At 55.0% G+C, this 136,164-nt stretch overlaps 7 protein-coding genes across 20 annotated transcripts; 3 read left to right on the plus strand and 4 right to left on the minus strand.

Moving 5' to 3' along the window:
* The first annotated feature begins 2,071 nt into the window (after positions 1-2,071).
* On the plus strand, positions 2,072-50,275 carry AIFM3 (apoptosis inducing factor mitochondria associated 3). Of its 3 annotated transcripts, XM_049805331.1 has the most exons (20): positions 2,072-2,122; positions 13,897-14,048; positions 21,426-21,639; positions 26,235-26,344; positions 28,423-28,532; positions 29,908-29,952; positions 30,825-30,921; positions 33,075-33,187; positions 35,703-35,789; positions 36,328-36,419; positions 38,426-38,556; positions 39,690-39,805; positions 40,141-40,212; positions 40,519-40,582; positions 41,486-41,562; positions 42,278-42,395; positions 43,107-43,205; positions 43,629-43,704; positions 47,776-47,880; positions 49,588-50,275. In XM_049805331.1, the coding sequence occupies exons 2-20, from the start codon at positions 14,018-14,020 to the stop codon at positions 49,625-49,627; spliced, it is 1,797 nt and encodes a 598-aa protein (XP_049661288.1). In that variant the 5' UTR covers positions 2,072-2,122; positions 13,897-14,017; the 3' UTR covers positions 49,628-50,275. The 3 variants fall into 3 exon arrangements, with proteins under 3 accessions (XP_049661288.1, XP_049661290.1, XP_049661291.1); XM_049805333.1 differs by lacking the exon at positions 49,588-50,275 and having other exon boundaries at positions 47,703-47,792; XM_049805334.1 differs by lacking the exons at positions 2,072-2,122; positions 13,897-14,048; positions 26,235-26,344 and having other exon boundaries at positions 21,564-21,639.
* A 2,645-nt stretch (positions 50,276-52,920) lies between these two features.
* LOC126040901 (transmembrane protein 17B-like) lies at positions 52,921-55,572 on the plus strand. Its single transcript, XM_049805953.1, is given in 5 exon segments — positions 52,921-53,919; positions 54,133-54,143; positions 54,146-54,334; positions 54,733-54,846; positions 55,291-55,572. Coding segments are annotated over 5 exon segments (714 nt in total). The 5' UTR covers positions 52,921-53,801.
* Positions 55,573-56,372: 800 nt separating this feature from the next.
* P2RX6 (purinergic receptor P2X 6) lies at positions 56,373-67,628 on the minus strand. 11 transcript variants are annotated; one of them, XM_049805946.1, is made up of 12 exons: positions 67,408-67,627; positions 67,135-67,285; positions 66,866-66,937; positions 62,513-62,588; positions 61,686-61,779; positions 61,312-61,392; positions 60,344-60,485; positions 60,054-60,163; positions 59,459-59,552; positions 58,292-58,357; positions 57,389-57,466; positions 56,373-56,564 (listed from the first exon to the last, which is right to left on the minus strand). In XM_049805946.1, exons 1-12 carry the CDS (start codon positions 67,542-67,544, stop codon positions 56,526-56,528), a joined length of 1,140 nt encoding a protein of 379 aa, XP_049661903.1. In that variant the 5' UTR covers positions 67,545-67,627; the 3' UTR covers positions 56,373-56,525. The 11 variants fall into 11 exon arrangements, 7 of the variants coding, with proteins under 7 accessions (XP_049661903.1, XP_049661902.1, XP_049661904.1 ...); XR_007506735.1 differs by having other exon boundaries at positions 56,522-56,564; positions 57,614-58,357; XM_049805945.1 differs by lacking the exon at positions 56,373-56,564 and having other exon boundaries at positions 56,573-57,466; positions 67,408-67,628.
* A 151-nt stretch (positions 67,629-67,779) lies between these two features.
* LRRC74B (leucine rich repeat containing 74B) lies at positions 67,780-79,078 on the plus strand. Its single transcript, XM_049806305.1, has 9 exons — positions 67,780-67,932; positions 68,045-68,266; positions 69,607-69,739; positions 71,451-71,657; positions 73,688-73,797; positions 74,389-74,504; positions 75,189-75,267; positions 75,736-75,831; positions 77,315-79,078. Exons 1-9 carry the CDS (start codon positions 67,780-67,782, stop codon positions 77,486-77,488), a joined length of 1,290 nt encoding a protein of 429 aa, XP_049662262.1. The 3' UTR covers positions 77,489-79,078.
* Positions 79,079-84,159: 5,081 nt separating this feature from the next.
* SLC7A4 (solute carrier family 7 member 4) lies at positions 84,160-90,500 on the minus strand. Its single transcript, XM_049806041.1, has 5 exons — positions 90,403-90,500; positions 88,067-89,117; positions 87,279-87,955; positions 86,364-86,472; positions 84,160-85,860 (listed from the first exon to the last, which is right to left on the minus strand). The coding sequence occupies exons 2-5, from the start codon at positions 89,046-89,048 to the stop codon at positions 85,667-85,669; spliced, it is 1,962 nt and encodes a 653-aa protein (XP_049661998.1). The 5' UTR covers positions 89,049-89,117; positions 90,403-90,500; the 3' UTR covers positions 84,160-85,666.
* A 3,778-nt stretch (positions 90,501-94,278) lies between these two features.
* Positions 94,279-101,437, minus strand: LOC126041056 (protein DGCR6). Its single transcript, XM_049806272.1, has 5 exons — positions 101,277-101,437; positions 101,041-101,201; positions 100,523-100,623; positions 97,105-97,245; positions 94,279-95,229 (listed from the first exon to the last, which is right to left on the minus strand). The coding sequence occupies exons 1-5, from the start codon at positions 101,408-101,410 to the stop codon at positions 95,146-95,148; spliced, it is 621 nt and encodes a 206-aa protein (XP_049662229.1). The 5' UTR covers positions 101,411-101,437; the 3' UTR covers positions 94,279-95,145.
* Positions 101,438-111,807: 10,370 nt separating this feature from the next.
* On the minus strand, positions 111,808-132,343 carry SCARF2 (scavenger receptor class F member 2). Of its 2 annotated transcripts, XM_049806063.1 has the most exons (12): positions 132,137-132,190; positions 126,727-126,785; positions 125,531-125,573; positions 124,736-124,837; positions 123,910-124,429; positions 123,576-123,794; positions 123,044-123,172; positions 120,454-120,557; positions 120,250-120,367; positions 118,622-118,743; positions 114,205-114,357; positions 111,808-113,817 (listed from the first exon to the last, which is right to left on the minus strand). In XM_049806063.1, the coding sequence occupies exons 5-12, from the start codon at positions 124,389-124,391 to the stop codon at positions 112,613-112,615; spliced, it is 2,532 nt and encodes an 843-aa protein (XP_049662020.1). In that variant the 5' UTR covers positions 124,392-124,429; positions 124,736-124,837; positions 125,531-125,573; positions 126,727-126,785; positions 132,137-132,190; the 3' UTR covers positions 111,808-112,612. The 2 variants fall into 2 exon arrangements, with proteins under 2 accessions (XP_049662020.1, XP_049662019.1); XM_049806062.1 differs by lacking the exon at positions 125,531-125,573 and having other exon boundaries at positions 132,137-132,343.
* Between the last annotated feature and the right edge of the window lie 3,821 nt (positions 132,344-136,164).

Raw genomic sequence — 136,164 nt, forward strand, 5'->3', positions numbered from 1 at the left:
GAGGGAACAGAGCAGCAGAGGCTTGGGTCCAGCTTGGAAAGCAGGTCTAGGGGTGTCAGAGTGTCCCCCACTGGGTTACAGGGGGCACCCCAGCGCCTGCCTTTCACCCAGTCCCCAGCATATCCCTGCCCTCCCTTCCCTGCCAGCCCTGCGCGTGCCCGGGTTGGGCAGGATGCAGCTCTGCCTGTCCCAGGCTGCATGGGGGACCTGCCTGTCCCCATCCCTGCTGCAGTGGCGTGTGGAGGGGTTAATTTGGGGGTGGTGGCAGGTGCGGGGCTGTGGGTTGTCATTGCCCTGACCCCTGCAGAGCTGGCAGGGAGCTGAGGGTAGGTAGCATGGTGGGCAGCTGTCTAGCACTGCTGGCATGGCCCTGTCAGCCCCCCAGTGAGACCCGCAGGCCCTGCCGCACAGCATCTACTGCCACCACCAGCAGGCCCAGGATGGCTAAGCACCCTGCCACGTGCACCAGGGTGCCCGGGGCAGCCCAGGAGCCTGGCAGGAGGGGCAGGACCTGCTGGTGACATTCAGGGCTCCCTCTGCCCTGGCAGAGGGAGACTGAGGACATTTCAGTGACAGACCCTGTGGTCCAGGCAGTGGCCAATGTGGGACTGGCATCAGAGTGATGGAGTCAGTGCCTGGAGCCCAAGGCCGCACTCCGAGAGACGGCGATGGCGGATGCCCAGCAGCTCTGCAATATTTATGGGGAAGGGAGGACCACCCACAGCCATCCCTCAGGGCTGGGGCTGCCCGCACGCCCTGCTGTCATGGGTCCTTGCCCTAGCCCAGTCACCCCATTGCAGGCAGAGCTGCATCTCCCAATGTTCCCGGGGCAGCACAGCCTCACGGTGCTGCTTTGTCCCTCCCCAGGAGCAATGTGCTCGGCCCCACAAGGTGCACCAAAAGAGCCCCAAATCTTGTCCGCTTGAAGTGTCAGCTGAGCCTGACCACCCATGGCCTGCTGACAGAGCTTACTGTTGGGATAATTCCCTGCAAAGCCATTTATTGACTCCTACCAAGGCCCAGTCCTTGCTCTTTGCTTGGCAGCTGAATGGGAATGTTTTTCCACAGCAGAGGTCAAAAATCCTGCTTGCTGGGTACAAAACGGAGGTGGCTGTTGGCTGCCACAGGTCCCCACTGCCAGCAGGACTGCATCCCGTGGGATAAGCTCTGCACCATGACCCAGCCAGGCACAGCACCATGTGTGGGGATGCTCCTGCTCCGCTGCCTGCAGACATACCCAGTGGACCTGGTGTTGCTTCTCCTGCCTTAAAGCTGAGGCAGCTCCACGAGCATCCACAGTCCCTCTGGCAAGGCCATGGAAGCATATGGCTCCCTGGGGCTCCTGCATCTGCAGGCTCCATCCGTGGGCAGTTTTTTTAACAGCAGTGAAAACCACAGCTGAACAGCCCAGTTTTAAGCCTCTCACCTCGTTTGGAGCAGGGAGCGAAGAACTAAAGCTGTGCAGCAGAGGGCAGTGAACCACCCGGACAACCTCAGGGACTCATATCATCAGGGTGTAAGACAGCAGCGACCCAAGACAATCTGTATCTGGGGGAGAAAAAACCTTCCTTCTGTATCCAGTGTGGTCTCAAAAGTCACAGAGGTAAAACAGAGGATGAATTTGGTGCATGCAATAAGAAAAGGCACACAGAGATGCTGACACTCTCCCCAACAGGGTATAGTGGAGAAGGAAAATAGTTTACTGGGGAGAACAGAAACGTGCCAGGCAGGCAGGAGGGGGCAGAGGTCCCTGCCTCCAGGGGGAGAGCAGACAAACGCGAATCCAGAAGGAAAATGTAAGCCAAGTGACCCGGGAAAGGCCGGCCCAGGTTCCTTCCAGGAGGGCAGGAATCACCCCGGGGCCGCCGCCGCCGCCGCTGCCCAGCCCCGCTCCACCCAGCGGCAACAAAAACGCCTCTTGGCGCGCCCGGGGCCAGCGTGGCCACCCACGGCACGTCAGTCCCGGCGGCGGGAAGGGCCGGCGGGACCCCCCCCTCCCGGTTCTCCGCTCCCCGCCGCCGGTGCCGTCTCCGGGGCGGGCGCCTCACCCCGCCCCGCCCCGCCCCTCCCGGGGCCGGCCGCGCTCCCGCCCGCCGCGCCGGCACCCGCCGCTGCTGCCCAGGTAAGCGCGGGGGCGGGGGTCCCGTCCCGGGGGTCGTTCCGGGGGTGGTGGTGTCCCGGTGCGGGGCCGCTGCCCGTAGCCTGCCCGGGACCGCATCCGCGCCTCCGGTTGGCGGAGGGGGGGGGGGGGGGGGCTGGGGATCGGGCGGGGGGAGCAGCCGCTGCCCGCCCCGGCAGGCGCGGGGATACCGGGGGCCCCGCACCGGTCCCGGAGGCTCCTCTGCAGCGGGAGCTGCCGGCAAGGCCGGGGGAGAGGGGGCCGGCGGCCGCCGCAGCGCTGCGGGAGCGCTGCTTGTTTTCGCATCTCTCTTGAGATGCAGCAATTGCTTAAGAAATTAAAGGAGGGGGAAAAAAAAAACCCAAACCGGCTGCGATTGCTGTCGGGGAAAAGCCGCGTTTCTCCTGAATCCCCGGTGTTGGGGTGTCCGTCCCCCCCCCGCTGCGTGTCCTTCAAGTTTGTTTGTCGCCGTTTTGGGGGACTGTAATCCCACCTGGGCAAACAGCCCCGGTTTCACAGACCAGCCGTGGGGGACTCGGACAATGCAGACGCTCCAAGCGGTACTTGCAGGTGCAAATCTGCCTTTGCATGAGTGCGTGGGGAAATGGTATTAGCAAAAGTGTGGGTAACTGCACGGTCTCCTTTGAGAGGGAGCATCCAATTCCGAGTGCGGTGGATGGAAGCTGAAATCGGTGGTGGTGTGCTCTAGCTGTTAAGTCTTGGGAAACGTTGCCGTGATAAACTCCTTTTGCACTGCTTGCAGCTTCTGTAGGGAGCGCAGTTGTCTCTTGTGCAGTCGTGAACTGGCAGTGATAGCTAGCAAGAGGAGGACTTGGCTGCCTCTCATAGAGCGATTGAGAATTAAAACTCTTTTGTGTTGTGAAACGTTTTGATTTTTGCATCAAGCAGTCTGCACCTGGGGACAATTTTCAGCATTTGCGCTTTTTATTGGCGTACCTTTGAGATCCGAACCAAATCTCATGTTTAATTATTTCCAATCCAGCTTGCAGAGGACGTGTTTGGAGGGGTGGCAATGACAGCGCTGCTGAATGAGCCTTTAACCTGGAGCCTATAAATTGCTGAAGCAGCAGCCAGTAAAACAATTGTGGCTAATTGTAGCGTAGCGTTCCCGCTGTGCTGCTTCGGGAGCCGGCGGGGCGCGTTAAGCGGCAGCTTTGTAGCTCTCCGGGCTGCCGCTGACACAAACTCCTGGTGACAAGGTGAAGTGCACCAGGACGCATCCCTCCCCATTCGACGGGGCCATGCAGCCCGTCGGCGGGCCTGTGAGCTGCTCTCGGCGTTTTTCAGCCCGAGTTTTGCTTCTGTTTCTTGGGGCCACGGGAAAGCAAATTACCTGGCAAAGCCAAACCCACTGTTTGCTCCAGGTGGGTGCAAAGCAAATGTCGGCTCCTGCCAGGAAGCAGCTGGAGAGGTAGAGGTTTGGTGGGGAGGGGTGTGCAGAGAAGTGGGCAGGGGCCGGGCATCCCAGGGAGGCAAGGTGATGGAAGGAGCAAGAGGGGAAGGAGGGGACTGGTGCTGCTCTGAGGGTGTCAGAGTCATTGGGTGTCAGCGACTGGGGGACCCCTGGAGCGGGGACCAGGCAGCAGGGTCGGGATGGGTATGGAAATGGCAGGAAACTGGGAGTAGGAGGGTTGGGCAGAGGGAAGGGGGAACTGGCTGGAAAGCTGTCCGGGGGGGGAAAAGGGGGGTGAAGAGCTGGAGAGGTAAAGGGGAGGTTGGGGTGCTGGGGAGAAGAGAGAAGGGGGTTCCTGTGCACCAGCCCCCTTGAGTTTGGCTTACCTGCTGTGTGGGCAGGGGACAGGCAGCGGTGCGTGGCACGTCCCTGTGAGCGCAGTGTGATGGTGTCATGGGTGCAGCACCCTTGAGGTGGAGGGGCGGCAGGCGATTACACTAACAAGGATGTTTTCCCCCCAGTTGCACACCCCATGCTGGGAGGCCAGTCTGTGCAAGTGCTGGGAGCTGGGGCTGGGGGGGAGTTGTGGGAGCCCCGTGTAGTAGTGCAATTCCTTTGTAGTGCAATTCCTGAAAAAAGTGATAGCTTCAGGATGGAGACCCGTCTATTTTCACCCCCAAATTATTTTAAATTCTCTCTGCCCTAAAAACATTGTCCCCTCTCTTTTGTGTGACTTGGTTGTCTTCCCTCTGGCTCTTTCCAAGCTTTTCTCGTGGTGGGCAAATGCTGTGCACCTCCCCGGGGTCAGAGCAGGGCTGCTGCGAGTTGCCTTGATAACACATAGTGCACAGCGTGGTCCGTGGGGTGTGGGGAAGAGCCTTGGGACCCCCGATGCTCTGGCCACGCCTGGGCTGTGCTCAGAGTCCTGCGTCCAGAGAAGAGACCTGTTTTCCTTGGCAGCAGAGCCCAGCTTGTCCTGGAGATGGGACAGTTTGATTCTGCTGAGGCAAGACCTTGCAGGGAAGTGGAGCTCCTGATGCTAAACTGGGCAGTTTCTCCTTGTGGTTGTGGGCTGTGGCAGCCTGGGCATGCCCAGGTTGGTGGAGCAGGTGGAGGATGGACTCCTAGGTGGGCAGAGAGGGAGGCTGCGGGCAGCTGGGGGTGTCAGCAGGACTTTGTGCCGGCAGCTGCCTTGTTTTTTGGTGGAGTTGCTCTCTGCAGGGTGCTGGAGATGGCGGGAAGGTGCCTGTGGGCTGCGTTGATGCTGTAGGTGAGGCTGTGCTCAGACAACAACCGGAGCCCAAATGCTGTCTCACTGCCTCCTGCTCTGCGCCATGGGGAGCGCGGTCTGTGCACTGCGGGGTCTGTGCTGGCTCCTGCTCTGCCAGGCTGTGCTGGGACAGACTGGGACTGCTCCAAACCAGTGGCCCATAGAGACTGGCTGCTTTAGGGGAGAGAAGGAGGTCAGCTGCAAGAGGGTGCTTTTGGGCCTCTGGGCCAAAGCCTGGTCCCTGGCAGGGCTGGGGAGGCATGGCAGGGGTACTGGGGGTCATGCCAGTGTTCCTGGGGGCCAGGAGGGCACTGGAGCAGAGGCAGGTGTGCTGGCTGGTGGACTGCAGGGACTCTTGGGATCCACCTTATATGTTTTTATTAATGGTCTCTGCCCACAAAGCAGCAGATGCAGCTGAAACTTGCTGAGGAGGTGGAGGTGAGAAGCATCGCTGGTGGCTGGAGTTGCCCCACCGAGCAAAGACGGGGGAGAAGTGGGGCATGAGGCTGTGCATGGGGGGACCAAGAGTAAAACAGGAGCTGACCTTCAGGGGATGGCAGAGGAGGACAGTCTGGGTGTACTCATCAGGGAGACGGGGGGACGTGGAGTCACCACTGTTAAATCTTTCTAATGTTGCTGTGCCAGGCGTGGGAGAACCTGGTTGAGGCTGGTGGCCCACCGCATAGTTCTGGGAATCACCGTGGGAGTCAGAACTAGAGCAAATCGCCAGAAAACGAAGAGAAACTGGCAGCCCTTGTCTTAGGAGGACATCAGGAGTGTGTGTGTGGTGCGTGGGGGCTGGTGGCGTGGTGGCAGGGTGTATGTGGTGGGTCAGGGTGGGTATGTGCCTGGCTGGCATGGAGCCACACAGGGCGATGTGTGGTGCGATGGTGGGGCTGGGAGACAGGGTGCACTGCTGGGTGCCATCGCACAGGGTGAGCAGGTGGGTGGGAAACAAGGGCTCTGGGTCCCGGTGAAGGTCAGGACTCAGTGGGCAGGGGAGGTGCCCTGCACCCAAGGACCAGAACCCCGGCTGCCCCATGGGATGGGCTGCGCTTTGCGGGACAAGCTGGGGAGCTGTGGTGGGGTCTGTGCTTCACTTTGTTTGTAGGGTGTGTCCGAAACGGGTCTGCTGCTGGGACTGCTCCACGGTTCCCGCTGAGCCATGTGTTAAAGACAATATTTTGCATGGACGGAGAATTGGCAAGGAGGCAGCTCTGCGGTAGATAGGGTACCGTTTGGGATCAAGGGTTGTTTTTTTCCACAGTGGGGACCAGAGTCAGTGCCAGGTCTTCCCTGCAAGTATGGAGAGTGCCAGCAGATGCTCTGAGCCTCCAGCCGCCCCCTCCTCTTGTGCTTCTGCTTGGGGGGCGCAGCTGGCAGAGCCGGGTCTTGCTGGCTAGAAAAGGCACGCAGAGCAGGCAAGGCTGTTTGCAGGCACAAAAGTCTTCCACGGGATGTGGAGCTGCCATGTGTCCTCTGTTCCCTGGCGTGCATGATGTGCATGGCATTGCATGCTGGTGGGTGAGGAACTGAGGAGCATGGGGCAGTGTGTCTCCAGGCTTATAGGTAGAAAAGTTTGCATTCTTGTTTTTAAAGATCGATTCTGTCCAGAATAGAGTTCAGATGGAAAACCAGCTGTGTGCAACAGCTGGACAGAATCTCTCACCTGAGCGGTAAGTGTGGTAGAAAAAGTCCATTATTGATAGACATCAGGGACCTTCCTAAAACTCCAGGTGTCTGTTGGGACGGTATCCCTGAGTACAGGTGCCTCCATTGACTTTCTTCTCCTGGCTATAGGCCTTTCTCTCAGACCTAGGTGTGTTGTGGCAGCTGGTGAGATCTAAGTGTGCAGGGCACAAGGGTGTTGGTGAGACCCATTTTAGGTGTCCTTATACTAAGCAGGAAAGAAATAACTCTGACATGCTCCGACATGGACTCTTCAGAGACATCCATGAAGGACGTCCCGAGAAGAAAGTGCCGAGTTCTTCAAATGGTGATAACATCGCTGTGAGTCAAAAAATTACCTGCAGTAACTGATAATACTTCTGAAGGACAAAGTTCTTGAGGTAGAAATAGGCACATGTTTGCACACAACAGAACTGAGATACAATAAAAAGAAAATTTTATTGTATGCAGGGGCAGTTAAAAAACAGCAGCTCCTGTTGAGTGTGGAGCTGTTGGACATTGCTTTAGAAGATGTACACTACAAATGACTGAAAACTAGAAAAACAAAGCTGCCACAAGGAAGAGAGGTGGAGAGATCACAGACGCAGCTGGACTCCTGGTCCTGCAACAGCAGGTACCCGCTGGCCAGAAATGGCCCCGAGGACCCTGGCAAGGGGCTGCACTCTGTGCTGCAGAGGAAGGTGAGAAACCCCAGGGACCTGTGCCAATCTGCCCTGGGGGTAAAAACTCCTTCCTGACCCCTGAACTGGTGATCAGCTGTACCCTGAGCATGTGAGCAAGACTTGCCATCCGGGCTCCCATGGTTCCAGGGGAGACCAGCACTGCCCGACCCCTTTCCTTCCTCCCCTGGAGGCATCTCAGGGGCTTCCAAGCATGGCAAAATACTCCAGAAGTGATAGGCCTGGGAGAAAAGATGCCATTCCCAGTCCTGCAGGAGACCATTGGGTGTTCCAAAGTTTTGAGAGAGTGCACATCTTTGAACATCTCCATTTCCCATTTCTAATGGGTGCTGCATCTGGCAATGGAAGAGGTATGGATGGGGAGCTCTGGGGTGGTCTCCAACTGCCAAGAATGGATTTCTTGTTCTTTGCAGACCATTGAGTCTCAGCCTTTTCCACTGATACCCATCTGAAAAGGTCTGGTACCCTTGGGCACCCCCAGGTGTTAGTGGGTCTTCGCATGTCACGTATGGCATTGGGTCTATTCTCCAAAGATTAAAGCAGGATTAGGGTTAGATCCAGGTTGGTATCTCGCCCTGTTCAGAGCTGAAATTGGATCAGATGACCACCAGAGACCTCTTCCAGCCTGAATTCTTCCATGATCCTGTGGCTACACAATAGCTCTTCAGTGCAGTGCTTTCAGGCGTGGGATTCACCCTGTTGCTTGCAAGACTGAGATGCAGCCTGTCATGTCTGTCATTAACAGCTTCGGGACCTCCTGCTGCAGGCATGTGAGGCTGCCACCAGGCTCCCAACCTCTCCCGAGTGTCTTGGTGTCCCTGGGGTGAATGCTGGACATGCAGTGTGCACAGCGAGGAGGAGACCTTCGAATGGCAGAGGAGTGACATGGAGCTGCTTGGGCAGAAGGTGCAGAGCAAGAGGTGCCATCCTGATGGGAGATGAAGGCCAGCATGGTTATGACCACAGCTGCATTGGGGCTGCCATGTTGCCCTCCCTACGTTAAAAGCTGCTGAGTGGTGTCACGTCTCTTGGGTAGGCCCTTTATCCCACTCTTCTAGGGAAACAAGCATCCCAGGGGCCCAGGCTGCCTGTCTTTTCCATTGTGGTTTTCTTCAGTCCTCCGAACTAAGAAGTTCTTCCTCGGCCTTGGGGAAGCTCTCTTCCTCATTCTGAGGGAATGGCTTCCTTTAGAAGGTATCTCTTGCTGACCTGGTATGTGTCCTAGAAGAGATCTTCCTCATCCTCACTTGTGCAGACCTTGATTGTCCATGAACATGCAGCCCTTTTCCTCCAGACTGGTTGTGTCAATGAAGAGACAGAAGTCATCTCCTTGGGAACGGAGCGGGTCCCAGATCTCCCACTTGGTCACTGTGAATTCCAGTGGCTCCTCAGAAACGTCCTCAAAGATTTTCCAGGCACTCTGCCAGGTTTCTTCCAGAGCCTCCTGCAGAGCACTGCAAACCAAGCAGAGTTCAGCTGGGGTGGAGATCTGCATGGAGAGGACAAGGCTGCTGATCCCTGCCAGCACGCAGGCATTGGAGCCTGGTTTGCTGGACCCATGGCAGAGACCATGCAGGCATTTCCAGCTGGGGGAAGGAGCAAGTCCAGACAGTGGTGCGTGGTGAGCCTGTCCCCAGCAGAAATCAAGGGAGGAGGAAGGCTGGCCGAGTGCTGGATCCTGGAGCTTGGTTGCTGGTGGTGGCAGGATGCTCCTGTTGTTGTTGTCTTAACCTGGACTGATGGTCATATTCTTGAGCCCTTGGACCTTGGGAACCTGAACTGTGTCCCCGGCAGCCCCAGGGCTGGCTTGAGCCTGGCCCAAGAGGAGGATGAGGCAGTGGAGAAGGTGCAGCTGTGGGAGGACCTGGGACTGTGTCCCTGCAAAGCCTTGATGATCTGGGATTGTAAGACCCAGAGGCTGAGGTGTTTCTTGTTCTGGTAGCCATGGCCAGGATCCTCAGGGGTTGGCAGCTGCTTTAGCTTCTTTGGCTCTTCCATCCTCAGGTCCTGCGGTCCAGCCCCAGTGCAGGCTGCCTTTTCTGGGAGCAAGTGGTGTGTCGGCACCACAGCCACCTGCCTTCTCTGGCCTTGTACCCACCGGCCCCTTGTGCGAAGAGATCACGTCAGTCTTCTTGCTGACATTGGGAGCTCCCACATCACTGAGGAGAGGAGATGGGAGAAGGTGTGGGGAGGGGAGGCAAGATGTGTCACCAGGGCTTGAGAGGAGGGGTTCGGTGGGGTGGGGAGGGGACAGAGCTGCCCTGGGAGGTGGCAGGACCCCCCCTCTCAAAAGAGTCTGGCTGGGGAGGTGGACAGCAATGGGCCAGGTGTGGGAACTTGTGCTGGGCAAGTAGGAAGGGGATGAGAAGAAGCCCTCTCTTCCCCCCCCCCCACCTTCTCCCTCTGGTGGCACCCAGGGCTGACTTGGCCAGGACTGGCAGGCAAGGGGCAAGTCAGGTCAGGACAATGTCTGTAAAAAGGTGAGGGTGCAGCCAGAAGCTTGGGGAGAGGATTTAGAGGAGCCAGGAGAGGCCACAGGGGCAGCTGGTGTCCACATGCACCATGGCCCCCTTCCACTGAGATAACCCTGTGAACAGTGTCATGAGTGTGTCCGTGCTCAGTGCTCCACAGGGAGAGGTCTCCAGCTGACATCCCCAGCCAGAGCTAGCTTGGATTGCAAACTGGTTTATCTGGGAGATGCCCATGTCACTGGGCATGGCTCAGTGCTCAGACATGTGCCAGATTTCTAGGCAGGCAATACAGAATTATTCACTGCAGCAAAACAGATGCTGACTGTGAAATCTTACAGCTGCATACGATGGACCTTGGTGGCCAGGTGATAAAATGACACTGTTTCAATAAACACAAACTAACGCTCAGGGGAAAAATACTAATTATACCTACAATGTACTATATAGTTATATACTTGCCACATTACCACTTGGAAAAGATTTTGGAGTCACAGCAGAGCATTCAATTAAATAGGAGCCTGGGGCTCAGCAGTGAGCAGAGAGGTAAATACAGCGCTAATAATAGCACTGTCAGTACTGCACCATCTCTCAAAAATGGTGCAAGCTCTGGATCCTGATCCTGTGCATGGGTTGCCTGAACCTGGCAGGAAACATGGGCTGAAGAGTCACCTGCCTTATTCTTGCCTGCTCGTGGCACATAAGTGCTGTTGACTGCTGTCGGAGAGGTGGACATCTGGGCTGAGCTGCGTGGTCCTTCTTTTGGTTTTATATCCCTCACCTGCAGTGAAAACTTGATGTTGCAATATTGCAGTTTTACCGCCGTGCAGTGGAAGTGCTTGGGGTTAGTAGTAGCGCTGGATTGTTTTCTACATTTCTCCTGTTGGATTGTTTTCCATGGTTCTTCTGTTTGGGAGCAGGGTGGTTTCTCTGGTGGTGTGCTCTCGGGCAGTGCTCTCTGTGGGTGATGCTGGAGTCCTGTTTTGCAGACAGTCTGTTGCAGGGCCGATTCCCCATTCGCACTGGAGTTTTTAAAGATGGGGCAGTATGTTCCTCAGCACCACAACAATTGCCTCATATTTTGATAACCCACTCTTTGTTGCCCTCTTTGAGCAGATGCTGAAGGTGTTCCTGTACAGCTGTGAAGCACAGAGCGTTGTTTTGTTCAGGGAACATATGAACTGGTTTACTGAGGCACGGACATCAGCTGCCTGACCTTGTATAGGTCAGTGCATTACCTTTCAAGAGCTAGCAAGGTTTTACGGATGATCCTGAGTTCAGTTACATCGTGTTGTATATGAGCTTATTTCCCTTTCCTAGTGGAGAGGAGATTTTGGCCATGATTCCTGCAGGATCCAGCTCCGGATCGGTACCTCTGGATGCTGCTGGCAGTGACACAATCCTGTTGTGTCCCATGAGTCAGTCTGGCAGGGCAGGCTGCTGCCTTTCTGCAACCAGCTGGGTCTCGGGTGACTTTCTGAAACATCTCTGTGTGCTTGCTGGGACTGAGGCTGTGGGCAGCCGGATGCCTTCTCCTCTGGTAGCATCAGCTGAAATCCTACCAAGAACCATTTTGGTTTTGCCTGGTTAACTCCAGGAGTGGAGGAGGGACACGCAGAGATGTGCGCTGTGCTCTCCTCTGACCTGCTCTAGGATGGCTCAGTCAGCCAGAGCACAGGCTGTGCCTCCCAAGGGCCCAGGGGGACCATCAGGGAGGAAATTGGGAGATGTGAAGTGGGCCTGAGGGCATGGCTTCAGATTGCCATCTTTAAGGTCCAAACAAAGCAAAGGCATTTCAGACAAATGGCTGATACTCAGGGACAGGAGCTCTGACATCCTGAGTCCTTCACAAAACCAGCCAGACCAGCTGGAAACCAGTCCCACGGCCATCTGACTGACTGCCCATCAGCATCTCTGGGGTGTTTGGAGAAGATTGAGGCATCCCCTGGTGAGGCACATTGGGGAGCCATCCTTCTGCCATCCACCCCACTGCCTGCCCGGGTGGTTGGGGGTGTTTGGGGGCCCCCCGCTGTGCTCCCCCACATGTGCAACATCCCGAGGGCTTGCTCCGATGCTGCCTGGGCAATCCCTGCCTGGGGTGTAGCCCTGTCCTGCCAGCACAGTGTCCACTTTCTGCTGCGGGAAACCCACAGCAAATGGCTGCTCCGGGTTAGATGGGGGTTTGGTTTGCTCTTGAGTCGGCTGTGGGGATCAGCTATCGCAGACCTCGGGGTAGGCTGGTTGCCTTCCAGAAGAAAGCCCAGCCTCTGTGTAGGTGACGGTATCTTCGTTTCAGCTTTCTCTTTGCTCTCCTTTGCGTGGCTCATGTTGTCTCATTGGTGTGTTCTGCTCACAGTGGCACCTCATTTTGGTATGAACTCACTTAGGTCGGGTTTTACTTTCCCTTCTGGCTTGATGCTGAGGATGTCCTCCCCAGCTCATCCCCCATCACCCACACCTCCTTGGCACTCACCTCCTGCCTCCTTTTTTGCCAGCCTTTGCATGGTATTTTATTACACGTTTTACACTAAATTACTGTCCTGTATCACTGATACATCAATGGCTTGAGACGCTGTTTCTCTTGTACAAAGACATTTTCCCTTCCTTCCTGCCAGTTTTGGCAAAGGGCCATGCAGCAGTTACTGCATGGGACTTCTCCGTGGCGGTTTTCCCCAGCGCTCCCAAATCTTCCTCTGCATTTGTGCACTTTCTTACATGGCATCTTTTTTTTTTTTTGCATTTGCTCTTGCATAAATATTGGCGTGCTGCTTTCCTTGGATGCTCTTGCAAGAAGAGCTCTTGGCTCTCCCCTGCTCTATTTAATGTTCCCCCTTTGCAAATGAGCTTATTTGGTGGCTCCACACATATCTGATCCCTCTTTGTAGTCTGCAGGCAAGCTTGTCTGTTTTTTGTCCTGTTAACAGTCTGTCCCAAACCGGTACCCCTCAGTGCCCATTATCAAATGGCAAGTGTCCGCTTTGCACCACGCAGCAAGGCACTGGTCTCGTGTTCCTCTGTAGCCTGGATTACTTATTCAGCATACTTCAGGCTTTGAAGGTGCTCCTGCAACGCACCTGGGACTTGGTGGAGGTCATGCCATGCACGGCAGAAGGGGAGTTGGAAGGTGTGCGGGAAGGAGTGTGTGTGTTTTGGAGGGATATAGCTGAAAATGGAGGGATGCATCTGGATATTTTGAGTTGGTCATTAAGTAAAGGCGAGGAATTGCAGTGCTTGGCGTCTGCCTCCTGGCACTTCTGTATTTTCTTCCCTTCGGAAAGATCTTGAGGCACTTTCTAAGCTGCAGAAAAGCCTACCTTGCCTGTGTTAAAATATCCTTTGGAAATGGTTTTAACTTCCTGCCCAGATTGGAAGGCTATGTGAAAAATACATGGTGAAACCATAGTAAATCAGTTCAAGTACAGGTATGAATAGGTAAAATTAATGAAATGTTCTATTTTATTGCCAGTTGTGTTGTATGAATCTTTGCTGTTTTCAGTCAAGGAATATAATCAAAAAGGTTTATCCTACTTCTTAGTCTGTACCAAATCTGAGAGCACTATCAGTCAAAGCTAACGAGACGAACACAGCTGGAAGTGGACTATTTGCCTGTCCCACTTAAAAATAAAAAAATCTTGTCTTAATAGTATGAAAAGCTGGGTTTTGGTGCAAAATGGCCTGATACTGAAAACCCTTTCTAAAATAAACAATTGTTCCAAAGCGAATGGGATTTCTGCAGGAATGAGCATTACTGGAAAGGGGGAACTTGCAGGACTGAGCAGTAAAGCAGATTTCTTTTTTCTATCACCTAATAATAAAAGAAAAAAACCTGACTGAAATGTATTTACGGTTTAATCATTGTATTTGGGCTGTGACCTATGTGCGTAGAGATTTAATTCCCAAAGGCAGGGCTTTGGAAAGTTATTAAAGTCTGAACATAAATGATACGAGGGCTTCTGCAATTCTAAACTTTGAAAGGATAATTGAATTTATAAACTTCATAACCAAATTTACTGGCAACTCTCAGCATGGTCACCCCAGCGTCACGTTTTCCCCTTGCCACTCGGTCACCGGGGGTGTGTGGGGCTTGGCACGACTTGCCCCCGTGCTCCACGCACCTTCCGTGCTCGTGCTGCCCGGCTCCTGCCTGCAGCTGTTGGTGCAGGCAGCAGCGCTGCTCGCTGGCTTTCCTCCCTTCCCTGCAGCACCCGCGTTCCCTGCCCGTACTGGTTCTCACGGAGCTTTTCTACCCGACGCAGGTTGTGAACGACGCCTGGAGCCTGGGATGGCTGAGCGGGCGGTTTATCATGCGAGGATGTGCCCGTGCCCTCGCTGACCTGCCTGCCGTCTGCGTCTCTGCTGCCTGTCCCGGCCGGCGCCATGGGAGGATGCTTCTCCAAGCCCAAACCAGGTGACTGCCATCCTGCTGTCTCCGTGGGGAGAAGTAGGTCAGCGCAGCGGACGCTGGCCGGGGGAATGTTAATTCTCGGCTCCTGCGGGGAGGATTATGGGCCCATTAATCCCCCCCAAATTCCTCGGTGCTCTCACTCCCAAGCAGAGAGCTGTGCGGGGGCTGCAGCGGTGCTGGGGGGCAGGAGGAGAACTGAGCCGTCACCCTGCAACCCCATCCAAACACCCGCTGCCAGCTCTTCCCCATCCCATCTCCTCGTACCCCCACCAGCCTCCCCGCTCCTGCCTTCTTGCAGCACTGGAGGGCAGAACTGCCCCCCTCGTGCCCCAAGGTGGGTTTGTGTGACAGCTGTCCCCGTACCAACGTGTGTGGCTCTGGCACCTTCCTTGCTGCCGCGGCTTTGCCACTCGCTGGCCAGCCCTTAATTTTGTCCTTGCTGGAAGGGAATGACCAGGGAAGGAGCAGGACCACTGACTGCTTGATTTCTGGGTGCTTTCTCAGTCCCACCACCCAGGCCAGGTCCTGGGGCTGCTCCGCTCTCTGGATTTTATTTTCTTGGTGTAGCTTATCTGTGCGTGCAGCCGCCAGCGGGGAAAGCAGCTGCAGGCACCTGGACGTCAAGGATGTTCCCCTTGCCCCCCATGCTCCCGCTGCGGCTGGGCGGGATGGGCTCCTTGCTCTCTGCAGTTTGGCAAAGGTGGGCATATGTAGGAGAGGAAGGGGCTGCGGTGCAGGCTGCGTGGGCAAACTGGCTGGTTGAGGGAGGTCTGGTGTGGAAGTGTCGGCGTTAAGCCTTGTCCTGAGACCCGGCTGGCAGCCTGGGCACGAGCGGGCATCACGTGGTCGCCCTGGCTCATCATACCCGGCAGCACCCGCATCGCCCCAGTGCTGGTCCGCAGGGACTGATGCTAGTGCATGGGGGGCTGGTGCAGTCGGCGTCGCCGAAGCTGCCTTCGAGGAGAGCTCCCATCCTGCCGCTTGTTTTGGCTACCTAAGAGCGAGCTGAAGGACCCTGTCCTTGTTACCTGCTTGTGCCCAAGGGCAAGGGGAATCAGGTAGTCACGCTGATCGATCAGATCAGGCAGCATCCACATGTAGCCTTTTCAGGTGGCAAAATGTCTTTTGGGGACCTTTTATTGGCGATTTGTCTTCATTGCCTCAGGCAGTGGGGATTTCAGGTTGAAGGACTCCAAAGGTCAGAAGGCCAGCACTTGTGTCTGCAACCCACTGAGCATCCACTGAGTGAGGTCCTCTGCCTTTGCTTTGCAAGGCACAAGGGGAAAATACAGGTGGTTTTCTGCCCTTGACCTGTACTGGGATTATTTTATGGGTCATTGCAGTGCCAAAGTAATATGGCATTGGACACTGTGAACTGTAAGTTTTCTTTTGTGAAAACTCATGCTGTTTATATCCTTCCTTGAAATGTTTAAGGAGTGAAAACGCATCCAGGAATAAATGCCTTTGTTGACTAAACTTGTAACAAACTCTGCTGGCAGTTCCACTTTATTTTGTATACCATCAGCAAAACTGTGTTTAATCTTGGACCAGTGGAGGAATAAAAGCGCTCTGCAGGCATATCTCCTGAACTGCAGATTTTCATGTAGAGCTGTATTTGCATAGCAGGGCCAAATGACTGAAAATGCCATCCTGTAGTGTAGTGCTCTCTCTGCAGCTCTGGTTTTGATTAGCAGTCTTCAAAGGCTTTTGACAAGCCTTTCCCCAGTCCCTGCTTAGCACACCACTGACTGCGGTGCTTCATTTCAGGAGTTATAAAACCTGCAAATGCAGTGAGGTAAACAGATGCATTTGCAGATACCAATTGTTCTGGCAAAGAGGCTTCACAGCCTTTTCATGATATTGGTCATTCCCATTTCTTGCGGGAACTGTGCACCATCAGAGTTTAGTGGACTTTCCTGTTTCTAAAAATCCGCCTATCACCTGTACAAACAAGAAGCAAATCACACAGGGGCAGAACAGGGTTATTTTCTCCGTCAGTGTTGTTTCGACATGAAGGGAATATTTCGGGTGCAGCCTGAAGTCAACAGAATTTATTTAGACACCTTTGAAAGATGTATACGAGGTCCTTATCTGCTCCATCATCTTATATTCGAGAAAGACCCTCAGTCCCCCTGAGGGCCCTCAGCGTTTCTCTCGAGGTAACCTTGACGCTGCACCACACGCATTGTTATGTGCCAGGAAGACCTTTTGATGAGCAGATCACCGATGCAAGAGCTTTGAGGAGTGGAGTCCTCTAACAGTAAATAACTATGCTGGTTGTACTGGAGGCCAGCCCCGAAGTCTGGCTGCTGCTGCAGCACCTGACCCCATCCTGATATTCAAGTGTTTAATTAAGAGCTTATGTTCAAGCAGCGAAGTAATCTTCTGTTATCTCTAGTGCTGCAGTCCCGTGATGCCGGATCCTCTTCTGAAGGCCCAGTTCTCAATCTCTGCATAATTTTTTTTCCTCCGTTTTTTCTCCGGGTGCGTGATGCATAAGCGATGAGCTGCCAGCTGGCAGTCTGTGTGGGATCCCAGCACCCGCTCCAGGAGAGACAGCCAGGTCAGGATGACGGGTAAAGGGAACCATCGTGCGCCAGTGACTGCTCGGTGTGAGCTGCAGCAGCACCGTCTCTGCACCAGGCGTGGGAGAGCGGCTTGCAAGACCTATGAAGTTGTGATTATTTTATTTGCACTCAGCGCTTGATGATGGGGCAGGGCAGCAGCATGTCTGCGGGTGAGCTTTGCCCTCACACAGAGGATGCATTTGGCTCTGAGCAGGGAACATGTTCCCTTTGCAGGGATGCTGCGTGCTGTCGGAGCGGGTGCCGTGGGCTGTGTGTCCTTCTGAGGTTGGCTCTGAGGGTGCCCCCAGGCTTGGCTGGCAAGTCCTACCTCCTGGTTTTTGGGAGCATGGCATTTGCTGAACAAGGCATCTGGTGAGGGAGGGTAAAGCTGGGCACATTTGATGTGATGGTTTTGTTGTTAGCTCTGTCATTTTTAACAGAAATGGTTTGGAGTCTCTTTGAGACCACCTAAAGTAGTTGTCATCGAGGACAGCAGTTAAGAGGCAGTGTGGGTGATCCCGGGGGTTGCCTGGAGAGCGCAGCCCTGGCAGGGCAGAGTGAGGCCCCAAACACGTCCTGCAGTGGAGGATTTACTCTGTGCTGGCTGGGGGAAAATAAAACCCTGCTGGGGTAAACCAGCCTTTCTGGCTGTGCCCACCGCACCCCACGGGTCCCTCCGTCGTCACTACCCGTGATGCTTTTCTGGTTTCCACCACTCTCGGAGCCGTCGGCACCATACAGCCAGTACAAGGCTCTTCCCTGCCCTCGGTCCTCATTTGCCCTGTGCCAGCAGCCCCTAAGCAGCAAACCCTGAGGCATTGCAGGGTTTTGTGGGTGGGGAAGGCAGACACGGGGCTCTCCCCTCCGCTGGCCCACCTCCTCCATCCCCTAGGGCCAGGCATCTTCATCTCACCCAGACTCCCTCAGGTTCCAGCCAGCTCTTGGCTCATGCCAATTCTGTCTTCCCCTGCACTGCCGTATTAACTTAGTATTTTCCTTGTTTCTACTGTTTAAAGTATTATACTTTAAATGGCCTGATACCCGTAGTTTAAATTTAGCCTCTAGAAGGTCACTGAGCCATACAGGGAACCTAATCCTGTGATAAAGAAGTCTTGGGTCGTTTAATTGCCCTAATTTTTTTTTTTAAAAAGACCATGGCCCTGCACTGCAACCCAGCCACCCTCCACCTGCCAGCGCCCTGCCCAGGGGTCGATGCCAACATTTCCAGCCTCGTGTCGCAAGTACCTGCCTAAAAGCAGGCAGAGGCTTTGACTTGTCCCACAAGGCTGTCATAGTGATGGAGAAGGAATAAATTTACAGGAGATGTAATGGAGTATTAATGACTGACTGCCAGGTGTTAATGACATGAGGCAAAGCACAAGAGCATTGTGGCCACAGTGTGAAAAAAAACCAAAAAACCTGAGGCAGCTGTGATAAATGGGTTTGGGATGTGGCTCCTGGGTGTGCACGTAGGGGTCCCAGCAGTGCTCTGACCTAAAGGCTGAAAACCTGGGAGGAAAAAAAAAATTGGGTCAAAATTTATAGTCTTGGCAAGAGTCTGTATTTTAAGCAATCTATGATTTTGTGCAGCTGACTCAGGATTTTTGAATACTGAGAGCTGGCAGTGCTGAGGTGTATGTGGATGTGTGGTATTAGCACCTGCTAATGCTCAATTGTTTCATCTGCTTTTTTGTATATTATGAAATACTTCCAGCCCTTGCCTGCTGGTCCTTATATGTATATGTGTTTGTGTGTATATAGATAGAAAATACATATATATTAAAAATCTACGTGAACACACCAAACCACATACATACGCGCATATATGTATATAAGTGATGCTGGTGGCACAGGGCAAGCCAGCATATCTATATGTCTAGACGCATACATATATGTGCTTGGAGAGCAGCAGTTGCTCTGCCCTGGAAGCTACAGCTGTCACCCTTGTTCCCACCAGCCGTGGCTGGGGCAGTGCTGCTGTGTGACAGTGGTGGCCTTGGCCGGACCCTGAGGAGTTAGTTGACCACCATACAGATTTGCAGGCATGTACCTAAAACTTTCCAAACAGTTTGCCTTAAGGTCAGGAACCTCTTCTAGCAGTTACAGAAAATGACTGTCAAAGGGATGGAATGCGCTGGACCCAGCAACACGGTGCCAGTCAGATTTCAGAATTCAAATTGGGTTTATAAATATTTCATTTAAATGTCATTTTCCCTGATGGCAATTGAGGCAGTTTGCTGGATCAGCTCACGTGCCACTGAGCCCCGGATTTCAGGAGGGATCATCCCTCAGGAATGCAGGTCTCTGGCCAGGGGTACACCCCATGCAGGGCCGGGGGGGCTGAGGAGGAGGAGGAGAAGGGGGGATAAAGGGTCAGGGAGAGGTGGGTGGGAGTTGCCCCCCACGGAGGCAAGTGGTGAAGTGTGGGGCCTGAAATAGGAGGGGGGAAGACTTTATACCTCTTTTTTTCCTCTGGACATTTGTCCAGGAGTGTCGGTGAGTGCCTAGCGGGGACGGCTTGGAATGATGTCACGTTCTGGTTCAAGAGACCTGCTGCTTTTTGCATGTTTTTCTGACTGAGAAAGAAGTGAAGAGCTCAGAGCTAAATTTCGATCTTCATACCTGCAGGTTCATACGCCTGTGGATCAGCGAGCACTCTGGGTGCTCACCTGACCCAAATGTAGTTTGGAAAACAAAGCTCTGGGCCATGGGGCCAAGTGAGAGATGGGGGTTGTTCCCTGCAGGGTGAATTTACCAGCATCAGCGTCACTGTTGGGTCTCGGAGTTCCTGGCTTCACTGGTGCCAGCCTGGTCTCATCCTGTGCCTGGGTCGGCAGCAGCAGCATGCTGCCCGGCTCTGGGGTCTGGCCACAAGGATGTGCAGCCGCATTCGCTCCAGATAAATGTCTGATCAACTGTGTAATCGTATGAAATGATCCTCCTGTTTCTTTGACCGAAAGTATTTCACAGGGACTGGCATAAATGGATGTTCATTATATTTCCTAACTCTGTCCTGGAAAATCTGTGTCTTCTTTTCCAAACGCCATGGGAAAACAGCCCTTATGGAAAGCAGCCTCTTTGCTGGGTACCTGAGGGGGCTGGGCTGCTTCTGTAATGCTCCAGGAACAAATTCGCTCATAGCAACATTTTTTTTTTTTTTTTTTTAATGCATGGTGCTGGGCCTATTAGTTTGCAGTAACTCCTGCATCTGGCAGCTGCAATAACGCACATTTTCTATTGGTTCAGTGTGGATACACAGAAAATTGCTTTACTGGCTCTGTCTGTCAGAACCCCTGGTGAATCCTGCCCCTGGTGAGTGTGAGGATTTGGCACTTTGGCAAAAAGCTGCCCCATCCCCTGCCCTGCTGAGCTGGCACAAAAAGCAGAAACTTGCAGGAATCTTGAAACAACTGCCTGCCTCCAGTGCCTGACGGCCAGGGCCACTTGCTTTTCTCCCTTCCTAAATGAATGACTTTCCATCATCCTTTCAATGGACTTGCAAAAAGTGGCATGGGGCAACAGATGAAGCTGGGAAGTCCCAGCACCCTTCTTTTGCTGCAGGGCTCATCCTGCTCTTCTGGGGCTCATTGTTCCCCTTTCTTTGCCTTTCCTTAACCTGTTTAGGTCGTGAGCTTCAATTTTTATCTTCTGCACAGCTTTTCCTCATCGTGACATTTATAAGATGGGGAAAGCTCAGCAATCTCCCATTTACTTGAGGCACTTCTTCAGTCTCTGGCACTTACCCCTGGCTTACTACAGAACTCCCCTGGGGTTTGTTATAAATAATAATGGCTTTAGTTTTATGAAGCGCCTAGGAGCTAAAGTGATGTTTTTCCCTTTATGTTGTGAGAGCTCATCACCGGCTTCCTCTGACGCTCCTGCGTCCAGCCTGCTCCCCTGGGCACGGTGGGTGGGTGGGCGTGCGGCTGGGTGGGTGCATGGCGAGGCTGGGTGAGTGCTGCCCTTTGGGGAGCTTGGATGAACATCTGCGTGTCTTCACCTGGGTGGCCGAGGAGAGCCCCTGTGCTCCCCCTCCATCCCTGCCTGGGAAGGGGAGGACAGAGGGGCAGCACCCCGGCTGTGCTGTGCCAAGGGCTGCCTTGCTCCGGCACTGCCCTGTGACAGCACCCAGGGTGGCCGTGGGGCCGAGGGGACTTGCTGGCTCCAGTGTCCCCTCGGATGGTCGGGGGGACACGCTGCACCAGCACGAGCAGCTCCTGTGTGTCCCTGGGTCCCCTGGTCCCCAGGCCAGGGACGCTTTTATTGTCAACCTGTTCAATGGCGTACACCTAAGTAAAACGGACAATCCTTGCTTTTCTCACTTAATGCTGAAGGTTTGCTCTACCCTGAAAACCTCATGCAGAAATAATTTTGAATATTTCTAGTTCCTTATTAATTGGTCTCCATCTAATGAAGCAGCTTTATACACCATGCAGTGTTGGCTTTCTCTTTCAGTTAATGTTATCTCCAAACAATTAAAGGGTTTTTTGAAGTCTGTCTGAGCCCTAGGGGCCTTGGCATGCCTCACATTTAGGTGCCTGAAGCTGTTTTCCACTAAACAGGACGGGAACTGTGACTGAGGGGTTGTTCTGCACTGATGACTAACGTCTGCTTGCAGGAATATGTACTTTATGCGTGCAAAGGTGCCGGATGGAGAACGAACAGTGGAATAATGGGCTCGGGTAATCAAGCCGAGTTTGATATTAAATGTTTTATCTTCCCAAGCAAGCCAACAAAAAGTGTCTGTTCTGGCAGCAAATGGCAGCAAAACCTCTGGCTTTATTTTAATGAAGGTTTCTGTTTGTTCCTGCAGTTGAAGTGAAAATTGAAGTTGTGATACCTGAGAAGGAGAGAAGCAAGGAGGAGATGTCGCCCAACGGGAAAGCCAGCCCCCTGATCTACAAAGTCAACGGGACTGCCCGGCATTATCACCTTGAGGAGCATCCCATTGCCAGCAATCCCTACCACAACCCAAAGGACGTGGTGGAAGCGTCCGTGTGCCATGTGAAGGACCTGGAGAATGGACAGTAAGTGCCTAAAATTTTTGCAGGTAAAACTTGAGAGACCTTATAACCCAGACTGAAACCCCTATCTTGTTCTTTAGAGTTTTTGGAGATGATAATTTAATTTAGTAAAATAATTTTTTTTCATCTTAAAAAACGACATCATGGACAAGTGACAACTGTTTTTTACCGGAAGGTCTGATGTTCCCTGCATGGTTCACCCTGGGACTCATCTTAGAAAGATGTGATGTTCTGTAGCAGAATTTCCGAACAGGCTCTGCTCAGCTTGCGTTAGACGACCCTGACAGTTTTTTTGTAAATTTATAGCCTTAGTAGCTTTACAAAGCAGTGTCAGTAGTGCATGGGTGGAGCTGATGGCGCAGATCGTGTGCTCCATCACTTCTGCAGTGCCTTGTTCTTCTAGCCAAGCTTATCTCTTTCAATTTGCTCTTTCAGCAAGGATGCAGTTTTCCAAATTTTTTGCTAATGGCAACACACTTTGGCTATGTACAGTTTCACTACCCTGATTTAAGAGTTTTCTGAAGTCTAAAAAGTGCCTGTCCTGGTCACTGTGCTTTACAGGATGGTGTTTCTTTTCTGGGGTAGATGTGCCTTTTCTGCAGCATGTTCCCTTAGTCTGATGGCCAACATCTCAGCGGGCTCTGTCCTTGCATGAGAGAAAACATAGTTCGAAATAGCTTTTATTCCAGTGAGGGAGTGATGTCAGGTGTGTGGGACACAGCAGGACTCTGGCAGATATTTGCTTTAAATTGAACTACTGCTTGTGATAATATTCTAGAATAATCCATGTACTACAAGCTACTTTGTGCTAAACTTAAGGGGCTTCATTAGTTATAAATTCTTCTCATTAGGTAAGTTCATCTAGGAATAAACTGTTTTTTTCTTTTTGATGGGAATTTATATATTAGACTGTTCTACAAAGGGATGCGCTGGACTCTGTTGGATTAAATCTTCACATGATGAGGTGTGGCTGACTCTGCACGCTCTGCTGCAGCTCAGAGAAATGCTGGAGGGCCATCGGGACCCGGGGGCAAATGGCCTCCTCCAGTGAGAGGTGGGGGTGAGGAGTCAGTGGAGATGCACGGGACTGGAAGGCAAGCACAGTGGCTGCGGGGCTGCGTCTGGGAGGTGATGGGCCAACCCAACTGCCTCCTGCGCAGATGAGCAGCAACAGCAAGGCTGGGGAATAGGGGACCTGGGGCAGAGCACAGGCAGTGACTGGGATTGCCTTGAAGCTGGAGCGAAGCAAAAAGAGCAGCCTATCCTGGGAAATACCGGTTGCACAGGGAGGGTCCTGTTCCAGTGTCGAGACGTAGCCTAACGGCTGAACACCCAAGTGTTGACGACGGCAGCTTCTGCTGACTTTGTGTTCGGGGTGTTACTAAAAGACTATGCTCTGCTTTAGTGCCCCAGTGCAAGAAGGACATTGGAAAATGAGGGCTGCAGTAGATACATTGACTGGAAAGCATGCAGTATAGTAGATTAAAAGATTCGAAGAGCTCTGCTGGGGAAGGTGGCTGCAGTCTGTGAGAACATAGCTGGCTGCAGGCGGCTGTAGCAGGGAGCTCCTCAGCTAAAGCCAGGGCTAGAAACTTGCAGTGGTCTGGAAACTGAACTCACACTTCAACCATGTGTGCAGTCAGCTACTGAAACATGCTACTAAGTACAGCAGCAGACTGGCCATCACTGGACAGTTTAAGTTGAGGATAGCCTTTTTGCTAGCAGGCTGAGTCTAGCTCAAAAGAGGGGTGTTGCGAGAAGGTCCCACAGCTCACGTAAGCAACAGGGCAGACCAAAGGAGTCCCTTCTCGCTCTGATACCCAGAGGGATTTTCTGGGATGCTTCCCAAGGAGTGAGCTGGGCAGGGGTGTGCATGGGCACAGCAGCAGTGTGGGGCATTGGCACAAGGGTTTGGCCACCTCTACGTTGTGTTAGTGGAATCTGCAAGCACAAGGTATTCTTTCTTCCCACCCTTTCTGGCTTTCTGATACCAAGATGGTCTCAGCAGAAACAGTAAAAAAAGGTACTGGAAGATAAACTCTGGCACTGCTGTACCCAGCCAGCCTCCCAGCAGGCTAACTGGGGGAGGTCAACGAGCTGCAGACAGAAAACAGCCCCCAGTGCTCCCTCAGCTCCTGAGCAAAGGTTCTTCGCAGGCCAGAGCTGAGTTTTAGTTGGTGCTTCCCTGGTGGGGAGTGGAGTGGGGCAACAGGACAAATTCCCAACTGTGTAAATAGCTCAGCGGGGAGCAGCGCAGCGTAAATCATCCTCTCGCTCACTCTGGAGTGAGTGTGGGATCGGGAGCCTTGCAGGTGGCTGTGTGCTGCCTCGAAGACAGCAGGTCTTGTTTTTGACTCTCTCGGATCACAGTTCCTTGGGTAAGTTGTAAACTCTTTCACTTATCTTATCTTCCCATAGAGCAATGGTTGTCATTTAACCACAGGTTTTATCTGAAGTACTGCACAGCTGAGGAATGCAGTAGGACTTGTACTGCTCTATTCCCCTTGTGCTGTCCGAAGGACCTCCAAGTTCCAAGTGTCCTACATGGGGAGGGAGCAGAGCTGCATCGCTCCGGTGTGGGGCTGCCAATTTACTGGGAAAAACAGCTCCCAAGGGCAGGCATGCTAAGCTCTGCTGCTGTTTTCACCCAAGGTGGCAAGGAAATTGAGCATTTGCCCTTACTCTAGTGGGACAGTTGATGCAGGTGGAGCAGGCACCTGCACAAAGACTTGCCCAGGGTGGGTTTGAAGGTGTTACAGGAGTGCTGGTGTTCTAAGCCCCAGTCTCATCTCCATGGCTGTGAAACAGAGAGCGGGACAAGTGTCTCTGTAGCCTGGGTGCAAGTCATGGGATAGAGTTGGGGTGTTACCCAAAGAGGAGTGAGCATGCGAAGTGAGACCTGTTCTTCTGACACCCTGGGACCTATCGTGCATGAACAGCATTCAGGGATCACACATGGCCAGTAACTTTCTTGAGCACATGGGAGCGTGCTGCATGCACAGTGGTATATTGGGTACACCAAATGCAATGTGCCAGGCTTGCTGTAGAGATGGTCCGCTTGGTGCAATGGGAACAACCAGGATTTCCAGATAAACATCAAGTTATGCGGGCACAGGCTTTCTGGCTGGAAGAGGGGAAGTTTCCAGGGAACAGCAGCTCTGCACTCCGCGCCCAGCTCCCTGCAAAACGAGGGCTCACTCATGGTCTCTCCACTTTCCTCCATGGTTAGCTGGAAGACTCTGCTGGAGGGAAGTAGCTGCTAATAATTGCATTGGCAAGAGGTTCAGTGCCTCACACAGGGCCATGGATTGCACAGCGGGTATCAGGGCTGTTGGCTGGAAAGGGAGCACCTGAGTGGTGAGAAGAGAAAAGGAGGTGAGTCTGGGACATGTTGGGATGAAGTTCTGGTGGAGACACAGTGAGAGAGCAGAGAGTAAAGATCTGCTCAGTGCAGAGCATCAGTCTCACTCAATGATGCTTGGGCAGCCTGCACTGCCCCTATGGCTGGAAAGCCACAGAAATCCCCTTGGCAAAGATCTGGGCAGGTGGAGGAATGGGGGTCTCAGCCCTGGACCCTCCTGCATCCCAATCTCCAGACTCTGCAGAGAGGAGCAATGGCAGCCTCCTGGAGATGATGAATGGTTGAAAGACTTGTATTTCAGTGGGTAGTGCAACTGCCCAGTATAATGCAACTGCCTAAATGCAGCCCAGTTCTGTATGTGGTGTGCAGGGCTTGAAAACTCTTGCAAATAAAAGCACATGTTGCAGCTGCGTTGCAAAACCTGTGCCCAGCCAGCCTGCAGCAAGCAGAGCAATGGCTTGAGGGTTAAGTTGGCTCCTGTGCAAATGTGGGGCTGAGTGCCAGCAGCACCAGGGAGGCAAAAGCCCTCCGTGATGCCGAGCTGGGGCCAGCAGCCCAGAGCAGGCGGGCAGGTCGCTGTGTGAGCTTTTCTCTGCAAAAACAGCTGAGGGAAACAACAAGGAGGTCACACGTATGTGTCTGCTGTCCTGAGGGTTTTATCAGGAAAAGGTGACCCATGTTGTTGACCCTGGGATGTGGCCAGGACCAGAGCACGAGCAGGCAGGTGCAGGCAGGCAGACCCCAAGGCCGGAGTACGCAAAGGGTCAGAATCGCCTCTCCTGGTTTTCAGGTCTCAGAAATGTTGTGTTTGCTTTGAGGGAGCACAAGCCTGGCAGGGACCTGCTGAGCCACCGGGCCCAGGAGGGGAGGTGATGTCGCAGTAAAACCAGTTTGCTTTCTTGCTCCCACTACCTGCTGGACTTGGGCAGAGACCACCAGCCACTTCTGAGCAGCTGGGGAGTTGCTTTGGGCCACCTCTTGGCACAGTGATGGATGAAGAAGCTGCCACTCAATGGCCCAGCTTGGTTGTGCCCCAGGCTGCGAACAGTGGACCCACCTCCAAAGCTGGCTCGGTGACAGGAGTTACCCACACCTGTAAGTCACTTGGAGCCGGTGGTGAGCAGGTTGAAGGAGCAGGGGAGCCTGGCGGGACCAGGGCTGGGGTGCAGGGTGAGGCGGTGGCATCTGCTGCTAGGCAGATGCTCTGCCATGTGTTTTCCATGCTCCTCCTCCCCAGGATGCGGGAAGTGGACCTGGGCTGCGGGAAGGCTCTGCTCATCAAGGAGAGTGGCGAGTTCCACGCCGTGGGACACAAATGTCCCCACTATGGGGCTCCACTGGTCAAAGGTCAGTCTGCCTCACATCCTAGGAGACTAACCAAGGGCATCAAAATGTTGGCAAAAGACAGCCCGGTATTCATCCGGCTGTGCTGTCGGGCATGGGGCAGTGCCATGCCGCACACTCAGCATCATCTTGGTATCTTCTTGTTGGGGGAAGGCATGGGCAGAAAGCTGGGGGTGCACAAACCTCCTGGGAGCACTTTGCTGCAGGTCTGGTTTGCTGGTGACCCTAGCTTGCCACTGCTGGTCACAGGGGCTGGGTCTTCTGTGGGTGACTTTGAAGAACAGGACGGCATGGGCATCATTAAATTCGGCTTCTGCTTTGTTCTTCAGCTGGAGCTGAACCTCCCTTGCATGGTATGAAACAGCTGCAACTCACTGTCCTCTCGCCAAGCCCAGTTTTATGGGGCTTTTCATATTGTTCTGTTTATCAGTTTCCAGCCACTGAGGAGTTAAAAAAACCAAGTCTTAAAGGAGAAAAAAAATAAAAATCACCTTATGATTTTTCAGGCCACTCAGTCCTAAAAGAAACCACAAACCCACAGCTCCCTGTAAATCAAAAATCCTGCTTGTGGGGGAAGGAGGAAGCTCTTTGGGCTGATGGGATCCTTTCAGTAGCAAAAAGAAACGTTGCTGGTGTTATTGATTGAAGTGGGATGAGGTACAGTGGTATCCCATCTCAGCACTTAAAAATATGCATCTTGGCATTTTCTCAGCATGGGCTTCAGGCAGGTCCCTACCCAGAGTCTGAGTAATAGCAGCAGGCAGTGCTGGTCCCGCTGCGTGCTGGAGAAGTGCGTCACCCGAACTGGGGGTGGGGGGCACTTTGCTGGAGGTGGGATCCTAGGGAAGACAGCAGAACATCCCGCTGAGTGCCCTCTGGGCATTGCTGGTCCAGCAGCAGGGCTGGGTGCTGGCAGCCGAGCTCTCAGCCCCTCTCCTGGGGCTAGCAGCTCGCTGAGCGGGGCAGAAGGGCCCCACGCTGCTCTGATGGCTGATGGAGGTGAGAGCTCGCCTGCCTTTCAGAGACCTGCGGGCACATCCCTGAGACTGGCCGCTTGCACAGGGATCTCGCTGGGGAATAGAGGATTTGCTGCAGAAGTAAATGCAGGGGCTGCCCCTGCGTTCCCGCGTGTGGCGGGTGACGAGACGTGGCACTGCTGTGCCTTGGCAAGCGAAGGCGCAAGCTCAGGACCGGTCCGGCATGGCCAAATTGTGGCCGTTTGCTCTGCCCCGACCTTGTGAGCCAGCTATTTCAGGTAGTGAAAGCTGAAGTCCTAGGGAGTAGCATCCTCTGAGCAAACATTTGAAAGGAGTGAGCTCATGGCTTTGGGCATGCCCTGTGCTTTCCTGGCGGTGTGCAGACTCCTTGCTGTGTCAGGATCTGTTCTGAAACATGTTGGCTCTAAATAAGTGATGCTCTGCTTGAGGTGCTGCTTGTTCTGGGTGCTGCGGGGGCTTGTGGAGGTGACTACAAGATCCTGGAGACTGCAGCCCCAGGCCCTGCCAGAGAGCGAAATTATATTCCAGGCAAAGCAGACAGCTCTGGAGCTGTGCTCAGAGGTGCTGGAAGCGTGCTATCAGCGAGGGCATTTTAGATGGGATCCCTCATACGGGATCCCAGTTGGTAATGGTATTCACCCTCTATCCCAAACGACTGGACCAGTCCCACGTGCAAGTTAAGAGAACTCCACATCAAGTAGCCAAGATGCTCTTGACCAACCACAACAGCTGCCATGTGTCCTGTAGGAGAGGTGGCACCTCTGGGTAAAGGAGTGTCATGGGGACATGCTCGCAGAGTCTGAACTTCGAAGCTGCTCTGCATGGAGCAGCACAGCCTTGGCAGCTGCAGGAGGCCCTGGGCAGCAGCCTTCAGCCTTTCAGGAGGTCAGCTGCGCTCCACAGTGGCGTTCACGTTGTGGAGAAGCCAAGGACCCCACCGTCACCAGGACAGCAGGAGGGACACCTGGCCTCTGCCATCCCTGCCCTGACCGGGTCATGGCAGCTCAATCTTGGTGACCAGCAGGCAGGGATGGGAGGCAGCTGCAGGGCAGCACCAACTCTGCTCTGCCATGTTTTCTTCAGGAGTTTTGTCCAAAGGAAGAGTCCGCTGTCCCTGGCACGGAGCTTGCTTCAACATCGGCACAGGCGACATAGAAGACTTTCCTGGCTTGGACAGCTTACCCAGGTTCCAGGTGAGACCTTCATTCTTGCAGCAGCATAGGAAATCACAGAATCACAGGACGGTTTGGGTTGGAAGGGACCTTTAAAGATTACCTAGTCCAACACCCCTCCCATGGGCAGGGACATCTTTCACCAGATCAGGTTGCTCAGAGCCCTGTCCAACCTGACCTTGAACACTTCCAGGGATGGGGGATCTGCCACATCTCTGGGCAGCCTGTGCCAGTGTCTCACCACCCTCACTGTAAAACATTTTTTGCTTAATTCCAGTCTACATCTGCCCTCTTTTAGTGTAAAACCATTACCCCTTGTCCTACTGCTACAGGCCCTACTAAAAAGTCTGTCCCCATCTTTCATATAAGCCCCCTTGAAAGGCTGCAGTAAGGTCTCCCTGGAGCCTTCTCTTCTCCAGGCTAAACAACCCCAACTCTCTCAGCCTTTCCTCATGGAGAGGTGCTCCTCCCTCTGACCATTTTTGTGGCGCGCCTCTGGACCTGCTCCACCAGGACCATGTCTTTCATTTGCTGAGGACTCCAAAGCTGGATGCAGTATGCCAAGTGGGGTCTCACCAGAGCAGAGTAGAGGGGCCGAATCCCTTCCCTTGACCTGCCAGCCATGCTGCTTTTGCTGTGGCCCAGGATACGGTTGGCTTTCTGGGCTGCAATGGCACGTTGTCAGCTCATGTCCAGCTTCCCATCCACCAAGTCCTCCACAGGGCTGCTCTCAGTCCCTTCAAACCCCAGCCTGTACTGATACCGGGGATTGCCCCAACCTGGGCGCAGGACCGTGCCCTTGGCCTTGTTGAACTTCATGAGGTTCACATAGGTCCACTTCTGCAGCCTGTCCAGGTCCCTTTGAATGGAATCCCTTCCCTCTAGAGTATTAACTGCACCACTCAGCTTGGTGTCATCTGCAAAATGGCTGTTTGCATTGGGAGAAGCATGCTCTTTGAAGGCATGGAGCAAACTTTTTCCAAGCACATGCTGGGGTGGCCAGTGGAGAGCAGCACCTTATCCAGCTCTCCTCCCTCCCTGCAGCTCCCCTTGCATCCACCCATGGGCATCAGACACCTCCTGGGAACCTGAGGGTGGAGGTGCACAGTCTGGGAGGTCTCTTGAAGCAGGAGTGGGGTGGGACCGAGAAACCAGCTGTAAGCCTGAGATGGAAATTGGGTTTTACACTGACTATTGGTGCATGGTTGATACGAGACATGAAACATCTCACAGCCTCAAGCTGGGGTGAGCCCTGCCATGGCCTGAGATGCTCTCTCAGGAGAGCTGGTGAGATCACTGCTCTGTTCATTAACTTGTTGCACAGAGGGAGTAATTACCCTCTTCATGCCAGAGGCACTCGCTGTCCTGCAAACCACTGCTGTTCTGTCGCCCTCAGGTGAAGATCGAGAAGGATAAGGTGTATATCCGAGCAAGCAAGCAGGTGAGGGGCTACTGGCATCCCAAAATCAAGGCCCATGCTTTTGCTTTTTGCTCGGGGTGGGGTGGGGAGGGGAGGAAATGTTTTTCTTTGGGTTCTCTGGCAGGGGAAACACTGCCTGAACAGAAGGATGCCTGAGCATCCAACATGGGTAAAGCAAAGGTCTGCTTAGCCCAGTCCTGTCTCAAGCAATAGCCCGAAGTTTTCTTTCCATGAAAAGCCTTCTTCTGATGCACATTTGCACATATGGATGTGTGAATCCAGCAGCTCAGAACCAGCCGGACCCTTACAGCACTTTGGTTAGATCCAGAGAGGTCACCTGAATGGCAGCACTTCTACTCCAGCTGATTTGGGTGGGATGTGATGGGGAGGGTTGAGCCTGTTCCCTCTACCAGAAACAGATTTTGGCCTCTGATGGCCAGCAACAGGGGGTCTCTGCAGCAGGGCTGCAGTGGCATAGGTCCTCGGGTGTGCTCTGGTAGGTTGGAGAATTCCATCAGCTTCTTTGGATATCAGAGGTATACAAGCTCTGCTCAGGTGCAGGATAAAGTTCCTGATAGGACTTCTGCATTTCCATCTTGCCTGTTGGTTGCAGAATTGCACAATGACACACCTGGGCTGCTTTTTCTATTTTTTTTTTCCCCGCTGCACATACCTGGATGAACTTGCAGAAGACAATGGATTTATTTTTCTTTTGTACCTTGTAAGGGTGTAGTGCATGGGTTGGGAGTCCTCCTTGGGTACAAGGGTGCAGTTGTTCCATTTCTATCTAAGCTGTTTTATGACAATAGTGTAGTTGTCCCCATTCCTGCCTGGCTACCCAGGTTAAAGCTGAGAAAAGATAATGACTTTTCTTCTTCTTGTTGGTGGCATAGGCTCTTCAGACACAGAGGAGGACAAAGATGATGGCAAAGTGCATCTCCTTGAGCAACTATAACCTGAGCAGTACCAACGTGCTGATCATTGGTGCAGGTATCCTGTGGCATGTACTGGGACTGTCGTGTGTGCCCCCTCCCGGGCGGGTGTGCAGAAAGCAGGTTGTCTGTGTGCCGTGCACCTTCTGTCACCCCTCCTGCCACCTTCTGTGACCCCTCCTACGTCCCTCCCTGTGCAAAGTGTCAGACCAGAGGGTCTTCAGCCTTTTTGTCCTGCACACTAATAGTCCACAGGTGCCCTGTGCCTCTGGTCTGTGCCTTCTATAGTTCCCTGTCACAGTCCTTTGTAGTGGGTGCCCTGAACGCTATTCCCTCTCCACCCTCCCTAGATATATCAGTAACCCCTGATTTCCACAACTGATAAGAGTAAAGTCCTCTCAGGTGTTCCTGTGATATGAATACACTCTTGAAGCCTGCACATCTCAGTCTCATCCCATTGCAGCTGCCTGCAGCTCCAAAGCTCTCACCTCAAGGTGCTTCTCTGAAGATAAATTCTTCCATCTTCCCAGAAAATATCAAATCCCTGCATGAAACAGCAAAACTGCCAAGCTATCTTTTCTTATCTCTTGTCCCTGCTCCATTTGTGTAATGCAATTTTTGCAGAAAGCCTGATGCAGTGAATCCCATCTGCCGAATTTGCCTGTTTCTGGAATGGGTTGGACGCTGGGCTGGACCATGTCATGGTGAAATGGAGGGTGGGAAGAGGACACAAACTGCCTGGTGTTGGACCTGGGGCTGGGAGGGAACGGTTTCTCCTGGCACATGGCTTGTTCTTACTTGATTACAGCCCCCAGGTCACCAGATCCAAGCTGTGGAAATGGGGAGCACACTGTGATCTCCTGCTCCTGCCATCTAAGTTGCAGTTCGCAGCCTGAGCAGAGGGGAAAACCAGCCTGGCTGGCTTTTCCCTTGCTGCTGGGTAACATTTTTCCCCTCCTTGTGCCCCTGCTGTTTGTTGACTGAAAGCCAGGGTGTGACACTGCTGCTCCCTGAGGTCAGCTGGGCTGTCCTGGTGTGTGGCAGGGCTGGACAGTCATCAAAATCCTCAGCAGGGTCACTCCACAGGCAATGTTATCCATTGCTGAAGGAACTTTCTCAGGCTTGACCAGCTAAATTTCCAGGTCTATTAAAGACCAAGGTCTGTTCTGGTGGACAGGAAAGGAGATTTCAAAGCTGGGGTTGTGAGGAAGAAGTGTTGGGAAGAAACTACCCATCCAGCCCTGCGTTGAGGACCAAGATCCAGCCGTGCCCAGCAGAGTGGAGGGCAAGCGACCACAGCCCCTTGCTTACGTGAAGGTCATCCTGGCGTCAGTGCAGTGTCAGTCCCGGCTCAGCACGCTCCAGGCAGCGTGCATGGGATGTCCGCCTATGTGTCTCTTCTTCCACCGTCCCCCACCTCCATCAACAGGAGTGCCTTGTTGACAGATCAAACCATGATACTGTCCAGGTCCATCTTCTTTCACTGCTATTACAGAAACTGTGGCCCTTACAACACTCATCATTGAGCAAGGCTTTCTTGATTGAGAAGAGACTCACAACTTCTCACTTGAGCTCTCAAGTCTCACCAGTGTGGCCAGGGAAGAAGGGATATGCCCATCAGGCTGCCTGGCTGCAGGGGGACAGCATGCCCCAAGGCAGTTTTTTGTTTGATTTAACCTTTTTTCTGTGTTTAAAACCAAGCAAACAAAAAAGCCTCAAAGAAATTGCATGCAAAATCTGCTACAGTGAAGCATGCAACGGACACTTCAGCCATGAAGAAGGGAGGACTCTGCCCTCCGTGTTCGGCTGTAAATTCACCAGGAGCTGAGTGTGCAGAGGGGAAGCTGCAAGACCCTTCCCCAGCTAGGGGTGCACGAGGGTCCGAGTGTCCGCCTGTGGCCCTGAGCTTGTGAGAGGTGTGTAGGAGTTGGCAGCACTCTTCAGGTGTGTTCTTTGTGGGTTTTAGGGACAGACAAGTCCTGCAGAAGATTAATGTCATGCTCCACAGACAGGGTCCCTCCTCCTGCCTGGTGCATCCACCCCGATTGGCTTCCTGTGCAAGTTGTTTGACTTGAAAAGGGCCATGGAGTAAGGCCAGGGCTAGTGGAGATAGTAATTTTGGAGTCAGCCCCGGTGGGGTTTAGGAACAAAGGGTTCAAACCTTCAAATGCCCCATACGCACGGCTGCTGCCAGTCTTCCTTCTCCCTTAGGGGCAGCTGGACTGGTCTGTGCAGAGACCTTGCGCCAGGAGGGTTTCTCGGACAGGATTGTGATGTGCACGATGGACAGACACTTGCCCTACGACAGACCAAAGCTCAGTAAGGTTTGTATCACTTTGGGTATGTCACCTTCCTCCCAGTTTTAAAATTTACCCTAGGCCCTTTCCCTACTGTTATTCATTGCAGCAGCATGTTTCTTCCTTTTTCGTCCTGTGTCTTTTCCCTTGAATTTCTTTTCTGTTGGTTACTGAAATATGAAACACAAAAGAGGAGTCATTCAAACTCTGAACTAAGAGTACTCCAGCACAGAAATAAGGGCATTCTTCATAGGTCTAGCAATAGCTGTCTTGGCCAGCTTGTACCTGGATGGATCTTCTTATTATGTTTCTGGATCAAAGTCTTTAGGGCAATGAAATGGGGCATGTGAAAAAATTGCATTGTCTACCAGGTTTTTTATTAGTGCATGGTTCTTACTGCCCAGTGATTCTCCATGCCATAGTTGTTATGATTATCGGTCATCATCACAACTTGGTGACTTGATTGCAGTGCAAAGATCACTTTTTCTGGCATACATCCCATTTTCCATTCCAATTCATAGAAACAGGATGATCTTCTAATCACATTTTTTATTTCTGATTTCTGAGCTTTACTTGATATCAGACAGCAAATTAGGTTGGACAGCAGCATTTGATCATTTAAGAACAGGTGGCATATGTATTCCCCTTTATGTTAGGGATGCTTGTCTGTGGGGATGGGTACTTTACAATCACAGCGTCTAACTCTGCTTCCAGCCCCAAGGCAAAGTGGTTTTTCAAAGGAAGGCAAATATGCATGTGGCTTTTTGAGAACATTCAAGCCATTTCTGCGCTTGGACAAGACCTGCTTGGGGTGAGGAGCAGCTGGCTGAAACCTGCATCCGAGTCACAGAAGTTGTGCTGGGGAGCTCGGTGAGGCTTGCAGTCCCTGTCCCAGCCAGCCAGTGCTCTTGAAACACTCATCCCCGCTGTGTGAGTCTTAGACTGCCTTTTCCACTCTCTGTTAAATAGTAGGAACACCTTACATGCCAGAGATGTTATGCATGTTTGTTAAACTCTCCACTAAACACCTCTGGCTGTAGTTGCTTTTGCAAGGTGCACAAAGCCCATGGAAGAGACGGCAGAATTTTCGGGAACAGGCTAGGAAAAAAGGAGATTTTTCTTAATTGTATTGTGAGTGGGACTAACCCTGGGAACAGTCATTAGAGTATGAGCATGTAAAGCTGTAAGCAGCAGACTTCTTGCCTCCTGAAACTGCAACTTTGCCCTTCGTCTGCCTTGCTGAATGGCTGTTATCAATCTGTCCTGAGGTCCTGCTGGACTGTTCCTCTTTGTCCCCTTTGGACCATGACCTGCTCCCTGGTGTGCTGCAATGTCCCCATTACCATGGCCAGAGCACTGAGCAGCAAAACCAGTTGTGGTTGTGCACTGCTCCGCATTGCCCTCCCTGCACACCGGTGTGGGGACCACCGCTCCTGAGCCGTGGGGTCAGACATTCCTCTCTGTAAACATTGGGTGTTTAAAGAATTTGCAATAAAACCTGTATGACCCTGCACCTGCCTCAGGTCCTAAGATATGGGTCTCTTCTGAGCACAGTGTTATCTGATGTGACGGTAAGGGAGTGTCCCGCAGGGCTCATCCCAGCCCCTAACCGAACCACCTCCAGGGAGAAGGACCTTGCCCATCCATCCCTGGGGGCAAATGTTGAAGCCCTTGATTCCTGCATCCCCTGTCCCTCTTGGGTCAAGCCCAAATGCCATGCCTGTGTGGCACAGGTAGGTGATGCCGCTGGTCAGTGCTGTGATGTGTTGCAGGGCTTGACCATGGCCTGAGTGTGTGGCCGTGCCCATCCCCACTATGCTGCAGGCAGGGAGGGATGCACTGGAGCATGGAGCAGCCTGCATGTAGGTCACTCGGTGCTCAGCTTGTCCTCAGCCTATGTGTGAGCTTGTGTCCACAGAGCTAGAAGGACAGAAGAACTCGAGCTCAAAATGTGAGCTCAGCCCTGTGTGTGAAGATGATGTAGGTCTCACCCAAGTGACCAGGGAAGGTGGGAAGAGCAAGAAGGTTTATCTTGCAGCTAAAGATGAGCAGATACAGGGCACGTGCCCCTGCTTCAGCTTTTGAGGGAACTTGTGCTGCATAACCTGGGTGCTTTTGAAAGCATTGCCCTTGCTGTGTTAATGCTGATTGTTCTTACTGCTCTTTTAGCTTCCATTTCCCCTGGCAACTGGTTGTTTTCCAAATAATGGGGCTTTTGTTTTGCTCCTATGAACTTGTGTGTGTTATGAGGAGCTGCAGTTAGAGCTGCTTTGCAGATGCTCAGAAACACTTGCTGTGGTCCTGCCGTAGCCGGTCAGTGCCACCCCTGTGCCGAGCAGGCAGAGAGGGAACCAGAGCCCAGCCCGGTGTCTTGTGACGACTTTTACTTGGACAGGCTTTGATTCCAGCCCCTGTAGAGCAGCTCTTAACCCATGCCATAAGGACTGACTTCAGACTGCCACGGACTCGTGCTGGTAACAGGCATTTCTCCACTTGCCTGTACAACCCACAGTGGCTGACAGAAAAATGGCTTTTTTTGCAGTCGATGGATTCCCACCCGGAGCAGATTGCCCTGCGCCCCAAGGAGTTCTTCCGCTCCTACGACATCGAAGTCCTGACCGAAATGCAGGTAAGAAGAGTCCTGCGTGTACCTGCAGGCTGTCTTCTGCAAGTGCTGGTATGCAAAGGCTGTGTTTAGGAAATGTGGCAGCTGTCTCTGTTCTTGGCTTACTAGATGTCATTGCAGAAATGTTGGGTCTCCCCCAGCCCCCCCTATTTTATGCCCCAGAGCACAGGCTGCCTGTGGTTGTTCAAAACCACAGTTAATGAAATTTGTCCTGTGGCAGGAAGGACACCCTGGGCAAACTCTGTGGTGAACATCATTTCTTACCTGCCCTTTTCGAGCATCCTCACGTGGGTCTGGGGTGACTACTTGGCCTCTGATTAGGATAATCAGCAAGCAGTGCAGACAGTGATGGTTTATTTTGTTTATACTGGGAGATCTTCAAGGATTTGTGAAAAGGCAGCTGGGAATATTTAAGGTCTGGGTTGGCTAAGCTGTGGACAGGAACACAGGGGACTAAAACCTAAGAGACAAGTTGGTTGGGCTGGGAGCTCAGTGAACATCTGGGATTTTGTCCCTTAACATTATTTAGGAATGATTTCAGGTTGCGGCTGTGGATATCAAGAACAAGATAGCCGTGTTCAAGGATGGATTTAAGATGGAATACAACAAGCTGCTGATAGCGACTGGAAACACGTAAGCTACGAACAAACATTTTAAAGATCAGGAGAAACTGTTTTATCTGAGAACATGAGGAGCTTGTGCCTGGGGATGAGGGGTCAAATATGGCGGTTGAGTTTGGACACTGAATTTGTTTGCAAGAGTGTTTGCAGAAAAGGCAAGGAACGCCTATTAGATATGTCTGTATATATCTGTATTTATGTATCGATATCTATATCATATGTATCTATATCATGTATATCTGTATCATATATATCTCTATCTCTGTAATGCTGTGCTGTGTACGTCTTCTCAGCCAAAGCTGAAAAGCCTCTGTGCCACCCAAGAGTCACCCAGAAAGCAGGTAACCACCAGACATGGGGGCTGGTGGGACAGCTGTGGGATTTGCTACCTGGGGTGCTTCCTGGTCAGTGTCAAGGTCAAAAGGGTGTTAACAAAAAGTACTCACTGAAGCAGTCGGGGTGCATGGGTTGTTTGATCTTAAAGAAATTGATAGAAAACTGAGATTTGGAAAGGTGGAGGAATTTGCCAGCAGCAACCTAACGCTGTGCTGTTCCCTGGGAGAGACTCGGGAAATTCCCACCGAGTTCATCATCTTATAATATTAAAATTAATGCCTGGGCCCTTGAACATATTTTCTTTAATGAAAGCCTCCAAAATGGAAGTATCCTGAATTTTTTTTTAGACGTCATTTTTGCCACATTGCTCTTCTTTTCACCCCTCAATAATATTCAACCCTGACAATCAGATAATTCATCCATCTTGAATTTCCATCTTTCATTTCCTGACAACCTCTTAACATCTTTCTTGACAATGAAAGCTTAATGCTTCTCAGTTGCAGCCTTCATTAGGTGTTGCTGTTGCCCCAGCCTAAAAGACCCCTTTGTGAGGCGTGCTCCCAGGAGGGAGGTTTTCATGAAACCTGGTCCAGCCATAGGGAAAGGCAGTAGCGATGTGCCTGTCCTGCTCCACACCACTGCTCCTGGGGCGCAGAGCATTGCCTGAGACCAGCATCGTCCCTAGCGCCCTGGAAGTAGTGAGTCTGTTTGTTTTCAATAGAGGATTTGTCAAAATTGGCACTTTAAGATGAAAATGAGGCATCCTAGCTCCCTTCCCTTGTACTGCTAACACCAGGGCACAAAATGAAGAAGAAATGCAGCCCCTGCAAAATTGATCATCCAGGGCAGGGATGCTGTAGAACAGCCAGAGCAGGGACTCCCGTTGCAACCCTGCATGCCACTGATAACAGCAGCAGCCCCACCAGGTGCTGACGGCTGGTGCTGGGGTGTGCAGTGCTGCAGCCAAAATGCCATCCGCACCAGCCACATAATTGCGTTCAAAAGAGGATTAAGCCTTTGGCAATAATTTCAAAATCCTTGTGTACAAGCTCTAGGTACACTGGGTAAATGTTTTTAAGGTACATAAATTATTTAGGATGGTCTGTCCCATTTCCAGATGTGAGTCGGTTATGCAGGGGCCGGATATTTAAAAATATATAGGCTCCAGTAAGTGCATGGGGAGGACACAATTAAACTGCTACAGCATCAGCAGCGTGCCCCTAGGAACAGATAGTGGAACCTACATCTGCAGAGGCTTATGCAACTTTCAATACCTGGCTCCAAAGCATCTGCCGGAGGACTGAGTTTTCTGTGTCCCATTAAGCTTCTGAAAATTTACAACGTGCCAGCAGTTACGCACAAGCTTGCAAAGCAGTACCCGTCCTGTGCTCTGCTGCATTGCCCCAGAAGGGAGCTCACCCCAGCCCCGTGGGTACACCGGTCCACGGATGGGGCTGGGGGCGGCTGCCGAGCAGCCCCTGCTGTGCCGGTGTTTGCCGTGGTGCTCTGGCCATTGTTCACCAGGAGTTGGGTCCTTCTGTGTTACGTCTCCAGCCCAGAGAAAGGTGAAAAAAAGGAAAGGCTGAGATGCTGGCTGAAGCCCAGGAAAAGGGGTCTGCAGTCCTGATTGCCACCATGGCGTCAAGAAAAGCACCTCTATCGTCCTCAATATGTGTTTTTCAGGCCCAAAGCTCTTAGCTGCAAAGGCAAGGAGGTGGAAAACGTTTTCAATATCCGGACGCCCGAAGATGCCAACCGTGTCGTGAAGCTGGCCACAAGCAAGAATGTGGTTATTGTGGGAGCATCCTTCCTGGGTAAGCGGTTGCTCTGCAGGTGTCTGCATCTTCCTCAGATGTCCACATGTTCCTGCAGATGGTCCCAGTCCCTCGCCCAGTTTGTCACTGTCCAGTTAGAGGGGGTTAGTAAACCCCCCCCCCCAAACTGGACCTTGAGGTAGTCCAACCTCCAGCTCCAGGTGGGTGGTAAGGACATCTCCTTGCTGAAGAAATGGATTTTACTGAAGAGGCTGGGTTGTCCAGCTTGCACGGACACAGATATTGCTGTCCCAGTCTGAAAAGCATACAGCAAGTCTAGTACTGGTGCTCAGGTGGTTTCAAATCTGGTGTGTCTAGATTTGGGTTCAGTTGCAGGTGGTCTTGTTGGTAGGTGAAAGCCTGTGGATTTAGTTCTCTTTTACTTTTTAGCAGGGTGGTGAATTTTTAAAATAGGCAGGAAAAATCTTATTGTTTCTTTGATGGTTCTTCTTTTTGCTTGATATGGTTCTAACAAAATTATTGTGGGTCCTGCAAGCCTTAAGCATAAATGGCTATTAGTCAGGGAATTTATTGTAAAATGCTTGGTATTAGTTTTTCTTCTTTTAAAAAAAATAAAAATCTGTTTTAATGGTTCAATTGATCCCATCTACAGAAAAGCATGTGGTGTGTGGGGCCAATTGCAAACTTCAGGTCATCGAAAAGACCACCCCCCCCCACCCCCCCCAGTAGAAATTGTCTTGGTGAAGGTTCCCATGCAATTGTCAGCACCAAAATTCTGTTCTGATCGGAGAAACCAGCTAGTCACAAGGGCTTTTTTCAGCCCACAGCTCATTACCTCTGCCGAGACAGTCCCAGCCGTAAGAGGAAGGTTTGCCTCATCTGAGGTCCATTGCTTCAAGGGCTACGGCTTCCCGGGGCACTCTGGGACTCCAGCATGGCTGGTTCCTCCCTTTGGTCTTTGAAACCTGCATCTAAGAACAAATTGCCATAAATCTCACCTGAAATGGTCTGGCCCCTTGTAGCCGCCAGGTACCCCAGACCTCCCAGCAGAGCATCTCCAACCTCCCCAGCCAGGAACAGGCAGGGCTGCTCCTCTGCTGCGGCCGGCGCTGGGGACGCAGGGCAGTGCCGAGGGGTTCCTGTGGCCGCTCAGACCCACTTCTGTTCTGCAGGGATGGAGGTGGCCGCCTACCTGGCGGAGAGAGCCCACTCGGTGTCCCTGGTAGAGCTGGAGGAAGTCCCCTTCAAGAAGTTTTTTGGGGAGAGGGTTGGCCGCGCTGTGATGAAGGTGACCTCGCTTTCCCATCCGGGGGTGGTTTTGATGACGGAGCGGGTTCTGCTTGTTTCGCTTATTGCACTAATTAATTTGTTATTTGACGTTTATTGATAAAGCTGTGATGGTAGCAGTCTCTAGAAAGAAAGAATGGGCTGCATCTTCCCTCTCTGTAGAGAACCTTCTTCTGGACATGGGTTGGGGACGGAGGTGGTGGCCGACCCCCTTTGCAGCACGGGTCGAGGGGAGCCTGGAGGGTGGGCGGCGCACTGCGGGGGACACAGGGGCACAGGAGCAGGTGGGGTCGGGGTCCTGATGTCCCCTGCTCTGACCCATGTCCCTCCCTCCAGATGTTCGAGAGCAACAGGATGAAGTTCTACATGCAGACAGAGGTGTCGGAGCTGCGGGAGCAGGAGGGCAAGGTAGGGTGTGGGCAAGGGCTCCCTGCCATTCCCTTCATCGTGGGGGTTTTGCCCTCTAATCTTTCCTAGCCCCTGAAATTTATATTCCTGGATTTAGCCCCCAGGAGCAAACGTGCTCCAGCACGGTGTGTGGGGTTTCGTTGCTCTCACCCTCCTCCTGCTGCTGTTGTAAGGAATTATGGTCAATGTGCATGTCAAAAATGAAGTGAGCTGCCCCTTGGCTTGCTGCTGCTACAGGGGTTTTTTTTGTTTGTTTTTTTTTTTTGTCCCCAAAATAACCGTGATGTCCTCCTGTGTCTCATGCAGCTGAAGGAGGTTGTGCTGAAGAGCGGGAAGGTCCTGCGTGCCGACGTGTGTGTCGTCGGTGTTGGTAAGGAGCTGTCGCTGTGGGTGCAGAGCCCAGCAGGCTGGTGGTGCTTTGCTCAGCAGAGGAGAAGCTGGAGGGGACGTGGCAGTGATGTGCCAGCCCCACTCAGCTGCCACACACAGGACTGCATAGCAAAGCTGAAAAAGGCCTTTCTAGAGCCTCCACCCCAAAATGCAACTGAAAATATATCTGGAAAATAGTAACGGTTTCAGTTTTTCCAGAAAAAAACCCCCATTCAAACCAATTTCATCCTCTCAAGTTGGTTATGTTTTTTTTTAAAGCCTCCCCAAACTGATTTTTTTTTTTTTTTTTTTTTTTTTTTAATTGCTGCTGCTGCCACAGAAGAGGTTATTTTTCACTTTTACACTTGGAGGAAGAAAAATCCCTGTTTCACTCTGTAACTTTTCAAAATGTTGCAGACTGGAAGGATCAGAGAACTAGTTTAATTCTGCTTTTGTTGTTCTATTAACTACTCCAATTTGTGAAGGCTAGTGGAAAAAAAAAGATCAAAACAGGAAAATGAAAGCTGAAGATTGTGGGAGAGGCAGAGGCGCCCTCTCTGGAAACCTGAGGGCTCCCTTTTAAATATATTATTTTCAAAACATCTATAAAAGAGAAGTGGATTGAAAATTATCTTTGAGCATTAGAAAAAGGTGGTGGGCAGATGACAGTGGTGCGCTGATGGCTTGGAGAGTCATAGGGACTCTGGGGGTGCAGAGGGTGATGTCGTGGGGGGCTCTGTAGGGTGCCTGGCTCTGCTCCCTGTTCCGGAGCAGCCCGCTGCCGTTCCTTTGGGGCGGATGGGTTGTCTGGGCGAGGGGGGATCTGCTGGCCTCAGGGTCAGCCCCTCGCAGGGCTGCAGGGATGCCCGGCTACCGCACCAGCTGCCTTTGCCTTCTCCCACAGGTGCAGTGCCAGCGACGGGCTTTCTCAAGCAGAGTGGCATCAACATCGACTCCAAAGGCTTCATCGTGGTCAACAAGGTGAGCCTGGGGGGAGGCCCCTGCCAGGGGGGAGAGCAGGAGGAGCTGAGTCCGCTGTCCTCCAAGATGAGCTTCCCCGAGGCTCCAAACTGCTGTGGCAGGGGTGTTTCATCAGCTGAGATGCTGGGAGCATCACGTCGGAGTGCCTGGGAGCCCCCTGCAAGTGAAGGGTTTGCAAATCCCAGCCCTGGATGCTGTGGCTTGGGTCCAGCTCTGAGCTGTCCTGGAACGGTGTGGATATTTTGAGGGGGAAAGAAATCTTTTCAAGGATCTCAGAGTATCTCATCTTTCCTCCTCACCACCAGTGTCCCCGATGGGAGCAGCATTGGTGCTGATAGGTGCTGTGAGCGAGGAGCATGTCGGGGGGGACTGGAGCTCATTGCCACCCACCCCTGCACTTATTGCTCATATATGCAATAAGCCAGGCTCTGTTTGCAAACACCAACAGACCCCAGTCTTCTAAGAGGGGCTCAAGGACACCAGTCTATGTCTCTCTTTACTACATAACCCACTGGCAGAGAGATGCTGTAGGTCCCTGCCTGCATGGTCTGCTCTGAAAGTGAAGAATGCTAAATCAAATCCCACCTGGGAGTCCCACAGCTGAGCAGAGGTTGCCCATGTGTTCCTGGGGACCATGGCAGCTCTAGAGCAGTTCTCTGTTTGTTTGTGTAGGGTGCAAACCCCACCGATGCACACTTCTGCTTCCCCCCTGCAGATGATGCAAACCAACATTCCCGGAGTCTTCGCAGCCGGTGACGCTGTCACGTTCCCGCTGGCTTTGAGGAATAATAAGAAGGTGAATGTCCCTCACTGGCAGATGGCCCATATGCATGGTAGGTGCTTTTCTGTCCCTTCGCTTTGCAACAACAAATTACTTAGGGAGAAGAGCCTTTTCCAGATGCCCAGGAAATTTCCAAGCCCTCTAGCGAGAGAATGAGACAACTGCCAGCAGGGAAACTGGGTAGTTGTATTAAATGTTTTGAAGCATGTATATTTTATCCTGTCTGATATGCCTTCATTTGTCAGCCTTCTGGATGTGCATTGTCTAACAATGCCTCGTTACAAACACAGAGGTGCCCAGGGATGGGCTTTCCCATACGTCATGTGCTCCCTGGCGTCTGCAGTCACTGCAGGAGCCCAATCTTCTCCTTGCCCTGGGATACTTAGAAGCTCACATCCTAATAATGTTAGCTCGGGCTTACATCCCCAGCTGGGCTGCCTATGCCACTGGGCTGGCCCAGGAGCATGCTGCAGAGCTGAGACCATTCTCCCCTTTACCACTGCAAGCCTAGCGACCCTGGTGTGATCGGCTGCCCTCCCGCCGGGGAGGAGTGCGAGCCCAGCCTCGGCTGATGCGACGTGTTTCCTTGGTGGTGCTTGTTGCTGTATGGGTTTTGGGTTTTTTTTTTGACTAAGCAGAAGGTCTTGGTTTCCCTGTACTCTGGGACTAAAGATGTTGATGCTATGCTGTGACCCAAGGGCAGACCACAACGCTTGCCCTGGCGCGGAGCTTCCTCGCTTATTCCGCTGCTTCTGTCTTCCAGGCCGTATAGCTGCGCTGAACATGCTGGCCCACGGCATGGAGATCAGCACAGTCCCGTACCTGTGGACTGCTATGTTCGGGAAGAGCATCCGATATGCTGGTAAGGGGCTCCCCAAGGCTGCTTGTAGAGTTTGTGCTGGTGGAGGTGTCCTGGGATAGAGAAGCCACAGCCACGTCCCTTGCTGTGGGCCCTCCACGCCAACCTCTGCCTTGGGTCTGCTTCCCTTCCTGTCTCCTGAGGGTTTTGGTATCTCCTCTGGAACCTGTCTGCTCATGGCTGTGGAGTGCGGGGACAGAGGGATGGCTGTGGTCACAAGGAGGGATGGCCCAGCGTGAACAGAGACAGTCTCCCTGAACTTGCACTTCTCTAAACAAGAAGGGGTGCTTTTTGGTACCCTCATCTTTTGGTGCTGGTCTTTGCAGTATGCTCTTTGTGTAGCTCTGGATTGAAACACTCTGTCTTAAGGGTGAGAGCTGGATCCAGGGGAATTGTTGCTGAATCCACTTCTTGTCTGCCTTCCAGGCCATGGGGAAGGATTTGATGATGTTGTCATTCAGGGAGATTTAGATGAACTGAAGTTTGTGGCATTTTATACCAAGTAAGTGTTTCTCTTCTCCACATTCCTATGCAAACATTCATCTAAGCTTGTTTTGCTAGGCTGGAAAATATTTTTGCCAGAGCTTCTGTCAGTTTTGTTCCTCTCTGGACACATGTTGCAGGACATTAATAAAAGGCCCTAGAGAAACAATGTGCTAAGCATAAAGCAAGTTAAATTGGTCTTTGGACCCAGGGTCTCTGCCGGATGTAAGCACTTTACCTGTTAACATAATATCTGAGAGCAGATAATGGCTTCTGTTAATTTGTTGCTGGCAATTCCCATCAAAGATTTCCTTTCCATCTCATCACTGTGTTAATCGTTTGCAACCAGGGCTGGACTGGGAGCTCAGGCATTGCCGTTTCTGCTTCTGGTTTGACAAATTAATCTCAAACCCCTCTTCTGTCTATTAACAAGCCATGAAGGTTAGCAAGAGTTCAGGAGCTTTTGTTCCACCTGTAGTGAAACCCAGCTCTTCCCCAGACTGGGAGCCTATCTGGGAATATTTTCCTGAGATGTGTTGACAGCTGGGACGTGTTGGCTCCACTGTTCTCGAGCCATACTGGCTGTTTAGACTGGCAAGACCGTGCGCCATGAATTTATCCCCCAAATATTTGCTGATTGTTTATTCTTTTGTTGCCTTTGTCCCATCCCAATCCAAAATTGATGGCCACAGAGCCTCCTGATGCCTGGAGACGGAGGGGATTTCCTCAAGTGCTTTCTAATAGTAAGGATGGGGAGAGTGAAACCAGGGAAGTGAAGGTCTGCCCGGCTCAGCGATCGAACTGCTCGGCAGCAGCATTCAGGCCGGGATTAGGAGGGAGCTCTGGGCAGGAGGCAGCTCCTGCTCTGCAGAGATCATCTCACCAGAGCTTGATGTTTTGAAGTGCATTTAAATCACATAACTGCCAAAGCAGCATTTTAAAACACACAGTTTGCGCAATGCGTGTGAGCCGGGGGAAGATAAAACGCCATTTTCGGCAGTTTTGCTGCAATGGTTTGCAGAATTGTGTGTACTTTTGCAGCTGCGTCCCCTGCAAAGCCGCTCCACAGCCATTGCGTTGCCCTGCCTCAGGTCCCCTGGCCTTGCTGGCAGTTCCCTGTGTGCAGCGAATGCAGCATTATGGGGCCAGGCATCCACGAGCCGCACTGGCACACATTTCTTTGCAGCATATAATCTTCTTTGAAACCTCTATTCCTCCTTTCCATACCAGAGCATTTAGCTAATTACCCCAACCCTAATTAGAAAGGAAATGTCAGATTTCTTTAATTAAACATCTGTAGAGCCCGTTCAAAAGGAAAGCCCCAAGCAAGGTGCATAATCCCTGCTCTGTGCAGTGGTCCCATGCTCAGCGTGCCACCGGCAGCTGCTGGGCTTGGTGGGCAGCAGCTCCCAGAGGGTGGGCGGCGGGGGTCCACCGCTAAGCGCTGTGTTGTTCTGCCACCCAGGAGGGACTCCCGGAGAAGGCTTTTGGGTACCAGGACGGCATCCTGCACTGAGAGCCGGAGGTACTGGGGGAATGCCGGCTGGTGGGGGGCCAGCCAGTGCATCTCCCACTGCTTTGCTTGGCTGTAACCAAGTTCCCATCTCTGCTTCTGTGAGAGGCCACCGGGAGCATTTCTTCCTCTTTTTCTCATTTGGTGATAGTTCTTCTGGTTGGTGCTAATGCTTTTGGACTGAGGACGCTGTCCCAAATCGACCAGCCCCTCCTGCTTCTTTCTGCCGTGCCCACCTGACGGTTTGGACTCTTTTGGTGTGTGCTGTCTTGGTGGTTGAATGAACCGCTGGTGGTTCCCACTCCCGGAGCCTGTCCTCAGCATCAGCTTTCACAATAAGGCTCTTTTTTCCCCAGAGTTTGAAGGAGAAAGCTGGTTACTTATCCCCGTTCAGAGCTGTGTGAACTGTTGGGGTGTCCAGGACGGTGCTCTGCAGATGTCCCCATGGGAGGCTGCTTTCACTACAGCACCTCAGCCAGAAAAGGCTGATGTCTTGGAGATATTGGAATATCCAGGGAGTTGCTGTGGTTGTCGTCTTCATGGTTCCCCACTTCTATTGCGTTGAACCCTGCAGAGGAAGGGAAGACCGTGTAGACACAGTGCTCGTCCACAGTGGTCCATCTTCCCTCACCCTTTACACCAAGACTTCTGATTGCTCCAAATCCCAGGTTCAGGACGGGCACTAGTGTTGCCCCTGAAGACCTTTTGAAAAAGAAGGATCCCTCCTGGCTTCCCCATCTGTCAGACAAAATGTTTAAAAGGCACTGCTGATGTGGGATGCTCCAGCTCACAGCAGAGAAGATGCAGGCTCAGAAAACGAAGAGCTCTTCTAAATCGCAGCAGCAGCCCTTGAACATGACAGCCCAGCAGGCAGTTCAGCTGAACACACATGTGCTTTGTAATCTTGTTGGATGGTTAATTGTCCTCGCTGCCTGCCACGGATGCCTCTTTTCTGGTGTGAATGTATTGCTTGTCAACATCTGTCTGTTACTCCTTATTCTCACCTTGTCTGCTGGATGGAAGAGCCGCAGGCTATCAGAGATCACCTCTGCTGTAGGTACACATCTCTGCAGTGAGCTAAGGATGCTTGAGATGGGATTTCCAATGGCATCCAAATCATGTTTTTAGAGCTCCTGGCAATGCAGCAGCTCCCCTTTCCCGCAACCATTCCCGTGGAGCAGCACCCTGTGCTGGAGCCTGGCTGGTGTGGACTAAGCTGTGGCCAAACTCCAGTGGCTCCAGAGATGATTCTGGGCTCCTGGTCTGCTCTGTACACCTATGCTCACCCACGGGACAGGGAAGACAGACCACTGCTCTGTTTCCGACTTGCTCTCCCTTATTTGTAGTGAGTTTATTTAGGAATCAATCAGAACCTTTTGAAATGGATACTCTTCTGTGATGGAGGTACCCTGTGGCTTTGTGGGACAGCTGTGAGAGATTACTTCAAGTCCCATGGCTCCATAGAGATGAAGTGTCCTCTGAAACATGGCTTCTGCTCTCTTCCTCTTGGGAATCAGGCACATGTTCCCCCCCTGCCCCAGCTGCTCTTTGCTCTGTTGGTCACGGAGCTCTCTGGCAGTAGATTGAAGAGCAGATCTTGATTTGCTGGGTGCTTCTACTCTTCAGCTTACTCAACAATATCACCAGTGTTTAATATCTTACCCACACACATTCTCTGATCTTTACATTGTTTGTCTATTCAGTTATCTATTTATGAGTCATCTCCTGGGTTCTGTCTTCGAAGATTTGCACTCAGGTTGACCTCTGCAAACCTCAAAGCAGAAGAGCCCGTCTTGTTTGCCTTGTGACCTTTAGCCAAAGCTCCTCCAGCATTTTTACATCCTCTTCCCTTCCGCTTAATTTGTTTCCCATTCAGCCTTTGAGGTTTTGTTGTACCACCAGCACTGGCATCCTGGTGGGTGATTGTCAGCTGGACTGGGATGTGCTGCTGGACATCCCATATACACAGGGGTTTCATCACTGGGGCTAGTGGGACCCTGGTGTTGGACACCCCAGCCATGCCAGTGCTTTGGGAGGAACGTGCCTGTGGGGCAGCTTGGAGGTGGGGACTCTGCCCACTTGGAGGAAGGGGATGTGGAGCAGCGCAAGCGAGTGTCCCACAGAGAAATCCTGACCACCCGCTTCTGCGCTCCCTCCATACAGGGCAGCAGCGCAGGGATCGCCTGCTCGGATGGCAGCAACCACTGGGCATCCTTGCTGATGTCCAGGGTTTTGTCCACCATAAGATCCACCTTTGCTGGTGTTTTCCCATACATGCCAGGGTGCCCAGAGCTGTCTCCATCCCCTGGGCACCCTAGTGACGCTCGCCATGCCAACATGTGAACATTGGTGAGACCACAGTGGTGCCAGGCTGCAGTGCCAGCTCCGAGCCCTCTCCCTGTCCCTTGTCCCACACCACTAGCACAGTCCCTGTGGTGCTCACGCCTCGGGACAGGCCCTGACCCTGGAGTGGGTGTTTCTCTTTGCTTCCTGCTTCTCTCCAGCATGTTGCTTTTTGGGTGATGGATCCATGGCCACCCAGGGCTGCCCTAACCGCTCTGCTCTGCCCGGCCCTAGGAGCGATGAGGTGGTGGCTGTGGCCAGCATGAACTACGACCCTATCGTGTCCAAGGTGGCTGAGGTCCTGGCTGCCGGCAGGACCATCCGAAAGCGTGATGTGGAGTAAGTAGACGCACTGCGGGAACCAGCAGTGCCAGGGCAGGGGCTGAGCACAGCCATGAGGTGCAGGGCAGGGCTGAGCACCCTGAGGCAGGACCCCGATGGGTGCTGGGCAGCTCTTTCCTGCTGCTCCCCACTCTGTACCCTTCTCGCATCTCCCTTCCTGCCCCACTCACTCTGTCCCCACAATGTTGCCTTCCAGCCACCTCCAGGTCTGGCATCCCACACACAGGGGGTTGGTCTTAAACACCCGGATCCAAATCCTTGCACAGACGTGATGGGACAGTGGTACTCACTGCCACTGGGTGCCAGCATATCACCAAGGCAGCACTGCCTGATGCTGGGGTGTTCCTGGGCGCCCAGTCACTCTAGGGGACCCGCAGAGAGGGGCTGGGTATGCAGCCTGTTCGCAACCCTCTGCAAGAGCAAAGCCCGGAGAGCTCGTGGTGCTGGGGCACCGGCCCTCCGTGTCTCAGCCTCCGGTTCATTGGGGCGTAGCTTATAGGCAAAGTGCATTTTTGTCCCTTCACTTTGTTTTTAAGGCTTTGCACAGAAGAGTGAACCCCTGTATGCAAAGGGTGGGTGCAGAACATGCTGTGCTGGAAGGCAAACGTCAGGGAGGTGGTAACAGCTGGGAAGGATCCTTTAGAGTGGGAATCAGAGCTGAGGGGGGAATGTGGGTCCCTGTCCCTGGGGTGTTTCCACATCTGGAATAAAAGCAGACTTTCAAAAGCTCAGGGAGAGAAGCACTCCCAGCCCCCAGGCAGCCCCGAGCCAGTTCAGACACCCTGGGCACCCCCAGGATGGAGAGCAAGTCGAGGATCCACCCAGCCACCAGTGACCGGGGCAGGGTTGTGCCCATCATCTCCAGTATATCGGGAAATGGTTGCTGGCCACCCAGTTTGCAGCTGGAAGGGAGGTGGCATCTCATGGGCAGCCCGGCGATGGGAGGAGCTATGGTCCCCATGGTGGGGCTTAGAGAGCCTGGAGGAAGCCGGACCATCGTAAACCTAAATGTCTTTTCTCTCTCTGTCTCCTGCTGCTCTCGCACCTTTTAGGCTGTTTGTCCGTCATGGCAAGTACGTTCGGTTTGGGGTCCAGGGTGCGCTGGGCGTGAAGGGCTGGCAAAAGGGACAACCAGCCCCCTGCTTGGGCCATGTCCCTAATTCCTGTGTGGGGATACTGGTTACAGCTGCGTGCTTGTTTTGCAGCCTGCCCCGCAAACTGCAGCAGGCAATGCTGCTGTGCTGGGTGGTGGGGCTGGGGGTGACTGGAGCTGGGCTGGGGGCGGGCGGGCATGGTGCTGGTGCACAGGTCTGTTGGGAACAGGCAGCTGCCTTTGGGCTGAAACCCTGCTCAGCTGGGGAGATGCCTGCCGTTTGGTGGCTTTCCATAAATTTTCAGCTGAATGCCAGAAGAGCTTGTTTTAGGTTAAAAAAATACTATTTGAACTCAGTTTTAGATGGAATTGAGGATCTGCACGTGAGTTTTTGGGCAGTTTTAGTGACGTGTGAGTGAGGGTGGAGGAAGGGGTGCTGCCATCCTGCCCTCTAAAGCGCTGTGCCTCTGTGCACAGCAGCACGGGTGCTGGGGTGGGGACTGATAACCAGTGACGGGACTAGCGCTGAGGGCAGTGCCCAGGCACACCGAGCACATTTGCTTGTGCACGCTGGGAGTCACCTCACAGCACTGCTGTTTTCTCTCTTTTAGAACCGGAGATATGTCCTGGCTAACTGGGAAAGGTTCCTAATGCCGCTGGTGGCTGCACCCTCCTGATGCTGTGCTTGCTGTGAGGAGACGGGATGGCAGCTCCATGGACAAGCGGGAACGCCGCGGCTGAGTCATTTCCCTTTGAGACTTGGATGAACCCAGTGCCCGTCACTGTACTTACCTTCCCAGCAGACCGCTGATGGCTCCTCTGCCCCGGTGCCTACCAGGCTGGGGCTCTGCTGTTGCAGTTCCCATGGGATGCTGGAAAAGCAGCCCCCAGAGAGAGCGGGGTTTGGCACTGACAGCAGGCATGGGTGCCATGTGGCCGTGGATCCTGCCGATGGGCTGGGGGGTCCCCAGGCGGGTCTGCTCCAAGCACGTCCCTCACCCCCGTAAATAGTGCGAGTGCCTTTCGTTGCTCCCTGTGCTTTCAAGCATGTTGCCCCTTCCCAAATCTTCATTCCCGGCGGAGCTCTGATGCGCATCCCCATGGAGCCTGACATCCGCTCCCTCTCTGCATGGCTGCAGCGCTTGCCACAGCTGTCCCTGTGCCCACCCGTCCTAGGGAGCGCCTGAGGGGGCCAGGGAGATGGGAGTCACATTGGGTGGTCTCTGGACAGCCTGTGTTTGTTTCGCATTCTCCCTTCTCCAGGCTGGTCTCCCTGTCCAGACCCCCCATAGAGGTGTGTCCCTGGAGCTTATCGGTCGCCCACAGTATCTCCCTGTCCTGGAGCAGACAAGGGACTGGAGCGCTGCTCCCCATCTCTCGGGACTCAGTTTGGACTTGTGCACTGGCAGCTCTCGGTCAGTCCCTGGGGTGCGGAGCAGGCGCTCCCTGGAGAGGTGCGACAGCCGAACTGCAGCCCCTAGGCTTGGTAGCCATCCTTCCAGACAGCCTTGTGATGTCTCTCTCCTTAACGATGATCACAGGATTAGTGCTGCTGCTGAGACGTTACTCCAGGAAAAGTAGCCGGAGTATTTCTGGCCATTGTCACTCATTCCTCCTGTCGCCTAGTGACAAGACTGCATTTCTCATCTCGGCTTTCCACGTTGGTGCTCTGCTGTTGTGTTTTCTGCCCCTTGCTGGAAGAAGAGCCTTATCTCCAGCTTGGGAGTGGACCTGGCCAACCCACAGTCCCATGTCCATCAGCCCAGCAGAGCCGAGGGGGTGACAACACCCCCTTGGAGAGCCTCTAGCACTCTGTTCTTGGGGAGGGTTTTTTTCCCCAGCAGTCAGTGTTTTACCCTGAGCCCAAAGCAAGAGGATTTATATTTTTAATTTGATTCACCCCATGTGAATTAAAGCAGTACTATTCTTGGGATCTGGATCATCTCTGACTCCTTCCAAGGCCTTGGGTCACCTCTGCAGGTTGACTGGGTGGTGCAAGCACCTCTTCTGTGAAGGCTTCCCACTTGTGGCTAGCTCACCTGTATTTATTTCCAGACTTTCTGATCTTTGCTGGGTAGAAATGTCAGCAGTAGTCTGTCACATCTCCCGTTGGTCTCTCCTTGTTTCACGGCAAGGTTTTTCCCAGGTGGTGTGACCTGTGGGGACAGTAGGCAGGGATGTGCATGCTTCAGCATGCAGCAATGAACAGGGTCCTTTTCTTGCATCATTACGTTACGAAGAGATGCGAACTTGCAAGTTTCATCATAGGTCCCAAAAGGCAAATGTCGACATCTCCGTCCCCAGTGCAGTGCGGGTGAGGGCTTTCTCTGAGGGCAGAGGTGGCCGGGGCTGCTCAGCTCCTGATGCACCGGGCAGGGCTTTTGCAGAGAGGCTGGGAACATGCACGCTGCCCAGGCGGAGGCAGCTGCCCAGCCTGCTGCCCTGGCTCTGCACACTTGACAGGGACATGTGGGTTTGCATCCCAGGTCTTGCTGGTGGGGTGGTCGGACTCTGCTTCGGCAGCTCCCTGGGGGACCCGGCTGGGGGTGCCTGGGGACACCAGGACACCGCATGGTGGCAGCCCCTGGAGCTCTGTGGGTTTCCCCCCTGGGGTCTCCAGCACATCTTCCACTCTGGGTGAGACTGACAGCTCCCATGCTCCCCCAGCACATCTTGGCTGAGGTTTTCCAAGGCCTCTGTCTTCCTGCTCACCTGAAGGCTTGGCATCCTCTGGAGTCCTCCTGGACAGATTGTCAGGGTGCTTCGTTTTTCAGGAAGATGCCCTTTGACTCCTTCATCTCTGCTAGGGCCTCATCCAGTGTTGGACATGAGCTGTGCACAGGAAGCATCACCCCCATGTTCATGGAGCTGAAGACCATGCAGTGGCTTAGGAAGGACCTTCTGCCCCAGCTTACGGCTGCAGTGTGGGGAACAAGTCCCATTCCCCCATCTTAGAGAGGAGCTGTTTCAGCTGGGGCTGGGAACATCACCCCATGACACAAGAAACCCCAGTCACCACCCTGGCTTTCCTTAGGACAGATGCTGGGTCATGGGCAGAGCTGCCCGCAGAGCTGGGCATCCCGACACTGACCAGCAGGCATGGCTCCTCCACACCGGTGTGGGAGATGGTGTTGGACTTGGGACCCCTCGTCCAGCACCTTGGAAAATGCTTACCGGTGGTGAGCATGTCCTGGAGTGGGGCAAGGCTGGGTTGTCTCCTTTGCCACCTCTCCATGCAGATCTTTCAACCTCCCATGCCAGGACAAAAAGTTTCCAGCTCTTAAGAAACCACCTGTTCCTATTGGGAACGAGCACCGTTAGCTAAACCCAGCTGGGGCAGATGCAGCTTGTTAGTGATCCCCAACTGCATTGCCTCATCATGTTTGGCTTCACCAGATTGCCCACATAGCTTCTAGGTTGCTCACCTGGGTCACCCACGCAGACATGATGACCACATACCCCAAGCTCTCCACCAGCTCCTGCTCCTCAGAGGCTGGGCTTTGCCAGTTGCCCTGCCGGCATCTCACCCTGTGTGCTGGCAGGACCCAGGGAGCCATGTGTTGGGCACAGCACACCTTCTGTTCCCGCACACCCAAGAACCCATCTGGATGTCTTGTTGCAGCATCATACCAGCTGACAGGTTTATTTTTAGTTCCCTTGTGTCCTAAGACTTCACTTAAAAAAATCACTGCTCTACACAAGATGGTTTCCCAGACTAAGTATAGCCTCACCCTTCATCCATCTATCTCTGCATTTGCTTTTGCACTTTGGATATTGCTTGGGTGAATGTTGCCTCTTCATGTACTGGCATTTACTCCTAGCTTTGTTCCTTCTTGCAGCCCCCAAGGAGGTTGTGGTAACACAAACAGTTTCACCTTCTTCCTTTCCTGCAGTGGCACACTTGTCCTCCTGCCCTGTGGGCTGGCTGCCCTTGTCTCAGCTAGAACTGGTCTGAGCTGAATGGTGGTGGCCAACCATCTCCAGGCAAGTCTTCCCAGTGTCACTTCTGAGGCTGGGAGGTGTTGCAGGCTGTGGTTAAACACCATCCCTGATGCAGTGGAGACCATCTTCTCACCAGTGGCATCTTCAGCTGTCCAGGCATGGCCAAATAGACCAGAAGGACCTCATGGGCCTTTCTGCTCAACCATTGTCCTCCCTTAGCTCAGTGTCCTTACCTAATAACAGGCCAATGCTTGTAGCAGGGTGTATTTTTTCCACACTTGGTCAGATTTTCTGCAAAATCCACTTCACTTCCAGCTCAACCACCCTCTCACACACTGTCCCCCCACTGTCCTCCCCAGGACCCCAAACCTGGATAGGGCTTGGGGACACTGAACAGCATGGAGACCCACAGGGGCAGCCCGTTAGCAGGGAAGCTCACGGTGATGAGTGAAACACTCCATGAGTCTGGAGACTTTGAAGAAGCATTTCTAGCAAAGAGCACCATCTTCACCCCCAGGACATCTTGTCTGTCAGGGAGTTTTAAGCAATAATTATGTTGATACAACCCAGCTGGGAGAGGGTGCGGTGGGGCAGAGCAGGCTGGGGATGCCCATCACGGTGATGGGTACAACCTGCTGCTCATCCCCTGCAAGCTGCTGTGGAGGGGAGATGCTCTGTATGCTTGTGGCTCCCACATGGGCTTGGTGTCCGGGGAAGGGGGAATTTTCCTTCCCCACATCCTCCTCCCAGCTCAGCTGCCCTGGCCCCAGGGAACCAATGGCCAAGTGGCCCCACGCATTAGCCTGACCTGTCATCCCACTAATTACCTTCTGGCTAATCCCGGCTGAGCCGGGCTGGGGCAAATAGGGCTCAGCTGCTGGCCATGGCTGCACACACCCCTCTGCCCCCCAACCTCCGCTGGGGCTTGGCCGTGTTCAGCAGCTCCCTCTTCATCAACAACAAGACATGGGACAGCGGCGCTGCCCACACCTATCACCCAGGTACGGGCAGGAGGGCTTGGTGGCAGAGGGGTTTGGGGGGGGTGGGGGGTGGTGCTGTTGCTTCATCACCGCAAGCCTGCTCAGCGCATCACCAGGGTGCTCAGGTGCCTCTGAGCTGGGAGCACCCAAAGGGTACCCACACCACACCCACCCACTGATGAGGGGGAGCAAAAATAAGCGCATTTGCTGCAAACAGCTGGTTTTGCTACCCAGCCGCCCCCCCTTGGCGTGGCAGGGGCCATCGCTCTCCCCTCCACCAGCTGCAGGGGGGGTGCTGGGCAGCCCAGCCCACCCCTGCCTGCCCTGCCTAGCCCATGAGGTGCTGGCCAGCCTGCCCCTCCAGATGATGCTCTACTTCAACGTCTACTACTTCCCGGTCTGGTGCCTGGCTGAGGGGATGATGCTGCAGCTGAAGGTACCGTCTCGTGGGGCACAAGGGGTGTGTGTGGGGGTGAGCCTGCTCCTTGCCCAGCCTCCTTGGGCATGCAGGGGCCACACTGAGCAGGGGAGAGGGGAGCCTCTTCAAAATTAATGGGTCCCCCACAAGACAAGATGACTCACCTCCGGCTCCCAGACATGGAAATCATAGACCAACCACTGAACTTTCCAGGCAGGGAAGGTTAAACTGGGAGGGCAGAGTGGGCAGGGCTGGGCACCAACATGGGTGGGAGCTGGCAGAGCATGGGGAGCTGGGCATGGGGCGCAGGGGACAGGGAGGGGGGCACAGGGAGCTGGGCATAGAGTGCAGGGGATGGAAAATGGCATGGAGAGCTGGGCACACGGTGGGCTGGGATGAGATTGTGCCCATTACAGTACCACCTGCTGCCGTGGCACTACCAGTTCCTACTGGTCACTGCCTTCCTCATCCTCTCGCTGGCTGAGGGCTCCCGCCTCTACCTGGGCTATGTGGGGAACCTGCAGGAGAAGGTAAGCGCGATCTCTTCGCCCTGGCCACAAGTCCCCTGTGCTGAGTGAGGGACGGCCCTGCTGGGTGAGCTGTGGCTATGCTGGATGTCCCCTTGCTCAGGACCTGAGTGGCTGTCACTTGCCCATTCCTCCTGAAGTCCTGCCTGGAGCTGTCCTGGGAGACAATCACAGGTGCAGGCAGGACCTGGAGGCAGGGGATGAAGGGGACCCACTTGCTCTCCTGCTGTACCCCTCCCTGTGCTGTTGGTGCAACGCTCCAGCACTGGGCTTGACAGCATCCCACCACGTCCAGGCACAGCTCTGTGTGGCAGAGACATCCCCGGCATCCGGGTGCCGAGGCCAGCAGAGTGGCCGATGCAGGGAGCTCCTGGGGCAGAGAGGGTCGTGTGTCCCCCCCCCCGCGATGGCCTCTGCACCCCATCACAGCAGTCTTTACTTATGCAGGTGCCTGAGCTGGCCGGGTTCCTCCTCCTCTCCTTCCTGATCCAGCTCCCCCTCCTGCTCTTCCTGCTGACAGACAGCCACATCATCCGCCTGCCACTCGAGATGGCCGTGCACAGCCTTTTCCTGGCCTTTCTCGTCGCAGAGATTGTGGCTGCCTTCCTTGCACTGAAGACCATGACCAAGCAGCTGGCGGCACAGTTCTACCTGCGGCAGTTCAAGGAGGGCAGCAGGGGACGGCCGGGGCAGGGGGACACAGCGGGGCAGGTGGCCGAGGAGGGGTGATGCTGTGGGAGCCCTTCATCCCATGCAGTCAGTCCCAGCAGGGAGCATTAAACGGAGCTCAGACCCCCCGTGCTGCACCTCCACATGCTGTGCTTTTGAGCTGGGCAGCTTGTGGGGTTCCCAGAGCACCCCATGAGCATGGACCCAGCCAGTCCCTGCCCTGTGCCAGGCCAACAAAGCTCAGGGGAGGTGGGAGCGCAGGGTTCAGCACCTCTGAAATGCTGAGGCTCACCCCAAGGCTGCACCTGGCCTCAGTGAACATCAGCCCTGGCAGGAGGCAGGAACCAGGGGGCACAGGAGCCACTGCATCTCCCAGCAAGTAAGTGCCAGCCTCGGGCTGCTGCCTTAAGCTTAGCTCTTAAACCCTCCCTGAGCGCAGCCAAAGCGGGGCTGGGGGTCAGCCCTGCTACTCCCTGGGGAGCTCCTGAGGATCTGGGCAGCTTGCATGAAGCCATCCCAACTGGAAGCAGGCAGGGCACTGTGATGTGCAAGACAGGTACCACAAAACTTTCACAGCCACACCCAGGGCTAAAGACAGAGCAGAGCCACCTCCCACTTTGTGAACAACTTTATTTCATTGTATCCCTGTTTTTCATGGGAAATCAAAGCCATCTGGAACGTGAAGAAGCGCAAAGTGCTCTAAGCCTCTTGTGCTGAGCATGGGCCAGCTGCTTGCCAGCAAGCTCTAGTTCCCACAGCAGCTCCACGGCACAGCTCCTCTCAGTCACACACCGGTCAGTGCTGGGAGCTGCACAGGGAATGGCTTTGTGCTCCAGGAGCAGAGAACTGCTGATGGAAACGTGTCTCCAGGAAAGGCAGATCCTAACCCCAGCAGCACACACTCAGGCCAGAACTGGGCCACCGCCACCTGGGCTGCAGCCATGACCGCATTGCAGCTACCTGGAGGGTACTCTGGAGTGAAGGGTGCTTGTGGCAGAGCATTCCCGATGTCCCTAAGCTGCAGCCTCGGTCTTACCTTTAGGGGGTTTTGCCTGCAAAATAAACAGGGGCATCTTAGTATACTAGAGACAAGGAGACAGCCCAGGCAGGTGGTTCTGCGCTGCTCTGCTCAGTCCCATGCGACCACATTCATTGTTTGAGACCCCAAGTCCACTTGTGATTTGAGATCAGGCATTAGGATCAACTTTTTTTCCCTCAGCAGGATGGTGCAGCCCTGGGGCAGTTCACTGGAAACTGAGGCATCTATGTGCCCAGAATTTTCCAAGACTTGACCAGATAAAGCCAAAGCTGACCCAAGCTAGGGCTGGCAGCCCTCCTGCTCTGCAGAGGCCTCCTAGCCCACAACCTGCAACTCCCTAATTCACCAGGGCTGGGCAGTGCTAAAGTAGGAATCACACACAGCAAGAAAACCGGTCACTGAACTGCAGCGTCAGCACCGACACAGCACCAGGGCACGCTCTGAAGAGCTGCCCTCTCTCCACATGGAGTTTGGCCAGATTCAGTTCAGAAGAGGGTGAATAAATGTGGAGCTGGGTCGGGTTTCTGCAGTAAGATCGCCCTGGGGACTCCCTGTTGTCTAACAGTAGTTGAGGTCATGGTACAGCTTTTCCTGCAGTCTGGGCACCAGCTGTGTCCCTCTCCTTCACTCTGCTGCCTGTTGTCATTAAACTTTTAAGAGTTCAATCTCTGTCAGGTTCAGTTCAGACCAGCCACCAAGCCCAAGAGTCGAAGACTAAGAACTGCTCCACCAGGGTTTTCACAGATCTTGTGAACTGAGTTTTGACCAAAGGGCAGAAAATAATTAAATCTGCTTGCAAAACTCCACTCCCTCTCTCTGAAGCAGCCCCATCCTTACCTCCTCGAATTTCTCCTTCCAATAGACGTCGGCCTTCGCATCCAGGTAGAGCAGAACCAGGTCACAGACCACTGTGGCCTGGAGACGGACAAACACAGCAGGGCAGTCAGCAGCGAAATTTCCCGCAGGAGTGCCAGGCCCTCTGCCCTGGCTCCCACGGAGCCCTACAGCCGGCTGTGGGCCAAACTCCAGCACCTGGCCCATGTTGGGGGCATTGAGCCTGACCTGCCTTCGGCCCAGGCCAGCCAGGCAGCTCCACCAGGTCCTCTTTGACCCAACCTGCTCCCATGAGCTGCACAGGAGGTTAGACGTGATCATCTGGGCTGCAATGAGGGATGGAGGGTGAGGGCTGGTCCAGCAGAGAGCCACCATCACAGCCACGTAAGGGACTGGGATGAGCATGTCTGACAGGAAAGAGGGGACGTGTGGGGTAGCCCAGGCTCCCCATTACTCTGCTGCAAGGGAAGAACCACAGAAGTGCTCTACAAGGGGCTGCCCCATCTCAATGACTGCAATGCCATGTCTGTACTGGATCCAGACACTGGCTCCCTTTAGAGTCAGGGAAGAAGCACAAAGTTGTGCTCTCTCCTGCTGGCTGAGATAGCTGGAACAGACTAGCCAGCAATGCCCCAGTGATGCGCCTTCCCAGGGTCAACACAAATACCCAGCCCCCATGAGATGTGCCCTGGACATTGCTCAGGATCCTTGATCTGGCAAAGTCATTACTGCTAACGGTCACAAATAGGAAAATGGGAGCTAACACCCTGCCAGACAATCTCCCCTTCCTGGGCTGGCAGGCACCTAGGAAGCCTTGTGCCCAGGCAGGTAGGCAGGGGAAACAATGGATGAGTGGCAAATCCCAACCCACGGACCGGAGGAAAAAAGCGTATCTAGAGTACTCACGGCACCAAAGAATGCAATGCTGGTGCCGAAGCTCACGGCAACAGGAATTATGCTGAACTTCCCAGCCTGGTAAGAAACAGTGGGTGGAGGGGGAAGACAGTGGGTGGAGAGTGGCGAGAGGATTGTGGGACAAGCCCCACTGGGCAGCGTGCTTAAAGCCAGGGAGGTGCTGGAGGAAAACAGGGTCACTTCTCCATGCCCAGCTGTAGGAACCTGACTGCTATTGCCTTGACGCAGAACCCCTTTGGCTGTCAAAGAAGGGATTGAGGCACCTTGTGACTCAGTGGCAGCAGAGGTTACTGTGACCCACCTACTCCTGCAGGCCTGGTGGGAGCCTCCCTCTTGCTGCAGGACCCCAGCAGCTGCCACCCATGGAACTACATCCCAGCAAACAGCAAACACAGCCCTGATGTGATGTGTCCCTCTCTGCTCAAATGAGCCTGGTATCTCTGAGGAAAGAGATTTTTGGGTTCCCGTCTCTCTTCTGGCTATTCCCTCCCGCTCCACCCCTCCTGGATCCAGTCTCACTACCCAGAAGTGGTGTACCCTGTCCTGCACTGTGCGCTTTGCCCTCTTTAGGTGAAAAGGCCCCTGCTAAGCATGGCAGACTAGCTGTGGACATCTCTCAGGGTGGGAGGTCCTCTCAGCACAGGCTCTTTCTTGCACAGTTGAGTATTGAGCTTGTCAGTGATGCTGCACAGAGTGGTGTCAGCCATGATCATGCCGAGGCCTTTTCTTGCCCCAAGAACACAACTAATCAAGAAGGGATCAATTGTCCATGTTCAGAAAAGTTTGAGTTGATCTTTGCCAGGGTGCTCCCACCACAAGACCCTCAGAGATACCCACAGGCCCTCTGCCCAGACAAGCTCACCTTGCCTACAGGGCCCAGCACTTCACCACACCCATGTTACATCCTCAGCTAGGAAGCCTCCCCCCTCAGGGCATTTACCAAGAAATTTCTCTTCAAATGGGCAAGACCATTTTTTCCTGCTCTGCTTGGAAAACTCTGGAAAGAGGTGAAGAGCTCACCAGGGTGGGGAGAAGTGATGCCAGCAGAAAGCCATGGGGCTGGCTGCAGGAGAGAGCAGCAGGGAGCAGTGCGAGGAGTCAGCCTGGGTGAGAAGGCCGCCAGGACTGCGCATGCGGGGTCTGCAGAGGAGATGGTACCTGGCCGTGCACGGAGATGTCGAAGCGGATGCCGTAGAGCTTCAGCAGGTTCCGGTAGAGCCGCCGCTGGGAGTCCCAGTAGTAGGAGGCAGTTCTGCAGGAGACATTGGACGTAGCTCAGAAAGCCATGACAGCTCTGTGCAGGCAGTGCGGGAAGAGGGCTGCCAGTGCCATATGACTGCTGGGGCTACCATGTGCCTGTGCACACCTTGTGTCCTTCAGCCGGCTGGGATGTGGGTGATGCACATGCTGCCATGACTCACCAGCTTGGCATCAGCAGCGGGGCATCAGTGTCCACTTGGCACCCAGCTCAGGGTCACTGGGAGCACGCAGCTCACAGTGTGTCCAGTTCAGAGTCAGCATGGGTGTGGACAGCCACATGTCCCTGCCCTCAGGCAGGTAATGCCTTGCGCAGCTCCAAACTGATCAGAGCTACAAGGTGCAGGAACTACCACAGCAGCCCGGTACTGACAGACCCTGCACTGAGTTACCACATCTGCTCCTTTCAGATAATCAACCAGCAAAACCGAGATCCCAAACGATTGCCATGTGCTCAACTCACAGGCCTGTGTGGCTACTGTCCCTGCACCCTCACCTAAAATTGTACTTCCTGTCCTGCAGGCTGAAGGAGTACTGCGGCTGGCACTGAGCAGCGGGGTGATCCAGGTCACAGTCCCACTCAATGCGAACTCCGATGCTCCCCCCCTGCAAAACACATTTTATTCCAGAAGCATGGGATCAGAGATTTGTTGAGTTCTTTACTGTTCATACATTCACAGATCACACATTCCCTTAGCATTTTAGAGGTCAGTCCTGTCCCCCACCCCTTGCCCACATCCTTGGGGAATTTGGAGTCATCCTGCATACTTTTAAAAAAACAAGTACCAGCAGTGCGAGGTCCCCAAAGGTCTCTCCAGCTGCCTCCACCATGTCACGGACACGGAAGACGGGGCAGGAGGGGTTGAAGAATGGATCGTACGTGCAACTCTTGAAATAGGTGGGGTCACTGGTCTGCAAAGTATTGCACCTGAGACAGGAAAGAGAGAGAGGGGGAGCTGTCACAGGTGGAGTGGGGTGTGGGAGGTCAGGGAGCCCTGCTGCAGGACTGAAAAGGAGATGGTCCCGCTGGATTGGGACCACTAATTCTCCTGCTTCGGGGGGAGACAGTTATTGCGTCTCCTAAAGTCTCAGCTGGAGAGAGGGTGGAGGGAAACCAGCCCAGAGGAATCACACATGGAGTTATCATCCTTTACAGCACCTGCCATGGTCCTTCCCCTCTCAGCTCCTCTCTTCCACCTCTGTCTTTGTGCTTCTCCTTTCTTCCCCAGCACCTAGCTCTCACTGCTGTGAGATGTAATGACCCAGCTTGAGTTAGCACTCTAGGGGTGATAGCAGGGGCAGTTCAGCTGCCCCAAGCCATGTCACCTGCCAGAGTAAGGCAGCACAGTCAGCATGCCTGGGGTGGGGTGAGGCCAGTGCAGCCCCTTACTGGGCCTCTGTGAAACCATTTTGCAGGGACTACAATGCAAAAATATATGGGGTAAAATGAGACCTTGGGAATGACTGGCCTCATCCAGCTCTGTCTGCAGTGCTCTAGACAGGCAGACAGACACCAGTCCCTCTCTGAGGGCTCCCTATCCCATTGCTCTTACATCCGCAAACACAGGTGCTGCTGCAGCAACCAGCATTCTCCTGAACACACCATCCTGAATCGTAATTGCCCCAGGCACCATCCGTTCTGGATGGCACGTGGCTTCTTGGACACCTCAGCTGCTCAGCCCCTAGGCAGACAAGCTCAGTGCAGAGGCTGGACTAGGCTGCATGCAGTCTGGCTGGAGGAGCATCATACTTACTTGGAGAAGTTGAATTTGGTGAAGTGGACAGTATTTTTTATAAAAAGAGTGAAATTCTCCGCCTCAGCCAGAAGAGGTTTCCTGGAAAACAACCACCAACAAACTCAAATTTTGCACAGTGGCCAAGGCAGGTCCCAATTCCCCTTGCCCTACAGTCTCTTCCATGATCCAAGGACTTTGGGTACAATGGACAGTTGCAATAAATGCTCTTGCATGAAGTTCTCTTGGCTTAACTGACCAGCAGATCAGTGTCAAGGATCTCCCTGAGCCTAGCTGCCCCTCAGGCAAGTATGATCAGGCTCCTGGTTACACAGAGTACAGAGGGAAGCAACCAAAGCTCTCAACGCCTGCTGTCCCCTCACTCTGTGTCTTACCTGGGCAGGGTGGTATTCTCCACAGGACACCAGCCATAGATCTCACAGGTGGAATGGGTGGTGTTGAACATCACACATTTCCCAGTTTTTATCCCTAGAAATGAGACAATGTATATAATTTACTACTTTTCCAAATGTCTTCTCTACAGCTCCCCTCCTGGGATAGTGCCCTGGCCACAGGCTTGTTCTGGCCTTCTCAAAACCTTAACTACAAAAACGACCCTGGGATCATCTTCAGTGTTTTTCCCACCCAACAACTTCCTTGTGAAACCTTCCCTCGAGGCGAAACGACAGGAGCTGTTTTACAAAGACAAGAAGCTGCTTGCTGCTGTCAGCGCCCATCTGTCCAGTGCAGCCTCTCCTGCCCCATGGCTGCTGAAGCCACCTGCTCCCCGGGTGGGAACACAACAAACTGGGGCAATCCCGCACACAAAGCTTTGGCAACCGACCTCCTAGAGCTGAAATAGACTTTTCTGGCTGAACTCACAGGGGCTGCTAATATTAATCAGCATGAAATAAAAGACAGGTTGTATTACGAAAGGAAAACTTGCCAATCACACGGCACATTGGTTTCAATTCCAACAGCCAACATCAGAAACAAAGCACCCCTGTATTTGCTGTGACAGCACCTTGTGCCTGCAGCACCTGCTCATCCAGCTGTGACAGGTAGCTGCAAGGTTTTGCCAAGAACAAATGGCTGGAGAGCAATTCCGTGCACACTTACAAAAAGCACTGAACTCAGGCAATCAGGCACCCTTGTGGATCTGTTTGCTACCAAACATGAGGAATTAAATGATTTTATATTTTTTAGCAAAAACAGCTAGTACCGTTGCCACGAACCACCGGGTTTCCCATGGGACAGTCTGCATCTTCTGTGCACATCGCATCGAGAACAGAGGGGCTCTGAGAGACAGAGAGCAGTGCTGTTACTGCGCTGCGCAGCCGCCTGAGGCCATGCAGTCACTCACCCACATTTCTGCGCTGCTGCTCCAGTTTCTCCAAGCACGTCCCAAACGCTTACAGAAGACATCCTCCATGTCCAGCACCTGGGCAGCCTCCAGCCAGCAAGGAGAGGGGCATCTCCGAGGGGCAATCCTTCCCACCTGTCTCCACGCTCTCTGGGGTGCTTATCTCCTCCGCCTCAGAGGCAGAGGAAGCCTTGAGCTAGCTCATACCTCTCGGCTGGGACCAGGAACAAGCACAGTTGGGTTCAGGAGTGCCTTAATGGCAGAGTCCATTAAGCACCTCATGAAGCACTACCACAATTCCCCAGGGAAGAGCTGAAGAGACCCTAACTACAGCATAACACAAGTTTTACAGGAGACACTGAAAGCTTCACCCTCACTCTGGACCCACCAGATTGCCAGGAGCAGCAAAAAGCTCCTATTCAAACACAGATAGATGATAGCAGGCAGGGCCATACAAGTAATACCTTCCCCCAGCTACTCCCAGGCCATTGCAGGAGTCACCAGTCCATCAGAAACCCACCTCCCCAAGCCCAGAGGCCCAAAGGCAGGTGGGGAAACCCCAGTTATGGAGTCAGAAGGGGGGGTCTGTCCAGGCCCTACCAGGGCTGTCCCAGGACAGCCTCAGGCCCTTGTTCCAGGTGTGAAACCCACCGTAATGAGCTGAAAGGAGCAGCTCTCTGATGCACCTTTGAGCTGGGTGGGGGTGTCAATGCCTAGGGGTATGGGAATCATTATGGGATACAGGAGAAGAGCATTTTGGGATCACACAGGACGTTTAGGGAATGGGATGTTTAGGGGAGGAAGAAAAAGGCATGGAAAAGGAGGGATCTAGGGGATCTGAGACGGAACAAACATTGGAAAATAGAGGGATAAAAGGATGCAAAGGACTGGTTGCATGTACAGAGCTGGCTGGTCAGTACGCTGGTCCATCCATGCCCTGTACCCCATCAGCACAGTCTGTCCTGCCTTCAGACTAAACTCCATTTCTAACCATTTTCCTGAGTGAGGGGCTCTATTCTGTGTGCACATTGTGTGTATGTATAGGGGCCTGAGTGCCAGCAGCTGGAGTGGGAGCACCAGTTGTCACAGGGGCCCATATGCCTGGGTGCCACCAGCTGCAAGTGCAGATGTGTACGTGAACATGTGATTCACAGCAAACTTCAGGCCAGACAAGCCAGTGAGGAGGTGGCCTGGGAGCAAGGGGTGGGGGTGTCTGAAGGCAAGTCCGCAGGACTACCAGAGGGACCATGGAGTCCTGCCCCAACTGCTGGAGAAGGGTGGCTACCAGATTTGTGCCCCTCACCCCCACTGATGGCCCACTCATAGCTTGCAGCACCCATCTGCAATACTGCGATAAGCACTTATGAGAGCACTTTGTCATCCTGGATCCAAATCAGATGTCAAGGATTCAACCTCCAGAAGGACACAGACAAGTATTGGCAGGTGAGTTTATCACTCCCTTCCCAAGGCCAGATAACAAGACACATGACAAGTGCCACTTGGCAGACAGACTTTCTGGGTGTTCAGGGCACAAAAGCTGCAAAGCTTGGGAGAAATTCAGGTACTGAAGTCTGTGATGGTGTTACAGAAAACCTAAAACTTGGCCAAGAAAGTTTCAACCTCTCCTACCACCTTTTAGTGGAAATGAGCCTTGAAAAAAAAAAATCTGTCGGTGCCTGGCATTCTCCACAGGCACGATCCAAACCAGGTTACATGTACCACAAATGCACTGTGGGAGAAGCAAAAAGATCTAGACTCAGTTAAAAGCCCTCATGGGGCCCTGGATCTGTGCTCCTAAAGCTCTCTAAACCATTGCTGCATCTTGGTTGTGTAAGGGTCTAAAAGCCTGGGAAAATTAGGAGAGAAAAATTTTTGTAAGAACTTACCCAAGAATGGCAGGTTTGGGACAGGACAGAATTATGAACACACCAGCATTTAGACCAGGTTTCTTGACAAGCAGGTGAACTACTACACATTTTTAGAAGACATCCCCCAAGGTGTTCACAGCAGAGCTCAGATGCTGCTCAGAGTTCATAGCATTTGTTTTCCTGGGATGGGGTGATTTCAGACAGGGGCAGCAAAGAGGTGCTTGTGTTGACAACAGAGATCTGTGCATAAACACTACAAACCTCAGGGCTGAAAGGTTTATATTTATTTTCTGTAGTCACAAATGCATGGGTAGAGATTGACTTTATTCTTAATCTTATTAGAAACAATTGCTGATTCTCAGCCATTGACAGCCACGCAGCCACATACCAGAGGCCAGGAAGCAAAGTGAACCTTCTTGGAGAACAAACCACCACCAGCATCACATGTGAGCAAGGAAGGATGAGGATTTCTGCCAAAATCTAATAGCCCCCTCATCTCAACACGATCCAGTGTTGCTTGGGGCTGGGACCAGTGCCACTCACGTGCACATCCATTAGCAGCATCTGGACCTGTAAGAGGTGAGCACAGCTGGATGTGCTAGAGACCATGATACAAGTGAAATGGTCCCTTAGTCCCAGAGTTTGCATCTGGGCAGAGTGAATGCACTGACTCATGCCTTCTGGCTCTAAGTCTATTTTGGTCATCTTCATTAACCTTCAGAGCACCTTGCGAATAGAAGCAGAGGGTGTCCAACTACTCAAAGTATTTGAGATTAACACTGAAAGGTCTCCCTAAGAGATAAGTCACAGCTCAGCCACAGATCTGAGCTCAACACAGACATCAGCTGCTAAAACAACCCATCCTGTGCTCAGCTGCTGCCTCTGGCCCTACCCAGACTTTTCCCTGGTCTGCCAGCACAGAATACCTTGGTAATCAAGAATATTCAGAACTTCCTGCAAAGTCAAAAGCTGTCACAGCTAAATCTTCAAAGTTTTCCAAACATCAATGTCAGCCACAGCCCCAAAGTCAGGACCTGAGAAACTACTGGAGAGCAGCACAGGGTGAAGGCTGTGACAGGCACCCAGACACACCACAGCGCTGTAATGGGATGAAACGCTCTGCTCTCTCTGTATCCTTGCCTCGCACACTGCAAAAACAAGCATCCAGAGATGCCCACGACTGCCTGTGAGAGCGCCTTGAAATGCTCTACAGCACATGTCTTCCTCTGGGGACGTTCCTGCAGCGATCAGTACTTTAGGAGTTCTCAACATTTTGAAGAGGAATCACTAGTACCATTTTCCTTGACCCCAGTCTGGGGCTGCTCCTTCTCTCCCGCAGCCTGTGGCCTGTGTTTGGAGAGCAGCCCAGCCTGGCAGCCTGCAGCACAGGGTGAGTTGGGAAGCAGGATCGGGCTGGGCACAGCACAGCAGGCCACAGGAAAAACTGAAGGGGCCATTAGGACAAACAGTACTTGGCCCAGGCACAAGATGCCAGCAGTGGCTTATCTTAGAAGACATTTGCTCCTGTCTGCCAAGCAGGGTCCAGCCTGGGAGAGTTCAGCTGAGGGGCTGGCCTGAATCCAGACTTAAGGGGAAGATCTATCCCACAGAACATATACCACTAAGTGTTGGCTGACTGGGATACCACCTAGAGCTTGTGCTCTGTTCCTCCTAAAAATAGAACACTAAGATGGAGAGGATACTAGTCCTGCAGCAGAGAGTTATGAAGGAAACATGACACAGGTATCCATGGAATGTGTGTAAAAGCATCAGGAAAAATGGCAGAACAGAGGTAAGAGAATGGAACAGCAAGTCAAGAAACCAAGAATATATGTGAAACTCAAGAAGGAATACAGGTAACAGAGGTATTAGCTGGGGATGGCAGTGCTGATGTCAGCCACACTGCAGAGATGGAATAGCAACAGGGCAACACAGCTCAGCCTCCCCAGAGTGGCCCTTGTTCAAAGGCAGGAGAAAGCCTGTAAAGATCATACAGTATCACCACCCCTCAAGAAGCCCAGAGAGCTGGTGAGGCCCCAACAGACCACATCCCTTGTCCTTCTGATCACCACAAATGACTCTGGCCAGAGTGATCGCGTATGCGTCTTGGTTCATGCAGGTATGACAGAGCAAGTTCAAAAGAGCAACTAAGATCTATGGAGCCATGAGAATGAGGGGAATCAGCTTTGTTTGGAATAAAAATCCATTTTTCCCTTCTGTCTGGTCTTGCACTGGGTTCTGCTGGGTTCCTGCTCCTGCACAGCTACAGAGCAGCAGTGCTGACTGGCTTCATAAATCTAACCCCACCGCGGCGCTGGGCTAAGGAAGAGCACAGCTCACTTACCTCAGGACAGGTGCCCTGGCCTTGCCTTGCTGTAGCGATGAAATTGGTCACCAGAAAAAGCACATTTTCTCCCTAGGAAGCAAGAAGGCGCCTTCAACAGGGGAGTTACACCGCCGCGCTCCTCAGCAGCAAAACAACAGACAAATTTTCTTTTTTGGCTTTGCTACTCACAACGTTAGCGTCGCCTCTCCTTTCCCAAAGGGTTTTACCACAGCTTTTGCCGACACCCCCCCCCCCCCCCCCCCCCCAGGGCGGGGGCCCGGCCGTACCTGAGGGGGCCGGGCGTAGTCCGCCGCGTCCCACAGCCGCCGGCCCGCGCCCCCCACCTCGGCGACCGCCGCCCCCTTCAGCTTGGTGACAACGGCGGCGCGGGGGGCTGGGTCGGTGTCCTGGTAGCCCTTCTGCACCAGCAGCACCCACCTGTGAGGGGGGGGGGGGCGGCGCTGAGGGGACCCCCGGCCGCCCCACCGCCTCCGGGAGGGAGGGCCGGGCCCCCGCGGGCGGGCGGCCGGGTTCGCCTCGGCGGGAGGGGACCGCCCTACCCGAAGAGGTAGCCCAGCGCGCCGAGCTGGAGCAGGCGGTGCAGCAGCCCGACCCGCCGGTTCCGCGTCAGCGCGAACTTCACCGTCTTGTAGTCGAGCAGGCCGCCGCACGGGCCGCACGGCTCCCGGTCCGTCATGGCAGCCGGCGGGGGACTGCGGGCCGCCGGCGCTGCCCGCGCTTCCCGCCGCAGCTCCGCCCCGCCCCTCGGCGGCGTCGCCACGCCCCACCCCGCGGCGTCGCCACGCCCCTCCGCAGCACCCCTTCGCAGCGCAGCACCGCCCCTTCGCGACGCAGCACCGCCCCTCCTCAGCGCCGCCCCGCCCCTCACAGCACCGCCCCGCCCCTCCGCGGCCCCGCCCCGCCCCGTCACCATGGCAGCAGCGCGGCGGGGCCGGGGCTGGAGATGGCGGCGGTGTTGGGGGGCAGCGGGAGCGGCGCGGACGGGGGGAGCTCCGGTGCGGCGGGAGGGGGCCCCGCCGGCCGGGGTTGGCTGCGGCCTGGGCTCCGAGGGCTGTTTCCCCGGGGTGGGTCCAGGGCGACGCCGGGTTTGTCCTGCCGGTCCGGGGAGGCAGCGGCCTAGGCAAGGGCCTGGGCCTGGGCCCGGGCCTAGCCCGCGTCCCCGCCGTGGCGGTGTAGGAACAGCGACAACGCGGCGGGCGCTGGGGCTTCGTGGGAGCGCGCGGTGAAACTGTCCCCGACGCTCTTTTCCCCGCAGGCGAGGAGGACGCCGGCGGCTCGGCCAGAGAGAGCCGGTACCGGGCTGCATGCCGGGCCTGCGGCGTGACCCCGGCCTCTGCCCTCCTACGGCGCACAGCGGGCCCCCTGCTCAGCCTGCGGCACCGTGGCCTGGGCCCACGGGTGAGGGATGGCAGCACCGTTGCCCCGCTTGAGGGACACCCGCCGCGGGGCTCTGGGGTGTCAGAGGGGCTGCAGACCCTGTGAGCCGGCTGGGGCTGTTCCCTCTGTCACTCCGCCGTCACGCTTAGCTGTGGTCCCTCGCCAGAACCGGTGCAAACACCCCAACCCAGGGACTGTCGGTTTTGTCTTTCCCACTAACAAAAACGTTCTAACTCCTTCCGGTATCAAAGCAGCGCAAGTTTCACGTCAAGGACCCTTTTCTGCCCGCCTTGTGGGCGGTTCAGATATCAGTTAGGGGCCAGTGTTATGCCACACGAGGTTTGGTGTTTGGCGGGCGGTGGGGATTTGTCAGGTTGTTTTGCAGGGCTTGGGAATGGGAGTCGTCTCCTTTCCTGGATGCAGGAGGGGAAGTGGGAGGATAGGATGTGCAGGTTTGTCATTACCCCTCTTCCACCTTGGGTGGAGAATTTTTCCCGAGAACGTGTTGTCTGCCCTTGGGTACCCCACGTTTTTTAAAATAATATTTTTAGGAAGAAATTATAAACCTTTTGTACGTTCACGCATTGGTTCGTGTCAGGTAGTCCCACCCATGAAAGCTGCTTTCAGGCGGCATGGCATTTTGGAAATGTGTAGTTTGGACCATGAAAAGGGTGCAGCCTTTCATACTAATTTTTGGTGATAAACCTTTTTGTTCTGTTAAGTTTATTTTGTCTGAATAGTTCTCTGAGGTCCCTTCCAGTTCATTTTCCTGTGTCTGATATCCTAGGCTGGGAAAAATAATTTGATTTTGTAGTACTTGTTGAGTAATTACAAGGTCATTGCCATACTTTTGTTAAATTGTAAATATTTTTGAAATTAAGAATTTCTCCTGACAGAGATCAGGATACTGGTGCAATACAGCCTTCTTAAATGTCGAGGTCAGGATTCAGAGCAGCTGTAAGTAAACTAAAGGGGCACTTTCTATGGCTGTACTCACAGACTGCCAGGCAGAAGTGATGTCTGGAGAGGTACATCATTAGGCACAACGGGCCAGAACCTTTTCCTTTTCCTTTGCATCGTGAATATTGACAGCAGAAGTATTTTTCATCATTTTTAGGGAAGGAGAAATTAATTCTTTAATAACATAAAGGACTTATCTTAAACCGTATTCAGCATTTGCTTTTCCAGTATAGCTTTAAATTATTTTGAAAGGGGAATCTTTTTCCATGATTCTGCTGGTGGCTTTATGAAATCCCCCTGCACCCTGCCAGACTAAGGGAATCTGAAACAGAAACAGCCACAAGAGCTTTGTGAACCCAGTGAAACTGTAAATTACTCGTTTTGGGTTCTTTTTGTTGCAGGGTGCCAAGGCTTTAGCTCTTTCCTTGATGGTTGATACCTCTATCCTCATGTTAGACCTAAGTGACAACTGGCTGCAGGGAGAAGGGGCGGCTGCAATTGCAGAGATGCTGAAAGAAAACTGCTACATTTCAGGTTTGTATGCTCCCATCTGCTGTTCTGTGGTAGATGTGTTGCTGTAGAGGAGGAAGTTATACTGGCTTCTTTGTGGATTTAACCAGTCCTGCTGTCATAGTGACTCTGTGTGTGTGAAGAGGTGCTGTTTGAACAGTGAGTGTTTAAAACTGTGCTGCTTCATCACCTTTCTTCACCTGTTTTCACAGCACTTACTTTTGTGAAGTTAGGATGCCACTAACTGGAGTCAGCCCAGTCTTGTTATTCCTTTGAAAGCCAGGAGAGTGAGTTTCTGCTTTGATTGTGGATCGGAAACATCCACCTGAAACTTAGACTATTCAGAGGATGTGGTTAATAATGGTTAAGGGTTTGGAAGCTGAATTTGCGTGATTTGCATCTAAGAAAACAGGGCTTTTAAGTAGGGACAAGTAGAAGAGAAGCCCATCTAGAGTGAATCTGCAACCCTCTGTTCTAGCAGCAGCACACATCTGCTCTTCATGGGACATTTCATGTGTCTAATACCTCTGTAGTGTTAGACTAAAGGTACTACAGATAGAGGGAGCAGAAGCAGAGCAGCGCTTCCTGAATTTAAGTCTAAGGCAGTGTTGTGTCTAGAGATCATGGTTTTAGTCCCTGCTTTTCCAGGGTCGATATTCCTGCCTTTCATAATTTAAGTAGCAACTCCCAGTTATATGTGGATAGGTTATCTGGGTTGTGGGTTACACGTGGCAGGGTCTTGCGCTGGCTCCACAGAGCTGAGGTGCAGTGAAGGCAGTTCGGTGGAATACAGCTGGTTGTGCCAGCATGTAGCCAGAAGCACTAACAAGCCCTGCCAAACCTGAGGTTGTTAACATGCCGAGACAGTCTAGGAGTCCCTGTGGTGTGCTTCTGTGTGAAAAGCGCAGAGCAGAGACCCAGGATGGATCTGTGTGGAGCCCCTGTCATGTCTCTTGTGTTGCATTTTCCAGCACTTGCATTAACCTCCTGTTTCAGTGTCTGAATCTCCAGGCCCCTGCTATGATACAGGCAGAACTTTAAGTCATGCTGGTTGCTGCACTGAAGTATATATTTTATTCACAAAGAACAAGGTCAGTTTAGACAGCTGAGAACACAACTCTTGTATAACTAAGGCAAGCCTAATCTGCTTTGTCAGGAAGTCGTCATGGATGAAGGGGACAGGTTCTGTGCTGTGAACCCCCCAGTAACAAGGGATTTCCTTATTTTTGTTTTCTAGTGGTTGGATTCAGTGTTAGAGGTTTAGGATTCTGTTACTTCTGTGCGAGGAAAATTCATTCTGTATGTAGGTGGGCAGCCAAGTTCATGCTTTCATATTTGGGTCTCAGTGTCTGTCTTCACATCCATTTGTGTTGTTACATTTAACTTCGCTCTCTCTCCCAGCCTACACTCTTTTTTTTCCAGCCATGATGAGGAACCAAGAAACCCACTACAACTTTGCTGAGTGTAGGTTGTGCCTGGAGCAGGAGGCACAGATGTACAAGGAGTGCTTTTGTCTCATGTCCCATATTCATGTGGCAAAACTATCTGAGGGACAGGCTGTGAATTAAAAAATTAAGTTCTGTTGTTCCTACTAAAATGCTGTGTTAGAGCAGGTTTAGCATTCTTATTTTCCAAGTCTGGCACTGCTGCTGCCATTGCAGCATAGAGGTCAGGCACCTCCCTGGCATCTGATATGATATGATTTGGTGGTCTGATAATGTTTTTCTTTCCCCAGCTGTTGATTTATCTGACAACAAATTAGGCATTGAAGGAGCTAAGGCCTTTTCTGCTATGCTTCTAGAAAATACTACAGTTGTGTCCCTCCAGCTCTCAGGAAATGAATTTGATGATCATGCAGTGAAGTATTTAGCGGATGCCCTCACAGCAAACAGCAAAGTGGAAATTCTGGATTTGAGTTACAACATGTTTGGTGACAAGGCAGGTAAAGTGCTGTCTGTGCAGCTTGCACAGAGAAGGGTGCTGTGGCAGTTAGCAATGCAGCTTAATGAGTTGCTTGCCTGCCTTAGACCTTTGGGGAGCAGGGTTGGTTAATATCTTCAGTTACTTTAAAAGTATTTTTGGCACTTTGTAGCAAAACCAGTGTCAAGCTATCATCATTCATTCATCTTCATTCTCTGCCTCTTCGTAAAGCATTGCAAACTTTACCTCTTCTGTTTCTTTTCCTGTTCTTCCTAGTTCCCAAGTTCTGATGGTCTTCCTTTCATTGAACTATCATTTGCTTTTTCTTCATCATTATTTCAGCTTTCACAGGTGTGTAAAATGTTTAATAAGAGCAGAAAAAAACCAGCAGAACGGAGTTTGCCAACAGTGCTTCTCTCTAGCTCCCTGTCACTGAGAGGTGATTGCAGGTGCCAAGGGGAGGGTGTGCAAGTGGAACAAGCAGGTGGTTGTGCTTCTCTGATACTTTGCCACCTTTGGCAGCTTGTGGTTTGGGGACTTCCTTTGCTTGTGACTTTAGCTATTTCTTTTCTTGTTGGTCTTGACCTTGTTAATGCATATTGCTCTTTTTCTTTGGCTCCTGATTTTTAAGCATGCTGTTATTTAATTGTTACATCCTTGCATTCACAGCACTCCTGTGGTGCTGTGTGATGTGATGAAACCCAGTTATTGCTCCCTGGGCCTTAGTCTGTACTAGTTTCACCAGGCTCACTTGTGCTGGGCTGAACTCGCCCATCGTTTCTTCCTGACTGTTCGCTTCTGCAGAACACTTATGATGTCATTGCTAATCCCTGACTTTTCAACCTTTATGCTCATCTCCTTTTTGCACCTTACTGGCACATGCTTCATCTTCTCCATCTGTGGCTGTCCTTGGGCAACCCCAGCCATGTGTTCTGCTCCAGTCTCTAGGATGAAGATTCACAAATCTTCTCCCTCCTCCTGGTCTCACCCTACAACTGTGCTCCAGATCCCTCCACTTCCAACACTGTCCATGATGGGTACACTCAAAAAGGGAGATACTGAATTTTTTCTCTCCCATGTCATCTGTCAGATCCACGTTCTCCCCGGGTTGTGTCTTTCATGAAAAATTTACCATCTTCTCACCATCCACTGCTTTACAACCCTTAAATCATCACACATCTCACCTGCTATAGCCTCCTCCTTGAAGATCCTCCATGTTTTCAGTGGGCTTCTCTGGCTCCCAAGAGAGGAAACAACTATAATTCTCATCTCTTCTGGCCACCAGGAACACACCAGCCATTCAGTTGGTTCCTTCCCAGTTATGTTCTGCTTTTTTCCTCATTTTTACTCTTGAAGGGTGCAATGGCTGCTTTTCTCTCCACCCCTATCCTGCTCACCTCCTGCTGCCTTTACAGTCAAACAGCTCTCCCCAGTCTTCTGGTCTTCAAGTATGGTAATGGCTTCCTTTTCTTCTGTGCTGGTTGACAACCTCATTTCTTTCCTGCTCCATTGGAAACACTCAGAACACTTGCTGAGGAAACCTATTCAGATTTTATAATGGCACAGGAATTCTGGGACGGGTCAAAGAGAGAGCAGAGCTGGCTTCTCTGCCAGCAGAACAGACCAGCAGGCTTCAGTTAGCTGGAGGCCAGTGCTGGGGAAGGGTGAGAGACTCTGGGAAGCTACCTGGTTGCTTGGTGTCAGCTTTCAGGCTCACATCTGGCTGGAGAATGAGCCTGTGCAGTCAGGTCTCCATGCATGAGCAGCAGACCCTGACTTTGTGATATAGTGATTGGATTTTCTCTCCCTCTTTGCTGCGTTTGCAACCTGTGGTCAGAGAACACATATGCTTTATTGTCCAGCAGCTTCTGCTTTGTGTTTATGGTAAATGAGGTATAAAAGAAAATAATATGTTGTAGTTTTAATTGCCTGCCTAGAGGTAATAGAGACAGTTGCAGAGAAATACCTAAACTAACCTGAGCTTCCTTTTAACTCTTAAACTTAATCCTTTTAACTCTTAAAACTCTTTGGCTTCATGTATTTTTTTCTCAGGTGAAATTCTTGGAACGGCAATAGCAGAAAACATTGGATTAAAGGAACTTAAAATCAGCTGGAACCATTTCCATAGCCAAGGGGCAGCTGCCTTGGCCAAAGGCTTGGGGGTAGGAAATGTTTTTACTCCTGTTTTTAAATTCTGAGAACTCACATGAAGCTTTATCTGTTTAAGTGAGTGTGAATGCCATAATGCGCTGTTTGCCTTGTGCCCTTGCCTGTCCAACAGCCATGTGTGATCTGGGATCATATAAATCTTGGAACTAAGAGAGTAAAATAATCCATTGTCTATTGATCTATTGCATATGTTTTCATTTCTCTATTTCTAGTTCTCTCCCTTTTTACAGTCAAAATTACTAGAATGAATGTTTTGAATTGCTTCATTTCACTTCAGATTCATAAATCAATACAGAAATTTTTTTGTAGTCTATATACAGTTTTTACTCTACTGAAAGTAAACAGTCTCTCATTAAAATAAGAAACAGTTCTTCCAGTCTCTTAGGCTGAAAGGGGCCACTAAAGTAATTTAATTTCACCTCTTGTATAATGCAAATCACATGTGCCATCCAAGGATTAGTGGAGCAAAGCCCCAGCTGCTTTTTGGACAGTAGAAGGGATGGTAGTGCACAGGCAGGATATTTCTCCAAGGTTGAATCAAGTGACAGGGAGATTTTCAGTTGTGTGTTTATGTCACACCACAGGCAAACATATACCTCAAAGTGCTGGATGTTTCCTACAATGGCTTTGGCAACAGTGGAGCAGCTGCCTTGGGGGAGGCTCTTAAAGCCAACAATGTGCTGGAAGAGCTAAACGTTAGGTGAGACAAACTCTGGTCCTGCTGCACATTTCATCCCATTTTCCAGTGGTGGGCAAAGCCCGCAGCAGCCATTTGGATCTCCTACCTGCAGAGTGTGGTAGGTGCGTAAGGCAGAGGGAGCGTTACAATATACTAGTGCTGCTGGTCTCATCCCAAAGCCCAATTCCTCTCCTTAAAATTGGGGTCACTTCCGAGGGGCTGTGGAACATGTTACAGGATGCAGGGGAAGAGCATCTGGGGATTGCACAAGGCCTCTTAGGGGATGTTTAGGGGAGGAATCAAGGGTAAGGGAAGGAAAACAGGTGGTCTGGGGAGGAACAAGCATGGGAAAAGACGGGGAATGTTGAGTGTTTCTGTCTGTGTTGATCTATGTGGCTGGCCATGTGCATATCTTGCATACATTTGTGTCTGTGCCTTTTGGAAATACACAGTCAGCCTCACTACTGGGGGCATGGAGCCGTGCCAGCCTCACCTCTATCAGCCTCTGGGACTTGGCAACCCCTCACCGCTTTCAACCTCCCAAATACAATTGTTTAGTTGGAAGGAGCTGCCCTAAATTCCCTCTGGATATAACATGTTTTCAGTGCTGGGTGAAGCAGGAGGTTGCATATCCTTTGCCTGAGCAATGTAGATATGGAAAACCTGCAGCTTAGCATGTGAAGCATGCCTTTAATCTGTTTTTAGCAACAACCGCATTTCGGTGGAAGGAGCTCTGCACATTGCAGGTGGCCTGAAAGAAAACAAGAGTCTGAAAAGACTTAACGTGAGTAACTTTTCCTAGGAAGGTATTGGATCCTCTTATGCATATTTAAATATCACTGATGCATTTATGTCCTTGATTGGAACCCCTTAGAACAAATCCATAGCAAAATCAGGGAGCTGCTTGCCGCAGCCTGTCTTCTCCCATGCTTCCCTGGTTGCAGTATGCTCTCATTAAGACAGAGGACTTGTACTTGCACTTTCCTCAGTGAACAGATTTCTGTGAGCCTGTCACTGTGTGAACTGCAGCCTGTCTTGCAGCATGGATAGCATCCTATTTCTGCAACAGTAGTGTCCATCTTGGCATGGCAGGTGGCACTGGGATGGCTGCTTGAGAACTCTTGGCCCACTGTTACGGGCACTTGAAGTAAATCCCGCTGGTATCTTACCCACTGGGGGCCACTGGTACTGTCAAGGGTCATACAAAAAAACCATGTCACACAGCCTCCTGCTGTTTCTCTTCTGACTGCAGATGACCAGAAATCCCATGCAAAGTGAAGGCTGCTGTGGGGTCCTCAAAGCTCTACAAGCAAATTCTGGCACTGGCATAGAGATCCTGGACTTGCCAGTAAGTGTCACACCAGAAAGAAGAGGGAAGGGAAGGCAGAGGTTGAATGCATTGTGTGTGAATAACAAAGAGCTGCTGGAGTGATTCTGGCTCTGGCATTGTTGCTGCCCAGTGAGGACTGTAGATGAAGGGAATGGCCCCCCCACTTGAAAACATGGACACGTCTGTACGTGCCCAAGCCCCACTTTGTGTGTTTGCAGCAGCACTGAGATGCATGAATGCAATGAACTGGGCATTGTTCAGGCTTTGGGCAGCAGCAGGGTATGGAAGAAGCAGGGCTCAGCTCTCAGTGCAAAGGTGCTGGGCACTGGGAGGAATCTGGCTGCCTGTGAATTCAGAAATTCTTTGGGAATCTTGAGCAATCTGCTCTGACAATGCAAATAATTTAGAAAGGATTTCTGTCCCATTTCTAATGAAGCTAAATGGCACTTCTGTGGCACAAGAACTTCCACTTGAACATCTACCCTGTTTGTGAACAGTGCCAGATCTGAGAAGGCAGCCCTTTGTCACCAGGTAGGTCCTAGCACAAGGCATCTCATACATCCTACCGAAGAGCATTACTTCTGGAACAGAGGCTCTGTCTGAGGCCACTAGCCACTTAATGCCCTTAGGATCAGTTAGGTAGCAACTATGTTTAATTTCTAAAAAGAGAAATCAGTTACTCGGTTGTTTATTGAGGAGGGATTTGCCTTGCTTAACTCATATACAATGTAGATGACTATATCTGAAGTGATTACACACCGTTCATAAATGGAGGTTTAATCTGATATTTAAGGCAAAATGAACCACACCAAAGTCTAGAGGTCTGCTTTAGGATGAGGAGACTTGGACCTCAGCTCTGCTGACTGTATTGACTGTATCACTGTGGACTACATAGGGAGAGCGTGATGGTGAGCTCAGAGGAAAGAGTTGCCCCGCAGTCACCAGCGTTTAATCAGGTGGATCTTGTCCTTCATGACCCTTTGCTGTGAACAATCCAGATGTCTGCCCTACCACCTGATGATCCCTGAAATGTTGAGCTTTCCTCTGTCATTCAGTGCCTGTCCCTTGTACCTCCTCCTCTCCAGCTGTTTTAACCTCTCTTCTTGTAGACCATTCTTTTGAGCTTACTATCCATCCTGGCATTGTCCTGACTTTCTCTCCAGGTCTTTTTTAATTTGTTTGCTTGTTTTCCACCTTTATCCACTTTAGCTCACTGTCTTTGGCAGAGCTTGCATGAAAACCCTTTTCTTCCTTTTATTTCTGTGCTGTTTCGTCATCACTTTAGCTCATCTCCTTCTTGCCCTGGGAGCAGAATGCTGCTGTTGAATCTCATACCTACCCATAACGTGGTGGTGTTGGCTAGCAGCCCTGGATCTTGCAACCTTGTGTCAGAATTTTGTGTTTGGGTTAAGAGAGCACAGAATATATTGTAATATCTATTTTCTGAGGGAGGGTAAATCATACCACATGCTCCCTTACCTATAGTGCTTTTCCCCTCTAGGACATCCCTGTGAACAAAGAGCTTGCAGAGCTGTGTGATGCTGTGAAAATACTTTTCCCAAATCTTCTCCTCAGATATGGTGGAAACATGAAGTTGCAGAGGAAAAGTCAGTTGAAGGCTGAGCTTTGGACTCAGCCCAAAGTGGTGGGTAATTCCAAGAATGCAGTGGCTTAACATGAGTCTCTTTGGGGCTGCTTCTCCAGCACCTCTGCCTAACACCCCAGTACCACTCACCAAGCCCGTGACACAAGGATGTGCCAGGGCAGGGCTAAGGCAGGATCTGTGCAAATACTGGCTACTTCATCATTGCTGACACTTGGAAGTTTTTCTGCCTTTTCACTTTAAGTTTTCTGCTACAACCAGCTCTGAGTCTCTTCCAGCACGTGCAAGAGCATCCTCATGAATGAGAGTCCAGGGGCTTCTTTTTAATCATCATCTTTGTGTGTAGGGACATTTGTCTGGTGGAACATCATATGCTGTAGCTGGTGCTGATGCTTGGATCCATAGCCCACTGCAGTGGGGTCTGTGCAGCCTCAGAGTGCGCTTATTCTGTAGAAAGTAGAGTCCTATCCAGAGATGTGCTGTGAACAAATGCTTTCTGCCTTAGGCTTGTTCTTCTGTTACACAGCCAGGATTGCCTTTGCTGAATTGGCCATCAGATGCATGGGTGATTCATTTTCAGCTGCTTACTACCACAGTTCCTTAGCCTTACATGGACCCCATGTTCTCCAGAGTAGAGCCCCTGTCCTGGGTCACGATTGGCATTATTTCCGGGATGCATGCTCTTGTTTTTGTCAGTCTTACATGGGATGGATGCTACAAGTTGCCTGGAAATAGGACAGGCACTCAGTGGTAGCTCAGCAATGAGAACAGGACATGGGCTATAACTCTTTTTCCCCTTTCTGGGGTGTTTTCTGTGATCCTGGTATAATCCAGTGGATCCTTGCTCCTTGAGGAGCGTTGGGCAGGAATCATGTCTGTGCTTTAAGCAGACTGGCTTAACTCTCCCTGTCCTGATCTCTGTGAAGAAGTGGTTTCTTGCAGCAGTTTCTTACAGTTTGGGAGAGGGGCTGAGGTTGGTCACACAAGCAGCTCTGGACATCTGGCTTGGGTGGAGGTGCAAGCAACTCTGCCCCACACTCAGAGGGCAGCAAACCGCAGTGGTGTTGCAGTGCTGCCTTAACCTAGCTGTGGCTATACACAAATAATTGCCTTTCATTCCCTGAAGGTTGGCAGACATCATTTGTAAAGTGCGTGCAGCAATCTTGGCTTTATCCGTGGCTCCAGTTAGGCAAGCCTGGTCTGTCCCCAGGCATGTTGGTATGCACTGGTTTTGATTTCCTCTTTCACTGACACACCAACTGATGAGGTCTGGGGACGTCCAGGCAGTGCTCTCCTGTAAGGTGGTGGTGACACCTCCCTGAGAAGGCAGCTTGCAAAGGTGGGGGCCAGAATTCAAGACAGCTTCTGCCAGTCTTCTTCCAGCGTAGCTGGCTGGTGCCCTGTGTTTTGGCTTATGCTTTTTTCCCTAGATCAGAAGCATTATAATCCCCTTGCTCACTTTTGTGTTTCATTTATCTAATAAAAGTGCCTACCAGTGAAATTGCGCTTAGTGTTAGTTCTCAGCTGAAGATGAGGTTTAGCCTCTTTATTTGAAAATAACTCTATGCAGTTATGATTTACCTAATGGAGTCTATCCTGTAAATGTGTGAATTATTTTACAGTTATGTATCTAATAAATAATGTCTGTGCTTCGGACTCACACTTGCCTGTTCATGCCATTTGGAAAGGTCTCTTGCATGTTGTAAGGTCTGTAAATCTGGGTTGTTTCTAGAAATTTCAGAACCATCCTGACACCCCCCTCGATCTCGAGATGAAAAATTTGTGTATTGAACACAAAAGCTGTTACGAGGCTTGATGTAAATCAGTATAAGTACTTATATTTTAAAATATTTAGTCACCAGTTACTGTTTCTGTTATGTCCTTTGCCCCTAGCCCTTCCTGTGGTCTCCAAAGAAGAGATGCAAATTAAAATCGTATTAAAAAATAAGGTGGGTAAAAAATTCTTACACACCAAGTCTGTCCTTATTCACCAGCTGGTGTAACTAGAGAAGATCCACTTGCCCCTGCCTTGACAAATGGATTCATTAGTCACTGGAGTCAGAGCTGGGTGTTTTTAAGCTCAATAAATCTATCAATGTACCATTTGGGAACCTAAAAATACCAGGTGAGCCAGCAGTGTTTTACGGGGTAATGTAACTGGGATATATATGTTGAATGTTCAGTTGTCCTGTGGGTTTGATGAGAGCAGGAGGTGGCTGTGGAAAACTGAGCGCTTGCCTGCTCCGTGCGCAGACAGGGTTTGCCCTCCTGGAGGGCTGCAGGGAGAAGGGGGAACAGGCAGCCGGAGCTTGCCTGCAGGAGATTTTGTGTGTGAAGCCGTAGGATTTGCTGTGCTTTGGCAGCTGCTACAAAAGGTTGTGGGAATTAACATGTGGAGAGTTATACTGAGTGCTGTATTTCCATTATACTGAAATATTAGTTATTTACCTGGCAATCTTGCCAGCTGGTATTGGTATTTCTCTTGCCTCCAAACTCAGTTGTGTTCTCTTTCAGGTTGGGAACTAATCTTGGAATAACTCACCGGAAGATTTGTTGAGTCCCTGTTCGTGATGTCATTTCCAGTACTGAGCCATACTTTTTTTTTTGTCTGAGGGTTATTTCAATTACTTGTTTCTTTTTTGTTTCTTTACAAAACTGCCAGGTAGCAGTTGGATGCCTTGTGGAAGGTACTGTAGTACAACAGCACTGCTTCCTCTTTCCAAGCTCCTGTCCCCATCAAAGCACAGAGGTTACATAAATCCGTATTAATTGCCACTAATGATATTTTTTCCCTAATTCTTGAGCAGCTCTCATTTTGATCAGTGTGCTTTATAGGCATTGAATTTCCTCACGCCCCTTCACATTTTTGAAGGATCAGCTGGCTTGTTTTTCTGCAGTGCTCTGGGTCTTCTCTAGCTGCCTGATTGTTTCTAGAAAATGAGCATTAATGCTCCAGGGAAACTCGCTGCCTAATTCCACGTGAAACTCTTCTGGTGCAAGTTACACAGGTGATCACAAAAGTTTTAGCTATAGTAGCTATTAACAAGCATCATTGGGAGGCAGAGCTGGGGCAGCAACATGACTCCTAGCTTCTCCCCCAGCGCAGAAGATAAGTTTTTCATGAACATGTTCATCTCCTTTATGATACTGAGTGTGCTGCCGTGCAAAAAGGTGCTTTGGCTCTTGTCCCAGCAAGAATTGGGGCCCATGGTGTTTGGTGATGCCCTAAAGTGCTTCCAGTCCAGTGAGGGAAGCCCAGGCAGGTGGGATCACAAGGAACCAGTTATCCTCGCTCCAGAGGAGGAGCAGCTCACTGCAGCCCATTCCTGACAGCATCTGATGGACGTTTCATAATCTCTCAGGCAAAGCTGTCATTGCCATGGGGAAGCGTTTCTAGTCTCTTGCCTAAATCTTCCTCACGACAGTTTAAGTCCATTGCTTCTTGCCTTGTCTCCTGTGCACGTGGTGAAGATTTATTCTCCTTACTTTTGTGGCTGTGTGGTTGGAGACTGGCCCATCTGCTCTCAGAAAGGAACCTTTGCTGCTGGGATGGGACCACATCATTCATGCATATGCTTATACAACTCGTTAGAAAATGTCTGCACTGCGTGGTGAGGCAGGGGAGAGCTGTGGCCTCAAAGCAGCCTGGTTGCAGGGACTGCTGAGACAGGGGCTGCTGAAACACGAGCACAAGCACTCCTGTAATGCTTTGGGTACCCCGGTGCTAGGTATGCCGGCTGCTGGCCTGACCACTGGCGCTTGGTGGAGGGACAAGGGGACAACAGGACTCAGGATTTGTGCCATCTTTTAATGTCCTGCCATTCTCCGGCCGGTGGAAGGAGCAGATACACGGCTGCTGGTGTCTCAGGGATGAAGCGCGGTGCTTACCTCATCCTCTGACTGTATCTGCAGGAGGAGGAGGGGAGGATGGCAGGGGATAATGAGAGGATTACTTACAGCCAGCCTTAAACGAGCCCTGCAGCTTGTCTGTGCTGCTTTCAGAGCTGGGGTGGAGGCGGGGGAGGGGTAATTTAGAAGGAAGGCTGGGAAGTGATTTAATGAGGACATTGAGCTGCTCTCTCCTGGGCATCAGCCCACCACCCTCTTTGAGTGCTCGGAGCTCCCCTTTTCCTCCCTCGAGCGTGGACAGGGCTCAAGTATGCAAGTGGGTCAGCGCCTGTTTATTTCAGCGTAATGTCTCTGATTAAACTGTCTCTGAAACTGTCAGGATGCACCTGCAACTCTCACCCCCCCTGCGCTTCACCGTGCAGGAGCCCAGCGATCCCCACAAGAGCTCCCACAGCTCGTGTCACTGCAGCTGCATGGGTGACGGCAGCGAGCCTGTTTCCTGAAGCCTCCGAGATCATCATCAGCTCCGTCCTGTTTGGCCATCTCTGGAGCTGCGCTGGATACATACACCCCCTCCCCGAGCTGCATCTCAGGGCTGGGGGAGGAGGGACACAGGCTGATTCAGTGTCTCTACCATTTAAATGATGGTGGGTAGCATCCCTAGCATTGATTTTTCTCTCTAGTACAGATCCCCTATTATTCCCCCTCTGAATTTGTGGTTCTCCTTGTCCTTTTGCACCCACTTTGTGGGAGCTCTCCTCCCAGGGCACTGCAAACCAGCACTGCCCTGGTAGCTCCTCTACCAGTCCTCCCAGTCCAGCAGCATTGCTGGTGAGGCTCAGCCATCTCTGGTCACTGCCTGCCCACTCCCACACAATGCTGTACGTAGGGGATTATCATCCCAGGATCACATTAACCCTCTTAGCCCAGCCCGGGAGCACGTGTGCTGGAGCTGCTCCTGCCCCGTGGCCCCTAAAGCCCTTCCAGGTTCCCGGAGCCACAGCACCCACTGTTACACCACTGACCTACATACTTCTCTGCTGCATTGTAATTAGATTGATTTCCATGCAGTCCAGCTAGGCTGATAAGACCATATCCATGAGTCCCAGAAAATACGATTTTATTTTTTTTTTAAGCTAATTTGGAGAAAGATACTCCTATGGAAAATTGGTGTAATATCAGCCGCAGTAAAACAGCAAGCGGCTGTCTCCCCATACTCTATGAAATGGGGTTGTGAGCTGCACACGGGGGTGGTTTGTTTTTAAATGACTGGATCAAACATACGGGGGTACAGATAGGGGAACCGATGTTTTTTTCTCCCTACAATTACGGGCTGCTATCTTAAAGCACTGTATATGACATTTAGTTTGGATTTATATTTTTTTCCTGTGGGTATAATTTTCAGGAGCAAATCATTGTAGGAGGGCTCCCATGGTGGCAGTGGCTGCTGACAATCCCCTTTTTTGTGTGTGTGTGCATTAATGGGTAGACAATTTAAAATCAATTAATACATGTTCTGCGCTTGCGCAGGGCACGTTACTGCAATAGGATGGTTTATGACACAGATGAAGCGACCAATTTTGTAATCCTATTTTAAAAAAAACACAAGTGTGCTCGAGAGGGCACACTCACCTTCCAGGCTGCCGTTAATTATGTTTCAATCCTTTAATTCCCTGCTAGCCGTGTCCCTGTCTCTTCCTGGCTGTGCCGGGGGGTACCCCGTATCCACACTTGCTTGTTATGGCACAGCCTAACAGCAATTTCTCTGCATTTTCACAAATGAACATTTTTAAACAGATTAAATATCAATGGTTGTGAGGCTTATTCCACAACTCCTAGGTCTTCACCAGTTTAAAAGGCTGACCAAGAGCCCGTGCTGGGTGAGCCCAGCCCTGATGACAGCCAAGAGTATTTTGTGATGTGACTTCTATCAACTTTCCTCCAAAAGAGAACATAAAAGTGTTTTGAACCTCAGCCTGTTCTGCTCTGTTCAGACTTTTACTGCTCATCCCCAGCACTGTACTGGGCTCCCTTGCTCCTGATATATATCACTACAGTTCCTTCTACTTGCCTTTATCCTGCTGACAATGACTTATAGCAGAGATTAAAAGCCAACAATTGATAAGGAGAGTTAAGTCTGCCTCCCTGGATACCTGTTGAATACTTTATTTTTTATTAAAGAATGACTTATCACGGGAAGGAAACTTCCCTAGTGACCAACAGTGGGGATGCAAGTATCTATGGGTTATCTCAAGTGACTCACACTTTAATTCCCATTATTTGCACTGGTTCACAAGTTCTCCCACCCATTCAGCTTGTAACCCTTGGCAGCTTTAGCAAACCTGTCCTGGTGCTGCTCAACATAGGCCTTGCTATTGATAAAGGGGTTCACCCCCTCTGGGTGAATATAGTTCTGTTTGTGTAGCTGTAAATCTCAAGTTCCAGGTTACCTTTGCACAGCTGCCCCAGCCTCTTGGGGGTCCCAATTCCTGTGGGTCTGGCTGGATCCTGTCCTCGTGAATGAAACACCCGTGTCAGAAGAGCGAAGCTGCTCTCGGCAGTGCCCAGCGCACCCGGCCAGGCGTTGTGCAGCTCACACGTACCAGCTCGGCTCTGGAAGAATGTGCCAGCGGCTGGAAAGCCAGGCTCCCGGCAGGGTGATCTGCTGTGCCCGGCCCCTGCCCTGCGATGCCAGAGAGCAGCCCCGGGCAGGGTCTGCATGGACTGGGCACAGCCCCCGGCTGCTCTTGCAGGGCTCAGGGGGAACGTGGCTGCAGGGTGCCGGTGGGTAGCACGACCCTCCCTTTCCTCAAGCTTTCGGGGGATTTTCCAGAGGAGCAGCTTCCCCATGTGGACTCTTGGGTGGGGGAACACAGCACAAACAAACAGAGCCATCACAGAACCAGTATTTATGAGGGTGACCGAGTCAGCCCGTTGCTCACAAGCCACTACACAGAGGTGCCAAGCAGGGCCACAGCACAGCAGGGACGCGCTGCTCGGCTGGCAGCAGCGGCAGCGCGGGGGTGAGGCGGGATGCGGAGCAGTGCTGGCAGACAGAGGGGTTCACCAAGGAGCTGGCGTATCGTACAGAGACCCCCCCCATGGTCCCTGTAGGCCCCCCAAGGACTGGCCAGTGAGAAGCAATGGGACCAGCTTGCCTGCAGTCCCCGGCTCCTCGCAGGATGCTGATGACGTTACACGTCCAGCACGGCTGCAGGGAGCAGGGTGTCCACGCTGCAAGGCCTGGCAGTTCGGCAACCTCATGCTCGACTGCTTGTTTCCTCCATGTATTTCTTCCAAAACATGCTAAACCCCCCTTCCCTTCCACTTTAGGCTGCCCATGGGCAAACCAGCCAGTTTGTGCCACATCAGTGCTGCTGGGGACACCCCCCCCCCCCGCCAATGACCCCACGGCAGCTGGGGTGAGCCTCAGAGCACAGGGATGCTCGCTGGGGAGGGGGCAATACCAAAAAGCACCCGCAGAGCCCATCCCGAGTCACAGAGAACCCAGGAAGGGCATCATGGGGGCGGGCTGAGCCCCTCATGCTGGGGCAGGTGGCTGTGCTGCTGGGGCGCAGGGGAAGGAGCAGGGGGAGCTGGCTCCAGACAGCCCAGCCCAGGGATGCTGCTGGGGATCTCCAGGGACAAGGCAACAAATCTGGGGTCCAGAGTGCCCAGACCCAGCTCAGGGCTGGGGCAAGAGCCTGACCCTGGCATGACCTTCCAGCCGGGCTTCCAGCCGGGCACGGCCCCCAGCCCACCCTGGAACAGCCAACAGCAGCGGCTGCGAAGATGCAGTTGGGCTTCTGCCGTGCCAGCCCGCACTGGCTTTCCCGGGGTCCCTGCCCAGCTACTCACTCTGGCCATGTCCTTTCTCCATCTCATGTCCCCAGCTGCTCCTCAGCCCCAGCCTTTTAGGAGAGCAGCCCTGGGGATGGGGACGGCAGGGATGCCAGTGGGCTCAGCAGGAGGCAGGGGGGCTCCGCAGGGCTGCAGCAAGAGCCCACGCTGCAGCCAGATGAAACCCAGGATGGGCAGCACTGGGCTGCCTGCCCCGGTCCCCGGGGACCCTCTGCATCCCCGGCTGTGTGGACAGGCCAGCGGAAAGATCTGCTGCTCCTCGTGAGCAGGGCAGGCCCTGGGCTGAGGGGTCGAGACCCAGTTCCTGAGTGCTGGGGATGGGGAGGGAGGGAGCCAGCCCTCCCCCAGCCCCACGCTCCGTGCAGAGCGGGTGGGGAAGGGCGAGCATCTTTGTCATCTCTGGATGGAGCCACACACCCGGGGCAGCCCCAGTGGCTCCGCTGTCAAAGGGACCAGGAGAAGGAGGGGGGGTGTCTCTGGCCTCGCTGCAGGGAGGGGGTCAGATGCTCCCATAGCCAGGTGCCCCCATCCCCCAGGGTGTCATCTTTTGCAGTCATCGGTGTCGGTGTCCGGCAGCCCAGCGGCGGGCTGGGAGCCGGGCTGGACCGCCTGCACCCTCTCCTCCAGGCTGCCGCTGGGGAACACCACGTAGCGGGCGCTGACACGCTGCGGCCTGGGCTCCCGCAGGTTCTCCTTGCTGTGCCAGATGCCGTAACCGAAGTACACGAGCAGGCCTGCAGTGGGGGACAGGGAGAGCAGCGGCTCGAGCACGGGCCGGCAGCTGGCATGGATGTGGCCAGCATCCCGGCGGAGCAGCACAAGCCACAGTACCGGGGGGAGGGAGCTTAAATGAGCTGCTTGCAGGAGGAAAAGGACTCTGCAGTGTGTTAAGAGCAGGGGGGGCATCCCCAGTCCCTGGGACTTCCCAAGCCCCAGGGAGATGCCTCAGGAGCAGGGGGTGGTTCTGGTCCAGAGCCTGAAGGAGAATCCAAACCTTAACGGGAACAAGCCATAACACTCCAGGAACCAGAGAGGGTCAGGGAGATGCTGGGAGACCTTGGCTTGCACCTCCGAAGGGGAACTAGAGGCAGAAAGGGGTACAATGCACTTTATAAACCCATCATCAGGGGAGAAGAGCTGCTGAAGCAGCCGGCCAGTGCCGGGACAAGCCCGGTTCCCATCTCCCCTGAAGCAGCTGCTGCCCTCCCGGGGCTCATGCTGCCGTGGGAGCACTCACCTAAGAGCAGCCAGACGGCGAAGCGGAGCCATGTCATGTAGCTGAGTTTCAGCATCAGATAGATATTGAGGACGATGCTCAGCGCCGGGGAGAGGGGTACCAGGGGGATCTGCGGGAGAAAAGGAGCCGATGGGGGGTGAGACCTGCAGGACCACATTCTGCATCCTTAAAACCATAGGGACAAAGGCCAGCACTGGTAAACTTGGGGGACAAAGTGACAGTCTCCCTGGGCTTTCTGAAAATGACTTTTTCTGGGAAAAAGGCAGCCAAAAGCAACAGTTAGGGAGCCAGGAACTGGGAGGCAAGCTGGCAGGGTGGGCATGGGCTCCGGAAACAGCCCAGAGGCACCATCACAAGGACCAGACAAGCTTCCCAGCACAATCCAGAGCCAACGTGGTCCTCGCTGGAGAAGCTGGGGCAGGGGCATGGCAGGGAGGTGGTGTTACCACTGGTGTTACCGTCTGTGCAGCTGCACTGCACCGGGGCCCAGACAGGCTGGAGACCGGAGAGGGGGAGTAGAAGAGGCACAAAAGTGGTTTGGAGGCTGAAGAAAAAGAGCTCTACCAGGTAGCTCAAGGGCAGGCCAAAGGCAGAAGGAGTTGGGATGGGCAGGAGGGGAGTGGGGTGTTGTGGGGATGCGGAGGAGGGAACCCAGGGCGGGCAGGAGCTGGGATGGACACAGAGCTGCTGAGGATGTCCCCTCCTGGGGACCGGTGACCATGCAGGGTGACACTGTAGGCACCAACACCTCCCCACACCCAGTGCTCTCTGACACCCTCATCCTCCTCCTCCTTTGGCAGTTGCGGTGCTTTCAGCGGACCGGTGTGACCGGGGCCTCCCGTGGGTCCATCAGAGCTGCTCCCACCCCACCGACCCCAGCAGAGGGACTAATCCTGCTTGGGCCCCCAGGCATACCTGGAAGGTCTGCGTGCTGCGCTGCTGCTCGTGCGCCCAGATGAGGAGGAGGCTGAGCAGGAAGCCCAGGCTGAAGAGGACCAGCAGCAGGGAGTAGCTCCAGGTGGGCAGGTGGAGGTGGGTGTTGCCGAACACCAAGATGGAGCACAGGCAGATGGCGGACACCATCAGGGTCACCACGGCCACCGTGACCACCTCGCCTGGGTAGAAGTCACTGAGGAACTCCAGGTAGGGCTCAAAAGCTGCCTTCAGCTGCCCTGGCTCCCGGTGCTCTTTGCTCTTGTCCCTGTCCACCAGCTGGAGCTTGTCGGAGAAGGACTCGTACTCCTTCAGCTCGCCGGTGGATGGACCCTCGTGGGGCTCGGGGCTGGGCCGGCCACCAGCCGCTGGCGCGGGGACGTCCACCTTCTGCTGCTGGAATCGCAGGACAATGATGCTAGCGGCCACAAAGGTGTAAGCCAGCAGCGTGCCGATGGACAGGAACTGCACCAGGGCCTCCAGGTCAAAGACAAGGGCCAGCAGGGCCATGAGCAGCCCAAAGACCACAATGCCGACGACGGGCACCTGCGTGCGGGGATGTACTTGGGCGAAGACCCGAAAGAAGAGCCCGTCCTCAGCCATGGCGTAGACAATGCGCGGCAGGGAGAAGAGGTTGCTCAACAGGACCGTGTTCATTGCTGAGGCACAGGCAGAAGAAGGAGGACTATGTCAGACCCAAACCACCCTGGTTCCCAAAGCCCCCATCACGAGCGGAGCGGGCAGCTCCCACCGCCACTGCCTGTACTCACCGCAGATGGAGCCAGCGGCCACCAGGAACCCTGCCCAGGCATAGCCCCTCCTGTAAAACGCATCTGCCAGGGCAGAATCAGGGTCCAGCGTGTGCCAGGGCACCATCAGCGTCAGCACCACCGACACCAGGATGTAGGCCCCAGTGGCCAGCCCCAAGGAGAAAGCGATGGCCCTGGGGACAGCCCTCTGTGGGTTCCTGGCCTCTTCGCTGGAGGCCGCGATGACATCGAAGCCCACAAAGGCGTAGAAGCAGGTGGCCGTGCCAGCCATGATGCCCGACAGCCCGTATGGGGCAAAGCCACCCTCCTGGGCGCTCCAGTTCCTAGGCTGCGCGAGGACAAAGCCCATGATGAGAATGAAGAGGATGACACCCATGCTGATGGCCGAGAAGACGTGGTTGAGCCAGGAGGACACTTTGGCCCCGAAGGAGATGAAGGCGGTGGCTACCAGCAGGATGGCAGCTGCCAGAAAGTCGGGGTAGCGGGCCAGGAATGGCACCTGCCAGGTGCCCACATGGGTCTCGGTGAAGTTCTTTATCTTGTGGTTGAAGATGGAGTCCAGGTAGCCGCTCCAGGCCCTGGCCACTGCGGCTCCCCCAATCATGTACTCCAGCAGTACGTTCCAGCCGATGAGGAAGGCCCAGATCTCACCCACAGACACGTAGGTGAACATGTAGGCAGAGCCCGTCTTGGGTACCCGGGCTCCAAACTCGGCGTAGCAGAGAGCAGCCAGGAGTGAGGCAAAGCCGGCAATGATGAAGGAGACGATGACGGCAGGGCCGGCGATCTCCTTGGCCACGGTGCCTGTGAGGACGTAGAGCCCGGAGCCCACCATGCCCCCGATGCCCAGCAGCGTCAAGTCGATGGTGGAAAGGCATCTGTTGAAGGATGTCTCCATCATGTCGTCCTCCAAGGTCTTCACCCGGTTCAGTTTCTGGCAGAAGCGGGTCAGGTCGGTGGAGCGAGGCAGCCATCTTGCCATCCTGGAGGCAGTGGGCCCTGCCCTCTGGCAGGGCGAAGGGTCCACAGCAGCAAGAGCCTGCCCGGAGACCTGGAGGAGGAGCAGGAAGGTGTGAGCATCCCCTCCTGCAGGGAGCTATCGGGTGGTGGGGACAGGGTGGAAAAGCCACCAGGGCACATTCAGGGTGTCGCTCGCTCCTCAGTCAGCATGGGGCTCAGCACCAGAGTGTGTCCTCCCCCAGGGTGGTGGCACAGGACAGCCAGCCACCCTGTGCAGGGACCCGTGCTTGTGGGCCAGGTGGGAGGGAAACCACAGCACCCCCAGGGCAGCATCTCCCAGGTGTCTCTTTTTAAAACAGAGCTGCATTAAAGCCCAAACCAGGCTGCTCTGGCCCTGCTGAAGGTTTCTTTGCCGTTTCCCCTCACCTTATTCAACATCTACCTGACCTCCTCGCTGGCGTGCCAGGAGCCCACCGAGGGGGCAGGCAGCATCTCCCCACTCCCAGCACCTGGCTGCTTCCCCAGGGAAAGCCCAGGCGTGGCGTGGAGGCGTGCAGCGGGAAGTCCAGAGCAGCTCCAGCAGGGATGTGGGCGTCCCCAGCCAGACCAGGAGACACGTCCAGCCCCTGGGGACCAGCCCCGGCTGGCAGCTGCCGCTGGCAGAGCAGGAGGACGCAGCTCTGGGGACCTTCAGCTGCTGCTTCACGGCTGCTCTGTGGGGCGGTCTGTGATTTCGGGGATGCTCTCCCCTTCCGGCAGCCCTCCTCCCCGTGCCAGGATACGTGTCTCCCCACATCCCCAAACCACGGGTCCTGCTCAGAGGGCTCGTGCCGCTCCGTGCAGCCCCGCTCCCTGGATCCATCTGTCTTGCAGGCCAAAAGGTCCTGGAAAGGCCACCGCGAGCTGATGGCATGACACTGGTCCGTGGGGACAACAGGCCTGTTGACACTGACCGTGCTGGCTGAGACCCCCCCCCAGCCCCACTCGCCTCCTGCATCCGAGTCCCCGCGAGCGGAGGGGCTGGCAGTATCGGGGTGCCCGACCCCAACGCACCCAACAGCCGCAGGCGGGCAGGACGCGGAGCTCGACACCGGCTGGGCGAGCAAGCGAGCATCCCTCCAGCGTGGGTGGGGGTGGTCGCGGGTGGGGACCCCCGGACCGGGGGGGTGGCGGTGAGGCTGTGTGGGTTCAGCCTCCGGATTCATCCCCGGGTGAGGAGAGGGGGAAAAAGCTTCGCCCCTGCTCCCCGCCCCCCCCCCCCCCGCGGTGACCGGTCCTCGGTGCGGTACCGAGCCCCGGCCCCGGCGCCCCGAGCCGCAGCGCCGGCGGGGCGCACCCCACGCACCGCCCCCGCCCACGGTCCCGGTCCCGCTCACCTGCGCGGGCGCGGCCGGGGGCACCGCGCGGCTCCGGCCCCCACCTGCTCCGCCGCCGCCGCCGCCGCCGCCTCCCGCCCCGGCTCCGCCTCCCCGGCCCGGCGGAAGGGCGGGGGCCCTGCGCGGCGGCTGCGGGGAGCCCCTCGGGAGCCCCGGCGGAGAGGGGCGGGCGGAGCAGGAGCCTCCGGAGCCGGGGATGCTGCAAGGGCAGGGCGGGCGGCCCCGGCCCCCCCCCCCCCCCCGCAACCCCGAGGGGAGTGTGTGTGTGTCTCCACCGGAGTGGGGAGCAGAGGGTGGGGTGACGGGGAAGCACCCCCGAGCCCCACGGAGAGGCTGAGAAATTTTTTGGCAATGCACCGAGTGCGTCGCGGTGGGTGCCCAGGACCTCAAGGCGGCCGGCTGGACACCAGCCCCGTGGGGGTCTGCGTGGGCTGGGCTGGAGCCACCCACAAAGGGGACAGCGGAGGATGGGGTAGTTACACCAAACCTCGGCCGCAGTTCTGGAAGGAGCAAAGGGCTGAGACGCTGCTCCTCTCCTCCTTGGCTATTCCAAGGAGGAATCGGCCTCTGGAGCTGCTGCCTGGAGGATAGGGGCCCCCTCCGTGCTCAGGTGTTTGTCGTGAAGAAGCAGAGGTGTAGGACAAAACTGCTGGAGGGGCAGCTGCGGAAGGTGAGCTCTCAAACAGGCCCATCCAGCTCATGGTCCTGCCGCCCAGGAGTGAAGAAAGCCGGTGCCTGGGCGAGAGCACAAAACCCAAGCAAAAGCTTGTAGTGCTTCCACCTGGCTCCGAGTATCTGCAGCTTGGTGAAGGGGAATCACCTCTCTAAGTTGAAAGGCTTTTCTTTTCCAGAAGCGCCTCACCCTCTCTTGAGCCAACATAAGCCTTCTGCTTCTCCAGCCCCCTGCGGCAAGGAGCTTCCCAAGCAGTCACCTGTTCCACCTAAACCTGCCTTTTACAGGCTTCATGTAACACCCCAGCTCTTGTATTTGAAGAGAGTGAAGTCCCTCTGCATGTCACCTGTAGTTTTATCTCTACCCTGTCCCCTCTCAGGCACCTCGTTTCCAGACAGAGGAATCCAGCTTGGCTGGAAGGTTGTCCAGACCTCCAGTGCCGCAGGGCTTTTGCAGACCCTGTTCCAGCTGTACTGCACCCTTCTTGGGATGAAGGGACCTGTGTTTGGGTGCTGGTGCACCAGTGACTTCACAGGAGCAAAATGTTCTTCATTTTCTAATGTCTCAAGTTTCCTAATGTCTCATTTGATTTTCTGATGGCTACTGAGCACTAAAGCTGATGTTTTCATGGACCCATCAGCCATCACCCCAAATGTCACTCCTGAGTGGTAATGGTCAACTCGGAGCCCACGGTGCAACACTAAGGGCTTCCACCTGCATAAATTCACCCTTATCCACGCTGAATTGACCTCCTTATGTGGAGAGGACCTCTCCATCCCCACCAGCCCATCAGAAAAAGGAAGCAGGAAACAGGAATTGTCCCTTTCTGCCACCCGTCATTCATCATTCCAGCTCGCAGGTGAACATGGGGCTGGCACAGAGCCATAGCTCTCCCGTCGGTCACCTCGCACCGGAACAGGGAACACGATACTCTCATGCATCCCCTCTCCACGTTGCTTCTGGCAAACAAGGAGACTTGGGCAGGAACTTAAGGTCCAGCTCCATGGGTGGCTGAAGCCACCCTGAGCAGCCACCAAAGGGGTCCCCAACCACGTGTTCCTGGGGCACCAGTCAAGAGCTCAGGGGCTGCACAGGTGGTTGAACCAAGGAGCTGAGACAGCCAAAATCCAGTACGCCTTCACAAGCACTTCCAGCTCCTTTGGATCCCTCTCACCAGGTCTGACCCCAGCCCAGCCCTCACCAGCAGTAACACAGCTGCAGTAGCACAGGCACTGCCAGTGCTGTAGGAAGGCGTCACCCTCTAGTGACACAAAGGCACTTGCTTGGAAAAATATCTGTGTATCCTCAGCATCGTACCACCCAGCAATGCTTTGGGAGGGAGGGCAGGCTGATCAAGCTTTCCTCTGCTGAAATCGTGCTGACCAAATACTCCCCGATCATGAGCTATCCCAGGCACTTTATTCCCTTAAGATAACCTTTTCCACCAATTAATCACATCTGACCACCCTGCCACTCTCCACCTTGTACACAAAGCCTTTCTGAAACACGACCTGACCACAGGCATGGAAAATTTCAGCTTGGATCAGCTGCCTGGCAGAGCCATCTGCAACCAGATGGTAGGAGCGGGAAGCCCAAGAACTGCCGTTGTCATGGCAGTGCCGGAGAAGCCGGCCGCGATCCCCAGCACCAGCTGCCCCCAGGAGAGACGGCAGCGGAGACAGCAGTGACCAGTTCTCCTGGCTCGTGGGGAGCTCTGGTCCAAGGTGGGCTCCACTCGTCGCAGCGCAGGGAGGCAGAGCAGGGCTGAACCCACCAGCAGCAATCCCGAGCTGCTACATTAGCTGCCCCCAAGCTTCTCCAGCCACACCATCAGCTCTTCCACTGCTCCAGCAACGCAAGAGTGCTTGTGTTGAAGAAGGGGGGAGGGGTGTCCTTCTGGGAGGCACTGCTACCCCCCAGCATACAGGCAGTCAGTCTCCTCTCCTGCAATAGGACCCATCATTCATCCCTGCATTCCTCATCTTCACCTCGGGAAGCAATTTCCTTGCTAATAGCTCTGGCCACACACAGAGGAACACAGACTCCTTCTTCACCTAGTCAGCACCAGAGACTATTCTGTCTGTGTGTCCCCACAGGTGGAATGAAGGCGTCTCCAGAGGGGAAATGTTGCCTAGCCTGCTTCTCACCAAGTGCAGGGCTTGCAGCTGAGGGTCAAGTGGCAACACAGTTCAAGGTGGTTCGTGGGGATCCTGCAATGGTAGAGGTCCCACACCAGCCCACTGTCCAGCTGGGGATTCTCATCCAGGAGGTGGAGACCCCATAAGAGCAGCACCTCTTGTCTCCAGCTGCTGAACCACAGTAGCACGTGCCCATGAGGAGGAAGCACCCAGCCGTGATGGAAGTGGGAGGGGGTCTCAGACCTGAATTTGCAAAGCCTCATTGGTCCCTGTAGCTGCTGATCTTCAGTGTGTTTGTCTACAGTAGTGGGCAACTCCTTCTCAACAACCACCTCTCCTCCCTACCAAAAGGCCACCCACAAGCTCTTCCAACACCTCTGCAGGTTTCCTTACTTTAGCTGGTTCTCCAACTCCACAGTGGGCTCACTCTAGCTCCAGTGATCTGCTTTCACACGAACACAAGGGCTCAAAGGACCTTGAACAAGGGGTACCAACCCATTTCCCAGCCTCAGGAATTAACAGCATACTGAATCTTCTCACACTGCCTCCTGTTGTGAAAAGGGATTGCTGCAGCAATAGCAGAGGATGCGGGCAAGAGCAAACAGTAGTGTGAAATTGTCTCCCAAATACAAGCCTTGCTCTGGGAACACCTGAAAACCTTTAAACAGTGACACCCAGGTGTAATTAAAACCCTTCAACACATGATGGCCCAGGTCTTTGAGCCACCCCCAAGAGCTTCTCCAACTCCAACTTCATCCACGAAGGACAGAACTGCTTATAGACTCTCCCTTGCACCATCCTGTTTCCTACAGGCAGCTGCTGCTGCACGCTGCCTGGCACCAACGCACTTCTTACACACCTGAAGCAATCTTTTACCAAGTTTTCAGCAAGTGCCCCAACTCCTTCTGTGCACTGAGCCCCAGGGATGTGACTCAGGCTCTCAGGGTCATCAGCTCAGCCCTGAAAGTTCTCAGAAACACTCAACATCCCTCCCCCCCAGCTTTAATCTAGCACACCCCACACTCATCAAGTAGGGACAGGACAAAGTAATCACAATCACTGACATTTAGAAAGCTGCAGCCCTGGAAGGCAGGACAGAATATTTTATTTCTCTCCATTTGGAAACTGGTTTAAAGTAACAAAGCAAAAGCTCTCAAGCCTTCTTTGCTATCCAAGTCAGGTGGGAACACTGCGAATGTCACTGTCCAGGAATGCTGGGCAGAGGCCTAAAATCCTCCTTTAATAGAGCCAATGCTGATACCTGCCTAGAAGTCTCTCTGGGAAGGGTCTGCCTGTTTAAGAGGCTGTTTCTGCCTCAGTACACACAGAAAGATCTTCCTGTAGATAAACCTTGGACTTTTTTTCCCCAGCTGCCAACCATCTGCCATGGCCAGGCAGCACCGGATGAGTCCACTTTGCTTCCTTGTCCGATATGGCAGCTAGTCACCTCTCCCATTCCCTACCAGAGACACTTGCTCCTCCTCCTCAAATCAGAAGAGGAGATTGCAATTTGGAGATCACATTGCTCACCCGTTCAGCTTGATCCACCTAAACACAGGGGTCACCCATATTCAGATGGGCTGGGTTTGCTGCCTCAGTGCCTGGCCCAGTCTCCCTTGACTTAGTAAGTGGCCTCACCGATGCTGCAGGCTGGATGTGGCAGATTAACACCCTCCACTGTCTCTCATCTTGGTGAGATGTGCAGCAGGCATCTTGCTCTGAGGACTGCAGAGGCAGTTTGACGCTCCCTAACCACCCCCCTGCTCTGGGGGGTCTGCTTGCCTCAGCTCTAAGGTTATCTAAGGGCCTCAGCTATTTCTTCTACAGCCAGTAGCCTCTTCCTGACACAATATAAAGCAAATGCATTAACAGCCTATTCTTTAGAGGGAAGTCAGAAGAAAACTCTGGAAAGTAAATGGCAGATTTGCTTATTCAGGAAAAAGCCTTCTCAGACTCAGACTCCTTCTGTTGTAACTTCCGAATGAGTTCCAGCAAATTCATCTGTAAAGTCAGCTCCTGCAAAGGAAGAGAGATGTTTTTGCAAGGATAAGATGATCCCATTCCCCGCTGCAGGCAGCAGAAAGGACTGGTTTGTACCACCCACTCAAGAGCTACTAATCTTCAGGGAACAAAAGAAAAAGCATGCAGATACAAAACAAAGGCTTCATCTCGTTTAAGCATTCCTATAAAATACAGGGCAGTAATATCTTAAGACATCTGCTGCAAACTGCAGCTGTCTTAGGAATCCCAGGGCTTTATGATTCATTAAGGATTCAGATAGGTTCTTTCTTCTTGACTGTGGTTTAGTGATAAATGCAGCGAGGGCCAGCCAGTTCTGCAGGTTTCCCCTTCTGGAGCAGCCTCCAGGAGCAGGGCAGCAGTGTCCCCTGGCACCTGCACAGCCACACACACCGGAGGAGGTTCTCCAGGTCGGCACAGCTCCCTCCCCTCGTCCTCCAACAGCATCTTCAACACCCTGATCCTTTTCCAGCACAGATGGGCAGGAAGCAGGAGGGATCACTTTGGGTGCTAAGTGGAGTCTAAGCCATGTGCAACACACTGCTGTGCTGCTGCATTGAATTCCCTCTAGGTATTCCGTTCCCCTCCAAAAACTCCCTTTTCCATGACTGTAATCAAGTGGAGACCACCGTCTCCTGCAGTCACCAACATCAGCTTACGGCTTCCTTACCATCTGCTTGTTCTTTACTCACATTTAGCTCACAAGCCATTTAGCACAGAGACTACATGGTGGAGCAGCTAATTCAGTGAACCTTGTTCTGTGACTCAGGCTTGCAGACATTACATTACGGAAATAAAAATCTATTTTTGTACAAATATATCAACTGCATAAGCAGACATTTTATACAACAGACTGGGAGGAAACATATCAGCTGATGGGAAATGCATGGAGAACAGATTCCAGCAGTGATTTCTTATACGATGGTGGCATTCACAGGTACAAGCCAAGGTCTGGGTCTGGTTTGCCAGCTATCGTAAAGGCAAGCACAAACAAAACCCAGCAAACCTGTTAAGAGTTATTACTTACAAAAATAACATAAAAGGCAGGGGCAGCAGGGGAGAGAAAGAGCTGCTTTCATTATACAGATGAGGAATAGCAGCACAGGAAAAATAAGAGGCTTGTTCAAGGCTACACAACCAGGAATTGTGTGGGTTTTAGAAAATGCCTGTTTAACTAACTTAGTTTAAGCCGTCTTTTCTCACTAGTAGGTCTTTATCAAAGTGAAATTTAATCAGCTGAAAAAAGAAGAGTTAAGAACAGCCTGTTTCTGCATTCCCTGCAAACTTCTGTGGCATTACAATGAGACTTTGGAAGTTTTATTTTTTCATTCCTGCGGTGGCGTTAAGACAACAGAGAAAAACCCAGGCGATTGCTCACAAGTTTTAAGAGCAGATGCACTGGGAAAACCAAGAACAATTTTCTAATCACAGTCTGAGATCATCATCTCCAGCAAGTCACATGCAAGAATTAGCAAGATTCCCTAATAAAAAGACTTCTTGAAGGCAATTTGTACAGCTAAGCTGGTACAAAAGTGATAAACCTACGCAGCCACTTATTCCAGTATTATTCAGACCCATTCAAGAGTCACAGGACTGCAAGCTGTTGGCACAGCATTTCTTCCCTCCACCCTGGGAAAAATATTGCAGAAAGCTGGGGATGTTGCCCAGTCTAATGGGTTTCTGCTCCTTTGTTATGAACCTAGTACTAGGTCCGCCCACAGCACATTGACCATCAGCTGATGAGGCAAAGGACGGATCATTCTTTCTGACCCAGCGATTCAGAATTCATTAGGAGCAAGACTTTTTTTTAAAAAATAAAGACATTAACACAAGAGTACTGTCAGATCTTACACTCCCTCCCTAAACACCAACCTGTGGGTTGGTGGTGATGTAGAAGCCAGACACCCCAGCCTTCTCCAGAGTGCTCTGTTGGTCTATCACTTTTTGGTCCAGTTCCAAGACTATCTTCTCATCCATCATTCGCTGTTCCTCTCGAATTCGTTGCTCGACAGCCTGAGAAAGATAACAGTCAACAGAAAAAAAATGGAATATCTGCCTTCCTCCTATCTTTTTCTCATCTCCAAGTCTTTTACTAAAACTGAAGAGCAACTAGATTCTGATGCACTCCTGCTCTGCTGAGTCCCAAGGACAGCAGAGGGCAGCAAGCACAGCCCCAGACCTTGCCTCCTCCAGTTGCCATGTCTTACAGCAAAGCTACCGCTCAAGAAAAGGCAGGCAAGTCACTCGGACCAGCCTGTTTTCTGTGTGTTTAGAGGCCAGCAAAAACCATGAGTGACAGATTGGTATGTGACTGACTTTTCATGATGAGCCAACGTTTGAGCAGCAGGTGATGGCTGAGCACTCCAGCAGCACAGACTCGGAAGAAGTCAGCAGTCCAAGAATCTCATACCCCTCACAGGACTGGTGAGGCTGAAGAAAGACTTGGAGGAGTAACATAGGCCACCAAAGCTTATCAAGGTCCCAGCTCGGACACCTCCCTGAGCCTCCATGTTCCCTGGACACTACCACACAGAGCTGGAGCTGTAAATCACACCCAGACCCCACTTATTCACTAAAGGAGCTGAACTCCTCAAAAACCTAACTTTGCAACTGGAAAGCTAGCTGAAGTCTCGCTTGGGACTACAGTGTGCTGGGGCTCTGTTTTTGGCAGACCAAGATCAAACAGGGACTTCACAAAACAGCCCCAACCAGGAGAACACAGCCCCTCCCGCCTTGCTGACATCTGCCTAAACCTCAGCAGAGAAACCTCGGCATTGCCTCTGAAGAAGAAATGGAGCACAGCAATCACGTGCCACATCAAAGGCATGTTGGAAATCAGGAGTGGTAGGCATGCTCTAGGAGCACTCACATGCTCTGCTAGCTGAAGAAAGGGGCACTGCTAGTCAGTTCTGAAGCAAACCTCAACCCACCAGAAACTCTGCCGGAGAGGGGAGAAGAGAGCAGAAGGATTGCAGGGGACGAGGACAGCCCAGCTCAAAAGGCCACGTGTGCAGAAGTGAGGCAATACAACCTTACTGGGTTGCACTGAGCAACAGACTTCTTTCACAAGCCACAGGGAAAGTCAGGAAGCATCAAATCTCATCTAAATACAAACAAAAGCTCATTCTCTTGCAAGAAATAAATGGCACAAGTTTCAACATTTTACTCGTGCAGCGCTGCCCCTTTATAACACAGTAAACAGAGGCATACGTTTAGCTGGAAACATTCATGGGGATAAGTTACCCTCACTGCACAGAAAGGGAGAAGTCACAAAGCCCAGGATTTCCTACACCAGTGGCTGGTGGTTTAAAAGACCTCGGCAGATCCATCTGAGAGGGAAGCCGAAAGCCTGTGCGCTGCAACAAGTCCTGGGGAAAATCCAGAATTTGAATGACAGAGGTCTCGGCCCTGAATGGTCTGGAAAAGATCTGAGGTTAAGGAGGATGCAGGACTGTGATTCACCAAAAGACTACTGTACATGAGGTGCTCCACAGAAAACACTTGGGGCAGGACCTTAACAGAATAAGTGTGAAGACAGACAACTTCAGCCTCAGGAAAAGGGAAGGTAGAGGGGCTCATTGCCTCCTTCACTATGGGATGCTCACGAACCTAAGGAAGCTCTGTCTTTACACTTCCTTCAGCCTAGACGTTCATGCTCTTTGTGGAAGGTACGAAGGATTCAAATCCCTCGCTTCCCAAAGACTTTCCTTCCTCCCAGCCAGCTTGGGGGACGGAAGATGCAACATACCATCGTCTCCTCCACTTGCTGTACTGGAGAAGTGACTTTCCTTGGGTTTGAAAACAAACCAGATCAAGTGCCTATGTACTGCTTAGGCCTGGCAACTGATTCTGGGCTACAGAAAAGTGCCAAAATCTTGGAGAAAACTAAGACTTAAACACAAGCTTTTGCTTCAGCTCTGGTGGCTGGTGACCCTGTATGATGGGCAAAGCTGTTCTAAATGCTGTGGGTTCCACTGAGAAGCCACATCTAAAAACTGCATCTTGTATTACCTCTCCTGGGAGCCCAATCCCAAGCTATCTCGTGGGAGCTGGTCTTCAAAACCTTTAATCACAGAGGGCAGCTCCGATTAGACACATACCAATTGTTACTGAGGTGATCGATCTATTCCTGAAATGCTCTACAGCAGAAATACCAGAGAATAAAAAAAAAGGGAAGAAGTAACTCTAGTAACACCTGGCAGAGGAAAACAGAAGAGAAAGGCAGAGGGAAGGTGGAAGGAAGCAGGAAGAAGCTGCACATCATGTAAGACAAGGAGAAATGGCACATATATGGTCTACTTAATGAGTGAAGACAACGTTGGAAATGCTTTAAAACAGGCAATATAGATTATTACTTGCTGCAAGTATAAGTTACTTAGAAGTAACAGGGACAGCTAACAGAGGTCCAGCCTGGCTTTAGTCACCTCAATAGGAAACGAGGGACATGGAAACACCAAGACAAAAGATCCAACAGCTAGTGCTGATATGGTGTTTGTCACAGGCAAAGGTCAGGAAAAAGCCTGTATATAAACAGTTATCTGTTTTCCTTACATGGAATAAAGTAACTTCCCCCCTACATTTAAACTCCATTGATTAAGATAACTAGCTACTTGCTATCTCCTTTACCTTATAAAACTGCCTCTATCTTATCACCAATGTACAGATAAGTCCTTTGGGGCTTACGGTACCGCTCGTGCTGAAGTGCCTTTCTCTAAATGCCTTTGAATGCTCGCAGAAACTATTTCTATGCTTACGTATCTCAAGGTAGTTCCTCCTTATCACTGCTACTAAGTAAAATGTGATTTTTTTTTTTTTTTGAGTACTCTGTGCTTTCTACTTGCTATGACGTAATGGCAGATTTCACACATCTTCTCCGTGTTTTCTATCAACTTGCTCTCTATGCATATACAGGCTTCAGCCCATCATAAAACAAAGAATTGTTAAAGCACTGTGGAGGGCGTCGCCCTTTTGGAGTGGGCTCCTGAACTTCCACGATTCCCAGATTACACCTGGACTGCAGCTATCCGAGACGGCAAGAGCCTGGGTCCCCGCTCTTGGGGGTACAAAGGGCAGAGCAAGAGGAGGGGACCCCCAAGTTAGGGTGAGGAACGTCGAGCTGTGCCAGCAACACCAACAGGATGGCTGGCGGCTTGCAGGGCTGCAGGGGGTGCAGGTGACTAGTTCAACCCTCTGGAGATGCTGCGATGCTGGAGCCGTCCTGCAGCAAAGGGGCTGCGAGTCCCCCGGGGAAAGGGACACAACCTCCACGCCAGCCTGGCCCCCCCCTCACCTCCATCTCCCGCTGCTGGGCGGCCCGGAGGAGCGGCAGGTTGTGGGGTCTGCAGCACTGCTGGGCCTCCTTGTGCCGGTGGAAGAGCTCCTGCTTCAGCCCTGAGACCACGGGGATGGGTGCTGGGTCAGGGCACGCTGCCGCCACGTCTCCTCTCTCCCTGCTACGCGTGTCCCCCCCTCAGTGTCCCCACCGCTGCCACATCTCCTCCCCGCCACTACGCTTGTCCCCCCGCAGTTCCCCCCCACTACACGTGTCCGCCCCCCCAACCTGTCGCCCCAATGTCGCCCCCCATGCCCAACCTTGCCTCCCCTCCAGTGTCCTTGCCACCTGCCCCCCCCCCAATTGCTCCTAAGCTGCCCCCCCCGTGTCCCGCCCCACTCCCCCCAGTGCCCCCCCCGCCCCACACCTCTCTCAGTGTCCCCCCCCGCCCGAGTGCCCCGGGCTTGCCCTCACCCGGTGCCCCCGCCTCCCTGCCGTGCCCTCCCCCCCCCGGTACCCCCGGTGCCCCCGCGGACCGCGGTGCTCGCTGTGCAGCTGCAGGCGCTGGCTGTAGAGGTTCTTCTCGGTGAGGTGCTGGATTTCCAGCAGGCCCTGCACGATCTCGAAGACGGTGCCGTCCAACAACGCCAGAGCCAGGTCGCTCAGCGTCGTGTAGGAGAGGCGCTGCTGGCAAGGGCTGCCGGAACCGGAACCGGGTCAGCCCCGGTACCGGCCCCGGCCCCACCGCCACCTCACCCCCATCTCCGCTCACCTGGGCAGCGCCTTCACCAGCGCCTGCAGCTCCGACAGCAGCCGGTAGTGCCGCTCCTGCTGCCGGGACAGCTGCTCCGCCGCCGCCTCGTACCCCCCGGTGCCGGTGCCGGTCCCGCCGCCGAACCGCTCCATGGCTCCGTCGCGCTCTGCGCATGCGCGCTCCCCCGCCCCGCCCCGCCTTATCTGCCTGCCCTCCGCGCCATCGCCCCGCCCCCAACCCCGCCTCCCCCCTCGCCCCGCCCCTTCCGTCCCCGCCCCTCCCCGCCCCGGTGGCGCAGTTCGGTGCGCGGCTCCGAGCATCCTCGGTCCGGGCCGGTCACGGAGGGGCCGGCGGCAGCAGCGGCAACGACCGGCACCTCCGCCTTCCCCTGGGAGCCGTGTGCGTGTGCGCAGCGGTGCCTCAGCGGCTGGAGCCGCGCTCCGAGTTTTCCTGGGGGTTTCTCTCCAGCCCGTCCCACGGGACGCGCAGGGAGAGCACCGGCGGGGTGCCCCCCTGCTCGGGCTTGAAAGCGGTTAAAAAGGATTTTCGATGACTTGATCAAAAGCCTTTCAGATGGAGTTTGGCAGTTTTTGAGCTACCGTGCACGGTGACTTGGCTGCCGCCACCGCCAAAAATGCCGTGAGCCCCCGGCACCACGGGCGTTGAAGGAATTTTGCTCTCCGGGTCCTTGGCTTCATGGTTTCATTCCAGCCGGTGAGCTGGGGACCATTCCCTGTAGACACTGCGCCAGACCAAAGCCGGGCAACATTTGTGGGTTCACTGGGGAGCCCTGAGAAGGGCAAGACCTCTCGGCTGCAAGGATCCCTTCTAATCCCTTAAAACACACGGAGTTTATTAAGTGCGTTTCGACTTCAAACATGCCTCTGGGATGGCAATGGGTTCTTTTCGTGAGCGTTCAGGTGCAGGTAATGAGATCAATGTTTAGCGCAGGCCGAGTTGCAAATTCATTTCAGTGGCACGCATGAAAAGGTTCCTGGCTTGAATTAGCAAAATGAAAGAACCACTGAAGTGTATTAAAAATGTCTTAAAGGTATCGGTTTTAATATGACTTCAAAGCCTACAAAAGCTGCGCTGCCAGCTTGAGGGGAGTAGAAACAGCCATGTTGGAGAAGAACACGGAGCATCCCCAGGCGAACAGGGCATCCCTAAAATATCCCTGAATATAAATTGCCCCCTTTTTTCCCCCCCCGGTTGGTTGCCTTTGATTTCCATCCAAGGATCCCCAAATCCCAAGTGCTGGAGAGGCTTTGGGTGGGCCGATTGCAGACCCCTCTGCCTATGGGCTGCTTAGAGTGTTGCCTTGTAGAGTTAACCCTGCCGTGTCCGTCTGTCCTGCCCATCCCCTGCTTGCTCTTCCCCCAGCTTGGCAGCAATGTCCCCATGAAGCGGCTGCCCCATATTTTGAACAGGCAAATCACCCCAACCCCATCCTTGGGAACTGCCAAGAGGTTTTTGCTGCGCTGGAGCTGCTGGCGGCAGAGCCGTGGCACAGAGCCTGGGTGGCTGTAGCCTGCTGAGCTGCTGGGGAAGGGAAAAAAGGGTCTTTTAATTAAAAGCTATTAGATGTGCTGCTCAGCTCTGGCTGGGGTGATATGAAAGACCAGGATAAAAGCATCCCCATCCTCTGCCATGAAGATTTGACAGCAGCTTTTACTAAATATCCTTCTCCAGGTGTCACCCAAAGCCAGGGTTTTGCTGTCACAGGGTTTCATTATCCCAGGGTATTCCCCAGGCAGTACAACCCAAAATCCCTTCAGCACCCATGGATGCTGGGGTATGGTGGCCAAGACTTCACCTGGTCAGCACAGGACAGGCAAGCTGCCTGCCCCTGACATGGCTGCCTGCACTGGTGAGGACCTAAATGCAACCCCTCTTGTTCCCTCCAAGCATCACATCCCCAACGTCACGGCAGACCCTGCTTTGATCTTGCCACCTTCACCGCCTTGCTGGGGCTTCTGCTCTCTTCCCAAGGCTGTTTCGAGGGGCAGTTGAAGCCCGGTGGTGTGGGGAGGGTTGTCTTGACCCCAGACCCTGAGCAGCAGGGTCTTGACCTTGACCCCGAGCAGCACCAGTCAGGAGGGGAGAGACCGTGCGTGAGGTCTGGAGGGCCGGCATGGCCATGAGCCGTGCACAGCGGCTGTGGGGTGCCCGTGCACCCCTGCAAGAAGAAAGGGGGAGCAGCTGGGCAGACAAAGGGCTCAGCCCAGGGAAGAGTGGAGCACATTCCCAGGCACGAGCTCCAGCAGTGCCGGCAAAGGAGCACGGCATGATCTGGTGCCTTTGCATCCCTACTGAAGTCATCACGGCTGAGCTGGTGGAGGGAGGGGGGACGCCGGGGCCTCCGCTCTGCCACGGACATTCCTCTCCCTTCCTTTGTGCTGCAGGAAATCTGCGCTTCCTCCCTTCCCAGCGCTGCTCCCCGCTCAATCGCTACCAGATGTAGGTCCCATGCGCTTCTCATTAGCCCGGCAGGCTCCGGGCGCTGCCTTCTGCAGGCTGGTGGGCTGGGGCCTGCAAAGGCTGGGCTTTTGGGGGACCTGGTCCAGATATCTGAGCCGGCATGGACGCTGTGAGGCAGCTGGCCCTGGTTTGCGTAGGGTTCGTGCTGCCTTTGTTGCTGGGCCAGGATGCTGGCGGTGGTGCAGGGGAAACTCACTGCAGTGGATGGAGCTGGAGCTGGGGGACAGGGCAGTCCGCTGGGACCTGCACGAGTGCCATGGGGACAGAGGGACAAGGGGCTTTGAGTTGAGGGAAGAAGCTCGGTGAGCTGAACTGCAGCTGGGTTGCCTGTTGGGGACAATCTGCAGCCCCAGGCTGGGTCTGGAACCGTGGGGGAGGTACATGGTCCCACCACATCATCCTGCTTCAGCTGCTGCTGGCCCATGTGCACAGAGCGATGCACCCCACTGGGCAGGATGAGGCCACATTTGGGTGCTCACAGCCATGGGGTCTCTGCACCGGGAGAGTGGGATGCTCCTTGCCTCAGCACAGAGGGAGCTGGGACTGATCCTGGCCCACTGCTTCTTCTTGAGCCCCCAGATCAACTGCGGCGACTTTCCTCACACTGCTGCTGCACAGGTGGGTGGCGAGAAGCAGGGGAACAAGCGCATATTGTGGTATGGAGCCCATGCCCCGGCATGGGATGCACAAGGAGATCCAGAGGGCCAAACGACTCTGTTTCCCACTGGAGCTGCTCACTTTGCTCCCAAGCAAAGGGTCCCCTGTGGGGTTCAGGCTCCTTGCACTCACCTGCAGGGAAAATATGTCCCAGGCTGGAGAGATTCGCAAAGGTGTCCACTGCCTGTTTAGAGAAGGGATGCCTGGATGTTACCTTCCCCCAAAGGGCACATTTGCATGCTCAGAAATGGTGGAAACCAGCATTTTTGTGGTCTTGCTGATCCCGGGTCGAGCAGCGATGGCAGCGGGAGTGGGTCACCCACATGCATGGAGCAGGACAGCTCGTTTTTGCAACTGAAGCACATTGCAATTAGGAATAATCCTCCAGAGAAACCAGAGCACAAACCCATCCGCAGGAGACGGCTGCCCGAGCTCGGTGTCCCTGTGGGAGAGTCGCCACGTCACCATGGCTCTGAGTCACCGCTCCGGAGCTGGGAGCTCCCCCCGTGGCCGCTCAGCCTTTGGTGAGCGTGGTTTCACTGGGCAGCCAGCCGGCACCAAAAAAGGCCTTTGCACCAAATGCGGCTTTATTGCTTTTACCATGGGGATGGGAACAAGGCAGCATCAGCTGGGGGTCAGGCTGGGAGCTAGCGAGCATCCTACCAGTGGCTCCGCTCTCTGTGGCACGGCTATGAATTGGGTGATTTGGCAGCAGCTCAGCCCAAGACACGGTGCATTCGGTTAGTCCCTGGCTGGTACCTGAGCCGGGGATGGAGCCGGGGCGCTCCCAGAGCTGCAAACTGCCCCGCAAGGCCAGGTCTCAGGGTAGCTCCTCTCCTCAGGGCTGGATCCTGCTCTCCTCACCTGACCTGGTTTGCATGGTTTCCCTGAGTCTCCTCCAGCCAAGAGCTGCACGAGCCCCCAGCACCCCTGGGGAAGGGGCTCCAGCACCAGCCCCCCCAACTCCATCCTGCACTGGGTGTGTGGTCACCCACTATGGTGGCTTTGCCACCCATCCCCAGCCTCCTCCCCTCCTTTTTTGGGTCACTTTAACCTTGTGTCTGACCTCAGCCTCATGCACTCTTATCCCCTGGGCGAGGGGAGTGTGTGGCCAGGACCACGGGAGCCTCATGGCCTCGGGCTCACCAGATTTATTCCAATTTAAACACTGTGGAGTAAAAGTGTTTCCCCCGCTCTGGCCTCTGGAGCTGAATATCTGAACGGGAATTTCACCCCTGAGCTGCAGCTAAAATAAGATCTGGATTGAGGTGGTCGCTGGCTCTCAGTGGTGCCGGGTGAAACCTCTGTGCTCCCTTCCCGACTGGCTGCCGACGTAGCTGGCGGAGCAAGGGCTACCGAGCTGGAAAAGCTGGGTTCGACCTGCCGAGAGGAGCATGCATTGTCAGAAATGTGTCAGAAAACATGGCTGGGCTTTGGTTGTCTGGGCTGAGCATCCATGGGGAGATGCTGCACGCACGTGTCCTGACTGCACATCCTTCCCCGGGAGGAGACGCAGATGCTCAGCCACGGCGAATTTGTGTCAGTTGTGGCTCAGGAGCTCCTCATGTCTCCACTCCCTGCAGAACAGAGGGCTTGTCAGAAGATCTGTTTGACAGGGGGGTGACAGGTCTATACTCCACCATGGACAACCCGGTCCTGCCTGTGCGGCCCTGCCTGGTGAGCCTGGGCTCGCTCTGGGCAAGGGACGGGAGCTGCTTCCCCTGCACGCTGATGGAGGCGATGCCAGAGGGCTGGCGTGGGTGTTCTCAGGTGACTGCACGGTCCTCCATACCTGGGAGGGAGACAGGGTGAGAGAGGAGAAGTGCTTGTGCTTGGCTGGGAGTTATGTGCAAAGGGCCACGGGCTGCAAGGGGTGAAAGGGTGCAAAGGATGTAAGGGATGCAAGGGATACAGCAGGCTGGAAGGGATGCAAGGGCTGCAGCGGACTGCAAGAGATGCAAAGGGTGCAGTGGGACATAAGGGATGCAGCAGGATGCAAGGGATGCAGAGGATGCAAGGGTTGCAGTGGGCTGCAAGGGATGCAAAGGTTGCAGTGGGCTGCAAGGATGCAGCAGACTGCAGAGGTTGCAGTAGGCTGCAAGGGATGCAGCAGACTGCAACCCGTTCCTTCCATCCCTTGGCCTGGCACTGCCCATTTGCCAGCTGTGTCCCTCTATTTCAGCAGCCTGACTTTTGGGAAGGAGCAGTGACCCAGACTTGTGGGTCCTGTCTTCTGGGCTAAGGGCTGCTCCAGGGTGTCCATCTCGCAATGCCCCCGTAGTCACCGTGCTAGCAAGAGACAGCTTCAGGCCGCACTCCCATTCCCTAAGGATATTTTCAGGGTCCTCAAACATCCCGGGGGGACCAAAACCCTGTCCCACCGAGGTGCTGCTGCTCCTCACCTGCAGACAAGACGCCTATTCAGCCCGTCGCCCCGACCTGTCGCCCCTGCATCCTGTGCAGCTCTGCGGGGGGAGCGCGGCCAGCCCCCAGCGGCAGCCGAGGCCGATCATGTGGCTCCTAATGAAATCCAGACCCTGGCAGAGCGATGACATTGCGCCGTGATTTGTGCTCCCACACAGACTAAACAAGGCCGGGCGTGTTACGGCGTGCGGCCAGGCCAGCACAGGCGCAGGGATAAATCAGGTAGCGGCGGTGCGGATGCCTCTGCCTATCTTCTGCCTAATTATTCTTCCTCTCCTACTCGAAGTGCTTGGATGCGAGCGCACTCGCGCTTTCCGTGCAAAAATAGGGATTTTTCCCAAATGATGCCGAACAGAGCTTCCAGAGGCTGGAATAAAGGCTCAAGCTCTTGGATCTGCTGAGACATGGCTCTGTCTGCTAGAAATGCGTCTGCAGCCCCGAAGACCGGCAGCTGCTGAGCTTCGTCCCTTTGCTCTGTGCAGTTCATTAGGGCCAGGGATTAATTGGTGCCCTGGATCACATGCAAATGCTTCCACTACTCCATCGGGTGAGGGAGGGTCTTAAAACGGAGCCAAAGCGGGTTTGCTCGGCGGGCTGCCCAGGGAGGTGTTGCACGCACGCCCGATGCCTGCCAAGCGGGGTGCTCCAGCTGCAGCCTCCCCCGCAGTGCCCTGGGCTGCTCAGGGCACAGCACTACCCTCCCCGAAAAGGTACATTCATGGGCACCCCATCCTTTGGGCTGGGGGGTTGGGGGGGCTGCGGAGGGTCCCCTGGAGACCCTGGTGAGCCAAGGGCATGTCCCCAGTTCGAAGCCCACCCTTCAGCTCAGCCCATGCAATGTGCTGCAGCAGAGGAGCATGGCCCTTTGCCCAGCCCTGGGTGCCCGTCACTGGGGATAAAATAGCTTTAGAGAGGTGTCAGATCCTGCTTGCAGAGCCTGGAGCTGCTGCTGGGCTCAGGGTCCTGCTGCCCTGCTTCCCCAGCAAGTCCATGCTGGGGCACCCCCACGCCTGTGGCTCCCTGAACCCCAGATCCTCAGGGAGATGCCCAGCGCATCTCCCTTGTTGGATTCAACATCACAAAGACCCAGTCTGCGGGTGCCTGGGTGGCACTGCCACGTGGCTGGCGGTGATGGGGCTGGCACCTGGGTGCTGCGGGCAGCCTCAGCCTGGCCTGGCCATCCTCACCTTCAGCTCCTGGAACTTATATAAATATATAAGTGTGTATGTATATATATACATAGATATATATGCACATATGTATACAAAAATAAATGGAAATATGAAAAATATGTAAGTGTATATAGATATATAAAAAATATAGACGTGTATATATCCATACTTATATAAGTATACATACTAGCTGCTCCAGGAGCATATAAGAGAGTATGTGTGTGTGTATATATATCAAAATAAGTATATATACACATATAAAAAAATTTACTCCTTGAGTGTATAGGAGTGTGTGTGTGTGTATATATACATGTTTGTTTGTGTGTCTGTATATACATATTAAAAATATATACTCCTGAAGCATACATTTATATCGATGTCCCATGTCTTATGGCAGCTCAGGCACAGGGAAAGGTTGCAGCGACAAAACCGCCTCCCGGCTGCAAACAGCCACCAAAAGGCTCCGTCATCCCGACAGAAACCTGCAGGTGCCATTCCAGGTGGCAGAGGGTCCTGGAGCCACCACCCGTGCTCATGGGGACCCATGGCACCCCAGAGCTTTGTCCTTCCCGCTGGGGGCTGATGCTAGGGCTGGGCATCCCACGGGACCGCAGCGCCCGTGCTTGTGGCACTGCAGGCTCCTGCATGCCCGGGGGCTGGCAGAGGGGCTGAGCCCCACCACGGGAGCAGAGCCGCTGGGCAGAGGGTGGACATACAAGCAGGAGATCATAGCCTGCAAAAAGGCTGCTATTATTGCGACTCAGATGCCACCGGTGTCCTCCAGGGACATTGATGAGGTCACCGATGGCTGTGCTGAGGAATGTGGAATAATTTTGGTAGTACTGTGGTGGCTGCTCCAATTTGGGGTCCCAGTCTGTGGGGTGATCTGCTCAGCCCGGCTGTGGGGAGCCCCATGCCAGCTGGATGCTGACTGCATGAGGATGTCACCCACGTGGCCGGGGGACATTCCAGTGCCCCCATCCCTGGAGATGCATGTCCTGGGGAAGGCAACCAGGGACCATTACATCCACTTTTGGGGGCAAAGAAGGAAAGGGCCATTTCCCCACATGTAATGTACTCACATGAAGCCACTATATGAAGTGTCAGCTGGATATATACTTATATTCCTACAACCCTGGCTTGTGCTGTGGTGCTGGTGGAGCTGAGGGAGCTCCCCAAGCCCCTCGCAATCCCCCCTCCAGCACAAAATACCCCTGGCGCCGCCATCCCCCCTCCCAGCGAGCAATGAGAGAGAAATTTCCTATATAATTTCAGGAACCCGTTGTCTCATGCATGTTTCGTTCTCATTGGAGTTTCCCTTCCGAGTTTATTTTTGGTAGGGCCTGAAATAGGAAACGAATTGTTGGCAACGGGCTCGCTTTTATCACTGCTCATCGGCCAAGCCAAAACAAATGTGCCTTTGTGCAACCCATCGGCTCCTTCTTCGGTTTGGGAAATTGGGACAAAATGGGAAGAAGATCAGTGTTGGTGGAGGAGAGGATGGGCCACAAGTGCCACTGTGCTCCTCTGCTTCCTCTGGACGAGGTGCCAGTGGAGAGGAGGGCTGGTGGCCGCTGGGCAGGTCCTGCTCCATCACAGCATCTCCTGCCAGCCTCATCTACTCTGTCTCCTCAGCCATGGGAGGCCAAGCAACGTGCTTAGTCAAGCCATCACGTCATCACCAAAAGCCCGACCTGTCTCTTGGGGAAGGTGGCTCCTGGAAGTGGCTTCTTCTCCATCTTGAGGAAGCAGAAGACCTGGATTTGTTTCACATTACGACTTCTTCCAGTGAGTGGGTTCAGCTGTTTTTTCCTTGAGGTCAAAGGTTTCTGCACGTCCAAGAAAGCGGTGGAAAGTGGCTAAGAAAAGCAAGTGTATTTCTGCTACATATGATCTTTCTGGTGGGACTCACAGCTGCAGGGGAAATGCTATGGTTTGCAGCCTCTGCTGATTTGTGGACTCCTAAACACAGTCCCCTCACTGGTGTCTATCGCAGGGTGCTGTCAGTCAGAGATAACCAAAGTGCAGGCCCTGGCGGAATGCTTGGAAAAGAGATTCACAGTCACATTATGCGGAGAAGTGAGACCTTCATGATGCTGAGGTGTGGCAATGCCTCATCTGTTGCAATGGTGATGTCCTTTATGGCCTGTGGCATCACAGGACATTTCTTGAAGAAGCATATGACCCATCTGAGCTGGAAGAACCCTGCTGAGAAGAACCTGGAGTACCTTCATCTGTCGTCCTTCATCTTCCCAAGTACAACCTGAAGAAAAGGGGAGGGGGAGTGAAGGAACTCTGAAAGGTGGCCAGGAGTCTGCTAAGCAACGCCAACAAGTTGTGTGATGTCCCGTCCCTTTATTCTTCAGCTTTTTGCTATGAGATGATGCTGCTCCAGCCAGTGTCAGGTACTGCACTGGCTCCAGCTCCATGATGCTGAGCAATGCCAGGGAATGTACCGGAGCCCTGTCCCCTCCTGGACGCCATGCTGGAATGGCTGCTGTCCTCGTTCCGGGTGGTATCATCCCATCCTGGTGTCCACCAGCCCCTTCCATCACCTCTGCGATTGCCCTGCGGTTGGCCTTTTGGTCCAGTGGTCTTCTCCTGGTCATCATCCCCCCACCATGGGCAGAGCTCGGGATGGCTCAACCGTGGGCACCAGTGCTCCCAGCTCCCACAGGAGCGGACAGCCCTGCTTTCATTTCTCACAGCAGGGAGGGTCCCCTGCAGCCTGCGGCTCCGGCTCCCCCAGGGAGATCCGGGCAGAACGATGGGTCCTCCAGCCGCATGGGCTGGCGGAGGCTCCGCTTGACGCTGAAGGATCCTGGCAGGGGCAGAGCCACTATGCCAAAGGACCCAGCATTTACAGTCCCACAGGCAGCAGATCCTGGGCAAGCACCAGGAGCGGCAGGACAGGCAGGGCTTTGCTGCCCTTGGCCCCCGCAGGGAGACCGCAGAGCCCCGCTGCCTTCCCACCGCAGGCAGTGACGCAGAGCACAAGCAGCGCACGGGTAGTGTGCAGGCAGAGTGCGAGCAAAGTGCAGGCAGAGAGCAAGTAGAGCACAGGCAGCAGGCAGAGAGCTTGTGAAACGCACGTAGAGATTAGGTATCGTGCAGGCAGCGCACCGGCAAAGTGATGGAAGCATGCAGGTAGGGTGTAGGCAGGGTGCAGGCAAATTGCAGGCAGGACTGCTCAGGAATCTTGGGCAGAAGCCGTGCAGGAGAAAGCCCATCTCAGCTGGCCCCTGAGCTTGTCCTAGCCTTGCCACATGGCAGCATCGTGCCTGGGGCTGTGCGGAGAGCCCCAGTGCTGCCAGGGTTGGCAGCCCCTTGGCAATGGGGTTAGAAAGCTGGGGTCAGAGCCCTGCATCCCACTGCCAGCCCCCTGTTTCCCCCCCAATTTGTCTCCCAGCACCCCAAGCACCCAGCAAGGGATGGACTCTTTTTGCACAGCAGCCAGAGCTCTCTTGAGCCCCAGGGCCCAATCCTTGCTACGCTGGAGAGGGTCTGACCACAAGACCGGTCCAGCCCCTGGGGCTTTTGCTGGGCTAGGGGAGGATGCTGGATACTGGCGGATGAGGGACTCCTCACCTTGTCCCCAGGGCTGGTCTTTGCTGCCAGGTGAGCACCCAGCAGCAGTCACAGTGGGGATCTGCCTCCCCACCCTGCCTACCTGCCTGAACCTGCTGCAAGGTCATCCACCTCCCCACTGCATCCCGCTCAGGACTGGGCTGAGCACCCCAGCAAGACCGGGTGATGCCCGGCACATCACCCACCCACCGAGAGCCTGGGGCATGGAGATACGGCACCCAGCTACAGAAGAAATACATTTTTATTAGGAAAGCGCTCTGCAGAGGTGCCAGGCTCCGTCGTACCGAACTAATCCCTCCAACTCCGCTGGATGGGATGTGGGACCCTAAAGGGCGTCCAGCTCTGGCCATAAGTAGTGCTTTCCTCCTGGCCAGAAGCAACCCCAGGGGCAGAGGGGAGGGTGGCATCGGTCGAAACCAGCTCGACCCCACGCCGGGCATGGCTCGGCTGCGGCGGGACCGGCAATGGAGAGCCGTGCCTGGAGCCCGGGGCGCCGGGGCATGGGGTTTGCTGCCGGTGACGTCCCTGGTGATGCCCTGGGTGCCGAACAGCAACACCCTCCCTCTCCAGTGCACCATGAGCCCAACAGACTGGAGTGGGGTGTGGGAAGCGAGCGGCTCCGTTACTGCAGAATATACCGTGGGTACGTCTAGTACAACAAGCACTGCTTATGCGATTGATAATACTGCTACAAAAAAGTGTGGGGGGGATATGCCACGCACGGACCCCCCCCCGCCTTGGGTTGGCGGCTGGGCCAGCTCCCTGCGGTCCTGCCCTGCGCGGGGAGGGCGAGCTGCCAGACCCGGGCAGGGAGCAGGCAGCAGGGCACAGATGGGGAGGACCAGGTCCTGGGACAGGGGAGACTAAAGGAAAAAACGGGATGAGAGAGATGGAGGAGGGGGGAAATGGAGGCTCAAGGCTCTTCCAGTGCCCCCTGCCCAGTCCAGGCTTCCATGTCCACTGGCCATGCTGGCAAATGTCCTTCTTCCCGGCGCGCGGCCGGCCGGTGCGGGGCCGGTGCCCGGCTCCCGGTCACTGCACCGCCTGAGCAGGCACAGCGGCTGCTCGGGGCGGCTCCAGGCTGGCTTCTCGGCTCTTCTTCCTGGGAGGCTTTTTAATGGGGGTTTTCTTGGCCGCTTGCTCGTTGGGGAGAGCCTGGTCCTGGCCGCTGCCGGCGCTTGGCTTCTCCACCCGCTTGGGCTCCCCGGCTGCTGGCTCGGCCGCCCCAGGGATCAGTTTTTGCAGGTGGGGAGAGGTGGGCAGCAAGGGCTTGCTGGTCTTCTGGCCGCCGGCGGCCACCGAGCGCTTGGCTTTCTGCGGAGGGGTAGGCTTCTCCCGCTGGGTGCCCACCCCGTTCGCCCGGGTGCCTCCGTCCCCCTTGTTGAGGCTCTGAGTCTTTTCCTTCAGCTGGGCGGCCAGCTCGGAGGCCAGGTGGGGATGGAGGGGCTCGGAGCGGGGTTTGCTGGTGCCGGGGCTGCGAGGAGCATCCCTGTTGTCCCCGACCCGCCGCTCTGGCTGGAAGGCACCCATCTTTCGGAAGGCGTTCTGCACTGCCCCGTTGATGCTCTCCGTCGGCTCTGAGCCGGCTTTGCTCCTCTGCTTGGGCTTGGAGGGCGACTGGGGCTCCCCGGTGAGGCTGGCTTTGCCCTCAGGGACGCCGGGCTCCTTCGGTTGCTTCTGTGTTTTCTCCTTGCCCCGCGTGCCACCCTTCTCCTCCGCTCTGCCCTGCACGCCGGCTGATGTCTCGCTCGGGCTCCTCTTCCTCTTGGCCAAGCCCTGGCCTTGCTCCGGGCTGCTGGACCGGGCAGCCGCTCGCTCCGGGGACCGGCTGGGTGCCGGCAGCGAGTTGGACTGGCTGGAGTTGTACCTGCTGTGGATCCAGGAGACTTTGGGCTTCGTGGCCGGGTCTGGGGGACGGGGCTTGGTCCTTTCCGGGGATGGCGGCTTCCCGGAGCTGCGGGGCTCCGTGGTAGCATCCTCCTCCTCCTTGGACTGCTTGGAGAGACGAGCGACCCGGGCGTAGAGCGCGGCGCCGGCCGAGCCCGAGCCGCAGGAGGAGCGCTCACTGTCCGAGGACTTGAGCAGGGGCGTTTCGCTGCTGTCGGCTGGGAAAGCTCTGACAGAGCCCGTTTCCTTCAGGAAGGTGTATTCGCCCGCTTCTTCCCCGCCTGCCGGGGCCACCAGCTTGTCCCCAGGGCTGGCGGGTGTCCCCCTGTCCCTGCTGTCGCCCACACTCTCTGTGGGAAGAGAGCACGGGGGTGTCAGGTCAGGGTGTGCCCGGGGAGGGGAAGGACCAAAATGCTCCCACAGCACGGTGGGACAGCATCCCACCCGGTTCCTCCCCGCACCCCAGCGCGTTGCCAGGTCCCCCCGTTCCCTCCTCCTGCTCAGAGACCCCAGCACAAGAGGGCTCTTAAAACAACCCCAGAGCAGCAAACGCCAGAGGAGGGAGCTCTGAAACTCTTGTGGGAGGCAACACTGGACCCGCATCCCTTCCCGGGGCACTAGTAGCCAGGGTGACACGGTCCCCACCGTGCAAGGGTGATGCCTCTCCACCGAGCAGGAGGTGGCCCCTGGTGATGGCCCCGAAGTCCCCTGGGGAAGCACCCGGTGCCCTTGCTCACCTTCGTGGGGGACGCAGTACACCGGCCCCTCATCCGTGGTGTCAAAGGAGGAGAAGGAGCCACGGGAGGACCAGGATGGGGAAGGCTGCTCCACCACAGAGGGCGGCTCGATGAAACTGCAGTTCAGGGTGTTCTCCAGGTCGTGGTGGGCCACTACGAGGGCAAGGAACTGCTGTCAGTGCCCATCCTGCTGGACCCCCCCAGCCCCCACGCCAGCCAGGAGGGTGGGATGCTGCGCAGCTCCCCCCTGCCCAACTTTCCAGTGGGTGTTGGGGACAGGGACAGCATCCCAGACATGGGGACAGCTCTTGCTGCGCATCCCCACCAGGTCCCCCAGCCAAGCATCCATAGAAGCCATCAACCTGCAGTGGTGGTGACCAGCATCACCCACGCCTGGGGACGAGTGGCTGTGGACAGAGCAGCCCAAGCAGCCTTACACCTCCCACCTATCCCCACTCTCCATGGCAGGTCTCCAGCTGCCCAAATCAAGGATGTACGTGGGAGAAGGATGAGCCACCCAAAACTCTGGGTCCCACGAGGACCCAGCGAGTGTCCCGGCAGTCACCCACGAGCTGCCGCAACCCGGCACAGCCACTTTGCAAAGAAAGTCCTGGCGCTGTGACTGTCCCCTTCCTGGGGAAAGAAATGAGCTGCCAGCTTTAATTGCACTAATTTCCACTTCAGCATCATGGTTTGCCTTTTCCTTTTCCTTCTGCTTCTGCAAAAGGAGGTAGAAGGATGATAAAAGGATGCCTGTGGCAGGGGGATGCACATCACCGGTTTTTCCCCATTCTGCCACTTTTCACATGCTTTGCCAGCTTCTCCCACACTGAAGCTGAGGAGAAGCATCCCCCCTCACCCTGGTGCCACCCCCTCTGCTGTGGGGGCTGGCCGCGGAAGAGAAAAGCCACAAGAGAGGAAAAACTTGGTGTTAAAAATATTTTCGGTTTCAACAGCTGAAAAAAAAAAAAAAAAAAGCCGAGCAGTGACAGTTGTCTGGGCTGGGAGGGACTGGTTTTTCTGTTTGATCATTTTTAAGGCTCTTTGCTGGATAAATTCATGTCCCAACCCATCCTGTGTGGCTTCCCCAGGTGCCTGCAGCTTCAGCATCGTCCTCGGGGTACCCGCAGGACTGTGGCAGCACCCAGCAGGATGGAGGGGACCAACCCTCCCAGAGTGCTGGGCAGCACCAGATGCTCTCGTCCCCATCCCCTGCCTGCTGGCTTTTGTCCCCTGGGATGGTGGCAAGCTGCCTCCAAGCCCAGGCAGAGCCCTGCTTCGCAGCAAGGGCTGCAAAAACCCAGCACACAGCCAGGCTACCCCTGCGCAGCAGCTGGACATTGATATTTCCAGGTATTTGTAACCTCTGTCCGCACTTCCCAACCATCTAAGTTGCACTGTAATTTCCTGCTCTGACTGTTTCATTTTCGCACCACGTCCCTGTTTTACAATAAAATAACTCTAAGTGTTATTGGGATGTCCACCGGAACATTTATTCTCTATTAGGGAATCTGGCTTCAGAGATGCAGGGTCATTAAAATGACGGCAGCCATGCACGCTCGTCCCTACATAGTTTGGCTTCTTGGAGAAAGGGAAAAAAAAAAAAAAAAAAGCAAGCAGCGATATTTAAAGAGCAAACGGCCTGGAGAGGGGGAAGTGGCAGTTTCAACATGGCTTTCCTTGTAATAAAAACCAAAAAGGGAAAATTAAAAGCAGCCGGCTGGAAGCGGATGAAGGGAGATGCTTCCTGAGAGGAGGCATGACGAGCAGCTGGGACTCATGGCCACGAGGCGTCTCCAGGACTCGAATGAGACCCAGGATTTGGCCAAAGGATAAAAAGAGGATGTGCAGCGCGCTCGGAGCCAGGCTTGGGGGCTCCTGTGTGGTCCCCTGGGATTCATCTCCCCTAGCTGATATATCATGGGCTGATAGGGCTGGGAGAAATCTGGATGCTTCCCACAGGTCTTCTCCTGCCACTGCTCCCCAAAATCTCCCGGGGCCACAGAATCAGGGTGCCAACCCCAGCCCTGGTTCCCTGGCGGTCGATCAGTCTCAAGACGGGGACGAAGTGGCGAGGAGCCACAGAAGGGCCGTGGGAGGGTGGCACCGGAGCCCTCCTGGCTGCCCTCTCCCACTCATCCCAAGCTCCCCGTGGTCGGCATCACCCTCACGGCTGGTTGAGCTTCACTGCTTAGTGATGAGATGCAGTGGTGGGGTGCAGGAGTGGGCACTGTGCGCTGCAGAGCTCAGGTTAGTCCCGGCATCTGCGGGGCGACACGCAACCGAGACCCATGCTGGTACCGCTGATGTCCCGAGAAGCAAACCCCGTGAAACTCAGGCAGACAGGGATACCCAAACCCTGGCACCGCGGCCGCTGGTGTCAGGCCAGGACATGGCCACGCAGGCTGTGAGCTCAGGTGCAATCCCCAGGGAGATGCTGCAGATCTGAAGCTGGTGCCAAAGCTGGGGAGCTGCTTTTGAGGGGGGCACCTGGGGCTCCAGGCACCCACTGAGCTTTGGTGGGGCTTCAAGACCTGCTGTCCCACCTGGGAAGGTGCTCCCACACATGGGCTTGTGCTAGCTGGCGGTGACCATGATCACGTTTGAGCCCAGAGGGGAAAACCCACCCAGCACCAGCAAACGCATGGTCATGGCAGTGGCTCTGCAAGGATGTGAGCAGATCCAGAGCGACCATCTACCGGGCATCCTTGGCTTCAGCCAGCACCGGTTTCACCACAACATCCCCACAGGGTCCTGAGCACCTCCAGGGCTGACCTGGCACTTGGGATTGGGGCATTTCAGCGTCCTCTGGACCCTCCTGTTGGCAGGACCAACGCAGGACACAGACGGCCTCTGCCACCATGTACCGGCCACTGTGGCTTCCAGGTGGAGCCACACAGTGACGTGGCACCGCGGTCATCAGGCATCACAGGGATGCAGCTGCTGCAGGCACCCCAGCAGGTCTCCCTCCCGCAGGGGGTCCCCAGACCCAGTGGGTGCTGGGGGCATTGCTGGACCATGCACCAGAAGGACTGAGAGCTGCCGCAACCCACGCCAGCGCTGCTGTGCAGGACGACACGATGAACACAAGGCAAGCCCCGACCAAAGCCTTTCCCTCCAGTGACACAACAACCCCCAACCCCACAACTAGGCTCCAGGAATAGCTCCAGCCCTGCCAGGACCCCAGACCATCCCGAGCATCCCTCTGGCACCAGTGCTGCATCCTCAGCCTTTCCCGGGGCTGCTGCTGCCCTGTTTACACAGAGCAGCTGGGTGGGCGCCAGCCGGCACAGTGAAGGCGCAGGCAGCCCCCTTGAGCCCCCCCTGCCCTCGCTGCACACAGGCACCCTCTGTCCTCCCCGAGCCCTGCCCGGCCCCTTCCACAAACACGGCCTCTGTTATCCTCTGTTATCCTTGCAGCAGGAATGTTTCTCCGGCCCTGGCGCACCCTGCTCTGGGGCAGGGCTTTGCCGTGCCCCACGCGGCAGGCAAGGATTTGTCCTCCCTACTTTGATGCTGGAGCTTGGGCATGGCGTGCTGGGACAGGGGCCATCTCTGTGTCCCACCTGGAATGGGGGATTCAGCCTCACGCCGAGCGGCTGCTCGGGGCATCGCACCAGCGTTGCACGCCTGGGGAGGTGCTGGGCTTGGGAAGGGGGGCACGGGGCTGAGACCCATGCCAGTGCAGGGTGGGGAGCGCTGCCTTCGCCCCCCAGTTTATTCTCCTCCAAGGCAGCACATCCCCAGCTCCTCATGCTGGGACAAGTGCAGGAAGGGTTTGGAGCGTGCGGGGGACAGTGTCCCCCAGCTGCCTGGATGCAGGGGGTCCCCAACAGCCGTAACAGCTCCAGGTCAGGGGCTTTACCAGGTGCAAGCATCCCCCTACAAGCCCAGTTTGTGCCCAGGCAGTGCGGGGAGCTCACCCAAAAGCCTCTGCCCCTCCATCCTCAACTCTGCTGCGCACAGAGCCCACCCACAGCCGGGTGGGCTCTGGCCCCAGCTTGGATGCTCTGGCTCCATGCAAAGCTGGGGCAGGGTTAAGTCAGGACCAAGAGAGCAAACGAGGCGTTACGCTGCCGCGACAGGGACTGCTCCTCTACCTGGGGAACCTAAAAGCCTCACAAAACAGCTCAGCAGAGCTCCAGGCACCAGGTACCCACCCTCACAAAGCAAAACGATGCGCTTTGAGATCCAGAAGCTGTCGACTGAGAAAGGGCTGAGCCCCTGCGAGCCAGGCAGCTCGAACCAAGCATTGCATCGGTCCCGGGGACCCGTGTGTCCCCATCGCTGCTCTGCCACGCTCGCTGCCCTCTTTTTGGGGCTGGAAAGGATGCCATGAGTCATGTGCACTGCCCTGCCAGGAGTAAAGCCCCCAGGGTTTGGCCCTCTGCCCCCTCCCCAAACCTCAGCACCTTACCCACGACCTTGGGTAACTTCTGGCGGCGCAGGGGGATGCGCGGGAGCTTCATACCGATCCGACTGAAACGCCCACACAAGCGTCTCGGTGGCTTCTTGGCTGCTGCCGGGTCCTGGCTGGAGCTGCAAGAGAAGGCGACAGCTCCATAAGAGGCACTGGCACCCACCTCGTGGTGGGGACAGCCTTCATGGGGCCATGGAGAGAGTCAGGAGCTCAGGGATGCTGCAAATGCAAGGGGTTTCAGGAAAGATAATGGGGCAGATCAAAGCAGGGGGGTGCCCAGGGCATGAGGGGTCGGGGACCTGCCAGGGCCGCTGCCAGCCCCGGGCACCAGCTCACACCGCGCCAGGATGCAGAGCAGTGCCAGGGGATGGTGGCAAGGCCAGATCCGGCCATGGCCATTGGCAGCCTGGCCCCAAAACACCCACAACACCCTGCCAAGACCCTGAATATTTAAAAATAAAAATTATCCCAACCCTAAAACAAACATTTGGCTTCTCTTTATTTGCTCTCTGGTTTTGAAGCCTCCCGGGGCCGAGGTTTCAAGCAATTATCTGCAGCCGCAGGAGCAAACGGCTTCGCGTGTTGACGCAAGGCAACCTGCGACATGCCCACCACTGCCACGGTCCCTCGGGATGCTCCGGCAAAGGAGCGCTGCTGCGACAGCACCGCGGGTGACCCAGCTGTTTCGGAACATTGTAGAGGTCCAGGCACCCGGGGAGAGAGGAAACTATTTTGAGCCATTTCCCCTCTCCCTGTGCAATACTTCACCAAGCGGGGCTGCATTTGTGCTTTTATCTGTGGGATAATTACACGCAGCCCCCAGGCTCTCCAAGCCAGATGTGCTGGGCTGGGATTGAGCTGGCAGGGCTGCAAGGGGAGGCTTCTGGAAAATTCCTGTGCAGCGGCCGGTGGCATGAGGAGAGGCTTTCTTCCACAGCCGGAGGAGATCCCGTGGCCCCCTCATTCCTTGCTGAGCAGCGCAAGCCTTCCCCCCGCTGCAGTGGGGCTGTCCCCATCCCCGTCCCCATGGTGGGATGTCACGGGGTGCTGCCAGCAACCCAACCTTGCCGCAGGAACTCACCCTCCCTGCTCTGAACATCCCCATGCGGGACAGCCGGCAGTGCTGCAGCCCATCACCCCCCCTCCAGGTCTCACCCCATGGCCCAGGGGTTTGTTCTGGGGGTCTTGGTTATGTCTTGATGCCCTCACTGTATTTTAGGGTTCCCTCTGCAGATCAGCTCCAGCCCCCTGGAGACTGGAGGGGACCTGGGGGGTCTCTATGAAGTGATGGCCCACGAGAGGGAAACAACATCAGGGAGAGGGGGAAGGGGGTGTCCCCAGACAGGGCTCACCCCGAGCCCCTCCATCAGCCCCCCAGCTGCGTGCTGCCCTGAGGACGCAGCGGGACCTGCTCAGACCCCAGGGACCCACAGGGCACACAGTGGCAGGTGGGCAGCGCTGCTCTGCCTCAGTTTCCCCACAGCACGACCGTCCCAGTGAGGTCCCTGCATCGCCCCAGCGGTCCCAGCCCTGCACTGGTCACCGCCATCCCCAGCTGTCCCCAGACCCACAGCTCTCCCCTCTGCTTGGGCGTCACAGCAGAGCCCCCCGGCCCCGGCACTCACCCACGGGCTTCGTCCTTCTTGCGGCAGACGCAGCAGCAGCAGAGCAGGGAGAGCAGGAGGATGAGCAGCAACGCCAGGAGGGCTCCTGCCCCGATCACCCCCATCCGCTGGTTGGCCTCTGCAAGACAAAAAGCTGGCCGGTCAGGCCCGGTGATGGCCCAGCGGCAGAGCCCGGCACCCCGACCCGTGCCCGCCGGCACTCACCCATGTGGCAGGCACCCGTCAGCGGGTCGCAGGTGCCGTCGTGGCAGCTGCAGGCTTCGGCGCAGTTGGCTCCGTAGCGGCCGGGCGGGCAAGTCAGGTTACAGCTGGAGGGAAGGGGGCAAGTGAGAGCCCTTGCCGCCCCGCCTGCTGCGTCCTCCCAAACCCTCCGTGCTCTGGGGAAAAGCAGGGGGCCCTTCTCCAGGCTGCTCCGACACAGTTCCCCCCTGCACCCTGGGAGACCCCCTAAGCTGCAGGGAGCAGGACCCCATCACCCACCCAGCGGCTTCACCCATCGTTCGGGAGATTCGGCCCAGCTAGAGCTCACACACTCTTGCTGCTCCCTGCGTGGGGCTTTGCAATTAGGCGCAGCCATTAGGAAAGGTTGTTAACCCAGCAGTTGCATCTAAAGTCACCCCAGCATCACAAGCAAGATTTCCAGCTCAGCTCAGCAGTGACGTGGCCATGGCACTCCCGGGCTCCTCCACACTGAGCCGGGCAGAGCCACGGCAGCCATGAGCTGGGAAAGTGCCCAGATTGATTTTATTTTTATTTTTTGGCCTCCAAGAAGAAAAAGCAAATGAGCAGCCCTGAGGCATCTGCTCGGTCAGGGCAGACCCTCCTGGTTTGGCTAAGCCTGGCTTCAAATCCCCGGCGTCAAATCCCCACCGCCGGTAAAATGACCTCCCTGACAGCGTCACCAAGGCAACAGGGACACAGGTGGAACGGGCACCGACCTGCGAGCATCAGGGGCCTGAGCACAGAAAATATGTGCCAGGCACACGCCAAAGCAACCGGGGCTCTTGGTGTTGGCGGGACCAACCCAACCTTCCACCCCGGCGGTGGGTCAGGCACCACGGTGCAGGACCCGGATGGATTTGGGGGATGCCGGTGGCGCTACCGGTCACCAAACCCTCCACCAGCTGCTCACTGGCAGCAGCATCCCGGCCGGAGCGGCTGCAGCCGTAAGGAGCCAGCGGGCCCTGGCCCAAACACACTCCCCCGGGAACGCAGCTGCCCCCAGCCCTCGGCACCATGCCCAGAGGTGGCTCAGCCCATTTCATGCTCTGCCGACTTGCAAAGCGCCGGCCCGGCCAAGCCTCGTGCCCGCCAGGCGCCGTGTGCCTGCCGGGACGGGCGCTGAGCCCCCGCGGCTGCTCGGAGCAGCTGTGCCAGGGCAGCAAACGCGGCGGGACGGGATCTGGGATATTTCCCCAGCAACCCAAACCTCCGGACCCCACTACTTAGATTCACATTTCTGCCCCAGGCTGAGATGTTGGGAGAGCAGAGGGGGGCGGTTTTTTTCCAAGAGGGTCCCAACACCTCTGGGAATGATGATGAGGACATAAACTTCTTTGTGCACACCACAAATAACTTAGCAGCCTTTCCTTCAGCATCCTCCCGACGTAGAGCTGAGAGGACACCCCTGCCCAGCGAGGACACCGCTTCTGCCTTCCTTCCAGAAATCATCCCCTTTTTAGCAAAATTATATGCTGCTGACAAAAACACTAGTTTGCACATAAGTCACAGGGATCCGCCTGAGCACCAAGAAAGTCCCTGAGCCCGCCCGGCGTGCACCCATACAGCACAGCTCAGCCCGCGGTTACAGCTCCGGGATGCTGCTGGGGCCGGGGCTGCATCCTGAGCACCCCCAGTCCCCACATTCCTGGTGCTGTGCTGGGGTCTCAGAATAGCTGTGCCGAAAGCACCCCCGCGCACCCCCAGTAAACACCAGGACCCACTTACCTCTGCCTTTGCTACCGAAGGTGGCAACGATGCCCAAGCTGGGCATCCTGAGCTGGCACCGGTGCCCAGCCGGCACTTTTGGCAGCACGAGTGGTTGGCGAAGCCCCAAAAACACCCACCCGAAATGCAAACGCTCCCTGTTTATATGCCCTGAGAGAAATGCCAGCACGGGCAGGATGCCAGCTCCGAATCCCTGTCACTACCATCACCCTTACAGTTAATTGCTGGGAAAATCTGAGCAACACCCCGCAGGACCTGGGGGAGCTGTTTGCATGCCCCAGATGGGTGGGAAACACTTTCTTTGCCTTTTCAAACAGCATTTCAGGCCCACACTGGAAAAAAACACCAGGGCATGCAGGACGTGATGTCCCTTGTGCCTCTCCCTTGGGCTGGGGGAAAGGGGGAGGACTGGGGGGGGGCTTTTCCCAGGGGTGAGGAAGACCTCGGCTGGAGGCACAGCTTGCAGCAAGAGCACCCTGCAGATGCCATGCCCATGAGGCTATTTGCTATTCTGGGATGTGGTTTTCTCTCTCTTTTCAGCTAGAAATTCCACCCTAGACTTGAAAAAAACACCAAACCCCCCAACAAACCACCGTTCTGTCAATGGCATTTGTTTTTGCCAAATAGGCATTTCCTAAAGCAAAACCCCTCTCTCATGGCGTTACCTTGCTGCTAACGGCTCCGTAAGCATGTCCTTTCCCCTCCGCTCCAAAAACCATCGGAATTATTGCCCATGAGCACTTCCACCGCAGGAAACCTCTTGTCTGGGAACCGTGTAGGACCCAAGGGGGCAGGAGGTTCCTGAGCATCGCCCGTGCCCTGGGGTACACTGCTGTGGCTCACTTACTAGGTGCCGTGGGAGCCCGGGTGGCAGAGGCACCGGCCGGTCTCGAAGTGGCACTGGCCATTGACGCAGTCGCTGCAGACGAAGGCACAGTTCTCCCCATACGTCCCATTCCGACACTTGGTTTCACACCTGGGGAGGGATGAGGGCAGGTGGCTGGAGCACCCACAGCTCCTGGGGACCTCTGGCATCCCCCCAGCCCTCCTGCCTGCAGGCAGGGAGATGGGGCTGTGTCGCCAACCCTGTTTGGGTGCTGCTAAGCCCCAGAACCAATCCTGGTCACAAGAGCCTGCAGGAAATCTTCCCAACTTGAGAGCTGAGCCCCACCGCGAGCACCCAACGTTATCTGGGGGCATGGGGCAGGGGTCTTGCAGGCTCCCTCTGGTCCCATGGCTGTGCCAGCGGGCTCAGCCCATCCCTGTCCTCCCCTCCTGCCTGCAGAAACCCACAGCCACCCCCAGTCCCCAGGCAGGGAGCAGCAGGGAGGCTGGGCATCGCTCCACCGGGGTCCGACTCTGCACCCAGCTGCACTCACCGGTCTCCGATCCAGCCTGGGTTGCAATGGGAGCACTTGCCGTTGATGTGGTTGCAGGTGTGGCCATCCTTGCAGGGGGGACAGAGCTTCTCGCAGCCCTCTCCGTAGAAGCCAGGCGAGCAGGGCTGGTCGCATTTGGTGCCGTTCCAGCCCGCCTCGCAAGTCAGGCAGCGCCCGTCCGCCACGGTGCATGGCTGCAGGCTCTTGCACTGCCCGCACCTGCAACGGCCGAGGGGGAGCCCGTCACCCAGCGCAGCATCCCCGAAACCTCCCCCTGCCACCTCCCACCGAGCCCGCGGTGCTGGATCAGGCCCGATGGTGTCCGGCCACTCACCGCCTCCTGCAGCCTTGGCCATAGAAGCCAGCCGGGCACGGCTCGCGGCAATATTTTCCCCGGTAGCCCGGCTCGCACGTGCAGGTCCCGTCCACCTGGTTGCACTTGCCCTTGTAGCACTGGCAGTACCGGTCACAGCGGGGCCCGAACGTCCGCTCCCGGCACTGGCAGCGGCCCGTGAATTGCTCGCAGGGCGAGTTGTTGCAGGAGCACTGGTTGTTGCAGCCGCGGCCCCACCAGCCGGGCTGGCACAGGCAGTTGCCAGTCTGCTGGTCACACTGGGAGTTGTGGCTGCAATAGCAGGAGCTGGAGCATTGGGGTCCCCACCAGTTGGGCTCGCAGGTGCATTTGCCCGTCTTCTGGTCACATTTGCCGTGCTTGCAGAGGCAGACGTTCTCGCATTTGGGACCCCAGCGGTTGGGGTTGCAGGTGCACTGGCCTGTCACGTCCTCGCATTGCCCGTTGGGGTGGCAGCTGCACATCTCCTTGCAGTCGGGACCCCAGAACTGCCGGGGACATTCTGCAGGCAGAGCTGTCAGCCCCAGCACTGCCCGTGGGACAACCCCACCACTGGGCACCAGCGGAGACCCCCAGTCCCAATGGGACCTCTCGACTGCTGTCCCCCCCCCTCCAGTGCGCTGGATCTCAAAGGAGACCCCTCCAAAGGGACGATGCCCTGGGGACAAAGCCAGGGGGACAGGCAAGGGCAAAGCAAGAGCATCTCAGCCCCATCCCTAATGCTCTGCTCTGGAAAGTCACCCCAGGATCAGCCAGCACCACCCCAGCGAACCCCGCCGAGGACACGCGGGCACCTGCCAGTACTCACTGGTGTCGCAGTTGGCACCGAAGTAGCCGTGCCGGCAGCGGCACTCGCCGGGCCTGACGCACACCTCGTTCTCCTTGCAGGTGAAGTTCCCATTGCACACGGCTGGACGGACGGACAGACGGCAGGCATGAGCGCGAGTGCCACTGGGTTCGTCGCTGCTCCCCCAATCCCTCCCGCCCAGCCCCGCAGAGCAGGGTAAGGGGTGCGCGGTGGCACTCCGGGCGCTGCTGAGCTGTGGCAGTGACCATCCTGGCAAGCAGCCGGGCAGGCTGGATGGGACCCTCACCAGAAAAATGCCACCAGCCTTCTGCCACCCTGTTCAGCTCCATCCCTGCCACCAGCCTCCTGCCACCCAGCCCAGCCCTGTCCCTGCCACCGGCTGCACCCAGCGGGAGCATCCCTCGCTCAGCTCCGTATCACCAGCACAGGCAGCTCCGGGCAGGGGCTGCCTGCAGGCACCAGGGGAGAACGGGGACATGGAGTGGGGGGGGTTGCAGGCAGCGGCGAGCACGGTCCCCCTGTCCCCCTCCCTGCACTCCTTACAGATCGCAGCCACGTCACTGCCACCCCCACCACCGCCTCTCCCACGCGGGCCACCAGCCCCCAAAGGCCACTAGTCCCTCTGCTGCCGAGGGGACCTTGCGCTGGGGCCAATGCCCAGAGCGGGGCAGGCGCAGGACGTGGGACAGGCAGCACCGCGGTGCAGGCAGGCGCAGGCAGATGCCGCATGGCCCTGGACAAGCCTCCTTAGCCACCGGGAGAGGGAGAGCAGACCACCCATCCCATCCACCTTACCTGGGAGTTCTTAGACCTACGGTGATGGATACTATAGAAACCCCTAAAATAGACAGATTACACAGGTTAGGAGCAGTGAGTCTAACGGTTAGAGCAGGTTGGGGGGTGGGGCAAGGAGATGGGGACAGCTCGCTGGTGGGACCATCCTCCCCCCACTGTCCTGGCAGACCCTGTCCTTCTCCCGTCCTGCCGGCATGCTGAAGGGACCGCATCCTGCTCCCGGTGCGCGGGCACCCAACACATGCAACGAGCGGTTACGAGGGCTCATGCACGGTGGGTTAGTTGGTTACATGGTCTTCGCTGCCGGTTGCAAACTGCTGATGCCCTGGGCTGGTGTGCAGAGCTCCTCCGGCTCTCCTGGGGCAAGGCGAGCCCCGTGGCCAGCTGAGACTGCGGGGAGTAGCACAGGAACCCCAAAACAGCCACCTGCATCATGGCGGCAGTGCAGGGGATGAGAGCTCCTGGGGCTTCATGCTGAGCATCCATGCTGGGTTCGCCGTGGCCCCTGGTAAGAGCTGTAACGCCTGGCGTGGCCCCAGCTGGGGCTGCCCTGCCTGCAGGCAAGGTGGCCTCTGCCTGACAGCCTGCCTGCCCCAGCAGCTTCTCCCCAGTGGGGCCATGATGGACATGTGGCTGGTCCTGGCAGCTTCTCCTCCACTGGTGGCTCTGGCTTGGCTCCCCACGCTTCTGCAGCACCCCCAGGAAATCTCAGGGTCCCGTCCCTGCAGCTGCACCTTCCCTGTCCCCATGCATCACCCTGCGGGGACATCTTGCTGTCCCTGGGGTCCCAGAGCAGCACCCCCAAATCCTTAGACCCAAACCTGCATGAAGAGAAACCCCCCAGCTTGAGAGCAGGGGTGATGCGCCCCATGGAGGAGCCCACTGAGGGCTGGGGCACCCCAGGGCATCACTGCAGGGGCAGAGGGTACCCCAGGGCTGGGCTCTGCGACCAGCACCCCAACACTGGGGGTGAGCACCCATTCCACCCACACGCTGCTGGCTTTGAGTACCACAGAGAGGCAGGACAGCCTCCAGCATCCCTGGGGAGCCCAGCTGCAGACAGAGGCCCCCAGGACAGGGGTTCCCCACTGTGGGGTACATCAGGGTGGCCCCCGACAGTGGTGGTGAGGCCAGGAGGGCTCAGCAAAAGATGGGCAGGTAAGCGGTGTCCAATGAAGCAGAATGCTGGTGCTTACCTATTAAACACTCGCTTCCCTGTTGCCTCCATCCCGGGCAGCACACGAGCACCGAGGAGCTGCAGGGGAAAAAGAAGCACCACAAACCTTAGAAAGTCCTGGTCCTTCCCAAAAACCCACCTGGAGCACCAATGCTGTGATGGTGAGAGGTAGTGCCCCTGGTCAGCTAAACCCTGGCCGGGGGCTGCTGCACCCCTGTGGGGCAAGGAGAGCACTTGGCTCTTCCTCCACCACGCAGGCAGCACAGACCTGCTGGGGGGCTCCAATGGGCACCGGCTTGAGATGCCTCACTAGCCAGCTGAGGCAATGCTGGGAGTGAGGACAGGACCGGTTCCTCCCATTAATCAGGAGCGATCAAAGAACGAAAGTCGCATTTGCAGCCATTATTGTAAAATAAATAAATAAATCCCAAAGACCCCCAAAAGCTGGAAAAAAAAGGGAAGGCTCTAAATGTCCCAGGGGAAAACCAACTGCCTGTAGCTGGACACCCGGCTTGTCTCCCAATGGCTGGGGACTCACAATGCTGCAACCCAGGTGTGGGGAATGCGCTCCCCGGTTAGTGACACAGCAGTAACTCCCGGAGTGGGGGAATCCTGCTCATCCCCAGTGCAACCTGCTCATCCCTGGGCTGACCCCCACTGCCTGGTCCCCGCCAGCGACGGGAGCGATGCTGGAGCATTAGAAACAGCCCGAGCGGACGCTGCAGTCAAGGAAAACTTCACCCGAGCTGGTCCAGCGCCGCAGCTTGGAATGCGTTTTGCTTTTTCTTTTTTTTTTTTTTTCCCCTTTTCCTCTTTATATGTAACAAATGCAGAAGAGGAGGAGGAGACAGAGAGGAAGTATTCGCTCGAAACCCAGCGCAGTCACAGGACCGTGTCTGGCTGCCAGACCGCCTTGTCCTGGGGCCGGGGAGGGAGCTGCCAGCAGCCCCCCGGCCAAATGCGGGTACCGGGGAGGCTGGACTCAGCTCCCACCGCCGGCCCCTCGGTGGGCAGCACCCGCACAGCCGAGCCGGGAGCATCGCGTCCCCCTTTTAGCGGTGCACGGTGAAAAATTGGAAAGGAGGCAGAAAAGAACCACAAAAATGATTCAAGGCCTGGAAAAAATGCCTTGCAGCCGGAGCCCAAAATAGCTCCATCTATTCAGCCATCGAAGCCGTCGCAAGACGCTGCGATGGCGGCCGGCACGTACCCCCCGTGCGGGGACCCCAGGGCTCTAGTGGGGGGCTCTGCTCTGGCCGAGCATGCAAGGGGATGCATGGTGTTAATGGCAAAGTGGGGGTCAACCACCAAACCACCTCCGCGAGGACTGGGTGGGCTGGAGACAAGGTTCTTCTCTGCAAGAGCCTTCAGGCTGCCCTCCCCAAAAAGCCTCTCCAGCTGTGCTGGGATGCTCGGGCGCAGGCAGGGAAGAGTCTGTGGTGCGCTGACCCTCCCATGGCACAGCCAATGCACCCGCTGTCCCACCTGGGGTTGCTTTCACCGCTCCACCCTTTAGAAATTCAGTGTTTGGTGTTTTTTAGATGAAACCATCGCAGGTTTGCAAGGGGAAACCCCTCTGCTTGGGAAACCTCCTCCCTCGAACAGCTCAGCATGGCCACCAAAGCGGGCACCATGGGTGATGCACCAGAAAGCATCACCCGTGCCGAAAGCCCCGAGCTGGTGGCGGGGAGTAGGGAGCCGCTGAAACACGGTGGCAGGAGGGAAAAACCCTTCCCCTGCTGCAAGCTGGAGGAGGCAAGCAGCACTGCGACCACCACTAGCTGGGACCCCAGCCCACCCACCGCCTTGCCGGACGCAGGATTCGTGCTTATCTTTTCACTGATAGCTAATCTCTCCTTCACCGTGCCTGCTGATGGCGTTCCGCACCCCTCCGCTCAGCCCTCGCCTCATTTATCAGCGGCTTTGACAGCAAATAAACTTGCTCCCGTTGCAAGGAGAGGCAGCTGGGATGAGGCACTGGGTAACTGGTGCTCCCAGTGCAGCACATGGACTGGTCCCTGAGCACAGCCGGCCCCAGGCAGGGTTGGTGCTGGCTGCAGAGATGACCGGCACCCATCAGGGCACGGGTCTAAAGCATGTCCTGTGGTCTCAGCTCCTCCAAAGAGGGCTCACTCCATGCGCCCTGTGACAACTGGGGTAACTGGGAGATCTGTTTAAAAGCTCAGCCCCGACCCACATGGACATGCTGCTGTGGACATGCCGCTACAGACATGCACAATGCAAATACATTTTCTATTTCTTTTTCTTCTCTTCAAAGCACTACAAACACTGGGAAAAAGAAGAAAGAAAAGCTGTCTCTGAGATGTGGCTGGGGCTTGGGAGCTTTGCTGATGTGGAGCAAAAGGAGCGGGGATGTCAGCAGAGCCAGAGCTGTGACCTGCAGGGAGGAGCGCGCAATGCCAGCGGTGCCCCCGGCATGTGGCCACATCCTGCTCACACCGAGCATCAGCGGGACCTCCACAAATGCTCCGGGGGTTTCTACAGAGGCAGAATATTTTTCTTGTAGATTAATATTCCGCATTGTTCCCTGAAGCACATCCCCTTTACCTATGGCTATGGAGAGGGCTCCTGAGGCAGGAAGGATGGCTCCTCATCCAGAACAATGCAGCCCCCCCTAAACAATGAGAAGCAGGCTCACACCCCCAAAAGCAGGAGAGAGACCCTGGGCTCGGCTGGGAGCTGCTGCCCGTGGTCCCACATGAGACCTCCCTGCTATCAGCCTGCCAGACGGAGCTGCAGAGGAGCCCTCCGGACTCGCAGCATGTCCCTGAAGCCCAGAGCATTGCTGTCACCTTCCCCAGTCACACAGCCACCCCAGAGCTCCCCACCCTGCTGCTCCTCCTGAGCATCACCCCAGCGCTGAGCTCCTTCTTTCGCCATGTCACCCATCACTCGGTGACACCCAGCTCCCCTTGTGTGGCACAAAGGGCTCTTGGGACTATGGGGTCCCAGCCAGTGGCATCCCCCTCCAGCCGATGCCAGCTGCAGCTACCCAACCCAAACCCAGTCTCAGGGTACAGGCAAAGATAGAGATGCCCCGGTGCAGGCAGGAGTAGGATCGTGTATGTAAACGGAAACCCTTCAGCCAGAGAAAGAAAAGAAAAATAAGTTAAACCCCAAAGATTACCAAAAGGAAGCGTTAGTGAGAGTAGGACAGGGACAGAGCAATGCCCATGCACGCAGGGCTTTCATCAGCCTGCATCCAAATGGCAGCTTCCGAGAGGGTCATGCCAACTTGTAACTGATTATAGAAGAGCTTCGAATTTAGGAGCAAGCTGTATTTAGTACTCAGAACTTTAACACCAAATAGCCCCAAATATGCCCTTTCCTTCTGCCCTAAATAGTTCCTCAAATTGCTACTCACTAGCCGGGTCTCAGGAGGTCACAGGAGGGGCTCAAGCAGAATCCTCCTCTCGAGCCCTCCGAAACCCGTAGCCAGCATCTCCGAGGGATGCCTGGATGTGCTTGGTAGAGCCACACGGCCAAGAGTCTAACCAGCAGCTTTACCAAGCTTGGGCAGGGGACACTCGTCCCCAAGCCACCTCCAGCCCAGCTGTCCCCGGCCCCAGGCCCAGGGCAAGTCCCACAGCACCCACCCCGGGTTCTTGGGGCTGCCAAGGTAGGTTTGGATGGTGATGTGGTGTCCTCTATACGGAGGGGAGCAGCACAGTAAAGGCAGGGGTGGATGCCAGGGGTGTGGGTGGGGAGGGAAGAAGGGCTTGCAGAAGGGTGAGGGGTGGAAAATGATCATCTCAGCTTCCCAGGGACCATCCCCTCCCCACCTTGTCTGGATCCTAGGCTGCCTCCAGGGCCCGTTCGCCACGAGACGATGGACACCGCTGCTTGCCCATCCCATGTACCCTGTCCTACTTGCCGGCGAGTGCCTCTTGCGCACCCCACGGCACCCACAGGTGGCACAGGGAGCAAGTCTGAGCCCTGCGGCGCTGGGTGCAGCATCTCCCCCACCTCCATCCAGCGGGAATGTGGGGGGTCCCCGTGCAAGGGGGAGCACTCAGGCACCCCATCCCCAGCACGTGGGGCAGGATGCTGGGAACAGGGGGGGACACTGCTCACGTCCCCTCTGCCACCCCGGGACATGGTGACAGTTTTGCTAGGAACCAGCTTGGCAGATCATGGGCAGCCAAGGAAGGACCGCTGCCCGCATCCTCCCCTGCCGAGGAACAGTACGGGCAGGAGCTGCGGCCGTTCTGGCTCCTGAAATGCCTCCTTAGGAAACTCAGGCTGTAATTTGAGGAGGGGGCACCAGCGCCCTGCGGCCCTGCTGAATGGAGCCATTATGCGGCCCCTCTCGCTCGCAGCACATGTTTTCCTTGTGGACTCGTCTGACCTCACGGGTGAGATGTAAAGGTGCATTTATGGCCTGGGCCCCCCATCAAGGGCAGGGGATCCTGCTCTCCTAGCTGGGAGGGAGCAGCTGTGGGTGCTCTCCCCCCTCTGCTGGGGCCAGCCTGGCCGAGGGGCCCGGCCAGCACCGAGCCCGAGCGCTGTGGAGAAGCTTGGCCTGAAGTGATGCTCTGCAAAGCGACCCGTGGCGCACAGAGAGCACCGGGAGCGGGGACAAGGCAGTGCCCTGCCCCCGGCCAGGCAGGCAGGATGGGACCCCCGGGGACAGCCAGGCAGTGCCAGCACCCACTTTCTGAAGCCAAACCCGAGGGTCCTGGAGTTGCCAACTCTGCCACCCCAAGCAGCCCCGGGGCAGCTCCACCAGGATACCCAGAGCATCCTGCATCCTGCCAGCCCAGGCTCGGCACTGGGACTGGCCCCGGGGGGTGCAGGACCGGCCCCCCACAGTGCAACCCGATCTCCGGAGGCACCCAGGACCGCCCCCCCCCCAACAGAACCGGCCCCGGGGATGCAGGATTGCCCCCCCACAGCGCAACTCGATCCCCAGAGGCACCCAAGACCAGCTCCCCACCGCAGAACCGGCCCCGGGGGGCGCAGGACCGGCCCCGGAGGCATCCGGGACCGGCTCCCCGCAACACGCCCGGCCCCCGCGGAGTGCGGGACCGGCCCCGGGGCACTCAGGACCGGCTCCTCGCAGCAGGACTGACCCAAAGGGGAGCAGGACCGGCCCCGGTGTGCCCAGCACCGGGTCCTCGCAGGACGCCCGGCGATCAGGACCGCCCCCCCCCGGCCAGGCTGGGGCTGAGCTCCTCGCCCCTTCCCCGGCTCCCCCCGCCTCAGCCCCGCACAAGACGGACTTTGACTTGGAAGTCGCCCAGCACCGCGGCTGGCCCGGGGGAGGGGAGCGGCGAGTCCGTCCCGTCCCGTCCCCCCCGCCGCCCCCGGCTCCGCCGCCCCCCACCGCGCCCCGACCCCCCCAGCCGCGGGTCGGGGGGTCCCGTCCCGTCCCGTCCCGCCACACCTGCCCGCCCCGCCGCTCCTACCCGCCGGCCCTGCAGACGTTCCTGCCGCGGGGGCTCAGCTCCTGGGCGGCTCCGCGGCTCAGCACCACCACCAGCACCGGCAGCAACAGCACGGCGGCTCCGGCTCGGGCGCGGCGGGGCGGTCGCAACCCACGGGCCGCCATGACCGTCGGAGCGGCGGGGCCCGGCTTGACCCGGCCCATCCCATACGGGGCCGGGCGCTCGCCTCTCCCCCCCCCCCCCCCGACCCCAACCCCTTCCCCGTCCTCTCCCCGGCTCCGCCGTGCCCGGTACCCGCCCTGCCCCGGCTGCCGCTCGGCGGGCGGAAGCCGCAGTGCGAGCGCTTCGCCGCCGCCGCCGCCGCCTCCCCCGCGCCCCTCTCGGCAGCGGCGGGAGGGGCCCCGCCGCCAGCCAGGAAATTCCGCATTGGTTCCCCTGACGGCGGGCCAGGCTCCGGGGGCCGCCGGCTGCCGCCTCCCCAGCCGCGGGTAGTCACCGCCCCGATGGTCCCGGGGGTCTCTCCAGCGGGTAGGCAGCCCCGCGGAACCGGCGGAGGGGTTCCCCAGGAGGGGGGAGGTGGCTGCGAAGTCCTGCCTTCCAGTTCAGCCCGGGGGTCCAGTAGCTCCCAGGTGCCTGGGAGTCCTGGGAGTCCAGTGGCTCCGGGGTTGGGATGGCCGCGGGGTCCGGCAGCCCCGGGGTTTGGCTGTCAGCGGGGTTTGGCAGCGCCGGGTTCCCGGGAGTCCCTGGGAGTCCGGCAGTCCCGGGGTCTGGCTGTCCCGGGGATCCAGCGGCTCCGGGGGCCCGACAGCCCTGGGTGCCCGACAGCCCCGGGGGCCGGCTGTCCCAGGGGTCTGGCAGCCCCAGGTGCCTGGGAGACCCTGGGAGTCCGGCAGCTCCAGGTCGCGGCTGTCCCTGGGATCTGGCAGCCCCAGATGCGCAACGGCCCCGGGATCTGGCTGACCCGGGGATCCAGCAGCTCCAGGGGTCCAACGGCCCTGGGGTCGGGCAGTCTTAGGGGTCCGGCAGCCTCAGGTGCCCAACACCCCAGGGTCCGTCTGTCCTGGGGATCTGGCAGCCCCAGGCGTGTGACAGGACCGGGTTGTGGCTGTCCTGGGAGTCCAGTATCCAGGTGACCCAGGGATCCAGCAACTCCAGGAGCCCAACAGCCCCAGGATCTGGCTGTCCTGGGGGGTCCAGCAGCCCCAGGTATGTGACAGTCCCGGGGTCCAGCTGTCCTGGTGGTCTGGCGTCTCTATGTGTCCCGCAGTCCCGGGTCTCCAACAGCCCCTGGACCGGCCTGCTGGGAGCCATGCAGGGACCCGTGGTAGACAAGCGGTGCCTGCAGTAGCAGAGCCAAGGGAGCACGATCCTGAACAGGGATGGAAGGGCTCCAGAGCAGCCACTGGTTAACCCACCATAAGGACATGGCTGGGAATTGGGGGAACGCACTGGGCACCTGCAGCGGTCCCACACCTCTAGCCCAGTGCGGCAGCCTGGTCAATAAGCCTCCTCAGCCTGACAGTACAGCAATACTGAATGGGCCACGGCTTCCTCGGCCGCCACCCTGTGCCAGCTGGCTTTTCAGCTTAGTGGTCACTGCCAGAGATGGCTCAAGCTTGTCTGATCTCCAGGGACATCCGATAGCTGTATGGTGGAAGCATGGATGGAGGACACCCTGACCATCTCCCGTGTGGTAGCACAAATGCAGCTAAATAGCTGCATCAATCTCCTGCTGAGTGCTGACTGCATCTAAGGCACTGTGGAAGGGTGTATGGGCAGTGTGCATCTCCCGTGGAGCTGGCTCTGAGGGCCACAGACCTCGGGGGGTTTCCTGTGGATGCGGAGCCTCCATCACAGTAGGCATGGGTTGGGCAGCATCCCTCTGGAGAGGATTAGGGAGTCCTGGGCAGTATCCTGAGCATGTTCCCAGCCCTGGAATCCCTTTACTGAGCAAAGAGTAAATGAGTTTGGTGGGTTCTCGCCGCCAACATCCTTCGCATTTGCAGTACATGGGACTAATGTGCAGGGAAGTTTTCTCTCCTGCTTAAACAAGAGATTCCCAATGGGGAAGTCCCTGGCGGTCTTACCAGTGGGAACTTTTCTCTTTTGCAGTTACACCCGCATAAACATGACTGCAGGAGTCTTGCTGACCTCCCAATGACCAGCCATAGACAGTAGCTTGTGCAAAGTGCACAGGTGGTTTCAAATCTACAGGACTGCACCCTGCAAGCATGCATTCTTTGCACTGGCTTTCAGAGACCGCCCCAGAAGCTACCACCAACCTGCAATTTCGACAGTCTGGGTTTGTAACATGCTGGTCCAGCGCCTTGTCTGGCAGGGTGCAGATGCCCCTGGCCTTTGCATATGTGATGCCACAGCAGGGAGCAGCCAGGACCCTCTGTAGCATGAAGCTGGGAAGGCAAAGCCGAGCGCATTCCTCCTTCCCACTGAGTGACATTGGCATCAGGCCGCCGGTGGGGACTCAGATGGTGGTGACCATGCCTGAGATTGCCTTTTCCCCATTCCCTATGCCATGGGTTTACCAGCAGGTTGTGGCCGACATCCCACTGGCAGCATCCTTGGTGTAGTGGAGAGGTCTGGTGGTTTACCCGCTATAACCCACCGACTTTCCTTTTCAGACCTAAGCTTTCACATGGGCTTGTGACCATCGGGTAGCCCCCTGCCGCCCTTTTCTCCCTCTGCAGCCCTGGCACCTTTCACGTGCCCCCATTCCCCTTCCACGTGTTCGGCAGCAGCATCGGGAAGCAGCATCCCTTGCCTGGCTTCCCCTGCCTCCACATCCCTGTCTCTACCTTTGCCCCATCCTGCTCACAGGACCTTTCTGGAGGGTGTCCCAGTGGCTGGGGCAGGAACGCGAAAACCGTGGTGGCTCAGCCGCACCAAGGCACGAGGAGCTCCCTTGGGATGACTCTCAGCCCCGGGTTGAGCTCAGCATCCTTTTCTGTCTGGGAAAGCAGGCCGGGAAGGGGGTTAACTCCAAAGTTAGGCAGGAAGCCAGGCTTGGTGGTCATATCCCCATGCCTCCCCTGGCAGCCATTGGCCACCTGGAGCCGTGGCCTGGCTCTGGCTGTTTCCATAACTGGGATTCCCTTCCGATCCTACTTGCTCCATCATCTCCCCGCTGTGCCAAGCACACCTGGTGGTCCTCTGCCCCACTCCTGATGAACCAGGGCAGGCTCACACTGCTACACTTTTCCCACGCTGTTGTTTTGTGCAAGATGCGTTTGCTTTTGGCTGTTTTCTTGGCTTCTGTGAACAGCTTTCTCTTCTCTTGCTGCAGGCAGCATATCCCATGCTGCTCCATTTTTACCAGGTCTAACCCACGCCAGGGCAGGGATTGGGCTATAGTCTGGGAGATAAGCTGGTCCCTTGGAAGATGCTGCTGGCTGGTAACCAGAGACTGGAGAAGCTGCTGAGGGTGCTGCGGGGAGGAGGTGGAGGGAGGATTTAAGGTGCTCGGGGTGGGGGGGGGGGAGGGGTGTCACGGTCTGGGCTGGCTGGTGCTGCCAGGGCTGGGGGATTGCACAGCCCACAAGTATCAGCCACCCATCCTGCCTTTCCCTCTGATCCCAGCGAGGCTGTTGCCCATGCCTTTGTGCAGAGCAGGCCATGCCAGCGCCCTGCGAGCATGGCTTGATGCTTTCCGTTACACCACCGTTTGCAGTTCCTTTTTCAGACTTCAGGCTGGAAATGCCCCACCAGGTGCCTGCCTCCTGTTGAACTGTGTTTTGGAAAATATCAGAGAAAAAAGAAACCCCAGCACTATAGTATGCCCGAACACAAAACTAAGGAAAAATATGCTGGTTTGTTGATGGTTCAAAAATCCCTGCAGCTGTTTCAGTGGGCAGGACTGCACAGTGGGGCGGTGGGTGTTGGAGTCATACAATACAAGGCGCTCGTCACCGTCCTACCGGGATGCAGCCAGGCTCTGCTCCTTGGAAGAAGCCCTTGCTCACGTGCACACTCGGGCTGCTCACGGCATTTGAGCACAAGGCTGCCGAGATGGTTGCTGCAAGGATACAGGCTAT

This window comes from Accipiter gentilis, chromosome 7 (assembly GCF_929443795.1).
Source record: "Accipiter gentilis chromosome 7, bAccGen1.1, whole genome shotgun sequence".
In the NCBI taxonomy this organism is placed as follows: Eukaryota; Metazoa; Chordata; class Aves; order Accipitriformes; family Accipitridae; genus Astur; species Astur gentilis.

Coding starts and splice junctions, on each gene's coding strand:
- AIFM3 (XM_049805331.1), top strand. CDS start 14,018: ATGGGAGGATGCTTCTCCAAGCCCAAACCAG. Junction 28,533..29,907: donor ACAGCTTACCCAGGTTCCAG/GTGAGACCTTCA, acceptor TGTCGCCCTCAG/GTGAAGATCGAGAAGGATAA. Junction 43,206..43,628: donor GAAGAGCATCCGATATGCTG/GTAAGGGGCTCC, acceptor TCTGCCTTCCAG/GCCATGGGGAAGGATTTGAT.
- LRRC74B (XM_049806305.1), top strand. CDS start 67,780: ATGGCAGCAGCGCGGCGGGGCCGGGGCTGGAGATGGCGGCGGTGTTGG. Junction 67,933..68,044: donor CCGAGGGCTGTTTCCCCGGG/GTGGGTCCAGGG, acceptor GTGGCGGTGTAG/GAACAGCGACAACGCGGCGG. Junction 74,505..75,188: donor CTGGAAGAGCTAAACGTTAG/GTGAGACAAACT, acceptor ATCTGTTTTTAG/CAACAACCGCATTTCGGTGG.
- P2RX6 (XM_049805945.1), bottom strand. CDS start 67,544: ATGACGGACCGGGAGCCGTGCGGCCCGTGCGGCGGCCTGCTCGACTAC. Junction 59,553..60,053: donor GACAGGAAGTACAATTTTAG/GTGAGGGTGCAG, acceptor TGTCTCCTGCAG/AACTGCCTCCTACTACTGGG. Junction 58,358..59,458: donor ACATCTCCGTGCACGGCCAG/GTACCATCTCCT, acceptor GTTTCTTACCAG/GCTGGGAAGTTCAGCATAAT.
- LOC126041056 (XM_049806272.1), bottom strand. CDS start 101,410: ATGGAGCGGTTCGGCGGCGGGACCGGCACCGGCACCGGGGGGTACGAG. Junction 97,246..100,522: donor CCCAGCAGCGGGAGATGGAG/GTGAGGGGGGGG, acceptor TATCTTTCTCAG/GCTGTCGAGCAACGAATTCG. Junction 95,230..97,104: donor ACATCACCACCAACCCACAG/GTTGGTGTTTAG, acceptor CTTCCTTTGCAG/GAGCTGACTTTACAGATGAA.
- SCARF2 (XM_049806062.1), bottom strand. CDS start 132,318: ATGGGCCGGGTCAAGCCGGGCCCCGCCGCTCCGACGGTCATGGCGGCC. Junction 124,838..126,726: donor GGGAAGCGAGTGTTTAATAG/GTAAGCACCAGC, acceptor CCGTCCGTCCAG/CCGTGTGCAATGGGAACTTC. Junction 124,430..124,735: donor CGGTGCCAACTGCGACACCA/GTGAGTACTGGC, acceptor CTCTGCCTGCAG/AATGTCCCCGGCAGTTCTGG.
- SLC7A4 (XM_049806041.1), bottom strand. CDS start 89,048: ATGGCAAGATGGCTGCCTCGCTCCACCGACCTGACCCGCTTCTGCCAG. Junction 87,956..88,066: donor GGCCGCTGGCTCCATCTGCG/GTGAGTACAGGC, acceptor CCTGTGCCTCAG/CAATGAACACGGTCCTGTTG. Junction 86,473..87,278: donor GCAGCACGCAGACCTTCCAG/GTATGCCTGGGG, acceptor TTTCTCCCGCAG/ATCCCCCTGGTACCCCTCTC.